Source organism: Coffea arabica, chromosome 1e, assembly GCF_036785885.1.
Source record: "Coffea arabica cultivar ET-39 chromosome 1e, Coffea Arabica ET-39 HiFi, whole genome shotgun sequence".
Lineage (NCBI taxonomy): Eukaryota > Viridiplantae > Streptophyta > Magnoliopsida > Gentianales > Rubiaceae > Coffea > Coffea arabica.
In genome coordinates, this window is record NC_092311.1 from 6,888,217 (window position 1) to 7,018,886 (window position 130,670).

Genomic DNA, 130,670 nt, shown 5'->3' on the forward strand with positions numbered 1-130,670 from the left:
GAACTAAACCTGGGAATTTCTAGCCTTGTTTCAGCACTTTTAAGTCATCCAGATCAGTCCTTGTTGTGTTCAAATCTCAACTCAAGTGTACCAAATCCCATCTACGCCACCTTCCTTGTGAATTGTTGGATAAGTCATTGAACTACTTGAAAATTTTTTTATTTCTTCAAGAAAGGAGATCAAAGTCCAAGAGATTGCTTGGTGAGCTTATTAGAGTGTCTTAAATACTTGAGTGATACATGAGTGCGAGTGCATACAGGTGAGGGTGTGTTGTGAGGAAATTTTCCTTTGTTTTAATTTCCTTTATTAAACAGTTTGCAGGTTAAAGATGAATACCAAAGGAAGTTCACACCACTTTAATCCTACTATGGAGGATATAATAGGTGAAATTAAACAAATTTGACACGAAACTTTCGAGTCTCTTCATAAACACCTTGATCGAATGGTGAATAAGGATGTCAAGAGGAGGGGTTCTACACAATTTCATTTCAAGGTACGATTTACCTCTTCAAAGTCAGTATATTCAAGGAGAAGGGAAGAGGTTCATTTGACAACTAAGCATGCAAATACATCATCCATAGATGAAGGACTTAGTCAAGTATGGGAGACATATCAACCCCTCCTACAACAAAAGTTTGAGAAAGAGAAAGCTGAGCATAGTTATGAAAGTGTAGAGGTGAAACTTGAGAGTACAATTGAGAAAAAAGTTGAGGAAAGTGTCGAAGAGAAAGCGAGTGAACTTTCAAAGGAATTGAGTAGGGAAAGGTCCGTAAATGCTTCGGCTCTAGTGGAAAAACAAAAGGGAAAGCCAACGTCTATTGCAAAATCTAAGGATGTGAGAAGAGATTCTTATTGTACTAACTATCTTAACTTTGCAATGTCTAGTGTTTCTTGTTTTGTGCAGGTTAAGCGAAGTGCAATTGTATTGACCTTGAGTTGTTCCACTTCTATATCCACTGGAGAGTTAAAGAGCTTCATGGATTTGGAGTCTTAAGTGTTAAATCTCTTTGTTATCAACAAATGATCAATTTCTCACATAGAGTTGATTTACTTGTTGATCATCCAAATGCTGTTTCAAAGGGAGTTTTTGCATTTAACTCTAGTTCTATACCTTCTTACCATTTAGCTGATGATGTTCCATTGCTTCTTTATCCAATTCATGGTTCTTTTCAAGCTGAGGGTTATTTCGCTTTTGTAGGTTGTAAAGCTGTCCAACCATTTCCACAACTATTTTATGCAATGAAACCGGATTTCATGCTTGTTCCAGCCGAATGTTGTGATCTTTCAAACTTATTCCAACATCCAAAAGCTAGTTGCCAAGTGTTCAATTTATCAACTTCAACTTGTGCTAGTTCATGTGATTCTCATGAAGTGGAATTCAATTGTTCGCTACCCCATATGTTGGAATATAAGAACTTGTGTGTCAAGACAGATCTGAAAGCTATTCTTCACTTGTTGATTCATGCTTCTAAGGATGTGCAACAACTTGCTCCAGTTTTGTCCATGTAAGAAGTTCCAAATCAACATCGCCTAGTGATGGATTTCATATTGTTGCACAAACAAAGTTGGGACTTTACTAGTCGACCTGAGCATCCCTATGAAGATCACTATCTAGTAGATGCAAATGAGGTTACTCATGATGATCAAAGAGCAAAGTGGCATTACAATCAGTTTCGTGTACATTGGTACATCCCTTGGTTAAAGACGTTGCTCATGAGTTTCTTGTAATTGCATAAACACCACGCAATATGGTATGCTCGTATGAAAGTGATGCCCGAGTTGCTGCATTATCTCCAATCCATCGATTTGTGGGCAAATCGCTTTCAAGATGAGGGGAATAATGTAAAAATAGGATCCAATGATTCATGTTCAAATCATACAAGTAGTTGATCCATTGGAGTTCGTCAAATCATTATCAAATCATCCATTGGAGTCATCAAAACTAGATCCCTTCTCTAAGTTTTGTCATTTATTTAGCTTACAAGCGTTAAGTTGTCATTTGTCTAAGCTAAACTCTAGTAGAGTGTTAGTTAGTAATTAGTATTAATTTGGAGTTAACTTGAGTCATTAGTTTGGTTAACTAAAAGGCTAGGTCATGTGGACCATAGTTGAGCCTGAAGTCAAGTTAGTTTTCTAGTTCTAACCGAGTTGGGTTTAGTTAAGCGTTTTCTAGTTGAATTAGGTTTTTAAGTCTTTGTAAAGGCTGTAAATAAGCCTTGAGTCCAACGTTTTTTCATAAGACATGATGAATTAAAGAAAATTCCAACAAAACACTTTGTATTTAGCAAGTCTCTTGTCTAAGAGATCTAAACTTGAATACTTGAGAGGATTCTTAAGTTTTCAATGGACTTATCAATTCAAAATCATGTTGAATCGTGGCGTTATTCTACCTTTCTAATCAATCTCGAACTGTTCTTGATTGGATTAGAATCCATCCAATTTTGTCCATAGCTTGATCAAGACAGATCCTTCCACTGCTAGATCGACTTGGTTCTTCAAGACAAGTTCTTGTTAGGTTGGGTTTGCATCAAAATGGTAGTCGGATACGGCTGCAATAATCACATGTTTGGCAAGAAAGAATTATTTGTTGAATTTAATGAATCTATCCGTGGTGAAGTTAAGTTAGGGAATAACACTATTTTACCGATGTATGGCAAGGAAAAAATCCCTATTAGCCTCTAAAATGGGTTTACTAATTTTATTTCTAATGTTTTTCTATGTTCTTGAGTTGTATCATAATTTGTTAAGTATGGACCAATCTTTTGAGAAAAAATATGATATATGTGTTAGGAATGGTACTTGTACTATTTTTTATAAAAGTATTGGAATGATTTTCTGTGTATTTCAGTGTATCAATAACTCCAAATTGCTTATTTTTACTAAATGTGAATATTGTAAATTTTTTCTATACGAGTACGGTGATAGATGACAATAATTAGCTGTGGCATATATGATTTGGTCAGTTAAATTTTGACAATTTGAGATTTTTGGCCAATAAAAGAATGGTTAGTGGGCTGCCTAGTATCAGAAATTCTAGCAGAATTTGTGATATTTGTGTTTTGGAAAAGCAACACGGATGCTTTTCAAATTGCTAAATCATGGAGGGCTAGAAAATCACTAAAGATTATTCATTCGAATTTGTGCATTGTGGATGTTCCTTCCAATGGTGGTTGCCGGTATTTTATTGCCTTTATTGATGATTTTAGTAGTAAAAGTTGGGTGTATTTTTTTAAAGTAGAAATCTGATGCCTATGACACTTTTAAAATTTTTAAGACTTTTACTTAGAGGCAAAGTGGCCATAAGATTGAAATTTTGAGAATGGATAGGGGTCAAAATATTTGATTTGTGATGATTTTCATGAGAAAAATGGGATACAACATCAGCTGACTATTAGGTATACTACACAACAAAATGAAGTGACAGATAGGAAGAATAGGACAGTTATGGATATGGTGAGCTATATGTTGAAATTGAAAAATATGCTAAAGTCTTTTTGGACAGAAGCAATTTCTTGTGCAATTTATTTGTTGAACAAGTATCCTACCAGAAATATTCTTAAGAAAACTCCTAAAGAAGTTTGGAGTGGTACAAGACCTTTTATTGACCATCTCAAAGTTTTTGAGTGTCTTACTTAGCAAGGGGGCATGATCCTACCAAATGTTCCTTCATCACTAACCTCGCATTGTCTCTAGAGTGTCTCACTTAGCGAGGGGGTGTTCAGATCATGCCCCTTTACTCATTAAATGTACAGCCCATCGGTTCACTTCCTTTTGCTTTCGATTTTTTAACATTTGGTGTCGACATCCCCAGTTTGATGAGGTAGTTTCTATGGCATGGGGAATGCAAGTCCAGGGGGTTGGTATGGCCAAGTTCTTTAAGAAGTTGATGGCGGTGAGGAAGGCTCTGAGGCAGTGGAACCGAGAGGTGTTTGGTGATGTCACTTCTACTGTAAAGAAGGCGGAACAGGTGTTGTGACAACGTGAGAGTATTTATGATCGCTGCCATGATGAGGAATCTAGGACTCTTCTGTAGGAAGCTAAAGCAATCTTCAACAAGGCGTTGGCACAAGAGTGTGCTTTTTGGTGACAGAAGGTGGGGGTTAGGTGGCTTCAAGAGGGGGATGCTAATACTGCGTACTTTCACTCCCTTGTCCGGCAAAGGCGGAACACGAATTTTATTTCTCGGATCAAGATGGACGACGAGGGATGGTGCGAGTCTCTACAAGGTATCAAACCTCCGCTATTACGTTCTTTTCGAGACTATTCTCATCTAACGGACATCGGGGGTCCGTTGATGAGCTACCCTTTGATGTCCCATCCGTTGGGGCGGCAGACAACGCGATGATGAAGGATCTCCCGACATTGGAAGAGCTTCACTCGGTGGTGTTTTCGTTCGATATTGACAGTGCCCTAGACCCGGATGGATTTGGATCAGGATTTTATCAAAGCTGCTGGTTTACTATAAAAGATTATCTGATAGAGGCGGTTCAGGACTTCTTTAGAGACATGCAGCAACCGCGAGGCTAGACTAGCTCTCTCCTGGTGCTCATTCCCAAAATAGAGGGTGCCTCCCAATGGCGGGACTTTCGACCGATTAACCTGTGCAATGTTAGCTCGAAAATTATTTCTAAGATTCTAGCTAATTGTTTGAATAGGCTCCTTCCAGATCTGATTTCACCTTGGCAGACTGGCTTCGTTCCGGGGTGAGGGATCTCTGATAACATCTTATTGGTGCAAGATGATGAGCAACCCTAGGGGAAGACCCTCCTAGACCCTCCCAACCTTGTAATTATCAGAGTTGGATCTTTTCTCCCAATGGAAATTGAACTCGATTGTTCTCATGGACTCAAGACCTCTGACACACAAAGGCAATCGGCAACCTTAAGCAAATAATGATGGATGAAGAGACACCATGATTAGGGAACAAACTAATCGATAAAGTCTGATTTGAATCCTAAGCTATGAACTCAAGAATTCAAGAGTAAGTTCGATTAAGAACTTGAAGGAAAATTCCTCACGATTTCTGGTTGTAATAATCTGTGTCTTTACTCATACAAGAGGTGCCTTTTTATAGGCTAAAACTAGGGCAAAATCCGGCCCACATAAACCTGGGAGAAATTCGGTCCGCATAAAGAGCTTAAAGAGCCAGCTCTTTAAGGCTTTCCGATAAGGCCCAATAAGTAATAAAATACTCAACGCCTAACAACTATTAAACTAGACAATTTTAAAACAACTACCAACTAAGCTAACAAGTATGAGATCATTCCTTCACTTCAAACGTACAAGTGAACAAAGTAATTTCATGGTCCATCAAATCTTCAAACTTAGCTTGTTCCTTGCTTGTATGGTGAATGATCAAGGCTCGTAAAGCTTCCTTCACCTTCTTGGTTCTTGATCTTGTCATCGGACCACCAATGTTGATCAAAGGGTCCTTGACCCAAGGTTGAAGTTGTTGCGCACCCGTATCCGCATCATTCCCTCCCTTCTCGAAAGGATTCGTTCTCGAATCTTCAAAGTCTGTATCAAAGTCAAAAGGGGATAGGTCAGACACATTAAAAGATACGCTTATGCCATACTCACTTGGAAGTTCCAATTTGTATGCATTGTCGTTGATCCTCTCTAGGACTTGAAAAGGTCCGTCGCCTCTTGGATGTAACTTGGTCCGTCGAGATGTTGGAAACCTTTCCTTCCTCATGTGCACCCAAACCCAATCACCAGGTTCGAATACAACATGCTTTCTTCCCTTATTCGCATGTTGTGCATATTGCGCATTTTTCTTCTCAATTTGAGCTCGAATTCTCTCATGCAAGGTCCGAACAGCCTCTGCCTTTTTGATACCATCTGCGCTTAAACACTTATCAACAGGAATAGGTGATAAATCTAGAGGAGTTAGCGGCTAAAACCCATAAACAATTTCAAAAGGAGAATGATTAGTAGTAGAATGAGTGGTTCGGTTATATGCAAACTCAGCGATAGGCAAACATTCTTCCCACTTCTTCAAGTTCTTTTGAACAATGGCTCGAAGTAAAGCACCAAGGGTTCGATTGGTTACCTCGGTTTGACCATCCGTTTGAGGATGACTAGAAGTAGAAAATAGCAACTTCGTTCCCAACTTTCCCCAAAGTGATTTCCAGAAGTAGCTTAAGAATTTCACATCCCTATCACTTACAATAGTACGCGGTACCCCATGCAATCTAACCACGTCCTTGAAGAATAAATCAGTAACATGGCGCGCATCACTTGTTTTCCTACAAGGGATAAAGTGAGCCATTTTAGAAAATCTATCCACTACAACAAAGATACTATCCATACCTCTAGAAGATCTTGGTAAACCAAGCACAAAATCCATGGATAAGTCTGTCCAAGGAGTATGAGGTACGGGTAGAGGAGTGTATAATCCATGAGGGTTACTCCTTGACTTGGCCTGCTTACACTTTAAACACTTATCACAAATGTTAGCAATGTCACGCCTCATTTTAGGCCAATAGAAGTGTTCATGCAAGATGTCAAGAGTTTTATCAATGCCGAAATGTCCCATCAATCCTCCCCCATGGGCTTCTCTAACAAGTAATTCCCTAAGCGAACAATTGGGAATACATAGGCGATTTTCTTTGAACAAGAAACCTTCATGCCTATAGTACTTTTGAAATGCAGCATGTTCACAAGCTTGAAACACATTAGAAAAATCGTTATCATGGGCATACATGTTTTTAATGTGCTCAAAACCAAGTAGCTTAATGCTCATGTTAGTGATCAAAGTATACCTCCTAGACAATGCATCCGCAACGACATTATCTTTCCCCTTCTTATACTTAATGATGTACGGAAAGGAATCAATAAATGCAATCCACTTCGCATGTCTTTTATGCAACTTACCCTGACCCTTAAGGAATTTAATTGATTCATGATCTTTATGTATCAAAAATTCCTTAGGCATAAGATAATGTTGCCACACTTCAAGAGCACACACAACAGCGTACAATTTTTTATCATAAGTAGGGTAATTAAGAGCTCCCCCACTCAACTTTTCACTAAAATATGCCAAGGGCCTATTATTTTGATGTAAGATAGCCCATATGCCGATTCCACTAGCATCACATTCAACTTCGAACGTCAAGTCAAAATTAGGCAAAGCAAGAATAGGTGCCGAAATTAACAACTTTTTAAGCTTAAGAAATGACTTTTCTTGCTCTTTTTCCCATTGAAACCCCACATTCTTTTTAATTACCTCATTCAAAGGTGCTGCAATAGTACTAAAGTCTTTAACAAATCTCCTATAGAAACTTGCAAGACCATGAAAAGACCTTACCTGAGACACATTGGTTGGAGTCGGCCACTCTAAGATGGCTTGTACCTTGGCGGGATCAACACTTATGCCATTTGCACCAACAATATATCCAAGGAAATTAACTTCAGGAGTGCAAAAGACACATTTTTCCGTGTTAGTAAACAAGTCGCAAATGCTCAACATGTTCATCTAAAGACTTGCTAAAGATCAATATATCATCAAAATAAACAACAACAAACTTTCCAAGAAAATGCCTTAAAACATGGTTCATTAACCTCATGAAAGTACTTGGAGCGTTTGTTAAGCCGAAAGGCATCACAAGCCACTCATAAAGACCATACTTTGTTTTGAAAGCAGTTTTCCATTCGTCACCTTCCTTTATTCTTATTTGATGATAACCAGATCTTAAATCAATTTTAGTGAAAATGATTGCTGCATGCAATTCTTCTAACATATCGTCTAACCTAGGAATGGGATGACGATACTTAACAGTAATTTTATTAATTGCACGACAATCTGTACACATTCTTCAAGTCCCTTCTTTCTTAGGTATTAAAATGACTGGAACCGCACAAGGACTAAGAGATTCACGAACCTGGTCCTTTTCAAGGAGGGAATCGACTTGCCTTTGGATTTCCTTTGTTTCCTCCGGATTTGCTCTATAGGCTGGTCGATTTGGTAGAATTGCTCCAGGAACAAAGTCGATTTGATGTTCAATACCTCGAATTAGAGGTAATCCTTTCAGTAGTTCCTCCGGAAACACATCCTTGAATTCCTGCAAAAGAGAGTAAATTGCAGTAGGAAGAGAATCGGTTATGCCAAGTGTGTAAAAAGAAGAATAATCGGCTTCTCGGTACATAAGTACTATGAGAAGACTTTGTGCATTCAAGGCCTTATCTATCTCACGCACACTTGCATAAAAGCTCCTTTTCTTCGCTTTCAAGCTCTCGACCTCACTGAGTCTTTTCCCACTCGAATTTTCTCTTTCACTCAACTCGGCCTCTACTTTCTTTTTTTCCTCATCCTCAGGCACATTCGGCTTTTACTTTGCCTCTCTCAGTTGCCTTTTCTCTTGCTCTTTTCTTAGATGCAATTGTTCTTCATACACTTGTATAGGTGTCAAGGGTGAAAGAGTGATTTTGAGGTTGTCCATAATGAACTTATACTTATTGGTAAGTCCAATATGATCAGCCTGTCTATCATACTCCCAAGGACGCCCCAACAAGACATGACTAGCATGCATAGGAATTACATCACATAAAACTTGGTCCTTGTATCGACCAATAAAAAAAGCGATTAAAGCTTGTTTGGTCACCTTGACTTCCCCCCATCATTTAACCAAGATAGTCTATAGGGTTTAGGGTGGTAAGTCCATGGAAGGTGTTTTTGCTCAACAAAGTCAGCAACTACGTAATTAGTACAAGAGCCACTATCAATGATCATGAGACATACCTCATCTCCAATTTTGCATCTCGTATGAAAAATGTTGGTCCGTTGGAGACCATCTTCTTGAACTTGTGCATTTAGCACTCTCATAGTCACCATAGTTCGAGCTACGGGGTCCTCTTCTATTTCAACCAGGTCATCATCCTTCCCCTCTTTTTCAAGCGGTGGCATGTCCGCATATTCCTCCTCTCCTTCGCTTTGCCACATTCCCTCTTCATTCATGTACATGATGCTTCGGTTAGGGCATTGAGCCATGAGGTGGCCAATTTCCTTGCATTTGAAATATGCCTTTGGCTAGTTGGTAGGCGTATTTGCCCTTGAAAGAGTCTGTCGCGGGGTTGGTTTAGAAGGAGTTGCACTCGGATGTAACGGTTGCTCCATTCGCCTGTTTTCTCTTTCTTTATTACCTTGCCTCGGCCAAGCATTGGATGTTGGCAATTGATCTCTTCTCCAAGGTGTGGAAGAGGATGTAGTGGTTCGGCCACTAGGTGTCTTTATAGGTAAGGCTTGCTTTTCCACCTTCTCTGCATAAGACACCATTTGTTGTAGCTCAAAGTGGTCTTGAAGCTCAACCTTCTTCCTAATTTCAGGATTTAATCCATTAAGGAATCTTGCCATGGTTGCTTCCGGATCCTCTTGTACATTGGCCCTTATCATTGCTACCTCCATTTGTTTGTGGTACTCATCAACCGAATTGGACCCTTGAGTGAGTCGTTGGAGCCGATTGTACAAGTCCGTGGTGTAATGGAAGGGTACGAATCGTTTCCTCATCACTTGCTTCATTTCAGCCCAAGTGTCAATCGGTTGTTTCCTATTTCTCCTCCTTGTGGCACATACTTGCTCCCACCAAATAGATGCATAATCTTGAAATTCAATAGCTGTAAGTTTCACCTTTTTCTCTTCAGAGTAATTGTGGACTTCAAACACTTGCTCAACTCGCCTAACCCAATCCAAGTAAGCTTCAGGATCATTCTTCCCATGAAAGGTTGGCATCTTGGTCTTGATGGAACCAAAATTGTCATCGGTTCTCCTAGGCTGGTCTCGACCTTCTCTCGCTTCCATGTGGCTTTTCCTTGATCGGAATAAGGTGTTAGAATGATATCTCTCATCATCCGCATCATGGTCAGCACTCTGAACACTCGAAACCCTATGGTGTGTATCTCCGGTACCTCGCATCTCAAGGGCAGCCAACCTGTCGGATAATTGTGTTATCACAAATTCTTGTCTCTCCGCTTTTTTTTTTGAAGAGTTTGGAGCACCAGTTTGAGTGACACGTCGGTCTCAGACGGCTCGGGCATGTTCCCCTCTTGAGACATATTGTCCATCCTGCAAAAACAAGTGTATCCTAGTCTACCTTGCAAGCACTCGTGTATCACTCAAGGAAACACACTCACTCTCAATTTTCCTTCTCAAAGTTCTGAAAACAACTCAACTCTCAAAAATTCCAGAATTAATGACTCTATAAGCAAGTAACAAGACACAAAGCAGAATTTTGCAAATCTTAGAAAAACTCTACCCGAAGCTGAAACTTTTTTTTTTGAGCTGCTGTTTTGCTGAGTTTCTGGTCAGTACTTTGGAGGGTAAATGGTGCTTCTGGAGTGCTCAAATAATGTATGAATCAGTCCTCAAATTTCAGGGAAATCGGCTCGCAAAGACTAGCTCGACCGATTTTAGAAACCCAAAAATTTAAAGGCGGTTTGGCTAAGGTGTTTGTGGTGGTTTAGGTTTGGTTTGGAAACTGATTTGGGGGTGTTTGGGGTCTGGTTAGGTCGTTTAGGGTCGTTGGAATTCAATTAAGATTGGAGACTCAAGAATTGGAAACCAATCAAGATTTGGAGACTCAAGTTTTGGGAAAACAATCAAGATTTGGAGACTAATTAAGAATTGGAAACCAATCAAGAATTGGAAACTCAAGATTTGGGATACTTGATTTCCTTTGTGTGAGAGCCGATTCCTTCTCTTCTTCATTTTTTTTTTCGTTCTCTTTTTTTTTTTTTTTGCTTCGGCTCTTCAAGGAACACAAATTTAGGTCACACCAACAAGTTCAAGAAAACGGATGAAGGGTTATGCAAATTCCAAGAAGACCCTAGTTCTTCATTTATTGTTCAAGAACGTTCAAAACAAGACTTCGTGGTCCAAGAACTTCAAGAATTTGTTCAAGAAGCTCAAAAACTTTCCCAAATTACATTGTGGTGTTTAGGGTTTGCAAGAACAACAACCAATACTCAAGAAATAGGCAAAACAGAATCTCAGCAATACTCAAAAGAAAAATTCCAGCAATACTCTAGCAACTTGGACACTAAAACAATATAAGGTACGTGACTCTCATTTTTTTTGTCTTTAACCCTAACAACCCAAACACAAGTACAACAAACCCAAGAACTTGGACAGAAAACACAAAAAGACAACACCCAAATAGATTATTTTTTTTTACTCGGGTGAACAGTAACGTGAACAGTACGATGAACAGTAATCGCTACAGTTTTTTTTTTTTTTTGACTAAAGACACAAACTAGCAAGATATGAACAACTTCAATTAAAAGAAAATTAACCTGATGCTCTGATTACCAACTGATGAGCAACCCTAGGGGAAGACCCTCCTAGACCCTCCCAACCTTGTAATTATCAGAGTTGGATCTTTTCTCCCAATGGAAATTGAACTCAATTGTTCTCATGGACTCAAGACCTCTGACACACAAAGGCAATCAGTAACCTTAAGCAAATAATGATGGATGAAGAGACACCACGATTAGGGAACAAACTAATCGATAAAGTCTGATTTGAATCTTAAGTTATGAACTCAAGAATTCAAGAGTAAGTTCGATTAAGAACTTGAAGGAAAATTTCTCACGATTTCTGGTTGTAATAATCTGTGTCTTTACTCATACAAGAGGTGCCTTTTTATAGGCTAAAACTAGGGTAAAATCCGGCCCACATAAACCTGGAAGAAATTCGGTCCGCATAAAGAGCTTAAAGAGCTAGCTCTTTAAGGCTTTCCGATAAGGCCCAATAAGTAATAAAATACTCAACGCCTAACAACTACTAAACTAGACAGTTTTAAAATAACTACCAACTAAGCTAACAAGTATGAGATCATTCATTCACTTCAAACGTACAAGTGAACAAAGTAATTTCATGGTCCATCAAATCTTCAAATTTAGCTTGTTCCTTGCTTGTATGGTGAATGATCAAGGCTCGTAAACCTTGCTTCACCTTCTTGGTTCTTGATCTTGTCATCGGACTACCAATGTTGATCAAAGGGTCCTTGACCCAAGGTTGAAGTTGTTGCGCACCCGTATCCGCATCACAAGAGCTTATCCATGAATTAGATAGGAGGTTGGTTGACCAAAATTTGGTTCCAAAATTGGACTTGGAGAAAGCGTATGATAGAGTTGACTGGTCAGTTTTATTGTTCATGCTTAAACAGTTTGGGTTTGACGAACAAGTGATTGATTTGTTGTTCCGCACGTTCTCCAATTCTTGGTTCTCAATCCTAATCAATGGAGAACCTGTAGGCTTCTTTAAGTCTACCCAAGGGGTAAGGCAAAGCGATCCCATTTCCCCGGCTTTGTTTCTGTTTGTCACCGAGTTTCTTGGGAGGGGTTTACAGCAGCTATGTGAAGCTTCGAGCAGTCATAATTACGTGTCTGCTAGCTCGCGGGTCCCGTACCTCGCATTTGCGGAGGACATGGTTATCTTCACTAGGTGCTCAGCTGACGCTTTGACCTCGATCAAGGATCTTTTGCAGCTCTATCAAGCCTACTCTGGTCAAAAGGTGAATGTCACCAAGAGTTCTTTTTCTCCGTTACTAAGGATGACGGAAGCTCACTGTAGTCTGGTTCGGTCAATTCTTGGGTTCAGGGAGCAGAAATTACCCTTTACATATTTGGGAGTAACTATGATCAGAGGTAGGGTTACTTGTGCTATGTTTGACGGACTGCTGTTTAAGATGCGGCATCAGCTATGTCATTGGAGTTCGAGAATGCTTTCAATGAACGGCAAAATAGTCCTTATATGACAAGTTCTGTGCTCCCTTCCCATCTATTGGCTACAAGTCCTCTCCCCTTCGAGAACTGTAGTTGCAGCGCTGGGTAAAATCTGTAATGGCTTTCTTTAGAATAACTCCATCGAGTCCAAGAGAATCCATTGGGCTGCTTGGGAGAAGGTATGTTTTCCGGTGGGGGAAGTAGGTCTAGGTTTCCGCTCGTTTGACGCTGTGGTCGATGCTTTCTCGTGCAAGCTGTGCTGGTATCTGAGGGAGAACAAGACAATTTGAGCAACATTTATGCATAGTAAATATATCAAAGGTAACCATCCCCATCTGGTGGCAATAGACCGTCCATCTGCCGTGCGGCGCCCCTTGGTTCAAGTTAGGGATCTGGCTAAGGGGAATATTCGGTGGTCCATGGGAGAGGGCCTCGTCGACTTTTGGCATGATAGGTGGTGCACAGATGTCTCCCTGGCTACCTTGGTACCGGGCTCGGCTTTCTGCCATATGCTAGTAGGGGAGTTATATAGACCTCACGGGTAGGATGAGCACCGTCTTCAGCAGTTTCTCCCTGGCCATATTGTGATGCAAATCTTAAAGCTCCGGATCTTCCCTGGTCTTAAGGATAAGATGGTTTAGGGTGCGTCCTCTTCGGGTGCTTTCACAGTGGCACTAGCATAGGAGCAGGTGCGGTGTAAACAGAATCTGTCCACGGTCCACTCACTGGTTTGGAGCATAGTGGTTCCGCTCAAGGTCTCATTTTTCACATGGCGTCTGTTACACAGATGGGTGCCTCTGGATTATGCTCTCCAACAAAAGGGGTTGTGCTAGCCTCTAGGTGTTGTTGCTGTGGGAATAATATGGAAACGAGCAACCATCTTTTTGTCATAGGGCCGGTGGCAGCCAAGGTATGGAAGTTTTTTGATAATTTGCTTGGTATCCTGGATCGGGCGAATGGGGTGTCTGCTAAGTTGGCTTCTTGGTTCTTCTCACATTGCTTTGTGATGCGGAACCATGTTCTTGTTATTATTCCTCTTTTGGTCCTGTGGTTTATGTGGAGGGCTAGAAATCAGGCACGGTACGAGGTTCGCCTCTGTCGGCAGACCAAGTCATTTATCAAGTCTACAACTTCATGGAGTAAATGCATGTGGGTCGGCCCTTGCAGCCACAATATTTCAAAGGCAATGCGGATTGTATATGGCAAAGAGTGTCTAGTGGAGAAGGAGGAGGCTTCCTCAACCTCAGGCGGTCACTTGGGGTAAGCCTCCACGGGGCAGTTGCAAGCTGAATACAGACGCGAGTGTGTCGCCCACAGGGGCCTTTAGCAGAGGGATTCTTTGATCGGCGGAAGGGGATCTCATATTTGCGTTCTACAAAGAATTTGGGGATCAAGATGTTCTCATGGCGGAGGCACTAGCGCTATTGGAAGGATTGTTGCTTTGTCAACAAAGGAACCTGTGACATTGTGTGGCAGAGGTGGATTCTAGGGTGCTGGTTAGCTTGGTCTCGTCGGATGCTTCCTCCTATTGGCCTCTATGTAACTCGATTCAACAAGATAGTGGTAACGGCCTTGGGTGCATCTGTGGCCTATATTTTCCGTGAAACAAACTCGGTTGTGGATGCGCTGGCCTCGTCGAAACTCTTATCAGATGTTGTTTTCTCTTCTGAGGCGTCTCTGCTGCCTAGGGCCCGCTCTGCCCTTCAGTTGGATGGACTCCAAATTCCTTATGTACGGTTTCGCCATTTACGGTAGCAGTAGTATCGTTATAGGGGTGTCTTCCCCTTCTCATTGTATCTCATTCTTGAATTCTTCGTGGTGAATAAAGAGTACCAGTTTTTAAAATATATATATATATATATATAAAGAACACAAGCAGAAGCTTGGAATTGATTATTTTGAGGTAGTTGCGTCTGTTGCTAGACTTGACACAAGTCGCATGATAATTTCTTTAATTGTTCAAAATAATTGGAGAATTTATCAAATGGATGTCAAGTCACCTTTTCTAAATGGAGTTCTCAATGAAAAAAGTGCATATGGAGCAACTTGCAGGATATAACAAAAGAGATCAAGAAAATAAGGTGTATAGGTTGAAGAGGGCCATGTATGGATTCAAACAAGCCCTGAGGGCATGGTATATGAGAATTGACTCTTATTTTCTTACTCGTGATTTTTAGAGGTGTCTGTATGATCACACTTTATATATTAAATCTTCTTCCCATGGTGATATTTTTATTGTATGCTTATATGCAAATGATTTGATTTTTACATGAAATAATCTAGAGATGACTGCAGAGTTCAAGAAGTCTATGATTAAGTAGTTTGAGATGACAGATATGGGGTTTATGTCATATATTCTTGGAATTGAGGTCTTTCAATCTAATAATGGGATTTTTATATCTCAAAAGAAATATTCAGGTGACATTCTAAAGAAATTCAAGATGGACACAACGAAACCAATTTTTACTCCAAAAAAATTGAGATTGACCAAAGAGGGTGCTGGTGGATATGTGAATTCCACTTATTTTAAGAGTTTGGTTGGGAGTTTAAGGTATCTGGTAACTACAATGTCAACTATCAAATTTGCTAATGGGTTGATTAGTAGATTCATGAAAAATTTAAGTCAGTTACAATTGCAGGGCGAGAATTTTAAAGTATATTGGAGGTACTCACAGTGATGATATTTTTTATTAAGGAAATGATCCAGTTGAACTCTTTGGCTACACAGACAATGATTGGACAGGTGATACAATTGAACAGAAGAGTATTTTAGGATATGCATTTTTCATTATTTTTGGGGTGTTTTCTTGGATTTTGAAGAAGCTATGAGTGATAGCGTTGTCTACAATAAAGGCGGAGTATATTGCAGTAGCTAATAGTGCTACTCAGGCTTTGTAGTTACATTGCATGCTTGGTGTTCCACAATATAAGCAAATTGGTCCTATGAAGGATTATTATGATAGTAAGTCGGCAATTGAGTTGTGCAAGAATCCAGTTCTCCATGGCGCGTAGCAAGCATATTAACATCAGATATCACTTCATACATGAGTTGGTTCGAGAAAAGGAAATGGAAATAGACTATTATAGAATTGAAGAGCAGATGGTAGACATTTTCATGAAAGCATTGAAAACTAAGACTTTTGTAAGATGTTAGGTATGTCCACATTTGAGAAGTTTGATTTAAGGAAGATATTGTATGTGAGGACCTGAAAATTATTTTAAATTTTCTCCTATTTTTTAAAACTAATTTATATATCCTTTTAATTTTACTTTACTTGCTTATTTGCTAGCCTTAATTTGACAGTGATTTTAAAGGTTAGGTTAAGATTTTTACCTTTCCCCTTTTTTATATTTTGGTACATGTTAAGTTTCGTAGAGTATTATGGTTAGTTTGACCGATTTGTGAGATATGCGTATTATATTTGGTAGACGAGAATGGGTATGGTACTACAGGATTATGTGATTAGAAGTGTTAAGAGTGTATTAGAGAAACACAAGATAGATTAGTAATCAGAAACATATCAAGAGACAAAGAGACAGGTGTTGACCCTGGTCCCTAACTTTTGATGTTTACAAAATAATGGATAATTCTAATATCTCTTCAAGAAATATTTTCGGTTGCGAAGCAAATCAAATTCAAAGATCAAGCGCAATTGAAAGGGACAAAGGCTGCTGAAAGCTGTCGGACGCTTGGATTGGACGTCCGATAATCATTACGTAACTTCGAACGCTGAATATGTCTCCACCGGACGTCCGATAGAAACAAGATGATTTCTCAAATCTCTTTGTTTGCTGTCGGATGCACAAAAAGCTTGCACCGGACGTCCGATAGAATTGAAAAAAATTTCTCAAAACTCACTGCCTGCTGTCGGATGCAAAAAACAGGAGTACCGGACGTCCGATACACCAACGGCTAGTTGACTGTTCAGATACTTTCTATCCGTTTGAAGCATTAATGAAGCACTTTCTTGGTCTCCTATAAATAGAGCATGGTCAGAATCTTTAAATAACTTTTGCACACTAAAGATATAAAAGATCTAGAGTGATTTTAGTGAGAAAATACTATTCAAGGAAGATTTGTAGCCTTAGTGGTGTGAGGTTCATTGTAAGTTTTTCATTTGTGAGTGAATACTTCATAAGTGTAGCTCTGCGAGAATTGTCCTAAGGGATAGTAAAACGTCCTAACTTGATCGAGTGGAGTTTGGGGCAAGGAGGAGGTGAACCTTCCTTTGTACACAAGAGTGATTGTAATTCATCAATTTGAAAAAGCTTGTTTGAATTAGTCTACAAGCTCAAGAGGAGTTGGGTAGTTAATTAGTTTGCAATTTTTTCCTTTTTATTTACTTATTGTTACGTTTGTAATCTTTACATTGTTTATCTCTTCCACTTGGTTGTCTTCGATCCTTACATTCGGTATCAGAGCTTGGTCTCCTTGAGATTAAGCTCAATCGGTTTAGAAGTAAAAATGACAACCAACAATGCCATGTTTTTGGAAGGACATTCTGTCATTAGACCACCTATGTTTAATGGGTCAAATTATGTGAGTTGGAAAGAAAGAATGATTATCTTTTTGCAATCTATTGATATTGAATTGTGATTTATTATAAGTGAAGATCCATATGATGCCTCTTTTATAGATGAAAATACTCATAGATCTAGACAAAAAATAAGAAGTGAACTGACTGCTGTGGATAGAGCTCATCTCACCTTAAATGCAAAAGCCATGAATGTATTATATTATGCTTTAGACTCAAATGAATCTATTAGAATCAAGGGTTGCAAGTCAGCTAAAGAAATTTGGGACAAATTGAAAGAAATTCATGAAGGTAGTGAGAATGTTAGAGAACAAAATAAATCTATCTTAGTTACTAAATATGAGTCATTTAAGATGGAATCTCATGAAAATATTGATCAAATATATTGTAGATTCAATGATCTCATTAAGGATTTAGAAGTATTGGAAAAAAAATACTCTCTAGGTGAGAAAAACAGAAAAATTCTGAATGCCTTGTCCAAAGATTGGGAAAGTAAAGTGACTGCTATTGAAGAGGCTAAAGATTTGAATACATTGCCTATTGAATCTCTTATTAATTCTCTAATCTCTTATGAGCTGAAGTTTAAGTCCAAAATGCAAGAGAAAGAGGATGCGAAAGTAATTAGGAGCATTGCTCTAAAGGCATCTAAAGATGAAGATGATTCTGCCTCCCTAGATGAAGAAGATGCGGAAGTTGATGACAGTGATTTTGCTCTCATCACAAGAAGTTTCAAGAGGATCCTCAACAAAAGGAGATTTAGAAGAGGAGGATCTAGCGATTCAGATTCTAATCAATTCAACAATGCAAGAAACAAAGGAAGATATGAGGTCAATAAAAAATAAGGTGACAAATGCTATGAATGTGGCCAACTTAGACACTACATGAGTGAGTGTCCAAAGAAGAAAAGGAAAGTTGAAAGAAAATCAAGATTCAATAACTTCCAATTCACATGGAATGAGTGCAACTCCGATGGTGAAATTGAAGAGGAAGAAGAATTTGCTCAATTGGCTTTCATGGCCATTGGAGATGATGAGGTAACAACTTGTAACTCTCAATTTGATAGTGATGATGAAACTGACGATGATCTTGAATCTTTCATTATAAAATTGTATGATAGTTTCAAAGAATCTTATGCTAGAAACAAGGAATTAAAACATAAAATTAGCTTTCTTTTTCAGGACAATGCACGTCTTTTTCAAGAAAATAAAAAACTAAAAACTGAAAGTGATTTCTTAACAAGGAGTGAGACTATTTTACACTTTGAGCTTGATAGAAAAATAAGATTTTGTGAAATGTTCAAAAAGGAACAAGGTGATTTGAAAAGAAGAATGGATAATTTAAATGAGTTACTCCAATATAAAAAAAAAGACTGTTTTCAAAGTAATAAATCAAAACCTCATTTTGGCACTTATGAGAAGATGATAAATTTTACTGCAAATGAATTTGCTATTTATAAGAGAAGACAAGTAAGATTTATTAAACCTGTTCATGTAAATAACTCTTTGGTTATGTGTAATTTTTGTTGTCAAAAAGGTCACATGAAAAGTGATTGTTATGTGAGAAAAAATATGAGAAGATGCTTGAAATGCATGTGAATAGTTTGACATGATGTTAACTCAAACAAGTAGGAGATATGATAAGATTGATGAGATTCTTGTTCATAATATTTTTTTATAATTTTCTTTTGATATTTCTAATATTTTGAACAGAGATTTTGAATATTACGGAAATTTTATGATGACAAAAAGGGGGAGAAATTGATGCTATATGAAAGGGGGAGTTGTTCTGAGTTTATAAAATTTTGTGATGCAATGAGCAAGGGGGAGTTTATATTCATATGCAAAATTTTTTCTTCTATCCATTATTTTGTCATCATCAAAAAAGGGGAGAATGTTGACCTTAGTCCCTAACTTTTAATGTTCACAAAACAATGGATAATTCTAATATCTCTTCAAGAAATATTTTTAGTCCCGAAGCAAATCAGATTCAAAGATCAAGCGCAATTGAAAAGGACAAAAGCTGCTGAAAGCTGTCGGACATTTGGATCGGATATCCGATAATCATTGCGTAATTTCGGATGCTGAATATGTCTCCACCGGACGTCCGATAGAAACAAGATGATTTCTCAAATCTCTTTGTTTGCTGTCGGACGCACAAAGAGCTTGCATCGGACGTCCGATAGAATTGAAGAAAATTTCTCAAAACTCGCTGCCCGTTGTCGGACCCAAAAAACAGGAGTACCGGGCGTCCGATACTCCAACGGTTAGTTGATTGTTTAGCTACTTTCTATCCATTGGAAACATTAATGAAACACTTTCTTGGTCTCCTATAAATAGAGCATGGTCAGAATCTTTAAATAACTTTTGCATACTGAACATACAAAAGATCTAGAGTGATTTTAGTGAGAAAATATTCTTCAAGGAAGATTTGTAGTTTTAGTGGTATGAGGTTCATTATAAGCTTTTCATTTGTGAGTGAATATTTCATGAGTATAGTTCTGCGAGGGTTGTCCTGAGGGATAGTAAAACGTCCTAACTTGATCGAGTGGAGTTCTGGGCAAGGAGGAGGTGAACCTTCCTTTATACACAAGAGTGATTGTAATTCATCAAATTGAAGAATCTTGTTTGAATTAATCTACAAGTTCAAGAGGAGTTTGGTAGTTAATTGGTTTGCAATTCTTTCCTTTTTATTTACTTATTGTTACGTTTGTGATCTTTACATTGTTTATCTCTTTCACTTGGTTGTCTTCGATCCTTACATTTGGTATCAGAGTTTGGCCTCCTTGAGATTAAGCTCAATCGACTTAGGAGTAAAAATGACAACCAAAAATGTCATATTTTTTGAAGGACATTCTGTCATTAGACCACCTATGTTTAATGGGTCAAAATATGTGAGTTGGAAAGAAAGAATGATTATCTTTTTGCAATCTATTGATATTGAATTGTGGTTTATTATAAGTGAAGGTCCATATGATGCCTCTCTTATAGATGAAAATACTCATAGATCCAGATAAAAAATAAGAAGTGAACTGACTGCTGTGGATAGAGCTCATCTCACCTTAAATGCAAAAGTCATGAATGTGTTATATTGTGCTTTAGACTCAAATGAATCTATTAGAGTCAAGGGTTGCAAGTCAGCTAAAGAAATTCGGGACAAATTGAAAGAAATTCATGAAGGTAGTGAGAATGTTAAAGAACAAAAGAAATCTATCTTAGTTACTAAATATGAGTCGTTTAAGATGGAAGCTCATGAAAATATTGATCAAATGTATTGTAGATTCAATGATCTCATTAAGGATTTAGAAGTATTGGAAAAAGAATACTCTCTAGGTGAGAAAAATAGAAAAATTCCGAATGCCTTGTAATCATGTCGAATAATTTAAGTAGTCCCTACTTCAATATGCATGAGTGTGGTAAATACTTAACATGTAGCACTTAACACTTGACGATCATGGAATAAGCATGTCATAGACTTATTCAAATTACGTACTCCTATATGGAACACTCACCTATTGCAACAAAAGAGTAAGTGCGTATACAATCCTTCAGGTGTTCCCCTCGAGATCCTCTTGAAGGTCTCCTTGAGCACTTGAGCAAACAATAGTTGTCTATTATACACCATTACTTAAAATCCCTTACTTATCGAGAAGGTTGTACTAGTGTCTCCTCTAAGGAGAAATTCATAAGCGAGGCTCGGAAGTACTGTTCAAAAACGGAAGAAAAAGGTTGAGTTTCATCCTTAAAATCATTGGATGGAAGCTAGTTGGTACGAAATCATGAAAATCATTTTCCAAACGAACGACTGAAGTTGGACGGAGATGTGACACGTCACAATCCGGCTCACATCTTCGTCCGACTTCGGTCGTTCGTTTGGAAAATGATTTTCATGATTTCGTACCAACTAGCTTCCATCCAATGATTTTAAGGATGAAACTCAACCTTTTTCTTCCGTACCAACTAGCTTCCATCCAATGATTTTAAGGATGAAACTCAACCTTTTTCTTCCGTTTTTGAACACTACTTCCGAGCCTCGCTTATGAATAATTAAGGCTCAATTTATGAATTCTCCTTAGAGGAAACACTAGTACAACCTTCTCGATAAGTAAGGGATTTTAAGTAATGGTGTGTAATAGACAACTATTGTTTGCTCAGGTGCTCAAGGAGACCTTCAAGAGGACCTCGAGAGGAACACCTGAAGGATTGTATACGCACTTACTCTTTTGTTGCAATAGGTAAGTGTTCCATATAGGAGTACGGAATTTGAATAAGTCTATGACATGCTTATTCCATGATCGTCAAGTGTTAAGTGCTATATGTTAAGTATTTACCACACTCATGCATATTGAAGTAGGGACTACTTAAATTATTCGACATGAAATGCTTGAAGAGCATATTTACATGACTACTTGAATTATTCGACATGAAATGCTTGAAGAGCATATTTACATGACTACTTGAATTACTCGACATGAAATACTTGAATTGCATATTCATGTGATGTGTTTAAATGATTAATTATGCTATGGCTGCATAAGTCGGCTGGAGTGAATCTCCTCAACTCTTAAATGGTAAAAGTGAGAAACGGCCAATGGCGGCCTATTAAAATGACTAATATCTACCAATTAACCGTGATTACAACCGTTAACCATCAACCGTCAACCGTTAATCGTTAACCGTCAACCGTTAACCGTTTACCGTAATTTCTTACCATTTTCCTATCTACTTGATTACCTGGTACTTGATTACTTGATTACCGTAAATTACATGTTCACATGAAATTATCAAATATTGCTTATGTGTTTATGTGTTAATTGTTGCTAGTAATTGCTCATATAAAATTGTCCATTATTTTAAGGCGAGTGTGTAATTTATCTCACTAGACCTACCAAAAGAATAAATTTTTACCGTTAGCCAAGTTATTTGATTACTTATGCATGTTGTAAGCTCTAAGCTGAATTTGGGCTCTGTCCTTGGTTACTGACCTACTCAAGCCAGGACTGGACTCGGTCGGGTAGGTTGGAACCCTAGGCCACCGTTTCGGTATACTCGAGTATTACCATTGGAGGGATAAGGCGATGGCCAGACAGTACCATAGGGACTGGAAGTTATAAGGTGCAGCTGATCGAAATAGTTTCACTGGAACACCGTATCCTTCAATGTGTGTTTATTTTCATAATGATAACTGTTTCATGCAAATGTGCCATACCTGTGATATGCTTAAATTACTCATACAATGGTTATTGTCTCATGTTAATATGCCAATGTGTAATCTTGAACCATACATATGATATGCTTAACTTACGTGATTTATTAGAACTGCTAGAGTGTCTTGGAACCTCATTGGGCTGTGTAGTTCATCCCACGTTTTGGGTTTCTGTAACAGGGTTCGAGACCAAGAGTGCTCGTGAAACTAGATTGCTTTCTCTTGAAGACTTTAAGTTGTATTACAGCAGATGACTGTAATAAATATTCTTTTGGATTGTATTAAGCTTGAGAGCTGATTATTGTAAGTGTGAGATATTTTTGAGTACTTTTATTATGTATTGGAGTTATTTGAAGTATTATTGAAGTATTCCAAACTTGTGAATTGTGGATTGTAATGAGTCCTAACGAGAGTTGGGCAGGCGTCCCGCAGATACCTTTTGGTTCGCCTTAGGGAGAAGTGGGAGAGTCACAAAATCTTTCTCAAGCCTTCCCCATTATCATCAAGTTATAATCTTAGTTGATTTATAAGCAAGTTGGAAGATTCAACTTTCGTAAGAGTTTTTTCATTTTGAAGAGTTTAATTGATAAGGTGTTAATTGTCGGTTATTTTACTATTAATTTTTCCTTTGTCCCTGCCAAATATTGTTTTAATTGTTAATATCTACTTATATTTGGTATCTGGACTTAATTTCAGGGAATGGAGCAGAAAACTACAAAAAGGAGGGACTTTCTGAAGCAAATTACTTCACACGTGGGAGTCTTCTGCAAAGCTCCATCAACATGGCCCACAAGAGAGGAAACAAACGGATTTCCTTTTTCCTTTTTGGGCTGATGAAGAGAAGACTCGTTCAAGGAGTCCTACTGTCAATAGGAAACAATAAGCAATTCGGAGGGCCTGACTTTTGGGACTTTTGCTCTCAATTCGGCGGGGACCACGGAGGTTTTGATCATTAGTCCTTTGTCTAGGAACAAACATACAGAGGCTTGGGGATTATTATTATTAGTGTAGCTTTAGTTTTAGTTTTTTCTTTCTTTTTCTTTTTCATGCGCACGAGGTGCTCGACAATATTTTTCAATGGGAAAAATATCTTTTACTCGTGCTTTCTATTGAAAAACGTGATGCCTTTGCAATCAATTAATTTGCGTGGACATTTATTTATGCGGCGTGGCTAAACCTTTCATCTAGTCAAGGATCAACTCGACGGTTCAGTTCCGAATGTCTGTGAGATCTAATTAGTTTTCATGCGTTCCTTAATTTATTAATATTTGCATGTTGTCTATTTAAATTTTCGTGGGATTACTTTGTTAATTGGATGTCAAGGGCCCGATGTTCAATGCGACCTATTAACCTCTTGCCAAATTAGTCAAATAAATCTGTAATTATTTGATTGATTAATATTAGTGACAACTGGCATATTTACACATTAGGGGAACGTGCAATCTAATTTAAATAACCCTCGTAGCGTGTTATTGATTGGGGTTAGGTTTTTCTAGCTCTTAATGCAATTGAGAAATTAATTCCTACGATCGTACCTAAGAATATTTTCTGGTTAGGGGTAATCAATGGTCGTATCTTGGTTATTAATAAATTAAGAAAAAATTGGTCGTTAGAGTTCATCGGCGGCTATAACTAGCCTATTAATAAATTAAGTGAATTTTCCCTGCATCAATGATCGGGTGAGTGGACTGTGTTTGAGTAGTTATATTCTTGGCTAAAATTTGTCTATTCCTGATTTAATTTTGCCTATATTCATGCTAGTTAATTATTTATTTTTAGTGAATTGCTTAACTATTTTAGTTTTAGTCCGATAAAATCCCCCTTTACCAATTGAAATCTCAAAGAGACAAATATTCCCAGTCCCTGAGAAGACGACCCTACTTGCCATTATCTACTATTTAGCAAATTTTGTCAACTAATTAATTCTGGTATATCGAATTAAGCAAACTCTTCGGGAGTAGGGTGAATCAACTAACTCATTGCACACCTAAAGTCCCTGCTCCAGTACCTAGGATTAATTATTGCCTGTGTTTAGTGGTAGTTAAGTTTTTATTATTATTGCACAGGTTCGGCACCTGTCAATTTTTGGCGCCGTTGTCGGGGACTGGCGTTAATTATTTGTTTCTTTTTAAGTTTAATTTTTTTGTTTTAATTTTTTGATATTTTTTCTAGTTTATACCTTGTTCTTCTCATACAGGTGAATTGATTTTCGACCCTGAAGTAGAGAAGACTGTATGCTGAACTAGAAAAGAAACTAGACAGCTAAGAGAGAAGCAATCCAGTGTTGCACCTCAAGGACTGGATCCAGAGGTGGAGTCGATAAATTTGCGTGGTGATCACTCGAGTGATTCGGACCAAAAGGAAGTCACCATGGCAAATGCACGAACATTAAGGGAGTTGGCTGCCCCTAATTTAAATCAGCAACCTTTATGCATTACTTTCCCAAGTTTAAATGATAACATTCCATTTGAACTAAAATCTGGTCTAATTCACCTCTTGCCATCTTTTCATGATCTACCAGGTGAGGAGCCCTACAAGCACTTGCAAGAATTCGACGTCGTTTGCAACAGTATGAAGCCTCCAGGAATTACAGAAGAGCAAATAAAGATGAGAGCTTTCCTCTTCTCTTTGAAGGACTCCGCGAAGGACTGGTTGTACTACGTACCGCCAGGTAGTATCACCACGTGGGACCAACTGAAGAAAAAATTTTTGGACAAGTATTTTTCGGCGTCTCGAGCTGCAAGACTAAGGAAGGAGATATGCGGCATCAAACAACACCCAAGCGAGTCTCTGTATGAGTACTGGGAGAGGTTTAAAAAGTTGTGCATCAAATGCTCTCAGCATCATATAAGTGAGTAACTGTTCATCTAATATTTCTGTGAGGGGCTACTCTTCAGAGACAGAAGCATAATCGATACTACAAGTGGAGGGGTGTTAGTGAACAAGACTCCTCGGGCACCATGGGAGTTGATTGAAGGGATGACTGAGAACTCACAGCAGTTTGGTTCAAGAGAGGACATCCCGACGCGTAAGGTGAATGAGGTAGAAACGTCCTCTATCTAACAACAACTCTCCGAATTGACTTTTTTTGCACAACAACTAGCTGGGGGGAGTACCTCACAAGCCAGAGTATGTGGGGTATGTACTGTCCCGGGACATTCTACGAAGATGTGCCTACTGGTTCAGGAGGAAACTGCAGAACAGGTGGACAGGGCTGGTCACGCGCCCGCACCAAGAAGGCAGTACTACCCGTACTCAAGTACATACAATCCTAGTTGGAGGGACCACCCCAACCTGAGCTATGAAGGGAATAGGCCGTCTAACTTCATGCCAAATAGACAACAAGGGCATCAGCAGCAGTACCAACCTCGCCCACCACCATCCCTTCAAGCTCAAGTCCGTCCATGGAAGAGATGATGAAGCAACTACTTGCGAATCAACAAAAGATAGATTCAGACCTGCAAAGTATGAGAAATCAACTAGGACAGGTGCAATCATTACAAACTCAAGTAAATGAATTGGCCATCACGATCAACAGGTTGGAGTCCCAAGTTTAAGAAAAGCTGCCATCTCAACCTGAGTTGAATCCGAAGAATGTGAGTGCGATGACCCTAAGAAGTGGCAAGGAAGTACAAGAACCCGAACCGGTGATTTCTAAGGACAAGGACGAGGAACAAACTGAGAAAGAGTTGGAAGAGGAGGACAGAGATACCAAAGCTCCAAAGGTAACCCCGGACCCAATCATTACAATTAGGACTAATCCACCTCCCTTTCCTAACAGGTTGGAGAAACTAAAGAAACAGGACAAGGAGAAAGAGGTCCTGGAGATCTTTCGCAAGGTGGAGTCAATATCTCCCTACTGGATGCGATTAAACAAGTACCCATGTATGCGAAATTTTTGAGGGATTTGTGTGTCAACCGAAGGTGGTTGAAAGGAGATGAACGAGTGGTAGTGGGAAAAATGTGTCAACAATTCTACAACGGAAGCTTCCACCGAAATGCGGGGACCCAGGTATATTCACTATTCCCTGTAGGATAGGTAATACCTTGATTGGTAGGGCCATATTAGATTTAGGAGTCTCAATTAATGTCATGCCAAAGTCGATATAAGCTTCTTTGAACTTAGGTCCTTTGAAAGAGATTGGAATAATAATCCAACTGGCTGACCGAATCAATGCATATCCTGACGAGTTGATTGAAGATGTTTTGGTTAAAATTAATGAATTGGTGTTCCCAACTGATTTTTATGTTCTTGACATGGAAGATGAACACTCTCATGACCCGTCACCTTTATTATTAGGTAGACCCTTCTTGAGCACAGCTCGAACCAAAATTGATGTTAATAAGGGCACCCTATCTATGGAATTTAATGGCGATATTGTTCATTTTAACATTTTCGAGACCATGAAATATCCTACAGATTCAAAAGTCAACTCTGTTTTCTCTGTAAATGTTATTGACCTTATGATACAGGAGATTTTTGAAATTGAAGGTAGGGATGAGTTGGAAGTCGCCTTAACCAGGCACTTCGATTCAGAGAAGACCTCTGGAGTAGAGTTGAGTGAAGAATTCAAATGTGTGATTGGATTGTTGCAAACGTTGCCAACCATAAAGATAAGGTAGGGTCTCGCACCTATTATTACACTAGAACCTCACCAAAGGTTACTTCCATCTGTGGTGCAGACGCCCGTCTTAGAGTTGAAACCCCTGCCGACACACCTGAAGTATGCATGCCTGGGTGAGAGGGAGACACTCCCGGTGATCATCTCCGCGAACTTATCAGAGGTTCAAGAAGACAAACTATTTCGAGTGCTGCGTGACAGGTGCCGAACCTGTGCAACAATAATTACTAAAATGTCTTAATTACCATCACAATTAATTATAGAACAAATCCAAGTACTGGAGCAGGGACCCTAGGTGTGCAATGGGTTACTTGATTCACCCTATTCGTGAAGAGTTTGTTTGATCCAATATACTAGATTTTTCTAAAAAAAATATTAATTTTGCGTACAATGGCAAGTAGGGTCGATTCCACAGGGAACGGATAGGAAATTATTTTTTTCCAAGTCAATAGAATAAAATTCGGGGATGATTAATGGGATGGAAATGAAAATAAAATAAATAAAATTCAAAAGATAACTCCACAAGTATAATTTACTAAAAATATCAATTAATGAAATTCTACCCAAACAATCAACTTTCAGGCACGATCCAATTTAAATGATCATCAATGCAGAGATATTCCATTCATCCGTCACTAGGTTGGTTATAGCTATCAACAAGCTCTGACAACCAGTTTTTCCTTACTTTTTCGACAGTCAAGGTACGACCATTGACGGCTTCTCTAATCAGAAAACAACCCTAGGTACGACCGTAGGAATTTAATTATCCAATTGTATTAAAATTAGAAGAACCGAACCCTAATCAATAAACATGCTAAGAGGGTTTATTTAAACTAAATCTTGCATTTTCCCAACATAAAGCCAATTATGGTGGTCGTCACCAGTTGTCAACTAAACGAACAATTACGGATTAAATTTAGTTAACATGACAGTAGGCTATTGAATTAGATTAAATATCCGGCCGTTGATACTCAATTAATAAAATACCTATGAACAATTAATCCAAGAAACGCACGAATAGCAACAAGTTGGAAGAAATAATGAAGATTCGATTAGATCTCATAGATATTATCGACCGTGCCTTCACTTCGATCTTTGGGTAGAGGAGAATACTAGCCGCTCCTCATCGTATCAATTTTTGCGTGATTCGATTGATTCCATCCACACAATTGCCAAAGATTAGTAAAGATGAATTAACGACGGAATCGAGGAGAAAAGCCTCCTTTCACTTTGTTTCATGTTTATATCCATGCAAAAGGTAGAAGCCCAGGTCTCACAAAAGGCAAACGAATCAAAAGGAACAAAAACCGAAGACTCCAAATCGTCTTCCAGGGATAACCACCGAAAACTTCTCCCAACTGCCTAAAACTAGAGCTAAAAGTCAAAAGGAAAAAGACGTCTGGCGCCTGGGAAAAGAAAACTAAAGCTAATGTATCAATTACACGTGAATCTGGCCTTACTCCTATTGGCCGCTCAAGCGCAAGAAAGAAAAACGTCTGACACCAAATTGAAACTCAAGCTATCCTCCAATTGATAAGACGTGAATCTTGCTTCTTAATTGCTGCTGCCGACCCAAGGACCAAAGACGTCTGACCCTCAAAAGTAAAAACTAATCCAATACATAAGCCGTGAATCTGGCTTACCTGTAATTGCTTTGTTGCCGCCGCCAGTAGGAGTCAACAAACGTCTGCAATTTCACTTTCTTTTGGAGCCTGGGCTTTGATTCCATGCGTCTGGTTCACGTGGGCTTGGTTTCCTAGTTAGCCCTGCTGCCACCAATCCCGCGGGTCCGGCTTTAGATGTCCTCTACAATTTCTGGCGTGGGCACGTCATAAAATAAAAAGTCTTCTAAAAATGTGCCTCACGCGATCACTTTTAACACCAACCACCTACAATTTACACAAATATCAAATATGAACAAATTTCAAATTCTTAGCACCATGAGTAGCCAAAATTAGGACAGAATAATAGTGCAAAATGTGCTAAATAACCGCTCTATCAAATCCCCCCACACCTAGACAATGCTTGCCCTCAAGCATTTCGGAGCTCAGAAGCACAATCAAGATAGCAATGATTTCTTAGTCATCTATACTAGCACAAACATCCCGCATTCCCGACAATATTGTCAAAATTAGAACGCACCGGACAGGTGGTAATTCAAAGAAAATGTACGAATACTAGTAACGCTCAAATCAACATCACGGAATGACATTACCATAAACTTGCATATTTATCACACCTCCACCACCCAAAAGTGAACTGAATACATAAATCAAAGGGACTTTGTTAGGGTTGAAATGAGGCTTAGGTAAAAGGCGGGATAGGAAGGTATAGATAGGCGTAGTGTGTCAAGAGAATGTCCTATATCCACCACATAACCACAATGCTTCACCAGAGGAATTCCACAAACAAGACAGTTTCAACTGCTGTACACAATTCACTTCCTTTATTTTGTTTTTTTTTTGGAGGAAGATGTCTTGCAAGGCGTGGGCACGCCCTATAAGACAGAGTCTTCTGACCAGCAGCTTATTGTCGATTTCTCCCCTTTTTGTTCCAGATGCACAACGGTAGCATCATACAGATTCTACTCTAACAACACTTACGACCCCAGATTTATTTGCCTTGCACAAATAATGGAATTCAGACATCTCTTGACAACACATGGGTGAAAAAGAAAGTCTAAAGAGGTTTTGGGTTATTAACATGGCTAACAAACAAACTCAAAGGATAAAAGCTCAAATTGATTTACAATTGGGGAACAAGATAAGTGCACGGTTTTTAGAAAGTTAAAGGAAGTTAAATCCTAAATGCCCTTGTCATTTCAAATGCATCCAATTCAATAAAATGTGGTATCAACATGTATAAAATAGCAAGTTCTAGAATGCTAATACCATATGTGATACCCACTCAATCAAACAAAAATAGAGCAAACAAGAATAATGTGCTCATGCATGGGTCAAAATCTCCCAAAAGTTCCAAGAATGGGTCAAGTCCAGCATATTCAACATTCAACACTATTGTCAAGGAAAAACAAAATGCATAGTTAGTATATATAACCACATACCCGTGCACCTTGATTGTGCAATCCATCATAGCAACATGTTCTAGCAGTTAACAAATGTAGGACTAGGACTAGAGAAGTCAACTAACTACACTTTTTTTTTCTTTTCCTTTTTCTTCATTTTCCTCCTTTTTTTTTGTTTTAAAAGCAAAGAAAAAGGAGATAATAATGGAAGCCATCCCCCCACACCTAATACCTACATTGTCCTCAATGTAGAAAAGATGAATGAAGTATTTGGAGAAAAGGAGAAAAACTTTCCTGACCACCGAGAAGGGGCACCGAAATACTAAGGCGGAGGATGAGACGTGGTGAATCCAATGTGAGCGAAGGAAGCCGTTTGATTCTCTGCCTGAATACGGGCGAAGACCTGTAGCGCTGCAAGACGGCTATCTAATCTCGACACTTGGGTGTTTAGCTCATGAAAGGAATCTTGGAGGTTCTGGTAGTGGGAGTCCCAAACAAGAGGAGTATGATAGGAGGAAGGACCCGCCTGATCCGGACGGGGTGGAGAGTTAGTGGACGGAGCAGTCGGAGGAACCCGGGGCTGTGGCCCGTCCTCGCCCAGAGGCGTAAACTGATAGACATCTCCCACTTTGAAAATAACCCCCATCCACTCCAAGCTGCGCAAATCCAGGAGCTCAATTTTTCGAGCTAGAGCGAAGTTGTGCTCTTGGTCGAGGTCAAGCAATCCCAATCGAATGGCCAAGTGAGTAATGAGCGAGTCCAAAATCAACGGTTTATTGCGCTTTTGAATGACTGATTGCATCTGAGTGGCCACCCAACATCAAAAGTTAACCTGGACTTTGTTTCGCATGCACCAAAGAAAATAAAATTTTGCCTTGGTAAGAGTGCCGAATGAATCCTTCCGTTCCGAGAAATTGTGAGCCAAGAACCTGTGGATGACCTTCAAGACCGGATCCTTCAGATGAGAGGCCTTGGACTGACTCGGATTGTAAAGTTGACGATCCGTGGACCACTCCCTCCAAATGTCAATGTAATCAGTAGAAAACGGTCTGGTGTAGTCACACGTACTGTTAATATATGCTCCGGATGCAATGGTATCCTCACTAACAAATCCCAAAGTTAGATTAAACTTATTAATGGACATACTAAACTGGGTGCCTCTTAATTTGAATTGAATAATCTCCGGCTCATCCAAAGTGATGAATTCATTTTTGATGAACTCGAAGGTGGAGTAAAACTCACAACACAACTCCTCAAACGTAAGGTAGTCAATGATTAGATACTTTTGCCAACCTATTGCTGAGAACAACTGTTTAACTTCTCGTGCAATTTACAAATGATTTAGGGTTGGGGCATGGAAGCACTTACAGGGAGCAAAAGGACGGTGCATCAAGCTATTGAACCGGTCCTGTTGTACCCTTGTGAGGTTAGCGACCGGTTTCCCCCATTCCCCAGGAGACATAGTGCTCTTATTCAGGCTCAAACGAGACCGAATGGGGGGCTGAACCGGGGCTCGCCTCTTACGAGGTTGGGACCCAGATGGCCCGGCAGTTGTTGCCTTCTTTGAAGGCATTCAAAGACCCAGAAATTAATATAAATAAGCACAGAAATAGCTGACAACCACCAAAAAGGGGGCATGGGACCACCGTCACAGATACAATCAACAATCAACCATCAGAGAGCCAATAGCAACAAGGGCGCACAATTACCCCACCAAACAAAGACAGATCGACACAATAATCCTTTACTGGCGTCACTAGGCAACCAATAACTAAGACAAGCAAAATTGAGACCCAAATCAATGAATATATCAGTCAAATATAGCTAACAGAGGGTGAATAACTTGTCAAGTGTACCAAATATCCGATTCACCAGAACCCACAGATATAGCAAATCCCAATCCGAGTCAAAGACAGCAATAAAATTCCAAATGCGAAGACCAATTGACCAAAAATTTAGTAAAATAGGGGTACCACTTTTATTTTCTGGTCCACGCTGAAGGATGCCGTGGTGGTGACGCACGACGAGGGGAAGAGGAGCCCAAGGGTTGCGCGCCGCGACTGGAGCTGCGCTGGTGGAGCTGTACGGTTCGCGCGGTGAAGGTTGGTTGCGGCCGCTACTGTGCGCGGGTCGCATGCACTGAGGCGCGCTGTTCTAGAGGGTCACGCGAGGAGCTGGTGCGCGCTACTGCGGGCTGGCCACGGGCGACTATGGCGCTGGAGGGGCTGTCGCGCGCAGCAAGTGCGCGCTACTCGGGGTCGCGCGTTCTGGAGGCAGGGCGGCCAGGTGCAGCTGGAGCTCTGGGCCCAAGAGGGGGCGCGCTGGTGCGCATGCCATTTGTACGGTGACTGGCAGGAAGATAGCGCGCTGCTCGTGCGCGCGGGTGTTGCTGGAATGCGCTGCTGGGCGTGGCTAGGCACGCGGAGCAGAGTCGCGCCTGCTGGAGCTACGCACGGGCGCGCAAGGCTGGGCACGAGAGGGGGGCGCCACTGCTTTGCAAGTCACGTGCGCAGAGGCGTGCGCGTTGGTTCGCGCACTACGGCCGTGAACGTGGCTCGCGCCTGCTAGGGACTGGGTGCGCGCAGGGCTTGCTGGGCTGGAGCTACTGCTCACGCAAGGGGGCGGCTACTCTCGCAGTGGGTGACCAGATCTGGTGTGTCGCGCGAGGAGGAGGGAGGCGCAGTGCGGCGTTGGGTGCAGCGGTGAAAGGTGGCGGCAGTCTTCACAGGAACAAGAAGAAGACTGCTGAGACGAAGACTAAGGGATAGGTTGGGAACTAGACAAAACCAAACAAAAGAGAAAAAATAGTGGAAAGATAGGGTATGGGTCAAAAAGTCAATTTTTTTTTTACTTTCGTTAGCGGAGAGGTAGAAGGGCGTGGGCACGCCTTGCAGAACATGGTCTTCTGATCATCGCCTCAAGAAGATGTCCAAAAGAGCTTCCATCAACGCGTGGGCATGCCCTGGAGCCGGTAGTCTCCAAGCTGCAGCTCGCATCAGGCATACCCCTTTCAAGGCGTGGGCACGCCTTGAAACCCCTAGTTTTCTGCCCATCACCACAAAAGCAATTAAAATAGAAAAAATACAGCTGAAAAATTGCAAAGTAATGAAGATTGACCACAACTAATTTTATATTCCTTGGGTTGCCTCCCAAGCAGCGTCTTTCTTTAACGTCTTTGGCTAGACATGGGTGACTCTGCAAAGTGTCCACAACGGCGTGCTTTGTGGACATTGCAGAAATGGGTGACCCTATCACTAACTATAGCCTTCAGCATTCTAAAACGGACAAAAATTTTAGATTTAATAAACTCTGCAACCACTCTCGAATCGTTAGTTTGAGTGGCCTTTGCCTCCACCCATTTGGAAACATAATCGACAGCAAGTATAATGTATAGGAAACCAAAGGATGAGGGAAAAGGACCCATGAAATATATACCCCAGACATCGAAAATCTCAACAAATAATATGAGAGTCTGACTCATCTGGTCTCTACGAGAGATATTCCCCACCCTTTGACATTTATCACAAGATTTACAGAATGAATATGCATCTTTAAACAGGGTAGGCCAATAAAAACCACTTTCTAACACTTTACGAGCCGTCCGCTTTGGACCAAAGTGCCCTCCACATGCAAATGAATGACAAAAAGTCAAAATAAAATGAAACTCACCGGCACTTACATACCTTCTTAGCACTTGATCCAAGTATTGCCTCCACAGGTGAGGGTTATCCCAAATATAATGTTTGGCATCATTCTTCAGTTTATCTCCCTTAGCTTTTGGCCAACCTGCAGGAAATTGATTCGTTACCAAAAAATTTACAATGTCGGCATACCATGGTACGAACGAATCAATGGTTAGCAATTGCTCCTCTGGAAATGACTCACTTAATGGCAGATCCTCCTTATTCGTGAGCAACCGACTCAGATGATCAGCTACCAAGTTCTCGACTCCGCTTTTGTCCTTGATCTCTAAGTCGAACTCCTGCAGGAGTAAAATCCACCTGATCAGTCTCGATTTTGCATCCTTCTTCGCCAACAGGTACCTCAAGACTGCATGGTTAGAGAAAACAATTACTTTTGCACCTAATAGATATGACCTAAATTTTTCTAGTGCAAAAACAATGGCTAAGAATTCTTTCTCCGTCGTGGAGTAGTTAAGTTGGGCTCCACTCAATGCCTTTGATGCGTAGTAAATCACGTTTGGCGGTTTTCCAATTCTTTGCCCCAATACGGCCCCTACGGCATAGTCATTTGCGTCGCACATAATTTCAAACGGCCGACTCCAATCTGGGGGTTGAATAATGGGTGGCGATGTCAACGACTCCTTCAATTTATCAAATGCTACTTTGCATTCATGCGTGAAATCAAATGTCATGTCCTTTTGCAGCAACTTGAACAAGGGTGCTCCTATCTTTGAAAAGTCTTTGATAAACCTCCTGTAAAACCCTGCATGGCCCAAAAAAGAACGTACTTCCCGTACACATACGAGGTAATAGAGCAGAAATAAGGTCTATTTTAGCTTTATCTACCTCTATTCCCTTAGCCAACACAACGTGCTCTAAGACAATACCATGTTCGACCATGAAGTGACACTTCTCCTAGTTGAGAACCAAATTCGTTTCTATGTACCGTTTCAGAATTAAAGCTAGATTATCAAGACATTCATCAAAACTATCCCCGTATACGCTAAAATCATCCATGAACACCTCAATTATTTTTTCTACAGACTCTGAGAAAATACTTACCATGCACCGTTGAAAAGTTGTTGGAGTATTACAAAGACCGAAAGGCATCCTACGGTAAGCAAACATACCAAATGGGCAGGTGAATGTGGTCTTTTCCTGGTCCTCTGGTGCTATCGCGATCTGGAAGTACCCTGAAAAACCATCCAAAAAGCAATAGTAAACACGACCAGCCAATCTTTCTATCATTTGGTCAATAAAAGGTAAAGAAAAATGGTCCTTTTTCGTCACGGAATTTAGTCTCCGGTAGTCAATGCACTGACGCCAGCCAGTAGCTTTCCTAACCGGGACCATGTCACCCTCCTAGTTCTCCTCTACAGTCACCCCTGCCTTTTTCGGGACCACTTGAATGGGGCTCACCCAAGGACTGTCTGAGATAGCGAAGATGATCCCCACCTCCAGGAGTTTGAGTATTTCTTTTTTCACAACCTCCATCATTAAGGGGTTCAACCTCCGCTGTGCCTGCCTTACCACTTTTGCATCATTCTCGAGTCTTATCCGGTGCATGCATACCGAAGGGCTTATCCCTTTGATATCTGCTATGCTCAACTCGATTGCCTCTTTATAATCTCTAAGGAGTCGCACCAGTCTTTCCTCTTGACTTGGAGACAGGTGAGCAAAAATGATTATCGGTAGTGTTTCTCGGTCTCCCAGGAACGCGTACTTCAGATGTTTCGCGAGAGGTTTAAGGTCTAACTCTGGTGCCTGCACCACCGATGGCAATAATCTTGTATGAGTTTCTGGCACAAAAAGGGAAGCGAGCCCATAACTTGGATGAATGGTTGGAAGTGAATGTAAAGGTTCAATTGCTCGATGCAACTTATCCCTCATGTCCACATCAGGGGTCACTCCCAACTCGAGATGCTTTGTCAGGGCCACTTCCAATGCGTCTTTACCATCCAACTCGAAAGTTTCCTGTACAAGAAGCTCAATAACAATCAAAGCAAAGACTGAGTTAGAACCCTCTGGATACTTCATCGCCTCAAAAATATTAAAATGTACCCTTTCACCATCAAATTCCATTGATAAAGTACCCTCATTCACATCTATCTTAGTCCTGGCAGTGCTAAGAAACGGTCTACCTAACAAGATAGGCGACGAATTTAACGACTTTTCATCCCCCATGTCCAGGACATAAAAATCTGCAGGAAAGACTAATTCATCTACCTGAACCAAGACATCCTCAACTAGCCCCTCAGGGTAGGCATTAGTGCGGTCGGCTAGTTGGATTATGATGGCCGTCTCTTTTAGTGGCCCTAGATTCAAAGACGTATAAATGGTTTTTGGCATCACATTGATTGACGCCCCTAAATCCAACATGGCCTTCCTGATCGGCGTATTTCCAATCTTACAAGGGATCGTGAACATACTTGGATCCCCAAATTTGGGTGGGAGCTTTCTTTGGAGTATGGCTGATACGCTTTCTCCCATTACTATTCTTTCATCCCCTCTCAACTTTCTCTTATGGGTGCACAGGTCCTTGAGAAATTTCGCGTACTTTGGTACTTGCTTGATTGCTTCCAACAATGGGATGTTGATCTCCACCTTTCTAAATACGTCCAGGATCTCTTTCTCCTTTTTCGCCTTCTTCGTCTTCTCTAACCTGCATGAAAAAGGGGATAAATTAGATTTAAAGGGCACATATGGAGTAAGAGTTACCGCAGGGTTGCCACAGATGCATCCTTCTTCTTCCATCTCCTTTTCATTCTTACTTTTCAGGTTCGTGGCCTTAGGCCCCTCCACCTCTTTGCCACTCCTTAATGTCATGGCACTTACATTTCTGGGGTTTGCCTCAGGCTGCGAAGGCAATTTTCCATAGACGTGGGACTTCAGGCGATTAATGACAGTTGCCATTTGACTCATTCGAGTCTCCATGTCTTTCATGCCTGCTTTGGTGTCCTGTTGAAACTGAGTAGTGCTCGCGACCAAGGACCTAGTCTCTTGCTGGAGTTGAGCAGTGGTCGTGACTAAGGTTCTAGTCTCTTGCTGGAGCTAAGTGGTGATCATTGCCAAACTCTTGACAATTTCCTCCAAAGAACTTTCTGAGCTGGAGGACGAGGATTGAGACTTTTGTTGCCACGGTTGTTGGAATCCTGGTGGACGATTGGAGAATGAATTCTGTGGCCTATTCCCATAGCTGAAATTGGGGTGATCTCTCCAACCCGGATTGTACGTGTTGGAGTATGGATCGTACAGTCTTCGAGGCGCGAGCACGCCTCCAACCATGTTTACTTGTTCAACCCCATCCTCTTGCAACATAGGGTATGAGTCAGTGGGGTGGCCCACATTTGTGCAGATTCCACAGGCCTTTGTTTGATGTATGTTTTCCACAGCTAATTGTCAAACGAAAGATGTCAGCTCCGATATCTGCTGCTGAATGGATGACGTCTCTACCTCGTTGACCCTACGGGTAGGGTTACTCTCATAGAAGCCAAACTGTTGAGAATTCTCTGCCATCGACTCAATGAGTAGCCATGCTTCCCTTGGTGTCTTGTTCGCTAATTCTCCCCCACTTGCAGCATCAATGATACTCCTATCGGACGACTGGAGTCCCTCATAGAAATATTGGATCAATAATTGTTCACTAATTTGATGCTGTGGGCATCTAGTGCACAATTTATTGAACTTTTCCCATTAATCATATAGAGATTCTCCAGGATACTGTTTAATGCTACATATCTCTTTTCTTAGACTTGCAACCCGGGATGCAGGAAAGAATTTTTTCAAAAATTTCTTCTTAAGTTGGGCCCAGGTTCTGATACTACCTGCAGGTAGGTAGTATAACCAATCCTTTGCTGCATCCTTAAGGGAGAAAGAAAAGGCCCTGAGTTTTATCTGATCCTCAGTAATTCCTGGAGGCTTCATACTGGAGCATAGCACATCGAACTCTTGGATGTGTTTATGGGGCTCCTCACCTGAGAGGCCATGAAACATGGGTAATAGGTGAATTAGCCCTGACTTCAATTCGAATGAGGTATTTTCAGCCAATGTTGGAAATGTGATGCACAAAGACTGTTAGGGCAATTCTGGAGCAGCCAACTCCCCTTTAGTGTTCTTGCATTCGCCATAGGGGTGTCCTCTTGGCCTTGGTCTCTTGAACTATCACCACTTGAATTTGTTGATTCGATTTCTGGATCTAGTTCCTGAAAAGCTATGTTGGATGGCTCCTCTCTGAGTTGCCTAGTCTCTTTCCTAGTTCGGCGTTCAGTCTTCTCTACCTCCGGATCGAAAATCAATTCACCTGTACGAGAAGACCGAGGCATAAACTAGAAAAAATGCCAGACAAATTCGATGAAAATGACTTAGAAAGAAGCAAAATTAACCAAAACACCGCTCCCCTGCAACGGCGCCAAAAATTGACAGGTGCCGAATCTGTGCAATAATAATTACTAAAAAGTCCTAATTACCACCACAATTAATTATAGAACAAATCCAAGTACTGGAGCAGGGATTCTAGGTGTGCAATGGGTTACTTGATTCACCCTGTTCCCGAAGAGTTTGCTTGATCCAATATACCAGATTTGTCTAAAAAAAATATTAATTTTGCGTACAATGGCAAATAGGGCCGATTCCACAGGGAACGGATAGGAAATTATTTCTTTCCAAGTCAATAGAATAAAATTGGGGGATGATTAATGGGATGAAAATGAAAATAAAATAAATAAAATTTAAAAGATAACTCCACAAGTACAATTTACTAAAAATAGCAATTAATGAAATTCTACCTAAAGGATCAACTTTTCAGGTACGATCCAATTTAAATGATCATCAATGCAGAGATATTCCATTCATCCGTCATTAGGTTGGTTATAGCTATCAACAAGCTCTGACAACCAGTTCTTCCTTACTTTTTCGGCAGTCAATGTACGACCATTGACTGCTTCTCTAACCAGAAAACAACTCTAGGTACGACCGTAGGAATTTAATTATCCAGTTGCATTAAAGTTAGAAAAATCCAATCCTAATCAACAAACACGCTAAGAGGGTTTATTTAAACTAGATCATGCATTTCCCCAACATAAAGCCAATTATGGTGGTCGTCACCAATTGTCAACTAAACGAACAATTACAGATTCAATTTAGTTAACATGACAGTAGGCTATTGAATTAGATTAAATATCCGGCCATTGATACTCAATTAATAAAATATCCATGAACAATTAATCCAGGAAACGCACGAATAGCAACAAGTTGGAAGAAATAATGAAGATTCGATTAGATCTCACAGATATTATGGACCGCGCCTTCACGTCGACCTTTGGGTAGAGGAGAAAACTAGCCGCTCCTCATCGTATCAATTTTTGTGTGATTCGATTGATTCCATCCACACAATTGTCAAAGATTAGTAAAGATGAATTAATGACGGAATCGAGGAGAAAAGCCTCCTTTCACTTTGTTTCGTGTTTATATCCAAGCAAAAGGTAGAAGCCCAGGTCTCACAAAAGGCATACGAATCAAAAGGAACAAAAACCAAAGACTCCAAATCGTCTTCAAGGGATAACCACCGAAAGCTTCTCCCAACTGCCCAGAACTAGAGCTAAAAGTCAAAAGGAAATAGATGTCTGGTGCCTGGGAAAAGAAAACTAAAGATAATGTATCATTTACACGTGAATCTGGCCTTGCTCCTATTGGCCGCTCAAGCGCAAGAAAGAAAAACGTCTGACACCAAATTGAAACTCAAGCTATCCTCCAATTGATAAGACGTGAATCTGGCTTCTTAATTGCTGCTGCCGACCCAAGGACCAAAGACGTCTGACCCTCAAAAATAAAAGATAATCCAATACATAAGCCGTGAATCTGGCTTATTGTAATTGCTTTGTTACCGCCGCCAGTAGGAGTCAAGAAACGTCTGCAATTTCACTTTCTTTTCGAGCCTGGGCTTTGATTCCATGCGTCTGGTTCACGTGGGCTTGGTTTCCTAGTTAGCCCTGCTGCCACCAATCCCGCAGGTCCGGCTTTAGGTGTTCTCTATAATTTCTGGCGTGGGCACGTCATAAAATAAAGAGTCTTCTGAAAATGTGCCTCACGCAATCACTTTTAACACCAACCACCTACAATTTACACAAATATCAAATATGAGCAAATTTCCAATTCTTAGCACCATGAGTAGCCAAAATTAGGACAGAATAATAGTGCAAAATGTGCTAGATAACCGCTTTATCACTGCGGGAACATAAACAGGCTATAGGATGGATTATCGCCGATATCAAGAGAATTAGCACCGCGGTGTGCATATATCGGATTCGACTCGATAAGGGTGCTAAACCTATTCGGTAGGCTCAAAGGCGACTGAATCCGTTGATGATGGAGGTCATGAAGAAGGAGATCTTAAAGCTGCTGGACGTCGGAATTATATTTGCAATATCAGACAGCCCATGGGTGAGTCCAGTATAAGTGATCCCGAAGAAAGCAGGGGTAACGGTGGAGTCAAACCAAGAGAGTGAGCTCGTACCAGTTCGAAAGCCCACCGGGTGGCGGCAGTGTATAGCCTATAGAAAGCTAAAAGCCGTCACGAAAAAGGATCATTTCCCTCTCCCTTTCATTGATCAAATGATAGAGCAATTAGCAGGTCGAGCTTACTATTGCTTTTTGAATGGGTTTTCATGTTATTTTCAGATTGCTATCGCACCCGAGGATTAGGAGAAGACCACATTCACATGCCCGTTTGGAACATTTGCTTACCGAAGGATGCTATTTGAATTATGCAATGCACCTGCTACCTTCCAAAGATGCATGGTAAGTATCTTTTCAGAGTATGTTAAAAAGATCATCGACGTTTTTATGGACGATTTCAATGTGTATCGTGAGAGTTTTGATAACTGCCTAGATAACCTCAAATTAATTTTGGTAAGGTGTATAGAAACTAATCTCGTACTTAATTGGAAAAAATGCCACTTTATAATTGAACACGGTATAGTTTTGGGTCATGTAGTGTCATCTAGGGGTATTGAGGTTGATAAGGCAAAAATAGATATTATATCTACTTTACCTTACCCCGCTAGTGTGCGGAAAATGCGCTCTTTCTTGGGTCACACAGGCTTCTACAGGAGATTTATCAAAAATTTCTCGAAAATTGGAGCACCCCTGATCCAACTGTTACAAAAAGAGGTGCCCTTCGAATTCGATGAAGCATGTAAGAAAGTATTTGACAGGTTGAAGAAGCCATTGACCTCGTCACCCATTATCCAACCACCCGACTGGAACCTACCATTCGAGATCATGTGCGACGCCAGCGACTATGCAGTGGGAGCGATGCTGGGTCAAAGAGTAGAAAGGGCAGTCCATGCTATCTACTACGCATCTCGAGCCTTGAACGGAGCTCAATTGCACTATTCAACTACCGAAAAGGAGCTTCTGGCGGTTGTTTTTGCTGTAGAGAAATTTCGGTCTTATTTACTAGGTGTTAAGGTTATTATTTTCTCTAATCATGCAGCTTTACGGTATCTGTTGACCAAGAAAGAGGCGAAACTGCGACTGATAAGGTGGATATTATTGCTACAAGAGTTCGACCTGGAGATCAGAGATAAGAAAGGGGCAGAAAATCTGGTAGCCGATCACTTGAGTCAAATACAAGTCGCCGAAGACAACCTTCCTTTAAGAGAAAATTTTTCCGATGAGCATTTATTTTCTATTAATTTATCCTTGCCTTAGTACGCGGACATTGTTAATTTTCTAGTCACTAACAAGTTTCCTGCAGGATGGCCCAAGGCAAAGAGGGACAAGTTGAGGAGTGATGCTAAGTCCTATATCTGGGATGACCCCTACCTCTGGAAGCAGGGTGCCGATCAAGTCATCCGCAGATATGTAAGTGAGAATGAATTTCAATCAATTTTAACGTATTGTCACTCTTTTGCATGTGGAGGCCACTTTGGACCAAAGAGAACGGCTCGTAAGGTGCTAGAGAGCGGGTTCTTTTGTCCGACCCTCTTTAAGGATGCCTACTCATTTTGTAAGTCCTGTGATAAGTACCAACGAGTAGGTAATATTTCTCATAGGGATCAAATGACTCAGACTCCCATGATTTTTATTGATATTTTTGACGTTTGGGGTATTGACTCTATGGGTCCTTTTCCTTCGTCTTTTGATTTTTTGTATATATTGCTTGCTATGAATTATATTTCGAAATGGGTGGAAGCAAAGGCCACCCATACTAATGATTCGAAAGTGGTTGCAGAGTTCGTCAAGTCTAACATCTTTGTCCGCTTTAGGATGCCGCGAGCAATTGTAAGCGATCGGGGTACTCATTTCTGTAGCAAGACAATTGCTGCAGTTTTTAAGAGATACGGTGTCTTGCACAAAGTCTCCACTTCCTATCATTCTCAGACAAACGGTCAGGCGGAAGCATCAAACCAAAAGATCAAGTCGATTTTAGAGAAGATGGTCCGACCCGATAGGAAAGATTGGAATAGTAGACTAGAAGATGCATTATGGGCATATAGGACGGCGTACAAGACACCTATTGGCATGTCCCCTTACTGTTTGGTATTTGGGAAGTCATGCCACCTCCCGGTCGAGTTTGAACATAGAGCGTTTTGGGCAGTCAAATAGTACAATATGGACATCGAGGAGGGCGAAATTCAAAGGAAGTTGCAACTACAAGAGTTGGAAGAAATCCGAAATGAAACGTATGAGAATGCGGTAATTTATAAGAAAAAGAATAAGATATTTCATGATCAGCAGATCTCTAGGAAGACGTTTGAATGCGGGCAAAAAGTTCTGCTGTACTACTCGAAATTGAAGTTATTTTCAGGTAAATTACGTTCTCATTGGATCGGTCCTTTTGTTGTAACTAATGTCTTTCATTATGGTGCAGTGGAGATCTAGATCTTAAAAACGGAGAAGAAATTTGTAGTGAATGGTCACCGTCTCAAGCTGTATTATGAAGGGTTTCCGGTTGAATGGATGGAGATGATATAATTGGAAGACCTGATTTGCTTGGTTTAAGAAAATTTTGGGCTATGTCTAGCCAAAAACATTAAAGAAATGCGCTTTTTGGGAGGCAACCCAAATATTGATTTTATTGTTTTCGTTGCTCAATTCTTTCATTTTGTCATTTCTCATTTGGGTGATAGTCGGTCTTAATATTTTCCTCCACTATGGTCAGGACAGATATCTTGGCGTGCCCACACGGTGTCAGTGACTCCGGTCAATGGATGTTTACCAATCTTGGCGTGCCCATGCCATGTTGGTAAAATCTCGACATCTCGCGACATTAGCAGGAAATGCAATCTTGGCGTGCCCGCATGGTGTTAGTGTCTCCCAAGGTCAGTGGATGTTTTATAATCTTGGCATGCCCCCGCGGTGTTCAACGACCCAAAAACTGAATAAAAAAAATAAAAAATAATTTCCTTGTAAACCTTCAGTTTTGTGTTTTCTTTCAGCAATTCAAATTTTGAAAATTAATAAAAAAATAAAAAAATTTTATAAAATTATTTCTTCTTCTTGACCTTTAGTTTAGTTTTTCTCAGCAATTCATTTTTTGTCCTTGAAATTTAAATTCGAAAAAGAAGAAACAAAAAGGAAAAAAACAAAAACAAAAAGACCAAAAGCCATTTTTTTTCTTTCTTTTTTCTTCTTTTTCTTCTTTCTTTCTTTTTCTTTTCTCTTTCTTTCTTCTCTTCTTTCTTTTCTTTCTTTTCTTTCTTTCTTTCTTTCTCCTTTCTTTCCCTTTTCTTCCCCGCTGCCCTGCTTCCCTTTTCTTTTATTTCTTCTTTCAACTGCCCTCCATCCGCCGCCACCCACCTCGCATCAACGCTGCCATCATCTCCCTCACTCTCTCCTTAGTTCGACGCCAACAGCTCTCCCTTTCTCCTCTATTGCCGCACGTTCAACTCCGCCGCCGCACCTCGCACAGCCGCACACCACTAACCAGCTGCCATCGTCGCCGCCTCCGAGCTCCAAGCTCCACCTCACGGACCACCACCAACTCTTCTTCGCACGCTGGCCGCCGTCGCTGCTATCCGCCATCTCCTTGCAGTGCATCACCACCTGTCAAAATTGATAGGTGGATGTATTAACTTTCTACCCTTGTTTTAGCATTTTCCCTGAACCTTCAAGTGCTGGGTTCTGTGCCTTTTCATGGGTTTCTTGATGGATAAAGCAGGAGGTGATTTGGGCATTTTCTGGGGTTAATTTTGGTGGAACTAAGTTTATTTGCTGCTCCATTTGGGGGTACTCTCTGGTCTTCATTATATTGTTGAATATTGTTTGAGTTATGACTACTTGAAGTTTCTATTGCATCTGGGGGATAAAATTTGACAGCTCTTGTACCAGTCCATTTGTTTGGAAATTGTTGGGGTGATTTGCGAGTTATTTGTTAATTGGGTCCCATTTTAATCTCTGCTTTTTCGTGGTACTGCTTGGTGTGTTTGGATTTATCAGGTGCAGTGGGTTGGCCATTTGATTTAATTTTTTCCTGTGCATACACCAGTGGTAGTGGTGAGGGCAGTTTACATAATATTTGTTACTCCTGTGTTATTGGTTGCCTCATTGACTACTGGGCATCTTTATTGAGTTATTTCTATCCAACTTCTGTACTGCTGTTGCTGGAGTGCCATTTTCTTGAGTCATTTGCTAATTTTAGTAGGTGGAATTGGGTACTTGACTGTCCAATTGGAGACAGTTTGCATTTGCTTGTTGAAATAGGTTGTCTCTATTTGCCTTATTTGGGGGTATTGTGTCTCTTTGATTTCAATCACTAAGTTCTTGGGAGCATTTGTTGCACTTTGGACTGCCTTGATTCTGAATTTGACTACATTTGGACCACAAGTGCTTATTGATTGCAATTGCTATAAGTGTTGGGGTATTCGTATAACCTGTGGCTGATTGAATTGTGCATTGTTGGTTTTTACATTGTTGGCTTTGAATTTCCTGTTTCCATTATTTGTTGGAAATTGTTGCCTCTTGTCGATTGGAGTAATCTTAAGAACCAATGGTGTGACCACGATCTTCTTCTAGGTCTAGGACACCTAGAACTTCTCAGCCCCCTCCTCCCCAGCACTCCATTCCTGCCTCTGACCCCTCGCACGATCCTTCTTACTCTGGGAGGAGGGCTTGCCTTGGGAGGCAAAGAGGCGTTCATATCTCCGACCCTACACATTTTGGGGGTAATTTCAACTTCACCAGGGCAGCCGACAAGCGGCATTATGCTGATTGTTGTGAACAGCGGATTATACCCTGCCGATATAGGAACGCCGCCACCTTAGACCTTTTCAATATTAGAGTTGACTTTGATCGCTTGATCTAGGTCATTGGGTGGCGTCCCTACACTTATATTGTTGACTGTCCGACCTTTGTCGAGTTGGTTAGAGAGGTCTATGCCACATTTGAGTTCGACCTTCCCACGGGTTACACAGTTTCTACTCCCAATGTCATCCGTTTTAGACTAATGGGTCAAGAGTTCCGCCATTCCATTACTGATTTCAATCTAGCACTTGGTTTTATTGATTAGGCCTATGCCGAGTCCCGTGAGTATGTCGAGATTGCGTGTGACTACGTAGAACCTTTTTTCTCTCACTATCGGTATATTTGGGAGGATATGTCTGTCGACCATGCTGATTATGACCCCCGTCAGTCTAAGAGTTGTTTTCTAAAAGACCCCGCGTCTCGCTATATCTAGCGTTTCTTAGCCTACAGTTTGTCGGGTAGGCGAGATAGTTCGGGCATTCTGTCTCAGTCGAAATTTTTCTTTATTTGGTGCATGCATAACAACATTAAGATTAATCTTGGGTGCTGGCTCGCTTCTCAGTTCAAATCTATTTTGCCTAAAAAGAAGTGCCCCTTGATTCTTGGGTCATACATTACTCATTTGGCTATTAATTTGCATGTACTTGATATCTATAGTCATGATTTACATGTTGTCTGTCAAATGGAGCCCTTGGATATTCCGTGTTTAGAGAAAATGGGCTTGGTTCGGGAGAGTGACGACGGTTGGGAGGTTGTTCCCCTTGGACCGCTATGCGCCCCCCCTCGGTCATCTTTTGCCCGCTCCTCCACTGATAGCGGTGATCCTGACCCGTCTACCTTTGCTCCGTCTCCTCCCACCCCAACGGCCGACGACTAGTTACAACTCCGGAACACAGTTGAGAGTTTGGAGACTCGAGTAACCCATATTGACATCAACTTGCACAACATGGCGCAGAATTTGGCATCTTTTATGCACCATGCGGGTCTTGCCCCTCAGTTCCCGCCCGACCCGCCCCTGTTTTGACGACTTCAGGGAAGTATTGTTGCCTTTGTCCTTCCTTTTGCTGTTAGTTTATCACATTGAGGGCAATATGTGATTTAGGTGTGGGGGGGATCAGTTTTGGTGCTAGTATTTCCAGTTTTCAGTTTTTAGGTGTTTTTCCTTTTTTTTAGTCTGATATTTATCTCCTTTTCGTTTATTTTCTTTTCTTTTTTTTAGTGGTCAGTTCTTATATAAATACCAAGTTTTGATCTGGGGTTGTTGTCTCTAATTCTGATATTGTCAAGTTTTAGTAATAAAAGGGTATCAAGCTAATGCGGTTGAGTTCAGGAACATCTCTCTAGTGAAATCAGTAATTGCTTGAATTTTATAATTTTTGGTTAACTTTTCTAGACATAGGGAATGATTGTTGGCATTTTTCATGTGAATTGGTCCAGTTATTAATTTTAGTTCTTCATGTTTGGAAATTTGAGGCTGGCTGCTGTTACTTTTGTGTTGTTTTTAGTTATTGTGCTATATGATTATAAATAAGAGTTGACTGTTCTCCGCTAGTTGCTACTACCAAGTAACTGGGGATCTTCACCTAAAGTATCGATTCTCGCGTCAAAAGGTAGTAATTTCTATGAGTACGTAGTCACATAACGATAAGAGTTGAGTAACCGAGCTCCTTCATCTGACAAATGTTGGAGTTCGCGTCAAAAGGCTCTAATGGCTAGAGACTAAGTTTTTTGCTATTCTCAAAAGAAGGAAAAAAAGAGAGAAAATAGAAAAGTGTGAAAAAAGAAGTGAAGGCTGTGTCAAATGTGACAAAAGTCAGCTTGCCGATCTATGGGTTAATATTGAGATTTTGGTTAATAGTTGGACCATTTGCTGATAAATGTGAGCAACCATTCCTTTTCCTTAGATTAGTTTGCTTTAAATTGGAGGAGTTGGTGGTTAGGAAGCTAACCGGGGTGATTTTTTCTTTGATCTTGACCTGTGATGCTTGATATATGTTTCTCTAGGTATCTTGGCAATACGGTAGTTGGAGCAATAGCCATTGTCCAATTTTGGTGTTCAATTGCTGTTCTCATGCTTGAGGCAAGCATGGTTCAGGTGTGGGGGAAATTGATGGGGTGTTAATTTTCTGTTATTTTACTATTAATTTTCCCCTTGTCCCTGCCAAATATTGTTTTAATTGTTAATATCTACTTATATTTGGTATCTGGACTTAATTTCAGGGAATGGAGCAGAAAAGTACAAAAAGGAGGGACTTTCTGAAGCAAATTACTTCACACGTGGGAGTCTTCTGCAAAGCTCCATCAACGTGGCCCACAAGAGAGGAAACAAACGGATTTCCTTTTTCTTTTTTGGGCTAATGAAGAGAAGATTCGTACGAGGAGTCTTACTATCAATAGGAAACAATAAGCAATTCGGAGGGCCTGACTTTTGGGACTTTTGCTCTCAATCGGCGGGGACCACGGAGGTTTTGATCATTAGTCCTTTGTCTAGGAACAAACGTACAGAGGCTTGGGGATTATTATTATTATAAGCGTAGCTTTAGTTTTAGTTTTTTCTTTCTTTTTCTTTTTCATGCGCACAAGGTGCTCGACAATATTTCCCAACGGAAAAAACATCTTTTACTCTTGCTTTCTAGTGAACAATGTGATGCCTTTGCAATCAATTAATTTGCGTGGAGATTTATTTATGCGGCGTGGCTAAGCCTTTCATCTAGTCACGGATCAACTCGACGGCACAGTCCCGAATATCTGTGAGATCTAATTAGTTTTCACGCGTTCCTTAATTTGTTAATATTTGCACGTTGTCTATTTGAATTTTCGTGGGATTACTTTGTTAATTGGATGTCAAGGGCCCGATGTTCAATGCGACCTATTAATCTCTTGCCAAATTAGTCAATTAAATCCGTAATTATTTGATTGATTAATATTAGTGGCAACTGGCGTGTTTACACACTAGGGGAACATGCAATCTAATTTAAATAACCCTCGTAGCGTGTTATTGATTGGGGTTAGGTTTTTCTAGTTCTTAATGCAATTGGAAAATTAATTCCTACGGTCGTACTTAGAAGTATTTTCTGGTTAGGGGTAATCAATGGTCGTACCTTGGTTATCAATAAATTAAGGAAAAATTGGTCGTTAGAGTTCGTCGGCGGCTATAACTAGCCTATTAATAAATTAAGTGAATTTCCCCTGCATTAATGATCGGGTGAGTGGACTGTGTTTGAGTAGTTATATTCTTGGTTAGAATTTGTCTATTCCTGATTTAATTCTTGCCAATATTCGTGCTAGTTAATTATTTATTTTTAGTGAATTGCTTAACTGTTTTACTTTTAGTCCAATAAAATCCCCCCCTTTACCAATTGGAATCTCAAAGAGACAAATATTCCCAGTCCCTGAGGAGACGACCCTACTTGCCACTGTCTACTATTTAGTAAATTTTGTCAACTAATTAATTCTGGTATATTGGATTAAAAAAACTCTTAAGGAACAAGGTGAATCAAGTAACCCATTGCACACCTAGAGTCCCTGCTCATGTACCTAGGATTAATTATTGCCTGCGTTTAGTGGTAGTTAGGTTTTTATTATTATTGCACAGGTTCGGCACCTGTCATTAATTTTTTTCCTTTTCAAGATTTTTGTTTTCTATTTCTATTTGTAAATGATTCAGTACAAATATTTGAAAAATTTTATCAAAAGAAAATTTTCAACTAGTCCATGATAGAGATGCCGTTTGTCTTGTGATAATTGTATTATCTATTATTATAATTTTACAATTTTTTAGAGTTTCATATATAACTTTTAGGATATTTATTATTATCTCAATTTAAATTTAGTTTTAAATTATGTTGGTAAATGCATTTTAGGGACTTAAGTTAACAATAACTATGTTAGACTGTACATCAGCTATCAAATTCAAGTGTAAAGTGAAGACCCATGAAATACTTAGCATTGAAGTTGCAAAAAAAAAAAAAAAAAACAGAGAACCAGTGAACCGGCCAGTCGAACCGCGAACTGGCCCCCTCTCCGGTTCACTGGCCGGTCCGAGTTTAAAAACATTGGTCAGCTGTTTCCCGAACAATTAAAATTTGAAGTATTTCCCATCAATAAAATTAAAATTTTTAATTTTACCTTTTTAGAATTGATTTTGTTCCTCTAATTTTAATGGAAAGTATAAACTTGTCTAAAAACTATAGTACATCAATACAAACCTTTTCCCCAAGTCTTAATTTCAGAGTCCATCTTGCAAATGTATATCTTTCTGTTAGAGGTAGAAACCAACCATTTTTTCATAAAAGATCATGCGCTATATTGATGAATAAGTACTCTTGTAACAGACTTATGATTGTAGACACCAAATTTTTGTCAATTTTTAACATTTTCTCAAGATTTTTCTATTTAACGAGTTATTTATTTTCTTGCATTTTAATGTGCATTTTCTCATTTTTGCAGGTTTGCTTTACGAAAAGAAAAAAAAAAACAACAACAAAATCAAAAAATCAAAAAATCATTTTGTTTCACCAAATTAACTATTAACCCATTTCACACTCAATGGCCATGGACTTGTCTTTTCATTAGCTAAGAAATCATCATTTTGGCAAATTCAACACACAAACTCCATTTTTAGACAGAAAAAAAAACACTCTTGGCTCTTCTCTCAATTCTCCCTCTCATTTTGGTGAACAATATACAAAACCTCACTCTCTCCCTCTCGGTTTTTTCCCAACACACTCACACACAACAAAAAAGAGGGGCAGCTACCAATTGGACAATCATAGCTTGGAATTTCCTCCAAACTCTAGCCCACGGACCGTAATTCCAGCTGGGGTAATTTTCCTTTTATTTTTCCGATTTCCTTTTCTTTTTCTTTCTATTTTAGTAGTTATATTTGAAGCATGTTTAGTTGATGATTTGTCCCTTCCTCTTGCTGGTTTTATTGTTGTGGTGTTGTTGGGCAAGTTCAAGACTAGACTGAGGAAAAGAAAGATGATTTTTGTGCATGCATGCTAAATGTTTGATGAAATGCCAAAACAAAAAAAAATGAATTTTAGAAACTGTTTTGTCTTAATGTAGTCTTTTGTTGTTGTTTTCTTGTTAGCTAAGATTATATTTGTAATGTAAAGATTATAAGGAGTATTGTAATATATTTTATGAATTTTTGGTGAAGGTTTAAAGGTCTAAAAATAATAAAAAATGCAGCTGTTTTTTGGCCATTTGGCCACTTTTCTTTCTTCTTTTGTAAAAACTAACTCCGGAAATGAAACCTACGCGAAAAAATCGAGTGAGGGGGTGTATTTTGGTGAAATTTTGTTATCGGAAAAATGGCCGGCGCCGCCACCGGCAGCCGCCATGTCAGCCATGGTTGGCGGTGGCGAGGAGCTTCAGCCGGCCAGGCAAGGAAAAGAAGAACCGGAAGGGTAGAAGAAGAAGAAAAAGAAAAGAAAAGAAAAAAGGGGATTGGGCTAATGTTTATTTTTTGGTTGGGCCAAGAGCTAGTTTTGTTAGGTTTTGGGGCTGGGCTTTGGTTTATGTTTTCTTTTGGGTTTCAGTTGGGCTAGGAGCTTGGAGCCCATGTGATTTTGGTTGGGTTTGAGTGATAGAAGACGGGCTGGCCTGTGTGTTTTGGCTTAGACTTTCGGCTGGGCTTAGGTAGTTTTCGGCCCAAAGAAATAAATAATGGCCCAGTGGCCTGTTTTCTTAAGAAGATCTGATTACGATTTGCACTTTGGCCCCTGATCTTTAGAGTAATTTTACTACGGCCCAGAACATTTTAATTTCTTTCATGTAGGCCCTTATATTAATTTCACTTTGGTCCCTGAATTTTATCTTTCATTTAATTTTGACCCCTGAACTTTGGAAAATATAATTTTTGTCCCACAAAAGTTTTCAATTTTTGCAATTCTGTCCTTGGCAAATTTTGGCTCTCTTTATTATGATTGTTTCTTTTCTTCAATAACTAATTATGTTACTTTTGAACATATTCAACTTGTAATTTTTAGATGTTTTAAATTTCTTTATGTTTGACATATTAGCGTGAGTTTAGTACTTTTATTATTATTATTTTTTTAATTAAATTGGTGCCATGATCCTTTTGTTCATTGTGAGTATAATTAGGACAATTTGACTCCATTTAGTCACTACTTCAAACGGGAGGTACTCCTATTTTATTATTTCAATATCAATTACGTGCTCTTATGTGCTCCTATGTGTTCCTATGTGTTTATATATTTTTATATGCTTTATTTATTTGATTTAAATATTCATTCAAATTTTCTTATATATGTTAGTTAGTTTTTATAATGATTCGAGAGGTATTTAAATACCTCAAAAATGTAATAGATAGGATAATTAGATTTGTTTTATTATATTTTTCCCTCCTAGATTGTAGTTAAGCGCTCCCCGATGTAATAGATAGGTTGCGTGTTTATGTGTTTTATCCGCTTTTCTTAGGATTTTGGCATCTAGATATTATGTTTACGTGTTATGTGTTACGTGCTCTTATGTGTTTATTTGTTTTAATTTATGCTTTATTTGCTTCACTATGAATTGTTAATGCATGACGTCACCACACTAGTCCAACGCTAGTTGTGGCTTCTCTCTTCGCTTACTTGCTAGTCCAACGCTAGTAAGGATTTTTAGAAATGGGCTAGTCCAACGCTAGACCCTTTAGGCCGTCTTGCGTTAGATTCATCTTTGTGTGTTATTCACTACATTTCCATGCATATTTTCATTTTTAGGATCTTTTCTCATTTGCATGATATTCCCTATTATATTATCCTTTACCCTCTGTAGGTACAAATCATGTCATTTAGAATTGCATCTCATTTAAGCTAGTTCATTTGCTTGTTCATGTTAGGATAATTATTTTTCAAACATGGGAAATAGGTGATTATAACTTTTTAGTTTAAATACCCTATTAATCCATGTATAAGAAAATTAGGTCACGAGTTTTTGTCTCCCGTACCCTTTATGTTGCATTCCCCTTTTCTTTGGTCACTTATATATATGTATATAATTTAATTTCTTTTATTTTATTTTAATTTCATCATTTGCGTACTCGTGACACTTTCAAGGAATCATTTTGGCCTTCGCAATTAATGCGATTGGTCCAATTAAACCCTTGAATGAACATTTTGTCCCTTTCGATATTTTTAGATTTGCATCCATGTAGAAAACATCCAAACATGATAAAATTAAGGGTTAGATTAGGAAAATTTTGACTAAACCTCGCAACTAGCTTAGACTAGGTTGAAAGGGTGCCTTAGGTTTGAGTCAATTGAACCTTTGCCTTCCCTTTCTTCAATCGTGACTCCCGAACCCATTTTCTCTTGTTTTCAAAGACCTGGAGTTGTCAAAAAGGGTTTTATTTTATTTTACTTTATTTTTGGGTGACTTGGTACACCAAAACTCCATACCAAGTGGCGACTCCTAATTTTTCTTCAAAACCCTTTTAAACTAAATTTTGGACCCAAATTGTCGCATTTTTTAAAGTCCCATTCTAGGTCCTTTTCATTTATTTTTAAATGGAAATCATATCTTTTATAAATACCTATTTTTATACTTATATTTTTCCATCGCGAAAAATGGGGCGCGGCAATGATCTCAAAAATATGTATCCTAATCCGTAGTGGTAATTAGAGTCGAAATCACATAAACTTTTTATTACCTAAAACAAACTATATATTAACTTTCATTTGAGTTCTAAACTACCGGCATCCATCCCAAAAGTCAGATACATTAATATGTTTTATTGAAATGAGAAACGTTCGACTGGCAATCCTTTGCATTTTTCTTGTTCACTAGGAATTGTCAATGGACAAAATGGAAAAAAACCAAGATCAAAAACAGAAACAAATAAACCATATTTTCACTAGTATCAGCTTGAAACCAAGAGAGGATAAATTTGATTAAAATATAAAGGATTCTTGAGAAGATACAACTTAGCTAAAGATTCCTACCAAACAAAATTAGCTAGATCATTACAACTGAAATTTGCATCAGTACTATGGCATGTCAATCTACTTAAATGACTGAGAAGAAAGAGTCAGAGAATTTTTTTAAAAAAAAAACAAAAGGGAAAAAAAGTAAAGAGCTTGGAATTGGTTTTTTACACACAAAAAAGACAAACTTGCACTCGGATCACTCGTCTTGTCGAATCCTTCAAAGCCTTACCTCTTTTTAGGTCATCTGCTTAAGGTGTTTTTTTTTGTGCACTAAATAAGAACGTTAACAAAAATAAAAATAGATCAAACTATTGATGTTTTAAATTATCACTCACCCCCGAATTGTAATACTTTCGTACAAGAACTTAATTCTTTTATCAAAAATATAATATTAGGTCCTTATTTGATAACTCAATCCAGCATTTAAATTTAATGAGTTCAAATTTTAACATGTATAGATACATTTGATAACAAAAAATAGAACATTTGAATTAATTAAGTTGCATTGAATTTTATAGGCAAAACTTGCATTCAAAAATAAGTGATAGGTTATTCATTTATCACTTAATGTGATATACATTTAAATGTATTAGATTTATTACTCAATAGTTCAATAATTTAATCTATTTAAATTTTAAACGTTAGATTTTAAATTTCAATTTTATCAAATGCACGCGAGATCTACATCTTACTTAGTTCCGGACAAGCATTGTGCAAATTGTCAAAATCCTACACCACAAGCCTTATTCACAACCATGAAGCCAACTAGCCCAATGCTAATACCCATTCCATGTCCTCAACAGACCCAACGACTACGCACGACGCCCACTCCTGATGATTTGGGCAACGTACAGGCCATCTATTTGCACGTGGGTCTTCGAAGGGTGCCATATTCTTGCATATACTGATGTCAGCATCTACTTCTTCACCATCTTCTTGGGAGCAGTCCACCCGAAAAATTTTATTGCTTTCGACATTGCGATAGATTTTGCAAAAACTAATTGTTTAGAATTGGCAAAAATGAAAATTAGTAATTCCTTTCCTATGCTCTCTGTGGGTACTTCCTTGCGAATGCAAGTTTCTTTCTTCCCTAGAACTTTAGTGGAAGTTTTGCAGCTATATCTCTCTCAACCGTTTCACTAACACCCTTCTCCATTACATCTAGTACTCATATCCTTCGCATTCCTTTATGCTTTGTCTCATTATTAATCATAACTTTCTTCTTTCGTTTAATTTCTTTTATTATCCTTTTTTCTTAGTTCTTCCTTTATTTTTTCTTAGTTTTTCTACCTCTGGCCTTATTTGTTCATAGTTTTTGTTTTCTTTTGGGATCTGCAGGTTTTCAGATTGTGAAGAATTTTGTTTGTATCAACGCCTTCCTCTACTCTGAAAAGGATTGTCTTCTTTCCTCCAGTACAATGGCTGAGAAGTTAGAAAGAATGTGCCAAAAGTTAAGCTTACGTGAGGATAAGGAAGAAGTAATGCTGATGCCAGTAGACAAAGACGGTGATGATATTTTCTAGGGTGACCAATGCATCCTTGGTAAACTTCTTACTCGGAAGCCCTTTAATGGAGAAGCAATGATGGCTACCATGAAGAAAGCTTGGAATCTATCAGAAGGTCTTACTCATACTGCAATCGGTGATAACCTTTTCCTATTCAAATTCAATGATTTGCTGGATAAGAAGAAGTCTTTATGGGTGGCCCATGGGCATTTGATGATAATCTCCTTGTGATTGGTAACTATATTGGTCATATTCAACATACTAAAGTGAAGCTTGATGCTTGCTCCTTCTAGGTGCGAGCATACAATGTCCCACTTAGTTGGATGAATGCTAAGATGGCAGAATTTATTGGGGGATACATTGAGCGAATATAAAGGTTTTAAAGGTAAAGGGGAACATTTGGCATGTGGAAAGTTTCTCAGAATTTGTGTTATGCTGCAATTAGACGGCAAATGCAACTTTACATTGAAGGTGAGGTCTACAAAATCTAGTTTCAGTATGAACACCTTCCTTTGTATTGTTATTTTTGTGGAACAATTGGACACGGTGAACAGGATTGTGAAATCAAGTTAGACTCTACAAATTTGGGCACGAGTGAACCTCAATACCCAACATGGCTCAGGGTAGGGAATGATAAGCAGCAATTCTCGGGTCAGCAGCAGTTTGGCAAAGCCAGAGCTCCAGTTGGTAGAGAAGTTCAGTCCAATATTGATGCCGATAAAATCCTGAAGGATAAGGAGTCCTCTTTGGATATCACTTTGGAAAATCAACTTTCAAAAAACAATACTCTGGATACTAATCATGATCTTTCCACATCATTGGCTCAATAGCAGAATCTTTCCAATTATGTTTGCCTTCTTCTATTGTTATGAATTGCTCTATCCCGAAACAACAGATTTGTGGTCCCTTATTTACTCCTTCAAACAAGCAAACAGAGATGTCTATCCCATCTAAAGCTGCAATCTCTCCAAACAAGCCAGACGCAGCAACTCGAAAATTAGTATTATTCACAAAACCTCATCCTCCAGCCTCTCAACTAGCCAACCCAATTACAACCTCTACTACCTCAACCTTAGCCACTAAGCTATCTAATCCTAGTACTATTAACCAAAATACCCCATCCACAAACCAAACTGTTTCAACCCATCACACTAAGCCTTCCAAACCTAAACCTAGAGAACAAGATATTACACCCCTTTCTGCTAAGCAAAGTCAACACAAAACCACTAAGCCAAATTTCCAAGCTCCAACTATCAACCCTATGGAAATCCCGAAACATAATGACCAACAAAGTGTCAACACAATCTCACACTCATTAACACCTAAATTTTGCAACCTCAAACCTGACACTATTATATCCAAATCCATTTTGCCAACCATCTCTTTTAAAGCAAACATCAATACCAATAACCCGATCTCATCAGATCTATTCTTACTCGATGCAACTTTGTTACAGCAGAAGAAGACCACTGATCTACGGGAGCTTCGCTCTATTGCTAGTTCAGTAGAACAGAAACGAAGCAAAACCTTCTGTAAACCTTTGAAATCACACCCTTCACGGGCGTAAAGAGATAGTTCTCTATTTGGTCATAAAGTTAAATGAAATGACAAATACGCAGGGTCAGCTAATATGGACATAGAGGATGCCATAGACTCTAAGAGATGCAAGTTAGCAGATTTAGCTACTTTTACTTCTGCAAACGATAAAACGGCAGAGACTGGTGTCCAGTCCTGCCGAGAACCATGAATCTACTATGTTGGAACTATCAGGGATTAAATAACTACCGTACAGTTCGAGAACTCCGGAATATTGTCTAGAGAGAAAAATTGCTATTGTTTTTCTTTCAGAAACTAAATGTTCCAATAGGGTTGTGGACAAATTGAGAACACAGTTTGGATGGTTTGGTACTTGAAAACACAGTTTGGATGGTTGGCGAATTGAAAACATAGAAATGAACCAAAACCTTCTGTAAACCTTTGAAATCACACCCCTCACGGGCGTAAAGAGATAGTTCTCTATGTGGTCATAAAGTTAAATGAAGTGACAAACACGTAGGGCCAGCTAATATGGACATAGAGGATGCCATAGACTCTAAGAGTTGCAAGTTAGCAGATTTAGCTACTTTTACTTCTGCAAACGATAAAACGGCAGAGATTGGTGTCCAGACCCGTTGAGAACCATGAATCTACTATGTTGGTGTTGAATTCAAAGCCAAGCCTCAATTGATGACTTTTTCAAGCCAAAATTGAGGACTTTGAATTCTTTGGCCTAAATTTCTAAATCCCACATCGGTTAAGTTTAACATTTGAGAGGTTGTTTGAGAACTATAAATAGCTCTCAAACAAACCAATTCAAGTACACCAAGCAAGAGCCAATAACTTGCTTTCTTCTCTCTCTTTGTAATATTTCTTCTAGTGAAATATTAAATTGTCGGTAGTGTCCGAGGACGTAGGCAAATTAGCCGAACCTCGTTAAATTCTGGTGTTCTATTTTATTGTCTATTTAGTAGCTATATTTGTAGGTATATTTGTAGTGAGTTATTGTGCAATTAAGTGCATATATAGGTGATTCTGTCTAGGAAATTGGTACTTAAGCAGGCCAGTGTGCCTCACCAAATATTTCCTGGGAATTACCATTTTGCAATTTTAGGTACAATAATTTACTCGTTATACCTTAACTTTGGTAGGGCTTCCGCAACAATTGGTATCAGAGCTCGAGGTTTCTTAGTATGCTCTGTGGTTGCAGCATGGTCTGATCTTCCACATCAGAAAAGATTTCTTGGGCTATTGTTACTCTACATTTAGGAGCTACTAAATATAATTTGTAGAGATGGCCGAAAGTAGATCTTCATCTACAATGCAAGCATCAACAAGCTCGTCATTATCTATTATGGCGAGAAATGTTATGACGAATACAAAATTAAATGTGGAGACATTTGATGGTACCGGTCATTTCGGCATGTGGCAAAGTGAGATTCTAGACGCGCTCTTTAATCAAGGTCTAGACATTGCCATCGAAAAAGAGAAACCAGAAGAGATTGAAGAGAAGGAATGGAGGACGCTAAATCGTTTAGCGTGTGGTACAATTCGATCGTGTCTTTCAAGGGAACAAAAATATGTGTTCTCAAAAGAAACCTCTGCAAATAAATTATGGACTGGATTGGAGGAGAAGTTCTTGAAGAAAAATTGTCAGAACAGGCTCAACATGAAGAAGCGTTTATTTCGCTTCACTTATGTTCCTGGCACAACTCTAAGTGATCACATCACTAATTTCAATCAGTTAATCACTGATCTGATGAATTTAGATGTGACATTTGAAGACGAAGATTTGGCTCTCATGTTGTTGGGATCTCTTCCTGAGGAGTTTGAGCATCTTGAAACAACTCTACTCCATGGGAAAGCTGAGGTGTCCCTCAGTGAAGTTAGCTCTGCCCTGTACAGCTATGAGCTCAGAAGAAAAGACAAGCAAAATAGCAGAGATGGAGCAGCAGAAGCTCTGGTAACTAGAGGACGCTCACAAAACCAGAGAAAGGGGACGAGAAGAAGATCCAAGTCAAGAGCCAGACTAAGTAAAGATGAGTGTGCCTTTTGCAGAGAGAAAGGGCACTGGAAGAAGGACTGTCCAAAACTGAAGGGTAGACCTGACAAAGAAAAAGCTGTTGCGGATTCAAATGTATCTGAGTGCATTGATCAAAACTCAGATTTTTCATTAGCTGTCATGCCTACTGGTCATTCTAGTACATGGCTATTGGACTCAGGTTGTAGCCATCATATGACGTCCAATAGAGAATGGTTCTTTGATTTCAAGGAAAAAGAAGGTGGAGTCGTCTACACGGCAGATGAGACCACATTAGCAACAAATGGGGTTGGTTCAATTCGGCTGAGGAATCAGGATGGATCAATTAAGATTCTAACTGATGTCCGATATGTGCCAGAATTGAAAAAGAACCTCATTTCTGTGGGAGTACTAGAATCAATGGGTTACAAGGTGTCGGCATATAATGGAGTGATGAAAATCATTTCAGGTGCATTGGTGCTGGTGAAAGGAATCCGGAAAAATAATAACTTGTATTACTATCAAGGTAATGCAGTTGTTGGAGTAGCGGCCGTGGCTTCCAGTGATGATCGAGAATTGAAAGTAACCAGATTATGGCATATGCGCTTAGGGCATGCCGGAGAAAAATCTTTGAATCTTCTGATGAATCAAGGACTATTAAAAGGAGCCAGTGTTTGCAAGTTAGATTTTTGCGAGCATTGTGTCAAAGGAAAGCAGACAAGGGTAAAATTTGGCACTGCAATTCACGATACCAAGGGTATTTTGGATTATGTGCACTCTGATGTGTGGGGACCTTCCAAAACAACTTCTTTGGGAGGCAAGAATTATTTTGTTACCTTTGTCGATGACTTCTCTCGAAGAGTATGGGTGTATACTATGAAGGCGAAAAGTGAAGTATTGGGAATTTTCATCAAGTGGAAAAAGATGGTGGAAACTCAAACAGAAAGAAAGATCAAACGCCTTCGAACAGACAACGGAGGTGAATACACTAGTGATCCGTTCATGGAGGTCTGTGAAAATGAAGGCATTGTTCGGCACTTCACAGTCAGAGATACACCACAGCAAAACGGGGTGGCAGAGCGTATGAACCGGACATTGGTGGAGAAAGTTCGGTGTATGTTGTCCAATGCTGAGTTGGGCAGACAATTTTGGGCTGAGGCCTTAGCATATGCAAATCACCTCGTTAATCGCTTACCATCAACTGCTATTGGCGGCAAAACGCCATTAGAGAAATGGTCGGGAAAACCTGCTACAGATTATGATTCCTTACATGTGTTTGGTTCTACTGCATATTATCATGTTAAAGAATCAAAGTTGGATCCAAGGGCAAAGAAGGCGCTCTTTATGGGGATCACAACAGGCATTAAAGGTTATCGCCTTTGGTGTCCCGAAACGAAAAAGATAGTTTTCAGCAGGGATGTCACCTTTGATGAATCTACCATGTTAACAAAGGTAGATGTGCAGCAGAATGATAGTACTCCCCAACAGGTGGAGAGCACTCCTAAGCAGATGGAGTTTGAAAGAAGCATTATCAGACCAGCAGTGGATATCGGAGTAGATGAAAGGACTCCTATGGTAGAAGAAGAATCAACTGAAGAAAATGTTCCAGTTGAAGAACTTTCACAGCAACATGAATCAATTGCAACCAGTAGGCCAAAGAGGACAATCAGAAAACCTGCTCGTTTTGCTGATATAGTGGCCTATGCATCCCCAACCATAAATGTTGATATTCCTGCCACTTTCAATGAATCAGCTCAAAGTTCGGATAAAGAAAAGTGGAGGATTGCAATGGATGAAGAAGTACATTCCCTTCATAAGAATCAAACATGGAGGCTAACCAGTCTTCCAAAGGGAAAGAAGGCAATCGGATGCAAGTGGGTATATGCAAAGAAGGAAGGATTTCCTGACAAGTCTGGTGTTCGCTACAAAGCAAGATTGGTGGCTAAAGGCTACGCTCAGAAGGAGGGAATTGATTACAACGAAGTGTTTTCTCCAGTCGTGAAACATTCCTCCATCAGAATTTTATTGGCTTTGGTAGCACAATTGGATCTGGAACTTGTCCAATTAGATGTAAAAACTGCGTTTTTACATGGTGACTTGGAAGAGGAAATCTACATGACTCAGCCAGAAGGATTCAAAGTTGCTGGTAAAGAAAAGATGGTATGCAAGCTTGACAAATCGTTGTATGGATTGAAGCAGTCTCCAAGACAGTGGTATAAGCGATTTGACAAGTTTATGATGGGGCAAAGGTACACAAGAAGCAAATATGATGATTGTGTATATTTGCGCAAGCTACGAGATGGATCCTACATATATCTTCTTCTTTATGTTGATGATATGTTGATAGCTTCCAAGGATCAAGGTGAGATTGAAAAATTGAAATCTCATTTGAGTCGGGAGTTTGAAATGAAGGATCTCGGCGAAGCCAAGAAAATTCTCGGCATGGAGATAAGTAGAGATAGAAGATTGGGGAGGCTTTATTTGACACAGAAAGAGTATCTTAGTAAAGTATTAAAGAGGTTTGGTATGAATGAAAAGACTAAACCTGTTAGTACTCCACTTGCTCCTCATTTCAAGTTTAGTGCATCGTTATCTCCAAAGAATGATGCAGAACGAGAATATATGGCAAAGGTACCGTATGCAAATGCGGTGGGTAGTTTGATGTATGCTATGGTGTGTACAAGGCCCGACATTTCACAAGCAGTTGGAGTTGTGAGCAGGTACATGCATGATCCTGGCAAGGAGCATTGGCAAGCTGTGAAATGGATTTTACGGTATATTTTGAACACCGTAGATGTTGGATTAGTATTTGAGCGGGATGAGAAGATTGGTCAAGGCGTAGTTGGATATTGTGATTCCGACTACGCAGGAGATCAAGATACACGTCGATCAACGACTGGGTATGTTTTTACACTTGCTAAGGCACCAGTCAGTTGGAGGTCTACCTTACAGTCAACAGTTGCTTTGTCTACTACAGAGGCGGAGTATATGGCAGTTACGGAAGCTGTTAAGGAAGCAATTTGGCTTCATGGATTGCTTGATGAATTGGAAATTGGACAGAAGTCTATCAAAGTTCATTGTGATAGTCAGAGTGCTATTCATTTAGCAAAGAACCAAGTTTATCATGCAAGGACGAAGCATATCGACGTACGGTATCATTTTGTGAGAAAGATTTTGGAAGATAGTACGATACTACTTCAAAAGATTCAGACCAAGGAGAATCCTGCTGATATGCTTACGAAGGTTGTGACAACTATCAAATTTCAACATTGTTTGAATTTGATAAATGTTGTGCACGACTTGAAGATTGGCGCTTGACAACGCATTTGAAGACACCACCGAATTTGAGGGAAAAAAAATTTGTATTTTTGGTGGGATTAGAAATTATGCCAAGGTGGAGATTTGTTGAATTCAAAGCCAAGCCTCAATTGATGACTTTTTCAAGCCAAAATTGAGGACTTTGAATTCTTTGGCCTAAATTTCTAAATCCCACATCGGTTAAGTTTAACATTTGAGAGGTTGTTTGAGAACTATAAATAGCTCTCAAACAAACCAATTCAAGTACACCAAGCAAGAGCCAATAACTTGCTTTCTTCTCTCTCTTTGTAATATTTCTTCTAGTGAAATATTAAATTGTCGGTAGTGTCCGAGGACGTAGGCAAATTAGCCGAACCTCGTTAAATTCTGGTGTTCTATTTTATTGTCTATTTAGTAGCTATATTTGTAGGTATATTTGTAGTGAGTTATTGTGCAATTAAGTGCATATATAGGTGATTCTGTCTAGGAAATTGGTACTTAAGCAGGCCAGTGTGCCTCACCAAATATTTCCTGGGAATTACCATTTTGCAATTTTAGGTACAATAATTTACTCGTTATACCTTAACTTTGGTAGGGCTTCCGCAACAGTTGGAACTGTCAAGGGTTAAATAACTCCCGTACAGTTCGAGAACTCTGGAATATTGTCTGGAGAGAAAAATTGCTATTGTTTTTCTTTTAGAAACTAAATGTTCCAGTAGGGCTATGGACAAATTGAAAACACAGTTTGGATGGTTTGGTATGGGAGTGGATGCTAAGGGCTTCTCTGGTGGTCTAGCTCTATTATGGAAAAAAGACATAGCCATATCTCTGAATCGGTTCTCCAGTAGCTTCATTGATGTCACTGTACATTCAAATGGTTCTCCTTGGCGTCTTACTGGTTTTTATGGTCATCCTGAAGCTGCTAAAAGGAAATCTTCATGGGATTTATTACGCACTCTCGATAGTCAATCTGCATTTCCATAGGTATGTATGGGTGAGTATAATGAAGTGCTCAATCAATCTGAATTTCAGAGCAATGGTCCAAGGCAAAATTGGCAGATTATGACTTTTCGAAATGCATTAGCGGACTGTCACCTTTATGACTTGGGGTATAAGGGGTTTCAATTCACTTGGTGTCGTAGTCAAAATTCACCGAACATAATCTGGGCCAGATTAGATCGTGCATGTGCTACTCAAGAAGCTGTTGACTTGTTCCCTAGTGTAGAAGTATCTCATGTTCATACTTTATATTCAGATCACATTCCCATCAAGGTGAGATTTTCTAAATCAGACTGTTTATCCAAGAATTAGAATATATATGTACGTAAGAAGAAGCGCTTTATGTTTAAGGCTATGTGGGCTCAAGCTACTGACTGTGCTGATATCATTAAGGAGGCATAGGACAGTGTATCAGCTACTAATGCTTGTGATAATTTGCTGTCTAAAATGGATGAATGTCGTATTGGTCTTTTGAACTGGAGTCAAAAAAAATATGGAAATTGGTCTTTCTAAAGCTCTTTTCCACTCCCAAGCAACCAAGAGAATGAAATATAATCACATTGATGGGCTTTATAATAAAATGGGTCTCTGGTACCAATCACATGAAGATCTTGATGCTATTATTCTTGATCATTTTGGCACAATTTTTTCTACTTCTCAACCTTCGACGAAGGCAATTGAAACTGTTCTTAAAAGGGTGAGAGTGAAGGTGACTAAGCAAATGAATGATTCACTCCTGCGAACCTACTATCCCATTAAGGTGACAAAGGCTCTAGCGCAGATGCACCCACTCAAATCCCAGGCCCTGATGGTATGTCCCCAATTTTTTATCAAAAATTCTGGCATATTATAGGACAAGATATTATTCGTTGGGTTCTCTCTTTTCTTAATAATGGACTTTTTGATTAGCGCATTAATTACACACATGTAGTTCTCATTGCCGAATGCCATGACCCATCCAATATTTCTCAATTCGATTCAATTAGTCTTTGTAATGTCATTTATAGATTAGCTTCTAAGGTAATTGCTACTAGATTTAGTCGTGTTCTAGTGGAAATTCTCTCTCCCTATCAATCTACTTTCCTACCAGGGCGCCTTATTACTGACAATATCCTCATTGCCTATGAGATAAATCATTCCCTAAAGTGAAAAGTTACAGGCAAGGAAGGATCCATGTTTAACAAACTGGACATGAGCAAAGCTTTTTGATAGGGTTGAATGGCCTTTTCTTCAGAAAATGATGTTAGCCCTAGGTTTCCATTCAGATTTTGTTAATCTTATTTACTATTGTATTTCCAGTTTCATTTCTATACTTAATGGTCATCAGTTTGGTCATCTAAAGCCTCAACGTGGTGTTCGACAAGTGGATCCTATCTTCCCTTATCTATTTCTCATTTGTGCGGAGGTTTTTTCTTGTTGATTACAGGAAGTAGATCGTTGTAGTAACATCTCTAGTGTCTGAGCAGGAGTTGCTGGACCAAAGATTTCTCACTTGTTATTTGCAGATAACACCTTGTTGTTTGGCAAAGCAACGCTCCGTGAGGCTCAACATATCGAGTCTATTTTGCAACTCTACAAATCTGCTTCGAGACAGGAAATAAACTTGGACAAATCTGGTATAGTTTTTAGCAGCAATACTAGTCCAGAGCTGCGGGATAGCATTACCAATTATCTTGGTATGAAAGAGGTTACGACACATGACAAATATCTGGGACTCCCAACAGTTATTGGGCTCTCAAAAAGTGCAGTTTTCTCATCAATAAAAGATAGAATATGGCAAAAGATCCATGATTGGAATGAACATCGATTATCAAGGGCAAGGAAGGAAGTAATGATCAAGGCTGTGGTCCAGGCTATCCCTACATATTCTATGTCTTGTTTCAAATACCCTGATTCATTGCTCAATGACATTCAATCAATGATAAGTGATTTTTGGTAGGGTGATAGATTAAAAGGGAAATCTATTCATTGGGTTAGTTGGGATAAGCTTTGCACAAATAAGGAAGACGGAGGAATGGGTTTCAGGCAACTGAAGTCATTTAATCTCGCATTGCTAGCTAAGCAGGGTTGGCACATTAGAACACAAACCTCCACACTTTTACATCAGATTTATAAAGCTAAGTACTTCCCTAACTCTGATTTGTTCAGGCAACAGAAGGTTCTCACCCTCTTGGACTTGGAGAGGGATCCGTGAAGTGTGCAAATATATAGTAGCAGGTAGTAGATGGCGAGTAGGGAATGGAACCAATATCAAAATTTGGCATGACAGGTGGCTACCTTGACCTTCTTTGAAAGTGATATCTCATTCGGAATTGTTGCCTAATGATTCTACCATTGACAATACTAAAAGATCTTGGAAGTTAGACCTTTTGCAAAACCTTTTCTGGCCCGGTGAAGTTGATTTGATTAAGAGTATTCCAATAGGAGACTCTCATAATCAGGATAAACTTATCTGGCATTATACTAAAAATGGATTTTTCACTGTAAAATCGGCCTATCATCTAATCAAACAACATTCCAAGGATTGGCAGAATTTAGATTCATGCAACAATAGTATGGTAACAAATACATGGGGTAGACTATGGAAGCTGAGTTTGCCAACAAAGATCAAAATTTTTCTATGGAGAGTTTGTACGGACACTTTACCAAAAAAATTCAGGCTTCAAGCACGTGGAGTATTGCTGGGAACATCTTGTGTTGTTGGTCAAGCTGCATCTGATGACACAAACCACATCTTCTTCTTTTGTCCAGTAGCTATCCAATCATGAGCACTCAGCCATTTGTCTACAAAAGTTCATTTGGATACTGCTTAGCAAGTCACAATCTGGCTTCCTAATCTCCTACATCAATTACCAAGAGAAGACATGGAATTGGTAGCTATAATACTGTGGAATCTTTGGAACAATCGCAATGCAGTTACCTTTGAAGGTTCGTATAGAGACCTCCTTAGTTTGGTTTCATCTTCTATGAACTATTTGTACCAATATTGATAAGTATATATTTTACATGTTTTAAGTGTGTTTTATTAATTAGTTTTGATGTGTTTTATTTAGTTTTATAGCTAATAAACTAAGTTTCTAGTAAAAATATGCATTTTATGGTTTAAAGTGTGAAAATTACATTTCTATAGATTTTTACAGCACAAACTTCATGTTTTTATAGGTTTAAGGATTCAATCATCAAAGGGAGTGATTTGAGAAGATAATTGGATGATTGATGATGATTTGAAGTGATAAAAAGAGAATATGAAGTGCAAAATATGAAATGCAACTTAGTACACAAGGAAGCAAGTTTCACAGTTTTGACACCTTATGGTATTTTGGCTATATCTTGAGCTACACATGTTGGATTGAGGTTATTCTTGAACAATTTTGAAGATACAAGATAGATCTACATTTTGTATGAAGACATCAAAATCCATTTCAATCATTTTCATTATCAAAATGTCAAAATATAGAAGTGCAACTCTATTGTCGAAAGGTGAAATAGAGCTCTGACCAGTTGATGGTAGATTGGTCATATCTCAGTCCACAGAGCTCCAAATGAGATGATTCTTAAGGTATTGGTGATAAGTGAATATTTTGTATGTATTTTGTACAGTTTTGCACAAGCTTTTGTCATATTTTTAGAGAATCATAGCCATATTTAAACTCTTTTTAGTGCAAATTGTTTCAAGTGTTATTTAGTGATCCGAACTTGCAAAATGAGTAGATTAATGCATAAACATGTGATATTTTGTAGGTTGTTGGTGTATGAGACACGTACACAAGATAAAAAAGAGGCAAAGTGCTAGTGGGAGGACAACGGACAAGTGAAACAAGGAGCAATATGAAGCGGAAGAGGGAAGAATTGGAAGATGGAAACAGGGGAGAGGGATTCGAGCTCGGATCCATTCTCATCCCCTGTGATCCGAGCCCTCGTCTGATCTTCTGGAGAAGTGGATCCGAGGGCCAAGCAATCCGAGCTCGGATCGCTTTGAAGAAGGCCTCGGATCTTGCATGAAGAAAAGTTGAGGCAACAGGATCCGAGCTCAGATCACTGTTCACCCCCTCAGATCCAGGCCTCGGATCTTCCTCTCTCCTCTGCAATTTGCAGAACAACTTGTGCTCATTTCACACTTACTTTTTGACTCATGTTTCACACAAAATTTTGGCTGGAAGCTGGCATACCTCTTGTACACTTGAAGAAGCAAGATGTGATGATTTCAATGAGGGGCAAATTTGGAAAGAAAATGAGCAAAAGACATTATTAGAAAGGAGTAGAGCATAGTAGAGGGGGGATACATCAGATTTTGGGCATTAGAACTTAAAAGTTAGTCTTGTCTTGTTCTCTCTAAATAGGAACTTTTGTGGAGAACAATTGGAGACTTCATTGTACACCATTTTGTTGAAGAAATTGAAAATCATTGGGAGCTTCTTCATTAACCTTGGCTAAGCTTTCTTTAATCTATCTTTTACTTGTGATTCATGATGTGTTCATGCAATGAAACTATGTGTTTCCTAGTTATATCTTACATGAGTAGCTAAATTTCTAAATCTAGAGAGTAGATGAAGCTTATGGCTACTTGATATGATGTGGATATGATTTGCACTTGTTAAATCTTGTGTTAACTTGTCTACTTGTGCATGCTTATCACTTGTTATTGCTTGATCACTAATAACATGCTCTTAGTTGTTATTATTCAATGGAAGTTGGTAATAATGATGGAACTACATGAGTAGAGCTTAAGTAGTAGACTCATGAGAATAGAGATACACTTAAGTGGATTAACTTGCATTTCATGAAGGAAACAAGAGAAGATCTAGTTATTCACCATGAGAATAGGAATACTAGACTATATCTAGGCCATTTTATCATGAGAATGAGATTTGGTAATATTGGAAATGAATCCCTAGTTAAACAAGTGTAGTGACAAGAGGTAAATCTATTCATTCATATCTTGGATGCCATAAGTGGACTCTATTTCTCTAGATTTAAGTGTTTAGTGAATTTCTCCATTGTTTATTTGCAAGTGGCCTAGCCATTTTAGTTATGGTTAGTTGATTAATATTGTGATTTTCATTACTCTTATTATTAGTTAGTCTAAATAATAGAGTAAGTAAAGGACCTATACTTGTTTAAGTTGCTCCTCGTGGGATCGACCCGATACATGCCCTAAATTACTAATTTGACCTGTATACTTGCAGTCAAACAGGTATAAATCGGAATTAATCATATCAAAAGCCAGACAAGTTTTTGCGCCGTTTCCTGAGACCGGCAATATTAGAGCCTAGCAGGCTTTATTAATTTAGACCTCTATATTAGATTAGTTAGTATTAGTGTAGTGAAAATTCTTGTTAATATTATGGATTGGATATTTATTTTTGTAATATAATTACTACATTGTCTTTATTCTTCATTTTTTGTAGCGTGTGCACCGAGTTTTACGTGTAGTAGCACCTTTTGATTCGGAAATTGAAAGAACATTACGTAGACAAAGAAGGCATACACCACAACAAGAGGAAGAAGAGATTAGGCAACCTATCGAGGGAATTGCGATACAGCTACCTTTTGAAGAAGAAATGGCGGAGAACGAGGCAAATAGGCGAGCTTTATGGGATTTTGCTCTACCGGGGACACAAGGATCTCAAACAAGCATAGCAAGACCTGCAGTAAATGCTAACAATTTTGAGATTAAACCATCACTTATTCAAATGATTCAACAATCTCAATATAGAGGTAATGTTACCGAAGACCCAAATTCTCATTTGTCAACACTTCTTGAAATTTGTGATACAATAAAGCTTAATGGTGTTAGTGATGATGCAATTAAACTTAGATTGTTTCTATTTTCACTAAGGGACAAGGCCAAGGTTTGGTTACAAGCTCATCCTCCAAACACTTTTACTACTTGGGCGGAGTTAGCTAAACCTTTTCTTAATAAGTTCTTTCTACCTGGAAAAACTACTAAACTCTGAATGGATATAACTAGTTTCTCTCAACAGGAAGGAGAGACATTGTACGAAGCTTGGGAGCACTATCGGGAGTTACAACGAAGGTGTCCTCATCATGATCTCCTCGATTGGCTAATAGTCTAAACATTTTCCAATAGACTCACCTATCCGACAAAGACGCATGTGGATGCGGCAACGGGAGGAGCTTTGATGGGAAAGTCGGTCGAGGAAGCTCAATAATTGATTGAAGAAATGGCTGCTAATAATTACCAATGGGCCAATGAACGAGGTAATACAAGGAGAACCGCAGGTATGATTGAAGTAGATACATTGAATATGTTAAGTGCAAAGATGGATAATGTGATTAAGATGCTTAATAGGCAAGTTGGTTCTAATTCCAACCAAGGAGTAGTTGTTGCATGTTGTACTAACTGTGGAGGAGATCATGATGATTCTATGTGTGCTAGCAGTGAACAGGTTCAATATCTCAACAATTACAACTGTCCATCCCAAAACAATAGATACTCAAATACCTATAATCTAGGGTGGCGTAATCATCCAAACTTTGGATGGAAGGATCAAAGGAACCAACCAAGATCAACGAATCTACCGGATTTTCAACCGAAGCAACCACTTCTGAAGTCTAAGCCAGCTTGGGAATTGGCAATTGAGAAGCTAGCAAATGTATCAAATGATAAAATTGAAAAGTTAACTAGCGTCACTATGCAAAAGTTTGAAAGAATTGAAGAAAGGATAGACCAACTCACCAATATGTATAGGAATGTCGAGGTCTAATTAGGCCAAATAACTAATGCGGTTAACAATCGGAACCAAGGGAATTTACCTAGCAAGACTGAGGTGAACCCAAGGGAGCATGTAAAGGTCATAACCCTCCGTAGTGGTAAGGAAGTGGGTGAGCCACCTGTGGTTGAAAGTGTAAGAGAGCATGAAAGAAGAGAAAAAAAGCAGTTAAATGAGCTAGAAGAGGAAGTAAGAAAAGTGAAGGGAGAGACAAGGTGGAAGAAAGTGAGCCACTGATTGCAAAGATATGAATGCTAAATGATTGGTATCCCTGTGACTACTGATTTCTAATATTAATTGCTGATATTGCTGATATTGATGTTGGGTTTCTGGATAATCATCTAATGATGACAAAAAGGGGGAGAAATGGATGATAAAAAAATGGAATGCCAGGAAGTTTTAGAGTCTTCTAGTATATGTGTGAGGGGAAGTTATTTTGAAGGGGAGTGGCACTTACAAATTTTTTGATACATTATGCATTAAGTAAGGGGGAGTTTTGACTCAATGATTTTTTCTCTCCATCCATTGTTTTGTCATCATCAAAAAGGGGGAGAATGTAAATCTGACTACCTACCTTTTGATGTTTACAAAACAAATGGATGTTATTAATTTTTTCCTCAAAGATCTTTTCAACAATCGAGCAAATCAGGTTCAAAGATTAAGCGCATTTAGAAAAGACAAAGATTGCTGAAACTGTCGGACACTCGTAAAGACTGGATCGGACGTCCAACAATCATTGAGCAACTTCGGACGCATGAAAAACTCTATCACCGGACGTCTGAAAGAATTAAAACATTTCCTTTATACTCACTGATCTTGATCGGAAGCAAAACATTAGAGCACCGGACGTTCGATAAACTACGCAACACTTCGAACGCACAGTACTGGAGGTACCGGACGCCCGAAAGAATTGAAGAAAATTTCTCGAACTTTACCATCTGCTTTCGGACGCAAACTTTGAAGGTACCGGACGTCCGAAAGAATTAAAGAAAATTCATTTTGCTCACTGCCTGCTGTCGGCACAAGAAACAAGACTATCGGACGTCCGACACTACCAACAGCTAGTAGACTCTTCAGCTGCCTTCTATCTGTTGGAAGCATTAATGAAAGAACTTTTTGGTCTCATATAAATAGAGCAAAGTCAACCACTTCAAAATACTTTTACACATTGAGACTACAAAAGATCTAGAGCAATTTTAGTGAGAAAATTCTCTTCAAAGAAGATTTGTACTCTTAGTTGTGTAGATTTTGTATAAGTTTTTCTTGTGTGAGAAAATTACTTCAATAGTGTAGTTTTGTGAGGGTTATCCGAGTGATAGTAAAACTTTCGAACTTGACCAAGTATGGCTTGGGTCAAGGAGGAAGTGATCCTTCCTTTGTACACAAAGATTGGTTGTAATTGATCAACTTGAAGAAACTTGTTCTATAAAGTGATATTCAAACTCAATAGGAGTTTGGAATTTGGTTTGCTATTCTATCTCTTTTATTTACTACCTTGCAACATAAATTGTTCATCTCTTCTACTCACGAGCATTTGTGTTTTCTCATTATTTGTTCCATTGTGTGGTCATCTAGAAAAGAAGGTAAATTTCATATTCAACCAAAAAGTGTCTCATAATTTGGTTAGTTTTTAATTTACCTAATTCACCCTCTCTTAGATTGTCTTCGATCCTTACAGTATTCTTTCTATAAAAGGAAAAATTGAGTTACGAATTTTAGCCTCCCCACACCTGTTATGATGCATTCCTTTAGGTCATGTATATTTGTATAATTATTATTTTCTTTTCTTTTCTTCAAATCTCATATTTTTTCATATTCGTGATTTCTTCAAAGAGTCAACTTGAGTATCACAACTAATGTGATTTGCACCAATTAAGTCTTGAAGAGACATATTCCGACCCCCCGACATTCTCCTAGGTTGAGGGTTTGCATCCATATAGTGACATCCAAATGTGATAAATTTTTAGATTAAACTAAGAAAATTTTGGACTAAATCACGCAATTAATTTTGACTAGGTGGAAAGGGTGCCTTGGATTTTTATCCTTACCTTTCCTTTCTTCCACCGTGACTCCCAAATCTTTTTCTCTGATTTGTGTAGACTTCGAGTCGTTTAAAAAGGATTTTCTCTACTTTTTATCTAAAATTCATTTTTAAGTGACTTGGTACACCTTAACTCAATAACAAGTGGCGACTCCTATTTTTCGTTAAAAACCCTTTTTAAACTATTCTTTTGGGTCAAAATCGTCGCATTTTTAAGTCCCAATTAAACCCATTTCCTTTTTCTAAAAATCAAACTCCCATATTCATTCAAAAATTCATTTTTTCTAAACTAGTTATTTTTTATTTTAAAAATGGGGCGCGACAATTGGATAAGTTAAGATGCATTGGGCTCTCATTCTACGGTAATGGTGATGATTTTAAAGGAGGAGGATCAGGAATGACTAGGCTAACAAAAAACTGTTTCCTTCCCTTAAGACGCAATCCCTGAGAAATATGAGGGACTTGGTAAATTGAATGGAACCAGACAAGGATGAAATTGTTGATTTGTTGTTTTCCATACTTGAAACATTGATCATTGAAGATTGTTTCAAACTATTAAGTGCTCCAAGTTATTTTCCAAGTCTTAGCAGGTTGGAAATCAAGAAAAATGACCACTTTTTACAGGTAAAAAAGATTCTCAGCAAAGTAACCAATCTTTCGACCCTAGAAATAATTGGAGAAAATGGTATGATTGGGCTAACATGTCTTTCATATGTGGCTCTAAGACTACTATCCAATAATCATCACCATCCTAATATAAAATTTCTGAGATTGCACAGATGCACTGATTTAACAACTATAAGGGATTGTGGTACTTCTCTCAAGAGGTTGGAACTCCTTTACTGTGACAATTTGAGGGATTTGTCAGGAGACCTATGTACGTAGATACAAGTCATTGTTGCCAAGCTCTTTCCCTTGATGGATACTGATGCTTCTACGCACCCTTTTACAGTAACTTGTGTTGAGGAAACTATTACACTATTAGAAGTTTTGTAAACACAAACTAGTAACTATGTTTGCTATGGATCATTTATGCCAAGTGTCTTAGGTTATGCAGATTATGTTATGTGATGACTATAATTTCAATGACTAATGTATATGTGAGTTAATATTAAAGAAAGCCATCAAGATAACAGACTCTGTATTTTGAGAGTTAGAAATGTTTATAAATCATGATAGTGTTCTAATATACATCAATTTCTCAATCTAATATTCACTGTATACTTAGAGTTGAGATATACCTACATTTGAGAAGTGAACACTGCTGTAATTTCTTAAAATTTCAAGCATGTATGTTTAAAGTTGAGTTATACCTACCCTTGTGAAGTGAACACTATTGCGACTTCTTAAAATTTCAAAAGTTTACATTATGTCTATAATCTTGAAAAGCACATCGTCTTTGATGCAACTATAGTCCAATACTAACTTTGGGCATTTGTCTATCTTTAATTACTACTTTCGTTTTTTATAAAGTTATATATTTATCAATACTAAATTTGGACATTTGTCTATCTTTAATTTGTACTTTTGTTTTTGATAAAGTTATTTTAAAAAAAATAAGTTTTTCAAATACAATACTATAATAATACACAAACAAAAATAATTCAAAAAAGAATATCATCCGTACAATATATCAAATATTTTAAAAACATCTATAGTTAAAATTTTTCATATACATTGCTGTAGTAAAATATTTCAAAAATATCTCCAAAAATAGCTAATTCAAACGGAGTTAATGATATTATTATTTTTTTGGTCAAATGTCGACTTGTATATATAATGATATTAAGAATATTAATTTTCCAAAGATAAGATGCTAAGGATACAAGGATTCTTCTTGAGCTCTTGAACTCGATCCTTTGTAAAGTAATTTGAACCAAGTCGACAACTTGCAACGTCCTTTTGTTTTTCCAAAACCCAATCAGAAAAGGCCAACTTGCCTGGGATGATCGCGCCTTTACACCATAGTATCCCCACACCACTAAAGGCGTAATATTATAAAGAATATCTTAAATTGCGCTTTTACTGCATAACTGTAACTTTGAAGGCGTGGAGTTGCAAATCATCTTACCAGTCACGCCTCCAAGCCGCAACCTTTATTTTTTTAACCCCTTAAAAAGAGGTGATTGGAAAGGGGTTTTTTTTTTTTTTTTTTTCCAACTCTCAGACGCCTCACCCTTTCCACTTCACTTTCTCCCCATTTTCTCTCGCCATCAGTTCTTCGCCGGCCGATCAATTGTCGCCGGAGGTATTCATCCTTTTCTCCCACTAACTTGAAATCGACCTCCGTATTTATTTAATAGCATTTATCATTATTTTTGGGGATTTAGGGTTTCTCTTTTTTCAATTATTTTCATCATTATTTCTCAGTATTCAAGTTATCTACTAGAAATGATGAACGTCGTCGCGAAGTACATGCCGACGATTTTGACTCGCTCAAGTGCGGTGCTGAACTCAGTGAGTCGTGAGCTCCAGCAGCAGCGAGGCATCCGAGTCCAAGTACGGGACGGCAATTTGGAGCGAGCGTTATCGCTTATGCAAAAGAAGATGCAATCCAGCGGAATCGAGCGGCTGATAAAGAGCGAGCAAAGTCATCATATTAAGAACTCGGAGAAGCGAGTTTTAGCTCGTAAAGCACGCGAACGTACAGTTCAGTCCCAGCAATTTTCTCGCGTTCTCAAATCTCTGCTCGACAAGAAAGTCAGGTAAAGATTTTTTTTTTTTTTTTGGTTGATTTCTGCAATTTTGGAATTTGGTTGCTTTTTAATATCTGGTTTTTTTTTTTCTGGAAGGCGTAAATAAGCTGTTTCACTTGGATGGTCTAAGAACTTTTTTGAATGACTGCTGGATTGTCGAATTGGACTTTCTTTACGTAATCTGGTTGTCAGAATTTTTTATTTTTTATTTTTTGGGTTTGTTGGAGCAATCATTATGTTTTGGAAGGGAAAAATAATTGAATTTGATGATGATGATCAAAGGGAATGGAGCACTTGATTTTTAATCGCATTGCTGAAATTTTTCACTATAATCAACAAGGATTGAAACTTGTTTCTACATTATATCAAAATTTGATAATGATCAAATGGGGAGGTTTGGGAAATTTTTTTTCAATGGGCTTTCTTTTCCTTCTCTAGAAATCAAGTAGGAAATTTTTGGTTATTATTGGACTGATGAACAAAAATTAATTATCCAGTGAGTTAGGATAAAAACAATAAAATTGATTGCTTGTTTAAATTCCGCTGTTTTCTTATGAGATATATTACTAGCAAGCCTCAAGCTAAATGAAGAATACGCTGTGTGTTTTTAACTTCTAATAGCGCTTAAATGTTACTGACTTGAGGGTTGATGACGTGAGGCATAATGATTTGAAAGTTATGGGAAAAGCCTGTCTTGATTGATTTTAGAGTTGATGTGTTCTGCTAATACTCTTCATCTGTTTTTTCTTATTTATCCAATGTGGGTGGCAATAGTCTTGAGTTATTTAATACACAGAGTGAAGTTCAATCTTTAGTATACAGTAAGAAGTTGAAACACAGGTGGCGGCTTTTTCTTTTTGGTCTGTGGGTGACCTGTATTCAGTAAATTCTGAACAATTGCTTAGTGAAATAGATAATGCCAGGAGTAAACAAACTTCCCGCAATTATTTTCATTGTGGATTTTGAGCCATGCTGCATACTTCAAAATTCTCAAGTCAGCAAGATATAGTTCAGTGAAATAGATGTTGCCAGTAGGATCTATGCAAAACAAGATATAGAAAAGAGTAAGAAGGGAAATGAAAAACTTTGACAGTTAGCAATTAAGAGCACCAGACTGCAAGGACAGAGGTGGACTACTGAAGTATAGGTTTCATTTTCATTTAGATTTTCTTGCCCTGTTTTTTAGAGCTAATTTCCAATTTTTCTGTTATATACTTACTTTTGAAAGGAAAATGCTGTAAACCTGGATATATCATGGTTTATCATACTGTTTCTATGAGTTTGTTTCCCAAGTCCTGATTTCAAATAGGACTTTCTTGTTTAGGTTATGTCCACATCTTTGAGCAGGAAAATTCCTATTTGTTGTACTAAAACTTGTTCTACTTTTTGCAACATCTCATTTATGTATGTGCCTTACCTATAAAAGGAGCAGAAATAAAGAAAAAGAAAATACAGAATACCCGTTTTGGTTCTGAACAAAATGACTCCTGATCAAGGCAAAGGATGTAAGTTGTAGAAATTATTTTTTCATGTATTAAGCATACAGAATTATCACTTAATGCATTTGGATCTTTGTCAACTTAAAAGATAGTTACAAGTACAATATAATCAATTGAAAATCATTAGGAAATTAAATCGTAATTAAACTTTGTTTCCAGCATTTATTTGCTTGATTCTCTTGATGCCAATTTCAAAGGATTTAATTCCCTTTAGGATATCTCTAGTACAAGAGCACGTTGAAGTTATTTTACATTATTCTTTTCTGAAGTTTCATGTGTATTTTAGGTCAAGATTCAATCTTTGGTTTTCCCTTATCCAGGGAAACATAATAAGGCTCATATTTGGAAAACCAAAATTATAGATATTTCTTTTGGTTAACACAAAACTTTAAAGATACCTAAGTGGTAAAGAGATAGAGGGATTAATTATATTATGGTTATAACTGCAAAATGATTAAGAAAGTATTTGGACTGGCTTAGAAATTATAGTAGGCTTTCATGTCTGCATTGCACTTCTATGTAGATGTTCCCAAGTTTCAGTCAACCATCGCTTTTATGTCCTGCAATCAATACAGTATTGTGATGAACAACTGTCAATTAGTTTTTAGTTGTGTTAATTTGCTAGCATTAGACTAGATCAACCTTTTATTGTGTTATTGACATTTGGTTTCCTTTGCCTGCAGGGGTCTATAAACCTATCTCAGAATAGCGTCACATATATTTGATAGGTAATTGCTTGGTGGCAAATGTTTTGACGCTAGCAAGTCCTGAGTGTTAAGTCATCATGAAGGTTTTAGTGGCTTTCTCAACTTTGAATTGTATCTCAAGAACCTTTATTGTTTTTTCCCAATGGTATACTAGTGGTGTATGGTAAAAGGATTACAGGAAGTTGATTGTTGCCAGAAATTGGGAAGCAATTGATAATGTTGGAGACCATTGAGGCTATTGCTAGCTTGTTTGATTTAGGCAGAACTTGATTTCTTTAAGGTTTCAGCCAGTTTGGTCCAAAAATATAGCTCTGAAAATGACGGTTGTTTTTTGGCTAATTCGGTATTAATTAGCCTTTTCGTCTCTCTGATTTGGTGGATGTGTACTTTTCATGCATACCATATCAAACCAGGAATGCATTTGTGGATCAAAAACTGCGAAAATGTTTAACTGATATATTATCCGAGAGCTCTGTTCGTGGATAAGATAGTAAAGCGTGCAAAAATGAATTACCAGGGTCAATTATTTTTATCTTCAAATTGTATCCTTAGAAACACAAGGTGATGAGATCATTTACCTTTGCTCTAGTATTTACAATTTCTGGTCCTCACGGTGAAAGGTTTCTATAACCCGCTTGAATGCATTAACAGGTGAAGATTGCTCATAGTTTATCTACATATGCCTCTTACTTTTCTGTGCATCTCACTTGTAGGCCATTTGGTAGCAAAGATAAGACAGAAATTAGCAGGCAGAAAAACTACATTTTAACTGATCCATTCATGAAAGAATGACAGAGTTTGTATGATCAAAGTCCATGGTTCAAGTAAACTACCACTCCACTCTAATTCAATGGCATTTGGGAACCTTTCCTTATAATCAGTGAATCAACACTTGTTAAGACTGGAACCTAACGCGGCAAAAGCAATCATATTCGTTTGTTTAACAAATCTGCTAAGAGCCTTTTCTTGAAGCATTTATAGCTGTCGGTCGAGACTCGAGAGGATGGTGAAATTCTCACCATTTCCGTGTCCAGAACCTAGAAATCTTATATACACAAATACGCTATTTGTAGTCCCTTTCCAGGCGTGTTGTTTCCTTGCAAGTCAATTGCACAGGCAGACCCCAAATTCAATTGCACGCTAGGCAAGAATGCTGAAGTTGAATTGCCCCGATTAGTTAGTATCGTTTTCTGTGGCCAAGAGACCACACCAAAGCAGAGTGACCTCAAAGATTTGTATAGACGCAAATTGACTGACGTGGATACCAATTGAGATTCATCTTTCATTTCTCACACGTAATGCCTCCAACCTAAGAACAACTGATGCAACACAATCTTCCAACTGATAACAATTTTAGTTCTGCTTAGTTTGGAAGCTTAGATTTGAGGGGAAAAGAAAAAAAAAACAGTGAGGGAAAGTTGCTCTTTTCTGATGTTTAGGAGTTGTGGCTTGACGGAAAAGAAAAGAAATGAGAAGATTTGGATGGATCACACTGGCAGCTCTAGTTAATAAAACTTTTTTTGCCCAAATATGGGCGGAAAATTAAAGAAAGTTCAAGCAAGCTTTATAAAAATTTTTAAAACACCAGTTTTATTCCTAAATGTTTATTAAACAAAATTTTATTGATATATAGGTATTCAATATCATTTCAATTCTTTCCTTTTTAAAAAAAAAAGAAAAAAGAAAAGTAGAATATATAGATATTAGTTAGAGTTTACAAAACGTGGCAGGCATAAGCCCCTAACATCATCAGCTAATAACTTAGAAATATCTAGGAGCCTATTCTCAAACAAAATGAAATCACCTTCAGCTTCCAGCCTTCCACGCCCTTCTCTGCCAAAAGGTCCGCGCATTTGTTTGCTTCACAGAACACCTCTAACGGAAACTAATTAGATTCTGCTCATGATAGTCTTGCAATCAATAAGAAGTGAAGAGGATGCATGAATATTAGAGTTAGAATCCAGTAGCAAGTCCATAATGACTCTAGCATCCATTTTTACATTAAGATGAGAAATATTGAGAGATTGAGCTAGAATGAATCCATCTCTTAGGCCCCATAACTCAGCATTCAAGTTAGTAGACCATCCCAGCTTCATACTATATCCTCCAATCCATTCACCCAAATGGTTACGGATTATGCTTCCTGCTCCAGCAGGACCAGGATTACCCATGGATAATCCGTGTTCAATTTAAAGTAAGGGCTAGTGGGAGGTTGCCAGCAGACATTAATCTGCTCTTTGACCTTGAAACCTGCTCCGTTGTTTGGGCTTATTTTTAGAAACTCTGCTGCAGAGGCCACCATGGATTTTTGAAGGCATATGGAAGTATTTTGTCCTTCAAACAGTCTTTTGTTCCTATTTTTTCAAAGCAGCCAACATCCTAAGCAATTATGGTTCCCCAAGGCAGGTTTGAGTGTGGAGAGTGTTCTGTTTTCAAGCAGACTTTTCTCAACCTACCTCCCACATTGTCATTCTTAGCAGGTTTGAATGAGGTTGGAATAGCCAGGCTACTCCAAAGTTTTTCAGCATCCATGCACCACCCCAGCATATGAAGAGCAGCTTCTTTACCATGATCACAGAGAGTGCACTTTTCCTCTTGAACAATCTTTCTTTTCAGCAGATTGTTTTTGGTGGAAAGCCTGTCCTAGCTGGCTAGTCATAGGAAAATTTTGACCCTAGTACTAGCTACCACTTTCCAAATCCACTTCAAATCAGAATTACAGCCTCCCCCCTGTTGGAGGATAACATATCTATTCCTGACTTGAGACTAAAAAGGCCAGAAGCATTCCCTTTCCAACAGATGGAATCATTAGCTTGTGTGACCTATTATCTAGAATGGATTTAACTACTTTAAGGATATGATCAGATAGTTGGACTGATATGTGACTGAGGTCCCACAACGAACCTAGACCAAAAAATTGATTGACAATAAGTTGATCTTCTCCATCAGTTAGAGGTCCGGAGATGTGCCTTCTAATTGGTCCAACTTCTGTCCATCTAACCACACTAGTCAGATTTCCATTCCTTACTGCCCACACCGTTCCTGTATTGTATAGCTCTACACCTACGTTAAGACATTTTTTGTTGATGGAACCTTGTTTTTTTTTTGGAGAGAATAAGCTCTCTCTCTTGGGCAGAAGCCTCCTCATCAACATATCTTCTACTAAGCAAATCGGCCCATGGTTCAGTCTGGTTTTGCCTCATCCTCCAACATAACCCAGCCATGGTAGCCTTACAAGTATCAGCAGTTTTCCTGAGGCCAAGTCCTCCTTGAGAAGCAGAGGTAGTGGTAGTTACCCATTTAGGCTCCGTTTTGGATTGCGATGCTTTAGATTGAAAAATACTTTTAAGTGTTAAAAGTATTTTTGACATGTTTGGTGAACGTCATGCCATAAAATTAGGAGTGAAATTTTTGGGGTTAGAAGCACTTTTAGTAAAAATTCAAATTTAATGCTTTTAAAATGGCTTCTATGGTTTAAAAAATGAAACATTGAATTTAATTATTTTATCCTATATTATAAACTAAATAAAGAGATAAATATATTTAAAAATCTTTAAATTATATATTATTCAATACAATAAGTGCTTATTGAATTATGTATCTAAATAATATATTAAAAAGCACTTAATTATTTAATAATTATTTTTATTAAAAGCTTTATTGGTAAAGTACTTTCCAATAAGTTATTGCAATGCCAAAGAGGCCCTTGACCGAGTGAATCTTTCTCTTTTCTTGGTTTGAGGCCCAAAGGAAGTCTCTTTGAATTTTTTCCACTGCTTCACAAGTTGCTTTAGGCACAGGGATGCTATGGGCATAAAAAGAAGAGATGGAGGATGTCACTATTGGATGATAGCTTTTCTCCTAGCAAAAGAGAGCAAATTTGCTTTCTACCGAACCAATTTGCTTCTGAGTTTTATCAAGTAAGAAGCTGTAGGTGTGTTTTGTGATTTGGAATTTAAAAGAGGAACACCCAATACCTTCCTAGATCATTACTGTTGCTGATGCCTAGGATAGAAGTGGTCATAGACTGGCTTTGGTGTGTACTGTTGTTGGAGAAGAAAATTTTTTACTTTTCCAAGGTAATGGCCAACCCAAATCTCAAACAAAAGTTATCCAACACCTTTTTCACCTCCAGAATGGAAGAGTCCATACATCTTGAAAACAAGATTACATCATTTGCAAACATGCAGTGTGATATAACAGGTCCATTTCTCCCCATCTTTAAGGCCTTTCGTTTCTTTTGTTCTGCAGCCTGTTGTATGCTTGGGGATAAAAACTCTATGCAGATGAGAAAAATGTCTAGGGATATTGGGTTCCTTTGTCTAATTCGTCTTCATAGATATATCCACTCTGCAGGTGAACCATTGATCAAAACAGCCAATCTAGAAGTAGAGATACATTTCATAATCACCTTACTGAGTGATAAGGGGATATCAAAGTGGTACAAAGCCTCCCTGATAAAACTCCATTCGAGCTTATCATATGCTTTTTCTAAGTCCAATTTGATAGCACAATATCCATCAGCCTTTTTGCTTTTGCTAATGTAATGGACAGCTTCTTGCACAATAACCACATTATTAGTCCCTCTACATTCTAGAATAAAACTGGTTTGCATAGGGGATATGAAGGTATCAACTATCAATTAGAGGCCTAAGCCTGTTAACTAGCACCTTGGATAGAATCTTAGAAGAGGTGTTTCAGAGACTTAATAGGATGATATTGTTTAACGGTTTCAGGTTGGTTATTTTTTGGGATAAGGCAGATGAAGGAGTCATTAACATTATTTGGAAAGTCACCTAATTTCAAAGGTGTTGTGGGTCATGAAGGAAATAGAACTCCTAATATCTAGCCAAAATTTTTGATAAAAAGCTGGTGGAAGGCCATCTAGCCCCAGGAGCTTTAAAAGGTTTTAGGTCCTTAACTGCTTGGCAAATTTCAAGAGTAGTAGGACTGGATCCCAACTGCAATTTCAGGTTGGGATTGCAGTTGGGATCAAGCCTCCTTTTCATCACTGGGAAGCTATCAAGCTCTAAGAAGGAAACTACCATATCAAAAGTGAAAAATGTTTTATAGAACTGAATAATATGGTTTCTCAGTTGTGTGGCTTCATTGATCCAATTTCTAGAATGGGTTCTAAGAGCTAGAAATCAATTTCTTCTTCTCCTGTCTATGGTTGAGGATTGGAGGAACTTAGTCTTGAGATCATTCCAGATTAAACTATCAACTCTGAATTTCATGGACCATAGGTCCTTTTCTTTGATCAAAATTTGGTTGTACTCCTGTTGAAGTTGCTCTTCAAGGTCATTTCGAAAAGTAGAGGGACCAGCTTATCGGCTCCTCTGAATGCCTTAGTCTAGCCAGCAGAATTCTCTTCTCTTTAAAAATATCCTTGAACATGGCTTTGCTCCACTGTTTAGCAGCATCAATAAATTGGTTAATGGCATTAGAGATGTCACAGCCATTAATCCAAGCATTCTGAACCACCTCCCTAAGGGTAGGTTCAGTCAACCAAAACTTTTCAATCCTAAACAATTTTTCCGGCCTATTAAATTGAAAAAGGTTAACCATCACTGGACAATGATCAAATCTTGTCCTTGGTAGATGTAGGATATAGGAATTTGGGAACAATTGATTCCATTAGAAGGTATAGAAAATCCTATCAATTCTTTCAAAGATAAGCCCCCCAAAGTACCTTTTGTTAAGCCAGGTGAATTTAGGTCCTGAGTATCCCATGTCCATTAAATTACAAAAATCTAGGCAATCCTGAAAATTACTAGCATGTTCCTGGTTAATGGGATTCCCTCCTAATTTATTTGAGTTAGACAATTTCTTTTTGAAATCGTCTAGACAAAGCCAAGGTAAAGAGGCATGACTAGCCACTGTTCTAAGATTATTCTAGAGTTCCACTCGATTTTTGTAATTAGAACTAGCATAGATGGCAAAAATCAACCAATAAGGGGTATCAGGTGATACCTAGATAGTGGCATGAATTTTCTTAGGGGACTTGTTGAGTATGTTGACCCTCACCTCATTTTGTTTCCAAAGAAGCCATAAATCTCCTTTCTGCCTTCTAAATCCATAATTTCAAATTCCCCTGACGAGGTTCTACCATGCACTAAATTTTAATAAAATCTAAATACCCCATTTTTTGCATGTATGCAAATCGTTGATCGAGTACATGGAATATTAGGTGTCAATCCCACAGGGAAGATTGTCAATTACCGATAATTTTCAAACTCTTTCATTATTTAGACTATCACATGTGTAAGAAATTAAATCTACATTATAAACATGAAATAAAGTTAATAAAAATAACAATAGAAAGCTCCTAGGGCTATAAAATTCCTCACTCCTCCTGCAAGTGAAATTATCGATTAATTGAATGTTATTATCTTGGTTAGTTATAACGTAATTTCCTAATGAATATGAAACCTAATCTCGTAATGAATCAACTATACTTGTAACTAAGTCATATCTACTCTCGTGGTTATGAAATTAACTACAACCTCATTTCTTTTATAAAATTACATGGGACAAGCAATTAAATCCATAAAGGTACTCCTCTACTTTCATGGGTGAACTCCCTAGATTTAGCGTTTTCTTGAACTAGTGCCAAATCTCAATTTTCATTGCAAATTTAACAACTTAAGATTATCACAAGTAATGGCCAATTAATCATGATTACAAAGCAAAAGTGCTAAAAAAATTTGTTCAAAATAATATCATCAAATAATCAAGAAAAAATCACATAACAATCATAGAAGTTCATCCACACCCTAGGTACAAAAACTTAGCAAAATATGAAAGACATGAAAACAAGATTCAAACTTTTATTATAATCAAACATTAGAATCAATATAAGAAATAAAGTGATAGAAGAAGTGTCACCCTTGTCACATGTGTTCCAAACTCTCCATATTCATCTTCAACTTCATCTATGCTTAGTTACATACAAGACTTGGATGAAACAAACTATACTAATTTACCCTAACTAATGAACTAAGGAAATTCTAGTAAAAGACTACATTTTTGTGTAATTTCTCTAGCTTCCGAAGTTATGAAAATATGTCTTCAATCCCCGTATTTATAGATGATTTCAAACTCCAAATAAGCTGTTAAAGTTGATGTAAAATGCTCTTGAGATTCTCAAAATATTCTTCTACAAGTCTCCATGCTCTACTTTATAGCTACAATCGAAATGCTTATTAGAATTTAGCTGTAAAAAGTTGTGAAAATCAAAACAAGTGGTTGTGCAAGTTGTACACACGTTTATAGAATACATGGGATCAATACGCAGGCGTAAGTTCGTGTATTGCCTTCCTTGCAGGTTTGCACTTTTTTAATCAGTCTTCATCTTTGCTCTATTTTGTACCAAATTCAACTAATATTTCTCAATGATGAAGATTGAACTAACTCTTGTACAAACCATAAAAGTTATAGACTTTGAGTTAGATTTTCGATGCATTAAGAATCATATAGTTTGGAGGTCTGTCGATTAAGAATTGGCTAAAATACCTTGACTAGCCAATCCTCTATTTCAATTTTGACAACAAAAATAGCCAACGGTGTTTTGACCTTTTGACCATGAAAATGCATGAACTGGATTTTGATGACTTCATAAGAAAAGTAGAGCTATATCTTAGGTTCAAAATAACTCAATGATCACCTCAATCTGATACTTTTAACTCAAGTTATAGCTGAAATACCAAAAGGTGTCAAAGCTGTCAAACATCTCTTCTTTTATACTTGATTGCATTTCATCTTTTGAACGTTTTGCACTTCATATTCTCTTTAAATCACTTCAAATATTCAACAATCATCCAAATATATTCTCAATTCATTCCATTTGATGATTGAATCATTAAAACATGCAAAAACATGAAGTTTTCACCACTTAAATCCATAGAAATACAATATTTCACACTTTGAACTGCAAAATGTATACTTCACTGAAAACCTAGCTATAAAAATGAATAAAACACAAAAAAAACTATAAAACACACACAAAATACACACTTATCACCCTCAAATGGCAAGCTTTGACACATGTCAACGGCTGTCTGCCCGAAGATCTTAGTTTCTGCTATGATCATAACCAATAGTTGGTCTATGTCACAGAGGTCTAGGAGATGATTTCTAAATATGGTGCTCTCAGCACCTCATACATTCCATGTAATGATCTTTATCTAGCTAAAATGTCTCAATAGGTTGAACCCTGGCACATATAGTGCCTGTTTGTTTATCCTTCTATTATATCTCCCTTGGCGGCTCATCCTCCCCTCTCTGGGTGTTCCCCTTCGTGTGACGACCCCACCTCCCTTTAGGGCATACCCAAGAGTTTGGCGGATCGACTATCCAACTCTCGTCAGGACTCACTCATTCACTTCAATCAACTCTCAAGATTAAACGTGCAATCCTCCAAAAATAACATTTAAGTTCTACAACTCAACCAAAATTCAAACTTATTTACAACCAAAAAGTCAAATGTATAATACAACATCAAATGTCGAAATACAATCTATCTACCAAAAGTAAAAGTACAAGAGGGTTATACACTCTAGTTCACACTTAATTGCTCCATCCTCCACTCCTGTAAGGAAAACAAAAACTAAAGGAATAAGCTAAAAGTCCAGTGACGTTCCTAAGTAAGCAATCAGGTAGATAAAACATGGAAGTATTACATTTAACAATTTGAACACTTTGTACACTTTGTACAGTAATAAACAGTCATTCAAGAAATAAACATTCAATCATTGGAAGGATACGCGCTCACTTGGAGCCATTCATTCAGTCAGTCGGTCGCCGATCATTTCCCTTATTCCTCCATTATTTGAAAACATTTAGTAGTGAAAACTCCTTCATTGTTCATTTCATTCATTTCAATCATTGCATTGTATTCACTGGCTAGTTTTTTACCAGATTTCGTGGTCATACTCGAATATACCAAACAGTGTCCCAGGGTCACTAGCCGTCCGACCAAGTCCGCTTCTGGCTTGAGTCGACTAGCAACAAAGGGCAAGGGCCCAGTTCAGCCAAAAGCTTACATTCATGCACAAGTACCATTCAATCATTTGATCATTGAAAATTTCCCGTTCACTTAGGTCGAGTGTAATAAAGTACACACTCGCCTATCGAAAATCCATTTAACAATCATTGAAAAGCATTTAACATTCAAGCAATCACTCACAAATTTTCACATAGTCACTTATTGCATGAGCATGAAAGGAACACTCACCAATAGTCAAGTAAGCAAGACAAGAAAAAAGCTTTCACAAGTTCTCCTTGGGGTTTCCCTCGAATTCCTCTTGAATACCTGAGACATGCACAATTAATAATTACCTATAATCGTTCAACCAACAATTTCCCCTCAACCCTCCACTCAAGCATGCTCAATTTCTTGTCAAATTAAGAGAGAAACTCTCTTCACTTAACCACTAAGATAACACTCAAGGGTAGATTCAAAAGTGCTCCAATTGTAAGTCAAAATGTGGCAAGAGTTTTCGATTCAAAAGTTAGCCAAACCGCTCAAGAGTTTAACAAAATACATGTGGGAGGGAAAACCACTTTCACTTCCTTAACTCCTAATCTTTTGCCCAAGTTTTGATATATATAAATGAGCATTCAAGTTTACTAAAACTTATAAAGTCAAAACTTCACCAAACCACGATTTATTTCGGAGCCAAAACACCAACAAATCCTCCAAGTTTTGAACATCAAGCAAATGAAATTTTCCCACAAAACTCTTGGAATGACGCTCTACTTTTCATCCCTTTTAATTCAAACTTGTTGCTCCTTTTAAAAGCACATTCGAGGGCAATTGATTAGCAAACTATGTTGAGCAAAATTTTACTTTAAAGTTAGAGGAAACGAGACAAATTCCAATCCAAGATTTGGCCAAAACCTTCCAAGTTTTGTTTGTCATTTCATAAGAAAAATCCCAATTTTTGTAATGCTCTTTGAAAAATCATAACTTGAGTTTCGTAAGTCCAAAAATCATAAATCTTATACGTTAGAAAATAGACTCAAACATCTGCAATCTCTAGAAGATAGCTTCATAAAATTTAGCCCATAACTTAGTCAAATCTCAGCCTCAATTCACTGCTCAACTGAGCGCAAAATCAAGATAGTCTTAGATTTTCAGCCCACTTGGAAATTTTACTGGTATTTATAGAAAATGAACCAAACCATGAATTTTACGCGGTTAAAAAGTTATGAGTCTAGTTTCAAATGCAACAAACGAGACTCAATTCGAATTTTTCTACACCAAGATATAACAGATTTCCCAAGACTGCTCAGAGTCTCTTGCAGGAAAAATTTTCAGCAACACTTGACTCAACCTTCCCACTTAAGCTCATGATTTTTTGTTCAAATCCAACTCACAATCAAAGTTTAATGTCTAACACAGTTTGTGGAGCAAGATTTCCCCCAAAAGTTTTAAAAAATAAGGGCTAACAGCACTCAAAAGTTTTGGCCAGTAAGAAGCTTTCAAAATAGAAATTTTCCTCAAATCATCTACCTAAATCAAGGTTTCAAAGAAACCCATCAAAGATCCAATTTTTCTAGCTACAAATCTACTAGAAACTTGAAGAAAAGAGAGGGTTTCAAGCCAATACCTCTCCTAGCAATTTCAACCAAGCAACAAGTCCAAGTTTCCTCCAAGAGTTGCCTCCAAACAAGACTTCTTTCCAAGCTCAAGCAAGGTTCCAAGAATCAACCAAAGTTTGGGGGAGATTTGAAGCAAGAAATGGAGGAAGAAAGTTGAGTTTTTTCTTCATGTTTTTGGGAGTGAGGAGCTCGGCCAAAGCAAGGAAAAATGAGAGTTTTTGGAGCTAATTTGGAAGATAAATACAACATTTCTCTTGGTCAAAGTCTTGGCTTGATGGTTGACAAGTGTCAAGATCAAATTCCATTCCTATCTCTTTGTCTCTCTTGTGTTTCTTATAGCTAATCTATCTTGTGTTCCTCTAATACACTCTTAACACTTTTAATCACATACTCCCTCTAGGACCACACTCGTTCTCGTCCACTAAATATAACACACACATCTCACTAGTCGGTCACACTACCTTAATACTCTACAAAACTTAACATGCACTAAAATATAGAAAAGGAAATGATAAAAATCTTAACTTAACCTTTAAAATCACGATCAAATTAAGGCTAGAAAATATGCAAGTAAAGTAAAATTAAAAGGAAATATAAATTAATTTTTTCAAAAATAGGAGGAAAATATAAAATAATTTTTGGGTCCTGACACTTTGGTTCCCTATCAGTGGCCAAATTCTCATAATAAAGTCCATGTGGGGACTCTCTCCCATTCTGTCCATTCTAGTGCTTACTTCTGCTACTACTACCTCTGACCCTGGGAAAATGAAAGTTCCAACCTCTTTGAGCCAGTCTATGCCCAATGTAAAGGGAAAGACGACAGATACTCTCCTTTCCATCTTCTTCTTAGGCGACTTTCTAATCCCAATTTGGTGTCTGGTTGTAGAAAACCACCCCTTTCTCTTCTCCAACTGTTGACAACCAGTCCTCCAGTGCTAGTCTTGTACTAGTCTTATGTTCTCTAGTTCCATGTTTGTTGTGTGCCTCCAACTCTTTGATTTTGCCATTTCTGTTGAAGAGGTCTAGGTATATGAGATGTCCAGGCGAGTGCGTGTCGCCCACAGATTAAGCATCCCTAATATGTTGCTTTAGTGGGCTCTGCTGGGGGAGTTGGGGCTTCCTTGGAGTAGCATTTCCCAAAGGTACTACGATATGTAAACATAGTGGGAGTCTACCGATTCTCCATTCTACTCTTGGTGATTTTGCTCTGCTTCCTGGATCCAATTGTTGATGGTGCAGTTCATCATTATCCTTCTTTGCTCCATGTGGTAAGGTCTTTCCTCTAGAGGATTTGGGCATGTGCTTTGGCGCATAATGGCCTCTAAGAGTTCTTCTCTAATAAAGCATCCTTAGCAGAGTAGCCCTTCCAAAAGTTTTTTGATCTAATCCCTTTTTCTTCTGATTTTTGTTAGTGAGATTTCCATCCTCCATTTTTCGGCCTCTTGTACACTCTATTATGGAAATGGGAGTGTCTTTTGGTGATCACACCATCCATAGTTGGCTTTCCTAGGTTTGCTTCTTCCAATTCTTCCCCTTTTTGTGACCCCTCATTTTGGAGCAAAATGAAAGGGTTAGTAAGTTTAGCTCTAGGGGAGAAAGTTTTTTGCAGTGTATCAGGTTCCTCCATCAGGGGAGTGCCAGCCTTTGACTTAGGGAACCACTTCTTGTTAGGTCATTGTCTTTCAAAGATCCTATTCCCTAAAGTTGACTTACTATAGGGAATTGGCCCAAGTTTCATTGCCAATTCAAATTTGAATTTGGGCCCATTCTACTGATTGTTTGGACTTTGGATTCTTCATCACTTTCATCCAAGGCCCATAATTGCCAAGACGACCATGCAGGAGATTTTGCAAATTGTTGTCTGGCTTGGGGTAATACCTGGCTTGATTTTGCCCTTCCATATCCTAAATGCAATGTAAACAATCTTTCTCAATCCTTGCCACTCTGCCACATTTGAAACAAAGTTCAGCCCTTTGTACTGGGCTGGTTGCACATGATCATCTATATCTTAGTAGTGGACTAATGGTAGAATGATATCTATCTGAATACACACATCCTTGAGAATCGCCCTCTGATCATGGTGACAATTTGTGAGTCAATTTTGAGTAGAAGACCCAGGGCTGCTCCAATCTTTTGGAGAACTTCCCGATCATAGTATTCCACTGACAACCCCAAAAGCCTTGGCATGAAGTTAGGTTGCCATGTTCTTATTGTAAGAAAATGGCTATTAATGAACCATGGTCCTTCAGAGATCACCTTCTGATAATAAGTGTGCACTCGAGCTCAACTCGAGATAAAATAATTGAGCTCGAGCTTGTCGAGTTTTTAGAAGTCGAGCTCGAGCTCGAACTCGACTTCAGTTTACCTTCCTCGAGCTCGAATTTAATTAAATCTAATTGAGTCAAATCAAACTCAATCAAACGTATTCGAGTGTAATCAAGTTTAATCGAGCCTATTCGAGTCTAATCAAGCTCATGTAATAAAAATTAATATTTTACATATAATTTTAAATAAAGGATATTATTGACAATTCACAATAATAAATATTAAAAAATTAATATATATATATATATATATATATATATATATATATATATATATATATATTATAAAAAGCTCGATTAGACTCGTCGAGCCTTTGAGTACAACATATTGGAGCTCGAGCTCAAGCTCAATCAAAACAACCTCGAATTGAGCTGTTAACCGAGTAGCTTGCGAACTCGAGTCGAGTTATTTAGTTCAACATCACCCTTATCTAATAATCCTTTTGCTCTGAGAACTTTGCGACGAAATAGTCTGCTCCAAGGTCCAAGATGTCTAAGTTCCCTTGGGGCTTCCATAACTCCCTTTCTGGTCCAAGAACTTGAACCCTAGCTTCTACAATAGGAGTGGCTCGATTTTCCCCTTATGCAAATCTTGACCTCATCAAAAAGATGAGTTTTTTATTTTGCACTCGTCCTTCCCGGCTCATCAAGTTTCAAACTTCGCTCTAAAATTTCTGTTGATGCATTTTCCAAGACAAGGATATACTGTCCCAAATTAAAGATTGGTTGGGGGCTTTGGGGGAGGTTATGTATTTGGCTTACTCGCAAAGGGCTCCCCTAGTTTTTCAAAAGAGGTTTCAAAGAGGGTTTATCATTAGTAACGGTTCCTACCTCTTGAACTAGGTTTTCTAAGGAAGGGTTATGGTGCGAAACTAGTAACGGTTGATGACATGAGATGGCTATCAACACGGAAGAGGTGGTGATTTCACTGAAGTCCTCCTCAATCAGAGGAGGTAGAGATGGAGGTTCAGGGGAGAGCATTTTTTTTAACTCCACTAGGTGGAGGGAAAAACTATTTTTAGTTCTACCCCCATTTCTTTTATAAACTCTCAAACAACATCAAAACTCAACTCAATCTCTTCTTTTCTCTTCATTTCTTTTCTTTCGTAACTTAAGCTTTCAGATCTTTTCTTTTCTATCCTAAACTCGCAAACTAGCTGTTCATCTTTCTAGAGAGCTGCAGCTATTGTAAGATTTTGATCTGTTAATAGAAAAGTCTTTAATGTTGTTAGTTCTCTTTGATTCTTCGGTTAATGGGTTTTTCACCTTTTATCCAATTTCGATAGGAAAATTTGCTGATAAAAGCTAGACACATGCACCGTGCAGATAATATTCTACCACGGGATTCACTTGGTCAGGTGTTGAGTGTAAAAGATCTGGAATTCCCACGCGAATACAAGGATAGACGCAGAATGCAAAACAACTTGACAAAATCAAGTCATTTGCTTCTCAAATACTAATCCACATTTTTTCTTCTTTTCTATCATTCAAACTAGCAGATCAAAACGTTAGCATACACAGCATATACTAGAAGGCACAAGAAGCAAGTTTCAACCGCTCCATACATTCGACTAAAAGATGTTTGCTTGACCCGAAAATGGATTTTAAATGACCACATCAGGTGCCATATTTTCTTCCGCTGTCCATGTTTTATGTTACCATCCTCGCTTAGTCAGATCACTTGTAAAGTTTCCCATATATGTGATTGACTGAAAGCTTGTTTAGCCCGGAACCTGCAAAGACAAAGAGAATGCTGTGAGGAGAGTTCTAAGATACACATGACCAAAGAAATAAATTGGTAAGCAATTTAAGTTGAGTCATTTCCTATACCCGAAATTACAAGCAAGCTATGATCCAAAGAGAGCAACAATTTACTCTGTACAACGGGATGTACACAAAAGACATCTTCCATTAGCAAATAAGAACAGTTAGAGTGATCAATAAAGACTATCATCTCAATTGCTTCTTTTCAAGCTTCTTCCACAAATAAATCATTCTTCTGATGATAGAATCTGCTGAGGATCCTTCTGCATAAGCACTTATTGCTGTCAAGAGGCTTGTGAATTTCTCCCCATCATCCTGCACCAAAGACCTTAGATGCCTTAGGCTTTTACAGAAACACATTTCCTTTAGACAACATAAGGACCTGTACTCCATTCCTCAGCAGATATGTGCAAAAATACCCGAAAACCAAAGCATGAGCAAAGGAACCCTAAGTTGGTCCTTAACTGCATAAAGAAGTCTTTTAGATAAATAACACATATAGCATAAAGAACATAAAGAACAGAATAATGCAGCAGAACTTTCATTATCAATTAGTTCCGCATGGTGACTAGAGAATGAGAAAATAACAATGCCAAAGATTTAGATATCAAAACAGGACAATATGAGAATGTATAATTCATGTCCACGCCACAGTAACATGTATCGATATCAGATAGCACTCCTCAGCATCAGCTTTGATGTGAAGTTCTAAAAGCATTTTCCCCATACTGTCATTTATGGCCCTCTATCTTCTCTTAAATATTGTTGAGAAGGCTAACGGATCCTTGATCTTCATGGTCAAGAGAAGATGGCCATCTTAAGTTTCATCTAAAGGCAACTGATTTCTTTTTCCTGGACAAAATATGTTCTGATGATCTAAGAAATTCCATCAAATTCCATCACGAGTTTCTTCAAATGATATTGGTACCCTCTCAGGTATTTCTTTTATATTCAGCAATATCCTTCTAAATACAATAATATAGAGGACACCATAAGTCAAAAATATAGGTGAGTTTATAAGAGCCACTATGTGTCAACAACCAGAAGGACCATAAATGCAATTTCAAAAATTTCAGAGAAGATTGCTGTGATTATGGTCAACTGAGGAGCAACAAGTGAAGGAATCACATTCAAATAAAACATGGAGGCATTTTTCTTTCAGTAAAAAGTACATCTGACTTGCTTCAAGTAGCGAAAAATATCATATTTGGCATACTCTGTAACGTGCCAGCTTGCGATGCTACAATATGAGATGGGTTCATCTTTTGTTTTCCTCTCGTCTTCAAATACCCATTGTTAGTTCCCTTCTCTCTTTTATACCGCCATTCAAGTTCAAAATACAATTAAAAGTTTGCAAGGGATTAGCAGATAGATTTCGAAGTTAAAAGTATTGCTATTAGATTATTATGGTCTCAAATTCAATAATTAACACCAGGATTGCAAAGTTGAACAAAGCATAGCATTTGACCTTTTACTCTAGTTAAATAGTAAATCTAAAAAAATCAGTGGCAGGAAAAGGACACAATACACAACTTTAACACCAGAGCTCTTACTAGATAAGCAGTTGAAATATTATATGGAAACAGACATACTGCAGGAGCCCTCAAGTATTAAGGAAACATACAATATCATCAAAATCAAGTTCATGGTTATTGGAATCCAAAAACAAAATAATTCTAAGCAGCTAATAGTTGCCCCTACCTCTGGCTTCTTAAACAAGAGGTCATTTGTTGCAAAAGGAACCATATACGATGGCAGGTCACAACGTAGCATTGCCTGTACAAACACATCATTTTTAGCTATGGAAAAAGGGGAACAAAAGAAAATTCTGAGAGCAGCAGATGACTTGCCAGATTCTTGCTTAGGATAGCTTGTTCAGTGTTCATTATCAAGGCCTGAAAGCAGATAAAATTAATTTCAAACAAATTTGTCAATTACTGTACAACTCTGGAGCAGAACTACATAATCCAGCTATCAGAAAAGTACCAACGTAGAACAGTAATAGAAGAATCAAGACTTTTTACTAGCAACACCCTCAGAAAGCCACAGACAACATCAGAACCATTAATATGGCATTGATGATCTATGCAATTAACAAAGATTCCATACCTGCCTGATTCTCTCCTCACTGACTTGCTCAACACATTCCAACAAGTTCTCCAATGTACCTACGATAAAAGGAAAAAGATCAAGATTTTACATGCCTATCCAACAGCACAGTTTGTTTGCAAACAAATTACACATGGCAATTAACTTGAGAGGTTTCTTAAGGAACAAAGGTTTTTCTTTTTATCAAGGTTCAAAAAGCAGTTTTGACAAGCAACTAAGTGAAAAATCCTTTATTTCAAACAACAGCAGTCGGAGAAATAAGATGTCAAACTTAATCAGGAAATAGATGGTTATGAAAGAAATGTCAAAGCTTTCATAAGTAGGTATATACATAGGGGTAGTTGGAAGGTAGAGTCTTCTAATTAATCTGAAAATACATATTGTGTTTTAAGAACATTCCCTTGTTATATTTGGATAACAAGAAACTAATGAAACCAGAATCAATGAATACAATGTCTTGATGCAACTTAACGGAGACAACCAGGCGATTATTGACCAAACATCCATATAAAAGCAGCCAGAGAAAAATCTCACACTCAACTTCATGCCTAATTGACATCAATTCGCAGCCAATCTACTACATCTTTGCATTTGTATGATTTAGTTACCGTTAAATATTTAAATTTCTCATTCATAAGAGGTATGCAGGCATTGGTGACAGTATCAGATTTAATTTTGATATTTTTTCTTTCCTGTTACAGTCCCTGTCAAGGGGAAGAATCTTGAGGTAGATCTCAGCCTGCAATGTTGAAGTTGCTCCGGGAGAGAAATTTCTAAAGAGGAAAAGGTATCACAGGCTCTACGTGTTTGCCCAAGAAAACTGTAATCTAGCAATAACATACCGAATTTTGTTATTAATTGCACGGCACGAACATCTCCAATCCCATCCACTCCTGCATTTGACAGTTTAAGTAATCAATGATCAATTTCATAAGCAGCATTTTGATTGACTAGGAGCAACTATCAAATTATTGACTATGAAGAATCTAAAGATAATGCACAAGCTAGAAATCAGACAACTCGTCATGCAGCCCCTAAATCTAAGATCAAGTTAACTAACCATAACATGTGGTTGTTTGAAAGTATGAAGTATATGACACTGACTTCAAAGAAACAGGTTCACATGAATTTTCAGCAAATTCGCAAATGTAAAATCAAAATAGGAAGAAAGAGAGGAGAAAAAGATTACTTAGAAAAATTAGTGTAAACACTTATTAAAGCACTAGAAGCCAAAGGTGAGGTGGTAAAGATTGTGAAAGCAAAATATGATTTTCATTCACAGAAAAATGCCTTTGTCAAGAAGCTAGCAGTTAACTTTCAGGATATTTTAGCAAGTTACGTTTTTTGTTAAGTATTCACAAGAAGAAGTTAGGAGTTCCATCTATGTATATCAAAGCTAGCTTGTATAGACTCATTGAGCATGCTTAATATTCATGTCATACATTAAATCTCAAAACAAGCTACATAAAGGCTTTTAGAGGTAAAAGCCATCTATCTACTTACCGGGAAGAAGAGGTAAATGAACAAGGATGTATCATTATAAAATAAGACCTTCAAACATCCCATAGACTTGTACCTAGTTACCACACTGATGGACTAGTTATAGGACAGGTTTAAAATGTTGTGCTGCCCTAATTATGTTATGTGCTGAGAATTGTACGTTGAACTCCAGTCAAAGAACCCAGAAGTTCAAAATGTTGTGCTGCCCTAATTATGTTATGTGCTGAGCATTGTACGTTGAACTCCAGTCAAAGAACCCAGAAGTTCAAATATGTTCAAATCCACAAGTACATATACATCCAAAATGAATTAATGAAAAGAATCTGAAATCCAAAGAACAAAATATTTAGAGATCAACAAACATTTTAACAAAAATTAAAGCATGTACAAGACTATAGATCAGCAGCTATTTTTTTTTTTTGCATCCAATTTGCCATAAAACAGATGGAGGCAAACTCTGAAAGGAATAATTCTTTTGAAAATATTATATCTCAAATATCTCATATATGACACCTCTAGTTTTCGATTACATGAAAAGGTAAAATCAAAGCACAAACAACATAGTGGTTTTGGGCTGTTTTATTAACATGATAATACGTAAATCTGAAATGCATAACTCTAGAATACTAAAATACAGGACAGCTTTTGATTAACTCTTCACATATAAAGACTTTTTCTTTTTCTTCCTTTTCAGCTTTAAGTGAGTAGGGCAAGCATTTTTCTAGTGAAAGATGGAACCTGGTATGTTGTCAGACTTATCACCAACAAGGGCAACAACATCAACAAACTGAGAAGGCGTCAGCGATCCATATTGTTCAGCAAAATCATCCATGCCATATGAAACCATCCTAAGTAGCAGCATCAGAAAGTCAAAAGCTCTAACTAGGAAAATGAGAAAAAAGAATAAATTTTGGATTGAACAACTGAATATTAAAGATGGGGTTTTTTTTTGTTGGGGGGGGGAGAATGTGGACAGTTTGGTAGTTTCTCCAGGCGATCAGGGTGTAGGTAAAGACATATCTTCCTATCTGTATACTTATTCTTTATTTCTTTTTCCCATGTTTTCTCCTTTATTTCCAGTTTGGTTCCTTCAATTACTACAACTATGCTGCCACCAAACAACATGATCATTGCTGACCTTGCAGCTGTTGGTGGCAACCACCACCTGCATTGCGCTGTTGCTACTGCTGCCACAACCATGTAACCGTCACAGTCACTAACGGTCACCATCACCACCACCCTCTCCACCATTAAAAGTTGAAACAATGACCATGCCTACCATTGCCCATCTCAGCTATAGGCACCAGAACAATTGGTGCAGTTGCTAGTTGGCCACCACTCCATTAAGCAGACAGTGTATCGTTAGCAAATACCAATGAAAAATAAAACTGTTAAAGTTTACCCTTGTGTTTTGACTCAATCCATCTAGCACGAGTAAAAGATGGAATAGAAAGGTTGTTCAAGGACGGAAGAAGGATTTGGGAAGGCTTTCTGTGTTAAGACAGTTGGGCACTGATAAGGGTTCATAGGCATGGACAATCTCCAAAAAAGGAAAGGACAAAAATGATTAAAGTGGTAAAACATGCATCAGCTATCACAGTTAAGGGAGAGGGATCCAAAAAACAACTTGGGTGTGGGACTGGGGGGTATGCGAAATACAACCTAAATTATGGGTCACCATACCCACCACAAATTAAATATAGACCAGTTTCTTCCAACTTTCAGCAAGATTTCCCACATCAGGGCGGCGCACGTCTCAGAGAGCCCAAGTAAGAACAGTAGATGAAAGTTGTTTGCAATTACATATGACCGAGATTGCCATTGAAAGCTTGAACACAACCTATATAATCTCTCAAGCTCCACAAAAAACTATTTGTGTGCCTATTCTTGGAACTACATCAATTTTCAGTCTCAAGCCTAATTTAATATGCATTGGGTACATACAGTAGGTTTGTACCCAAAGTAAAATTTCCCACACTAGGCAGTATGACACAGAGAACCAAAGTAAGAACAGTATATGAAAATTCTCTGCAATTAAACATAACCAATTGCCATTGAAGGCTCGAACACCATCTTTATAATCTCTCACTTCCCATGAGAAGCTGGTTGTGTGCCTCTTCTTGGAACTACAATTTTCGGTCTCAAGCTTAGTTTGACTATGCATTGGGTACATACGGTTTAGGCCCTAGCTATCTCAAGCTGATCAGCTGTTTATATTGATATCTTCAATGAACTATCAACAATCAATTTGATGAAATAAGATCTAAAGATGTGAGTCCAATTTCAAATAGAAGTTCATTCAGTACAGCAAAAATATAAGATTGTAAAAGAATCCATACATAAAAAGTATAATTTAGACATCACAAAAGTTGTCCAACTCATAGACCAAATCAACAAAAATGAAGATAATATACTCACTCAAATCCACGAGGAGCAATCCGCAAAAGGCGCAACGAAGGAGATAGGATTTGAAAAAAATCTTTGTCTGGGGAGACTACTCGCACCTGCAATAAATGCACGACAAGGGAAGTACTGAATTAGGACCAAAGTAACCACAAGTACCATCAACCAATGAAGTTTGTTTAAAGCACTTTGTTAAAGTTACAATACTGGTAAAATAATCCTTTTATGCATATTAAAACCGAAACAAATGATCTTTCCTTCAATAGCCTAAAGGAAAAACAGAGATGCATAACTTAACATCTTTTCTTGCTAAGGAGATTCTGAAATTTCCCTATTAAGAAAAGTATTCCATCCATCTCTACCGTGCTTCTAGAAGTAATTCTACCCGGAAAAAAAATCCCTTTCGATCTTGTATATCTTCTGAAAAAGTCAACAAGAGCCTTACTTTTGAAAAAATATATGCATGGCTTAAACTTATACCAACTTCATACTTCTAAATATCGAACAGAAAACAAGGTTAAGTCAATTGAAAAGCTTAGCACATAAGATCTTGGTATTTTACCAAGAAAATCATCTCATAGATTTTGCAAAGTTAAAATAACTACCTTGAATCCAGCATCAACACTCCTCAAAGCCAGGGTCCCAATTACATCATCAGCCTCAACCCCTGGAACCTACATTAAACTGGAAAGTCAACAATATAAATCAAATAAAAGTCAGGTTAAACCTAAACTATGTTTGCTCTCACCTCAATCACTTTAACAGACATAGCCTTGATGGATGCTTTCAGATATTGAAGTCCCTGAACAATGGTATCAGGTGTAGGAGGACGATGGCTTTTGTACAACGGATAAAGGGTGTGACGAAAGTTAAGGCCTACACAAGATTTAAGCAAACAATTTTTTGATGCACTTGCTAAGGGAACAAAATAACTTCAATCACATACATCAATCACAATGACAACATGAAAAGACAAGACAAGGTACCAAAGGAAATAATAAGCATCAAAAAAAATTATATTACAACTGAGGCCACAGTACATACACCTGATGGTTTATCTCATAGCAATCCAACTGACCCAACGAAACTGAAGTTGTTTAATCACAAAGGAAAAGGTGAAAACAAAGAAAGAACAGTAACACCACATCATCAAGTTAATATAAAGTGGATTTAGCTCATCTCAATCAGCATTAAATGGTGGCATCAAAAGAAATGACAGCTGCAACGTCTCGTAAAATTACTCTTGGAAGACTTTAATCCCATGGTTCAAAAAAGGTGGAATCTACTGGTAGGAGAAATCCAGCCAGCTGAAGTTTGAATTCACTACTTCTGATATTTTCCAACAGACAGATAGGCCTGATAAAGTTGCTTGGGGGGCTCACTACTTTCAGTGTATTCTCCACTTGGGTGATTGAGATTTCATTGAGACTCAAAAACTTTGAGGTATCACGGTATAACCTGTACTGTTTAAGCATAGTATCCTAATGATCCCACAGCATGTTACCTCTCAGGAATCTAAGGCTAAGAATGCATCACGTTAGTAAAGCTTTTGGTCAAAAGAAATTTACTTGTCTTGAATCCATTGTAACTTGCGAAGCATAATCATGCCATATTTCCAAGCCTAATTAGAAAAACTCCATAGCCTATTTTTTTTCACCCACAAGGCCCAATCAATTAAAGGAGGTAAAGCGTATTCACACTTCTAGGTTGAATGGAATGAAAAAAAAGGTTGTACCCATTCTAGGATGTAAAATTCTCTCCACTCCTGTTTCCTAATTCAATCAGTCTGCCATATTGTATCATCATGTTTCTGAAGAAATTCTAAATTTTAGCACTCTCATACCTGTCCAATCTTGAAAAATATCATTCTTATCAAATCCAAATGGATCCATCATCAGTATCTTGTTTAAGAGAAATTCTAGAATTAGGAAGTCTCACATGTATTTTATATCACCAATCTCTTCATTGACACTACATCAATAGCATATCAGAGCCAAAGGATTATCTATATATCAAAACACCGGGTGGTTATTCATCCTGAACTCCACCCAATCTGAAGCTTTGCTATGAAGTTAAAGAAAGCAAAGTAAAAATCCAATCATAAATTTGATAGGGTGAATTCTAGAATTCTCTTATGGATGAACAGTGCTTTCAATTTAATGGTTTTCTTGCCAAAGGAATGTGCACAAAATGTGAAAGACAGAGGAAAAATTCTGATCAGTGTTCCTAGTTTCTAGTTTGAAGGCAGAAGTTAAAATTCCATTTACTGGAAGATAAGATATTTGGATCTAGCATATTGGTTCAGATGCGTGACTTGATAGCCATTGGTTCAAAAGTGTGATTAGATTGCCCTGCCCTATGGCCATCTGATCTTTCAAAGATTTCTAGCTTCTTTCTTTACTGTATTCTCTATCTTGAGGCATCAATATTCCTGAACAAGAAACGTCGTTAATTGCAGGTTTTGTTAGAAGACAAGTATGTGTATAACTATGACATTCGTATGCAACAGTTCAAAATGACTTTTGTAAAGCTTTATCTAAATCATAAACAAGTTTTTTATTTTCAAGTTTTCAGGGCCTACCTGATGCCATTAGGATCACCTCGTTGCATGACAGACTTCGACACAAACCCTTACTAGGTACTTAATCACAGAATCGAGTGACTTATAGGTCAAAATGTAAAGGGAAAGAATATGACCTGTCCCATCCCAAATACATATCCCAGCAAAACTCCTCACTTCCAATGCCAATTGCATAAAAAGAAAATTAAACAAACCACCCAATACCTCACCTAGTGTCATACAGATAGAACAGCCAGGGAAGTATACAACCTGTTTCCTAAACAAAAGACTTAAACCCTTCTGTTAGAAAGTTTCAATAGTGAACAAGCAATTCCCATGCATGGAGCAGCATAGCATTACCAAACCACAAAATGATCAATAGTTCACGATTGATGCATGATTGAATCCATCAAATATCGGGTAGCTGGCATATAGTTGGACAATGCACCATAGAACCATCAAAAAGAAAATCCCTTCATAATGTGATTTTAGAAAAAGAATTTATTTACAAGACTTTCTTCAATACAAATGACCATTCACCAAATTTGTCAACCTACAATTGCATCTAGTTACAATAGGTATAGAGCATCATCGTAAATTCATATGCACCCCAAGGAAATCATATCACACAACTGAAGATAATCACTCCCCACAGTGCCAACATTACAGACGGATTTTCTACATACAATACAAGTTTCAATTTAGATTCCGCATCACTTTTGCATTCTTACACATCTTTAAGATCAGTATTGGTAAAACTGACTGACTTTTACATATCTCTTATCTCTTTCAAATTATGAACAGAAAACAGGTTCAAAATTTAAAAAACCAAAAGAACAACATACCTTTTGAAACAAAATTTTGTTGGGATGAAACAGACGTATGACCAAATGGAACTCCTGTAACAGAAAATCTTAACTTATCATAACTATATCTCCTAACAGAAACCCCTCACTGTATAACCATGCCAAGATTTATAAGTTCCTTGACAAGCTGAAATACCATAGAACAAAGCCATATGAATAAAGAAACATAAAACTCAAAATCAAAGCAATATGTGCTCAATATTGTCAAAATCAGAGTAGCAAAACTCATAAAGTCCATGCAATCTAAGCCCAATATCTTCTGCGGAGGTATGACACTCTTTTACAGACAAGCTTCATTATTTGATTAGTTCATATCAGAACAAGTCTATAGGGTCTAGAACTTCCTATAAAATGTTCAAACAACATTAACGTAGTTAGGGTCGGAAGAACAATTTTTCTGACTGTTAAACAAGCCATTTCATGCAAATGCTTAGACCAGTTAAACACACAATAACCCAATATGAGAAGACTTAGTAGAAGGATAAAAAGAATGACACAAAAAGTTGGCACAAGATAGGCTGATTGAAGTATTCATTTAGTTCCGTTTCAACTTCTTCAAAGAAATATGGAAAGAACATCAGATAAATAAAAATGAAAGATGAAAACAAGAAGAGCATTCTGGGAAATCAGATTTTTTGACATTACTGAAGCATCTATCTAGATTGATCATCACTTTAGTTAGATCAACAAATTCCAATCCAATCAAAATAAATACAGGAGGGACAGGATTATAAACTGGAGAAACTTGCAATCTTTCGGATGCTCTATGATTAAATTATTGAGAGAAATCTAAGATGAAGAAAATTAATCAATAGATCTCTCTCTCTCTCTCTCCACAGACACAAACTTATTGCTTCTCTATCAACTTAAATTCAAAAGAAAAGAAGATAATTTCTATTGACATTCCCTTGCAACCAGCAACCGCCAAGAATTTCAAGAGCATAGAAGTTTCACTAAATGATTTAAGAATTACCAAAGTCACCTATAGAGAAGCAGAAGAAGCATGGATCTATAAGGTAGAAAAAGCTCTCCAGAACATCCCAAAATAACTGGACTAGATTTCGAATTTGAGAAACAAAAGATCCAAACAAAATTCTACAAAAGGTTCCTATTTCTTTACTGTAAAGATTCCACATCCAATAAACTGCATCACTGATGTCAACAACATGAAACAATAAATAAGTAAATAAGACTTCAGCATTTGTTGCAGCACTCTCATACGATGGACCCAAATGGTCTAATATCTATTGTAACATCATAAAACTTGACAACGCACAGCGTAATTGCTTTCATTGATGTTCATTTAAGCACAAGATAGCTAGCATGAGAAAATTAGTCAACAAGCAAAAAATTCATGCTCAAATTTTCAAGCTTTGTTTCACTCTTTGCTGCTGGTTGAGCTGGACAAGGGGAGGGAGCTGGGTGGTGGGTGGTGGTTTGTGAACATAATATGCAGAGCCACAATTATATAAGCAAGAGATAGAGTTGGTGAAAAGAACCAACAGATCGAATTGCAGCAATAGAATGCACCTCACCATCATGGTCGAAAACCACCTGCAGAAGACAAAGCAAGTGAATTTAGAGCATTGCACATGAACATCCTAGCATTTATATAAAACAGATAAAACAAACAATAAGACCTCAACAATGGCAGGACACATAAAGTTGACAATAGCCCAAGTCAGGCACAAAAAATTGGTCTCCTCTCTATTTGGGGTGCAATTTGTCCTTAAACATAACATTGAATTGTGAAAAGCTATCCCAGATTAGTTCATAATAACTTCCAATTGGATTTACACTCCCATAGTGTAATCAAAGGAAACTTCAACCACAAACTCTAAAAAATGCTTCAGACACAATGTTGATTATACCTCACTGTGATAGCCACATAGAAAGGTCGTCATTTTCTCTGATAACATCCAACAAACACATTGACTCCATTGAGAAAACAATATAAAAAAAAAAAATTGCAAATTTTCAAAGAAGCATGGCACATTTTGCACAAGAGATGATTTGGGCCAAGCCAAATAGTAGATAGCTCCTCATGAAAATAGAATACTGCACTGGAGATTCTTCAATAGAGTATGCCCTACTTTGCATAAATGGTACTTCCTTGGATGATTGCTTCAGGTTTAAGCAGAGTTCAGGGAAAATAATTTTTTAATTCACTTCAGAAATATTTACAACCTATAAGCTATATCCATGAGATATGTGAAGTAAAAGGAATCCAACTGGTCCTCGAACCCCCGGGAAACCAATGTGTGACATAGTTTATTAACAAGATAAGTATGCTAGATTAATATAAGTGCAGAAAAACGCCAAATCAATAGTTTATGGGCAAGCCACAAACTTTTGTCAAAACAATCAAAGTGCTCCTGCATCCACTATGGCCTAGACATAATTATATACACTATGGCCTAGACGTAATGATATACACCTCAAACATCAAAGTATCCCATTGACATAATTTTGTGATTACTCTTTCTCAAAAGGTTCAGCAATTGCTAGTTAATTTTTGAATCACATACTTCAAAGTTTATATCACAAAAGCTAATTATTCTCCAGTATACAAAAATGATGGCATATTCCATTCTCCTTTAAACTACGACGGCATAAATTTGTGTTCCATCTGAAAAGTCCATATAACCTGACTTAAAAACACTGTGATCCAACCCTGCCAATCTACTGGAGTAGTACAATGATAGACAACTGCTTACAAGATTACTTTTGGTGGTCCTTATGAAAACAGGGAAGTTCCTTAAGCTTGTGCAATTGGTGAGCTAAAAATGATTTACAAATTCTTGAGCTCTAAATTTTAGGATTTAAAAAAAGGAAAATGAAGATGCCAGATGATTTATCATATATACAGATAAAAATAATCTCATGACAAGCAAGAATACAGAGGACAAAGACATATACCGCTACATGTGAAGGAACGAACTCCAGTACATCAATTATCTGCAAGAAAAGTCTAATCAGTAATCAATAGAACTGTAAAAGGCACAAAATATGGAAAAACCTAATTTCTTAATACTTCATTGTTTAATTTCATCATGAATCTCTTTCTTGGTTTTGCATCTCATAGAAGCTAAAGAATCAAATAGCACTCAGGAAAAGGATGCTGTTTTAAATCCATTTTGTCCCACATAACTTAATACAATAAGACTGATATGAAAAAGTAGAAAATTCAGCAGATACCAAACTAAATTTAACTTACAAGAGACAGAGCCGTAAAAATAGTCAAGACCCAATCTCCATTACCATCAGCATGGGAAAGATGACCATGATGTAGTTTAGCTATTCAGAAGCAGAAAATTGACTTTTGAGATTAGTAGACAGTAATCTAATTCAGATACTAACTAAAAAGGAGTCAAATTGGAGGAATGAAATTCAACCATGTTTAGACTAAATTTTGATGACCTCAAATACACTCTCAAAACATAACTCAACTGCACACCATAAATGACAGCTTTTAGCTCAAAGCACTAAAATATTTTCCTAACTACAGGAATAGGTTGACCAACATTGGGATTAGCTGGTTGCATATTTATAGGTCAACATATTTTAATATGTACCCTCAGTCACATTACAAGCAACTAAAACCAACAGAACCCACAATGAAGAGCAACATACAGCTCAAAAACTCTTTGAAAGCTTCCATATTATCAAGACACATTTGAAAGTTGTAGAAGAACTCCATCCCCAATACAAAATGTTAGCCAGCACAACCGTCCAAGTTTCCTTTACCAAGATTACAGCTATAGTTTCAGAAGTCAAATTTGCTACCATCTCTAAGCTAAGGAAACAAACAAACAGCTAAGCCTCATACAATATTCTTGCACCCAAGAAGTCAACTTTTAAATACATTGCAGTGAAAATTCCAATATATAAATGTTAAAAATACAATCAAGTGTAACACCTTCAATCAACAAAGAGACATCACATACCAAGAAGCCGATAATACGCTCTATAAATAACTGACGTGCCATCGATAAGCATCACTCTGCCCTTGGAAGAATCAACATTTTCCACCAACTTATCTTCACTCTGATCAGAACCCAGAATAGCACTTTCCCTTTGCATTTGCACATTTCCAGCAGCTTTAATAACATCACCACTGCTATTAGTAATACCACTACTACTCGAAGCAATCCCCGAAAAATTAGACCTCAAACTCCAAGACAGTTTGCTATAATCCTACACCAACCACCAAAAAAAAAAAAACCAACAACAATTAAGTTAACAAATGTTAAACAAAAATGCATACAATGAACAGAAGATTGAGGAATATGCAAAGGGCTTTCTTGCAAGTTACCTTTTGCAAATCTGGGGATGTAGAATAAGTGAGAAAAGATTTTGCTGGTGAAAATTTGAAGCTTTTGTAAGCCCTTTGGGTTGCTGAAAAGTGCTTTCCGAAGCAATGAAGAGCTCTCCAGAATTGATGAGTTGAATTTTGATAGCAAGCCATGGATTTTCATGCCAATTTACTTGGATTTTTCCAATTAATTTTGATTTGAACGGAGAACAAAAGAGGGAAAATTGACGATGAAATTTTGGAGAGGGTTTATCAATACGTGGTTTTACGGACCACTAAAAGAGACAAAGAGCAACGTACTACGTCGTTTTGTTTTGTTGGGAAACCCAGTAAAATTTTAGGAGGAATTTTAAAGGGTAAAAAACAAAAAAACCCCCTGTGATAAACCTAATACACAGAAAAGTCCTCCATGGTTTCAAAATATACAACACGACCCCTCATGCTTTGAACTAAATTGTAAAGGTGATGGAATCCGTTAAACTTAACGGAAATGAACAAAATGACCAAAATGCCCTGATATAATAAAGTAAAAGACAACTCAAAAAAATTATTTGTTTTATTCTCTAAATAGAGAGAATTGAGGGTTAAGGGGTAGAATAGGTATATTTGATAAAAATTAGGTATAAAAATTTTTTTTTAGGTTCCAATAAGTCATTTCCGTTAAATTTAACGGATTCCGTCACCTTTACAATTTAGTTCAAAGTATGAGGTGTCGTGTTGTATATTTTGAAACCATAAGGGGCTTTTTTGTGTATTAGGCTTATCACAAGGGGCTTTTTTGTTTTTTACCCAATTTTAAAATATACATGTACTTTTTTAATTTTTGCAAGATGAAAAGAATCAACAATCAAATCGAGCCAAAGTAGAGACTTTCACTAGGAAATTGTCTAGGTGAACTCGAGTAATAAGTAGTCATTTACACAATCCATGAGCTTAATTGTATACCATGTAGTATATAATATCCACATAAGTATATGAACAATGATATACGATGAATAATAATAATAATGTAAAAGAAAATCATAGCATGTAATATACAATGATATAAAGAATTTTATGTGACTGTTATCTACATTGTATATAAGAAGAAATAAGGGTTTAGTTCTAGTTTTAACTCATTTTCTTGATATAAGTTAGTACATGTTAAGTGTAAGAACCCTCACTTAAAAATATAAATTATCCTAAATTACTTGCATTACCCTAGAACTAAATCACTCATAACATTTCCCTTGCATTGCATTTTATTGCTTTTAGTTAAATTGTAATATTTCCTTGAGTTGACTTTATTTTGTTTCACCATATACGCTTTGACCAAATGTCTTTTTATTAGTGGTTGGGACTTTATATGATAGTTTAGAAGTGTTAAATAGACATTAGTACATTTGGAAGTTAGAAACTTCATTAGTCAAAAGATTAAAGGAAGAAAGGGTCAAGATTGGGCCAAGTGGCAAAATCCTAACCATCCATCTTGTTTGACCAAAGGATTAGAGGAAATTTAAACCATTTTGGAGTCATTATTTCCCTTGCTTGTCCGAACTTCTTAGCTTCCAAGAGAAGGAGAGAAAACTCCATTTTCATGCCTTTCTAACCCTAACTTGATCTAGAACAAAAATCAAAAGAGAAAGAACTTGAGTTAGTGAGTGAACAACCTTCAAACCTAGAGTGTGTCTCAAACTTGGAGCTTTAGTTTTGGTAGTTTGTTTTGGTGGTTCAAGCTTCACGTAAGAGAGATATATGACTCTTAAATCCTAACTTTCTTGTGTTGCATCATGTGTTTGAAATTTTGATGGCAAACTAGGAGTTGTTGGATGTTATTTGTGATGAAACTTCTTGAACTAAACAAGTGGTAGTAGGGTTGGTTGGTTTATCTACCATGTATTTGATGAAATGTTTGAGCTTTGTTTGTGTTTTTTCTTGATGTGTTAACATATTTTGGATCCTTTTGAAGTTAGGGAAAACACTTGACATGTTGCTTAAGTGAAAAACAATGATAAGAGGAAGGTTGGTGTTGCATGAGAACTAGTGGACTGTTTTTCTTTCCCTTAGCTGACCAGTTTTGTAGAGAAGGTTTCTCCTTGAAATTTTGGTTCATTTGCACCTTAATTAAGCTTAAGAAACTTGGCTAAACATTGGTTTAAGGTTTGAATGAAGCAAGCAAAGTGGTTGTTTGGACCACTAGTGGACTGTTTTGGTTCTTTTAATTATTTTTGTGTATTCCATTTTGAACTCCAATGGTACTAGATAATTTGATCCCCTGTATATGAACTTTAGGAGGTTGAATCGGATGAATTTGAGGCAAAACAAGTGAAATTAGCATCAAGAACTAGTGTGACTTTGCTAGGATTTTAGGGCTGATCAAAACCAGAAAATCAGCCAAATTTCCCAAACTACTGGTATTGATATGAGACGAACTAGAGTTTGCATTTGGCACTATTGGAAAGCTCTTTGAATCTAGTTTCTAATGCCGCTAACGACATCTGATTTTGACCTTCCTACAGTGAGTTATAGCCGTTTTCCCGAGACTGCGCGGGCACGACTGTTTTACCCGCGAAGAAGACTTTGAGCTTGAATGAAATTTTTCTTTTGTCCAACTTTCTTGCACTTGTCAAACTTGTTTTCTCATGAACTTTTACTGCATTTTGAGCCTAACTTGCATGGTGAATTGAGTAGATCTAACCACTCACTTGGTCATCTAATGAATTTACATTTGGGTTGAAAAATGAACCAAGAATGTTAACGACGTTCACTCGTTGCCCTATGATTTGGGAAACAGAGGTGATGGTTATATGCTATGTATATGCCTGATTTAGTGAATTGTTAGCCTGGTATGTATATGTTTGAGTTGAGGCTATTTTGTGATAAGAATGAAGTCTTGAATTGGCTGAAAAAATTGGTAAACACAAAGGAAGTGCTGCTGAAAATTTGTCCGCATGGAACCTTGGGCAGTCTTAGGAAATCTATTATATCTTGGTATAGAAAAGTCAAAATTGAGTTCCGTTTATTGTGTTTGAATCTAGATTCAGAGTACTTTCTACTATGCAAATTTCATAACTTTTTTCAATTTCTATGAATATCTGTGATTTTTCAAAGTTGACTGATTTGCTATACCTGTTCTGTCTTTTGACTGGATGAAGCAGCAACTTGAGGTTGGAATGTAACTAACTTGTGGATTGAATCTTACAAATATGTCTTCTAGAAAATTGTAAACCTTTGAATCTATGTTTTGATGATATGAAATTTATAAATTTTGGACTTAAGAAACTTGAGATATGATTTTTCAAATAATGGTGCATAAAAACTAGAAAATTTTGTTCTCTTAGAACCGTTTTTACTTTCATTTCCCACTTTAAGGTTGGAGTTGGTAAATCATTTTGGGTATGGTTTATGAGTGGAATTGAGGTTAAGTGAAAGAAAATGAAGTCTTAGAAATCTTAATTTCTTTATGTATTTTGGCTTTGTATTGCTCGCCTTTTTATATAATATGTGACCACAGGACTCGAGAGAGTTCAAGAGAACGAACCAAGGTTAAAGTGAAGGGTAGCAATTGATTGATGAGTGTTCCAAGTACATGAAAATATTTAAATGGAATGTCTCCTTGCTTGAATAACATGCTTACTCGGTTAAAATAATTGCTCTTGAATTAATAACATTTGGGGCGAGAATGTACTTTGTCATATTCGATCCTTTGTAGTTCATTTCGTGATATTGATATGAAATAAAATGCTTTGCTTGCATTTAACTTGTTGGTGACTCAGGTAGTTATCCCACCGACTTACATGTTACATGTTCATTGTTGTTAGACAATGCTAGATACTTGATTTCTTATCTCATAGGTAAGTGTGTACTTTATCGCACTTGACCTAACTCGACTAAATTTGTAAGATTTTGTTAAAACATGTGTTAGCCATTTTGTTACAACTAAAAAATGGCCAGAATCCAGCCACTTTCTGGCGGGATTTGTAGCCCGATTTGCTGAGAAAATTTTTTATTTCTGCAGCTTTCTTCCAATTTTCTTGTTTGATCAGGGTTCATAATCACCTGATTTTCAACTATTTGGACTTGAAATACTTAAAATGTTTGAAACATGATATGCTGAACGTAGTTGTGACTTGAACCTGTTTAGGCGAGTGTGCTCTTATGTACACTCAATTGATCTGACTTGACTAAATACTTGATATCTCCTTCACACATGAACAAGTAACCTGAGCTGTGTATGACCTGTATATTGACTTGAAATACTTGAGAATGTGAATTGTTGGATATTACTTGTGACTTGATTCTGTCTAGGCGAGTGTGTCCTTATCGCGCTCGACCTCCCCTTCTTGAATGATCTTGTACTCGCTTGCACTTGATTGACCTGTACTTGTGTTTATGCTTGTGCTTGACTTGTAAGTGTTGAGCGGTAGCATGTACCACACTCTATCTGAGTGGGAGGTACCTATCATCCCGTCTCAATACTTTTATCCTGATTAAGTCGATTGGAAAGTTATCTCGTCGACACTAGTGTTGAGCAGTAGCATGCACCACACTCCATCCGAGTGGGAGGTGCCTCTCATCCCGTTTAAGTACCTCTATCCTGTTTTGTCGAGTGGAGTGTTATCTTTTCGACTAATTGATATGCTCGAATATTACCACCATTGTTTATTTCTGAATACGAAACGTTAAGTGACAACTAACGTCTTCAAACTTTACTGTGTGAACGTTGGATAACAGCCAACGACTCCAATTTTGATTATCTGAATACTTGGGGCTATAAGCCATATCCTGAATTACTGAATATTTGGGACTATAAGTCCAACCTAGAGTTTGTTGGTCTAATCGAGCCAGCAAGGGTTTGGTCGAGGAGATCGACGAACCTTGGGTACTTCTTTGATGTTCAGGACCGGTAAGGAGTATGTTTGGTGGACGAAATTTGGTGAAAAGTGGAGATCTACGAACATTATACTTTCGTGATTGACGGAGAGTCAACGGACCTTGATCAAGTTACAGTGAAATTTGCTCTTGAGAGCAACTTATATCCTTTGCCATGAATGTATTCTTTACCATACACTTTTGCATAATCTATTTGGCTATTTGCTTAACTATATATTGGGTCATGATCTATTTGAGTTTTGACTTGTTTCTTGATATCCGATGTATGGTCTTGTCTGTTATATTATTTGCTTGTTTTCTTGGAATTTCACTGGGTTTCTAACTCATTCCCTGCAAATTTGTTTTCCTTATAGGGATGAGAACATGAGAGGTTGATTTGAGAAAGGCCTCTATTTCTTCTAAGTTGTTAGTTGCTCGAGTGAGTACTTCATAGATGTCTAGCCAACCTATTTGCTTTGATTTTTGCAAGTGTTACTTTTTTGTTGTATTATAGATTGTGTGGATATTGGAGGTCCATAAGTGTACCTATATTGAAGGGTGTAATTGATACCGCTTGTATTATTGAGATAATTGTTTATAAATTTCATGATGTGTGACTGAATTCTGGCGAGAGTTGGCAGGCAGTCTGTCAAACCTTGAGTACGCCTTAGGGAGAGGTGGGGCTATCACAAGTTCTTTGCCTCCTTTCTTCCCATGTGGTTTCTTAATAACTTGACACTTGGCATAATTCTAATATTTCTTACTCCTTGCATATCCTTTTTTTTTGTCCCTTTGTTCGTGCCAAACCAAACAAATTAGATCCCTTATGTGATCCTTTCTGAACCCAATTGGTTTTTCACATATTCAGAAATGAGAGTTTAGTTATTTGCCTCACTTCTTGCCATATGGTTTCTTAATAGATTGACACGTAACATGACTCTAATATTTCTTACCCCTTGCATTTTTTTTGTCCCTTTGTTCATGCCAAACCAAACAAATCTGATCACTTATGTTATCTTTTTTGAATCCAATGGGTTTTCCACATATTATATAAAAGGACATGGGAGTTTATTGTAATATCTAATTTTTTTAACATGTAACATAGCTCTCCTCTGAGAAAGCTGTGATTTTTTTTCCCATTTTTTATTTTTCCACTCTACCTTGATGAGTCAAGACAGAAAATCTATTATATGGTTTAAGACGAAAGATTTTCACTACAAGTCTTTTTTGCTTAACCATATGAACTTCTACTGCTTTTATGTGTTGTCTAATTTATGACTATCAAATTTTACAAATTAATTAAAAGCTTTTAGTTCTTGGATATTGATTAATTATGTTTAATTAGTAGCTCACCCAACTCTTACATTAAAAAGCTCCTTTATATAATCGATTAAAGTCTCTTTTCCTGTTGTACTATAAATCATTTCTCAGAGTTTCATAAAAAATCAGCTTTCTTTCTTCCCAATTATACTTAACCATGCACCTGCTTTATTGCCTTTCTTCATTAACCTCAAAAATAGTGATGGATTTGATGGATCCTTTATTGCCTTTCTTCATTAACCTCAAAAATAGTGATGGATTTGATGGATCCTTTATTTGCCTATTTCCCATAATTATAATATGGTTCTTCACTTTTGCTTAAGAGAAATTGCATGCTCAATTGACTACTTTAGATTTAATAATTAAAGCTATGTTGCTATTGAATTGGTAATGCATTCAAAGTGTATTTACTTTTTCTCCTTTTTTGGTATCATCATGTCACGTATTCAAAATTCTTTGTCCAAATCACAATAATTAGGGGACTAATTTCATTCATAATAAAATCAGGGGAGGGGGAGGTGACTAATATCATAGATGAAATTTCTCTTCATAGCAAATTTTAATTATTTTAATACTTAAATTTTTTCCTGTATTTCTGTTTATTATATACCAAAAAGATATGTTGCTATATGTTCAATTAAATTACTAAGGAGCCTAGGCTATGTAAGGCACAACCAACGTACCTCTAGTATACATTACATGGTATGCAACTTGATTCTAGGGGTGTCAATTCGGGTTCAAATCAGGTTGGCGGGTCGGGTTCGGGTCAACCCGTCAAAAAATCTGTTGACCCGAACCCGACCTGCCAACCCGTGACGGGTCAGGTATGCTGACCCGAACCCGAAAATTTCAGGTTGACGGGTTGGCGGGTCGACCCGAAATGACCCGAAACTTAATTTTAATTTATTAATTTATCACTGTAATTTCTAATAAAATCAATTTCTCACAAAACTAATTACATAATCAAGTAATAAAAATTTAAATAAATAATTCCAAACCAAATCTAAAATAAATTAAACAACGTAAAAGTGTTTTATCCCAAACAAAATATAAAATAAATTAAAACAGTATAAAAGTAAAAAATAATATAATATATTATTTGTCCAAATATAATAATTTCCACTTCACACAAATTAAATAAATTCATTTAGGATTAAGTAATTAATGCCTTTGAAAAAAAGAATAACTTAGTTTAGTTAGATAAAATTATTTTTATGTTTATTAAATTATTTTTAATTCGTAAACGGGTCATATCGGGTCATATCAGGTCACCACGGGTTTACCCGAAATCGACCTGTTTTCTTTTCGGGTTCATCGGGTCCAACCCGATTCTGACCCGAATTCCCGAAACCTCAACCCAAACCCATTAATTTCGTGTTAGATTCGTGTCGTGTTTTCAGGTCGTGTCGAAAATTGTCACCCCTACTTGATTCATAATCAACTTTTTATTTACCAATTAAGATAAGATATGAGATGCCATCCAATTGAAGAAAGTTTAGGCATTCCATTAAGTAGTCAATTTTACTTTCGTTTTAGCCTCATTCACACAATTTTTCATAATTTTTTTTTACTATATGACGTTTGCGTATTTTACATGATCTACAAATTGATTTGTAAGAAAGGTCCAATAACTGTTTGCAATTTCACAATTGAGATTAGATATGAGATGGCTTCTAATTGAGAATAGTTTAAGCATCCCATTAAGTAATCAATTTTGCTCCCAATTTTAACCTCATTCACTCCCTCACCATGTTCTTACCTTTAACATTAAATTTTTATTAAAAACTGCTATAGTTTGCAATTGAAGGGCATTAACAACATTCAAAATTCTGAATTTCCTTTTTCCAACTCTAGGCAGGCTGAATTGGCAACTAAATCTCAGCTCCAAGGGCCCAAAGGAGATAAGCCCAAAGTAAGAAAGGACTTGGACACTTGGCTGATAATCTTCCAAGGATTATTCCGACTTCAAATAAGAACCCAAGTCCCACTTCCATTAGACTTTTTTTTTCATTTTTTTCCTAGCATAAGAGAAGTAGGATTTAAGAAGCGAAAAAAGGGAGATAAGAGAATAGGGAGATTAGAGCCCAAAAACTCTAATTCTTTAGATTTTAACTTTAACCACTAGATTAATGCCTTTTCAACTCACTTCCATTAAGACATACCACTTCTTTTTTTCTTTTTTTTTTTTTGCTTTAAGGGAAGAGATTACAGTCTCTAGACCAAAATAAATCTCGGAGTAGCACCTCCAATGATATCTGTAGCGAGCGTGTGCTTCAAGCCTTCCGGTGGTTCTTCTATACTTTCTTGGACCATTTGAGATCTCACGCTTTTCTTAGCAAACCAATTTGCGCTCTTATTTCCTTCCTACCATCCATGATTCAACTTACAGCTCCAATTCCTTTGGATCAGCTCCCGTATGTACTTAATCAAATTGTAATGTGGGGACATACCACTTCTATTTAAAGTCAAGTCCTTTCTACACGTTTATGTCAAAAAAAAAACAAAAGTTTTGAACCGTGTTGCATTTATGATTTAACCTGCTAACTGTATTGACTTTCGAATTTGGTCGCTTTACTTCTTCTTCGGAAAAAAATTGGTGGAATTAGGAATAGGGGATGCGTCTACAGTGCAGAAATAATTCTGATATTTGTTGTGGTAGAAATTTAGTCTGAACCATAAAATGGACTTGTGTGTGATTCGGCTGATGAATCGTACTTACAAGAAGTGAGACAATTTAAGATGTAGTTATTGGATACCGGTTATAGAAGTAAAAGCCTTCATTTGACCAACCAAAAAAAATGATAAATTGTTTGAAGGGTGAAAAATGAATCTAACATATAAGGACACGTAGGGTTGCTGACATCAAGTCTTATTAGTCTTATGAAGAGTCTTATGCTTGCCGACATAGAAGAGTCTTGTGATAACGGTGTGGCAGGTGAGGCAATCCAACACCATCTACTTGAGTTCATCCAGTGAAAGATGTTGAAAACTATCCATCAGGTAAGCATAAGGGCGACGACAATAGTAGTAGCAGAGAGATGCAAATCCAAGAGAAAGATGAAAATTATCAGGAGATGGAGGATCGACTCAACTATTTTGAACGATGCACATTTGAGATAAAGAAAAGTCAGAAACAACTTATGGACGTCGTGGTGGGTTTTTCCAAGTCCCTGAATCATCTAGAGTCTGGGATAATGAAGGAGCTGCAAAGAATTAGTACGGGCTACTGTGATGGTTGTGCAATTCACTATAGAGTAGAGAATGCTGAGTGGAAAGTGAGCAGGAAATCAAAAATAGGATATGATTTCACTATGTTGAAAAAAAAAATCACATTCCTAGCACACCAGTACAATCCATGAAGCAAATGATGGTTAAGAGTGGGGGAAGAAGAGAGAGTCATACGGTTATCGGCGTTGAAAAAGGTAACAACTTTGGTGACCTTATGGCCTCCTCAACTAAAGAGTACAATTCTCGAAAGACAAAGTGGGGGACTATTAGTGTCCAGGAGAATGAGCCCATAAGAAAGATCTCGAAAAAATCACCTAAAATTGGTGAGCTAGATTCGGAGATTTCATCAAACTCAACAGATGATTACAAGGTCAAGAAACAAACACCTAGCAGGGCACATGAAAGAAAACCCAAAAGGACTAGCAGGAAGGTTATCAGTATATACCCAAAGAAAGAATGAAGCACGGAAAAGAGCAGAAGGAGCTTTAGAGGTAAGAAACTTGATATTGAATAATGTGAATTAAATTGCTCATCCATAATAGTAAAACGATGCACTAATATACAAACTTTAACCTCTGTTTTGAGCTTTCTAGACAATGAGGGGAGAGAGAGTTGATAATTGCAAAACTGCTAGTTTTGTGGTTCATGATTTTCTCATGAATATGACATTGCCGCTGGAGTAAGTAAAAGTTGTCTAAAATTATATTTAGAAACATATTGCCCGTGTGGTGTTGATATGCATACATAAATATCTGACTAAAAAAAAACACGTGCAGGCAGGCCGTCGTTACAATTAGAGACCAAGTAGCTAACTGAGAGCATATTCTTTGTTTGTTGCCTTGTATGTGTGTCGAAGCTGAGGTAAATCTCACGTAATTAAGTATATTTAACACAAAATATTAATTGTGAAAAATTAGTATACTGACAATGTGTTCCTTTAGATTGTTAATTGTTACTCTGCTTTTCTCACGACACGTGCAAGGAGAAATTCTGGGAATGCATCATATCGCGGGTGGTACATGCCGAGTTGGTCAGCGGTAAGTCTCTTAAGAACATAAATTGAGCTCAATGATCATTTCCGTAGGGTTCATTGCTTGGTAGAATGAGTCAGCACCTCGTGTGATTTTGGCTTTGGGCTAATATTTGCAATTGTTTGTTGAAGGAAATGGTGACAAAAAATAAGATGAGTTGTATATCTATTACCTAACTGAGGACAAATTTGGCGGCTTGATTATGGAGTGTGAGAAGGTAAGAAGTCTCATTAGTTATTAATGAATAGATGTATTAAAAATATGGGATTAGTAATTTCATTCATTGTTGATATTTGTAGATTTGTATACCACTGAATTGGGATGGAAAAGACTGGTATTTGGCAGTCATTTACTTGAAGGAGAATAAGGTTATGATATTCGACCCATACCCTGACGAAGATTTCAATGAATTGTGGTTGATGAATGCAAAGATGGTGGCAAGAAATGAAAACTCTTACATGATATATTTCATCAATGTATGATATTTGATTAGCGTAGAATGAAGAGTTTAAAATGATTCAGAGCTACTGGTATTGTCATCTTTTGTAGTGTTCAAAAATTAGTGGTGCACTATATACGAGATATAGGGAAAATTCAAATTTGACTTCAATGACTTTGAGTACTCGAGTCCCAGTTGGTGCCCAAGGCAAATCAACAAGTAATTTGTTTATGTTTATGTCCGGCTGAATAGTTTAAACCTGGTTTTTTAATCTGTGAATTGTTATATAATCTTTTTTGGCTGCACACGAACATTGGTAGGTGGGACTCTGCCATGTTTGTGATGAAATACATGGAAGTATGTGATTAAATGAAAGAGGGGATCAAGATTGAGGTAAGTAGTTCACTCATTCATTAACTATGTCGAATTTTCATGTGTGTCCATTTGATTTTTTGTTTAAATGGGATTTTTGCCTTTGCCTCGACTTAGATAATATCCAATCAAGCTAAGAGAAGCTGAGCAATTGAACTATTTGTGGATGCATCCAATGAAGCTAGACAAACTTGCATTGATGAATTTGAAGGCCTTCAAGAGATATTCCGGCCATAGTGCATCCAAACTGGCTTCCTTGTGATAGTTTTCTTTTTGGTGATGAAATTGAAAGTCAAGAGCTTTGACGGGCATGAATATGTGGCAACTTTAGTGGAAGTAGGAATTTTTGTGAAGTTCAATTGGTTGGAAGTCATCTCCTACTTTTGTGAAGTTCAATTAGTTAGGAGTTATCATTAGAAGACAATGATGTGATTATCTAGTATGGGTTTGTCATGTGTTTTCCTTTTGAACCCCAAATCATTGTAAGGGGTTAATGACTGGGGTTATTAGCAATGTAGTAAGGCTAGTGATGTTTTTGAAACCCAAATTAAAATTGGACATTATGTTTTGTGACAACATTAATGTCTATATAACTGGTCATGGTAAAAAAAATTGAAAATAATTGTGACAACATTCAAATTAATCCCAATACAAGTTAGACAAAATGGAAGAATAAATGACTACAAGTAATGTGTTTTTATGTGAAAACAATTGTGAAAAGATTCAAATTAATCCTAGTATAGGTTAGACGAAATGGAAGACTGTGACTACAAGTACTACGTGTTTATGTAATTAGTTATCATAATTTGTTTATTTTCATATTCCACATGGACCACAACTACCATCTATTAAGTTTGACATACTCTAGTGACTTCGATAAGACCGAATTGGATGTCCAATGGTTGCCCACAATGGCATAAATACAAGTGCACCTGCAATCCTCATGATAAATTAAACAAAATTACTGGACACCATTAATGTCTATATATAGCATTGCTGCGCCTAACTCTCTCACACCATTCCAACTTGCATAGTGTAGCTCGAAAAAAATAATGGCCAATAGCTTTTCAAATTCAGCAACATCATTTGCAAAATATCCTGACCACTTATACGAGTGCAAGATTGGCTTCTGCCGAATTATGGTGGTGGGAAAGTCAGATGCAAATTGAGGGATGGCTTCTGCCTAATGTAAATCAAGATTGGCACTACTATGTATTCCCGGGTGAAGTGGTAAGGTCAATCTATTAAGAAAAAGAGTTTATAGAAAATTAATGTTACAAAACTATCCTCCTTTTTTGTCATACTGACTCAGTTTAGCTGTCTACCGCTGCCGACCATGGATAGGATGGTGTAATGAATATGTGAATGCCCTTGACACAGTGAAATATGGTGGTCACCTTATTGCACCGACGATTGACGAATTGCAAGGCCAAATTCGGGATGAGGTCATGCGAACAAGAGCTGAAATCATGAATATTAGGGCAATGATAAAGGAAGTAGTTGCTTCACAAACTTTGGTGAAGTATTCTATGTTTCTAGTTATATGTCTATGCCTTAATTTGTTAGCCAAGATCTAGGATATGGAGTCCGATCATCTGTAAGACGAGCTTTTGGGTATTTTTTTGGTAGAGAAGCAAAAATTAGCTATTATCGATATTTTTGGTTCTTTGTTTACGCTTTATGTTGTTGATATGCTATAAGACCATTCTTTATCAGCTTTTCCTGTAATGCTTAGAAAGTATGGGATACTTTGCCTTGATTTTAATCTTTTATCTTAGGTTTGTTGTAATGCTTAAAAGGTTTGAAGTTGATTTACAAAAGAATTACCGGCCATTAGTAGACATATGAATAACATTCATAGCTGGCAATAATTAAATATGTTCCATTGTATTGCTCAATTGCTAACTGCCAGAAAATAATGCTGGCTATGTATAGACCCCCACTAGTCTTCGTTGAAGGCACAAAATATCAGTAACTAAATTGGAAATTGAGACTTGCGTATTTTTGTTGAATTGCAAGCGTTTTCTCAGAACTTCCAAGATATATTCTCTACTTAAATGTTTCATTACTACCATTGCTCTTAACTAGCTTCTGCATATAAGAATAAGCTTGTGGACAAATACACGAAACAAAGTTATTAGCTAGCAGACATTGTTCATGAATTCTGGAATTTATACACACCTCCTACAAATTGGAATCATCAGAATGTCAGGAAAAAGACTTACATTTGAGGCTGAGCTGATATTCCTACTTTACTTTTCTTCTTCTTTGTTTTATAAGCAACTTATAAGCCAAAACACTTGGAAAAGTATCATCTGCTACTAAGGAGTTCAATCACACAGCCCGTTCATAGCTACAATGAGAATAAACAGAAATACATTCAAGAAATATAAGACACACTCATGGGCGAGACTTATATAATACATGGAAGTATTCTTGAAATATATTCCAGATATGGGCAGGAAATGAAATAATAGCTAGTGTTCTTGAATTGTAGTCTAATTTCATTACCTAATATTGAGCGGATTTTTTTAATTTATATACAAATCCTACAAATTAGAATCATCAGAATGACAATATAGGCGGGAGATTTATATTTCATCCACGAATTCAAAAATAGAAGCCAAAAGTAGGAGCAGATAGAATGATTTCTAAATTACCCGCGTGCCAATGTTTAGGTGGGAGGTTTGACATTGGAATTCAGGCGTTATTTGACAGCTAATGGATATCTTAAGGCGTGTTCTACCACTTAGAGCAATAGCGTCCTTTTACTTTTGTCATAATTACACGTTTTTAAGTAATTACTATTCATTGAAGCATATGAGATCACATTAGTAGCTTTAATTGAATATGTGTAACCTAATTGATCATGAACAATCTTATAAACAACCTTAATTAATTATAATCGTCAAATCGATTATCCGATTAATTGCTATAATCAGCTATTATTATCATATCTTACAACGCGTTGAGAAATTCGATTCATATCTATCACTGTCTACGGTTGAGCTAGCACTAAAGAGTCGCCTATCGGATTAGATACTTAATTAGTTATAATCATAGGAACTGATCATCAGATTAATCGCTAATAGAACTTAATTAGTTATAACCATTAGATTAAGTATCCAACTATCACGATAATTAGTTATTATAGTATAACATTAGGACCTTTAATCTTTATTACCTTATTTTCTTTACTTTATATGTATATTAGTACTAGTACTTCTTTAATTACACGTGTATTAGTCCTAGAACTTGTTTTCATTACACATGTATTATATAGCAGCCAAATGGACTAGTAGCTAAGTAGTACTAGAACTTGCTAAACTATGGATTAATAGTTAATGCTAGTATTCAAATGCCAAATGGACTAGTAGCTTCAATATACTTCAATTTTTAATATATTCATGTAAAAGCAATGTCTAATTCCCGTAGATGTGCGTTTTGTATAATTTTAGAATATTGTGGTATTTTTGGATTGGATATAAGGTTATTTTTTTTTGGTAAATTCAATTAAGATTGAGATGAAATTTATTTGTTTCAACTTATAATTTTAAAAATTTATTTGTGAAAATCCAGGTTCTTTGAAAATATTAAACTTTTCATCATATAAAGTCTTAAATTAGTCCAATGCATGTCTTATTTTGTGCATATATATTTATATAAATTATTTTTTAAAAATTTTATTAAATCAAGGTTGAATCAGTCTGATTAATTGAATCTCGACTCGAACACTCCACCGATTCAATCAAAGGTCAGAGTTTCAAAACATTGTGTAAAAGTAGCGACTTGTATCTCTGGACCAACTCATTAAACATGAACTACATAGCCTGCATTTCAACTGACGCAACCTTAAATTATACAACGAGGTAGTTGGCAACCAAATCAAATCAAACAAAACCTCGAACATGGGACAGAAAATCAGAATTGAATGCCAGACCAGCTATATAGTTAGGGATTTGGTGTGAAAACTAAATAGGGATGGTTATTACTGCCAACAACCAATGCAAATAAAATTAAATAAAAAATTGGACAAAAAAAAATTACAAAGCCCCTTGAATAACGTCAAATAGCACATGAAAAAGTTGGCCTCAAATATTCACAAAGAGGAATTTGAACAAGAACAAGCCAAGAATATTGGGAAAAAGTAGAGACTGGAAGTGGGGCAATAGGAGAACAAGGTTTCTACTATAACAGGTAATCATCTTATCCTATTTAAAATAAATATAAATTCTAGATCTATGAATGGCTGATAATTTTTTTATCGAGATTTATATGTGTCATATAATAAAGACAACGAATGAATAAATTGGGTTTTGTCTCTAAATTTGTCTTTTGGAATGGTGGATGCTTTTAGCGGTCCAGAAATGGACAGATAATGAAAAGCCTATTGCATGAAAGAAAACAATGAATTATTATTTGAATAGAAATGGCTTGAGAAATTATTCATACAAAATATTATTATTGGCTTAAAAAATGTAATGGCCACATTTTTGAGAATTAATTTCTGAGGTAATATGCAAAATAGAAGTTGATCAAGTACAATAAAATATTCAGGAATAAAATATTCTTACAAAACAGATTGTCTAGTGTTTAAAAGGCGAGGAGTAGAGAACAGTCAAGGAAGCAAAATGAGTAGGCATGAACCATCTTGGATGGAGTATGGAAATGAAGAATTAGAAGGAGAACGGATGACAGGCTCCGGAGACGGAACTGGAGAGCGAAGAGGAACACTAGAAGAAGCTGGAGAAGGAGAAATGCAAGAAATTGTGATGACCAATAATTCGTTGCATAGATGACCCGGAATATGATCAAGTCATGAACATGACATTTGACTTAGTAGAAGATGCAGAGCTATTTTATTTCGTGTGTGCTAGAGCAATGGGTTTTGACATAAGAATAAATGATCAAAAATATTACGATGATGCGAAAATGCGTTATAGAAAATGGCTATGTTGTAGGTAGGGTGAACGTGAGGAAAAACGATGGAAAATCGAGTGAAAGAACCAAAAGCTGTGACTAGGGTGAAATGCAACGCTTGCTTTCGAATCAAGTATGACATTCCCAGTGAAAAATTTATAGTCACTGAATTTTTAAGGGAGCACAATCATCCATTGGCAATACCCTCAATTGCCATTTTTCTGAGAGCACATTGAAATGTTTCTGATGCAACTATGCTCATGCATATGTATTACGAAGGGTTGGGACAAGAACAAGCCAGATTATGAAGCTCTTTGCACTGGAGGCAGGCGGCTATGACAAAGTTAATTTTCAGAATAAAGATCTGTATAATAAAATAGAAAGGAAACGTAAGAATGATATTATACATACTGATGCTGAGGGTGTAATCGCATACCTACAAGGAAAAAAGGACTTGAATAATGACTTCTATTACAAGTATCATACAAATTCAGAAAATAGACTAATGCGGCTCTTCTGGGCAGATTCATAGTCCTTATACGATTACAGATACTTTGATGATGTCCTAGTCTTTGACTCTACATACAGAACAAATGACTACAACCAGCCCTTGGCAGTGTTATGTGGAGTAAATAATCATTTCTCAATATGTATATTTGCGTGCTGTTTAGTATCCAATGAAGATGAGGATGCGTTTGACTGGGTCCTTCAAACATTAGTCAATGCAAATGGTAGGAAAAAGCCAATTTCTATTGTAACAAGTGGAGACCCAGCTATGAAAAATGTCATAAAAAATATAATACCTGAGACAAGGCATAGGCTTTGTTGCTAGCATCTTCAGCAAAATGCAAAGTACAATGCAAACAAAACTTTCATGAAGCGTTTCTCCTCATGCATGCATAATAATTGGTCCCCCAGAGATTTGAGAGAGAATGGGAAAAAACAGTTATCGAGTGCGGCATGAAAGACAGTGACTGGGTGAAATCAGTTTACAAAAAATGTGATAAATGGGCTGTGGCATATCTCCGAGATCATTTCTTTGCAGGCATGAAAAGCACCCAAAGGTGTGAGAAAATGAATGACGTTCTAAAGATTCATTTGAAAGCCGAAATTATTTAAATTCATGCGGGCATTCGATTTGGGAGTTGTCGCTTTATGACACGAGGAGAATAGGCTAATTGTCGAGACCGAACAAACAAGCCTCCTTGTGACCACTGATATGCCTTGGATAAAGGAACATGCACCAAAAATATACATTAGAAGTATATTTTTGATGGTCCAAAATGCTATTAAAGGTCAAGGCATGTATAATAAATCCGACTTCATTGATGATGAGGTACACAAAATACATTTTGTTGAACACTCACAGGAGAATGGCAGGTTCAGGGTCCAGCAAACCATCCTAAATGGAATCCTTGCATGCTTCTATATGATGTTTGAAACCCTTGGTCTTCCATGCACGTATATGTTTAGAATTACGCGACTTGAACGGATAGAAAGAATCCAGATTGCCTCATAATGAAGAGGTGGACACGAAAGGTAAGGGAAGAATTTCAGCGAGGGGCTACAGTAGTGCAAAATATAGTAGATAATGTGGCTAAACTTGCTAGATATGGGAGATTGATGACTGGTTGCAAGCCAGTGTGTTTCTATGCCTCCAAGACGGATGTTGGATATGAGCACATATTGAGCTTTATTGAAAGAGAAACACTTGAAGTGAGACAATTGAGTGAAAATAGAAGGCCTGCTGAACCTACATCAGGTCAACCACAACGTAACTATGGAGTTAAAGACCCAAAACGAGCAAGATCAAAAGGCAGCCGAAGACAAGAACCTAGGAGAAGGTCAACTACTATTCAGTGTGGAAAATGTGGGTGAGTGAACTACAATTGATATCAGTCATAAAATATATTATTTTTTACTCCTACCAAATTCTTGTATAAACTCTTATTTTTGGTAGGAAATGTGATGGCCATAAGAAAGGGACATGCCTTTTGAACACCAACAATTTAGATGATAACTACTCTTATGAGGAAGCAGATGAGCTTGGCGGTGATGAAGAATTTGATGAAGTGGACTATCACCAATCAACATTTGGAGGAAGCAACAGCAGTAGGCAGACAAGTTTAAATGATGTATCTAGACTGCAAGCTTGTGATGAAATCATGCACACAAGTGATTATAATCAATCATCAATGGGTGGATGGTCTATATAGCTATCCACACATATGTCTACTTCTACAGATGGTGGCAGGATGAATGTGGAAATGTAGGTAGAATCAATCCTCATTTAACTTTAATTTCAGATGTGTTGTTGCCTACTGTTGTAAGTTTATTCTATGAACACATTGTGTTGTCATTGCAGCCAATGATTGGTGATTTTAGCTCAAAAACACCAACTTTCTATGATGCTGGTAATCATTCTGCGCATTCTAGAAGAATGCAAAAAACACTAATAATGGAGTGGATAACATTGTGTATAGGTGGGTAGCAGTACTGCAATTCCTTATGCATGGAGCTCTGGTAGTGGTTATGGCAACTACGTCTGGAGCAGATAAGTTGTCAAAGTTGGTAAAACGAAGCTCTATCTAGAATATGTTGCTACACATAAATTCATGTTTGTGGGCCAAAGAATGCTAGCTATGGTGGTGGAAGATTGTCTTGAATGCCAATTTGTGTTGTCCTTGAAAAGGATCTATTACCACATGCTATATTCAAACAAAGTGTTATGCCAACGTGGCAGTTATGCATTGTCACTAAAACTCATTTAATTTGCAATTTTTGCATGCATGCAGAGTAATTATCGTCATTAACATTGACTTTTAATTTGTATTTTTTGTTCAAGCATGCTCTGTAATTCGTGTTTAATTATTGGTCTTGAGATACCAATATATGGATATAAGTAGTTGCTTTTATACACGTGTAAACCACAGTTAATATATAATACACATGTAATGATATACTAGTTTGTAACAATGCTAAATCTAGTATATGGTACACGTGTAATGAAAACTAGTACTAGCACTAATTCACATTCAATGAAACGAATATTGTACTAATATACATATAAAAAAATAAGGTCATAAAGATTAAAATTCCTACGATGAAAGGAAATAAGACAATAAAGATTAAACCTCCTAAGATGATAATCCATCTCCTTATGAATTCCCTAATTCATCATTGCACTAAGATCATAACAACTCATTATAGTACTTAATTGGATATTCGATTCCGATGATTATAACTAAGGTGGTGTTTGGTTCGCATATTGGAATCGGATTCGGATTTGGGATCATTCATCTTGGGTTTGGGATGAAATCAGTCATTTCAATAAATTTGTTTGGTTCAGTATCAGGAATGTATATTATCACTATAATTGATATTTGGTTTGTTGGCTCTTTCGAAATGGGATATAAGAAATCTTCACTAATTAAATGTATTAGTATAAATGTATTAGTAAATTTAGTATAACTAATTAATAATTTCTATTAGTAAACATGTATAATTATTAGTATTGTTGATAATATCAATTAAATTACAATACTAATATACAATATAATACATATAACTAATAATATCATTATTATAAGTTTGTAACTAATTAAATTAAATATTATATATAATTATACAAATATTATACTATAAATATATAATTATAATTATATATATAAATATTAATTATACTAATACATTATATATTTATAATGTATATTATATAAAATATAATTATTGTTATATATTATTATATTTATAATAAATATAAATATATAATATATTATTATATACACATATATATTATAATTATATGCACATATAATAAATATTTATAAATAATATAAACATATTATTATATAATATTAATAAATTTATAATATACATTATATAAATATAATTATATTTAATTTAATAGTTATAATATATATTTATATTATATATTATATATGTTTATATAATAATTATAAATATTAATATTAATTATATATTAATTTTTTTAACGAGTGGTGGGACGAGTCCCGTTTCTAAATGGGAATCAGACTTGGATTTTATCCAAAACCCTCCAAGTTACTAGAGAATTGAGGAACTCCAAATTTTTAGATATGATTCCAAAATCTCAATTTCGATAGTAGTAATCCAAACAATAATTATGAGACTTATTCCAATTCTCTATTCCAAAACCCTCTTACCAAACACCACCTAATTATGTGTTTAATTTGATAGTGGTGCTAGCTCATAAGTAAACAGTAGTAGATATAGATCATTTTGTTATGAATTTCCCAATGCGTTGTAAGACTATGATGATAATAGCTTATTATACCGATTAATCAGATAGTCGATTCTGATGATTGTAACTAATTAAGTGTCTAATTTGATTGTAGATTCCTTCGTGCTAACTCATAAGTAGATGGTCGTAGATATGGATCATCTTGTTATGAATTCCCCAATTCGTTGTTGGACTAAGATGATAACAACTTATTATAACAATTAAATTGGATAGTCAACTCCGACGGTTAAAACTAATTAAGGGTCTAATCTAATTGTCGATTCCTTGGTGCTAGCTCATAAGATGACGGTAGATTTGGATCATCTCGTTATGAATTCTCTCAATTTGTTGTTGGACTAAGATGATAATAACTCATAATAGCAATTAATTAGATGGTGAATTCCAACGACTATAACTACTTAGGCCTATTTATACAACTGTTAATTAGGACTACTTATATGATTGTTCATGGTCAACTAAGTCGAACATAGTTGATTAAAGTTACTAATATGATCTCATATACATCAATTAATCGTAATAACTTAAAAGCGTGTAATTATGACAAAAGTTAAAGCACGCCATTTGCCAAAATGGCAGAGCACGCCTTTTAGGCATTCAAAAGCTATCAGATAATGCCTGAGTTTTGATAACAAATCTCCCTCCTGACCATTAGCACGCGGGCAATTTGGAAAGATCTTAATCGTCAGAAGGTCTTACTTTTCGCGCCATTGCATTTATTTGGCGCCAACAGAAGGTCTTACTGAAAATATTATTAATTCCAAGAGGTCCCACAACGAATTATTTTGCCGGTAACATACCCCTATCTCTACCGGTTAAAAAGTTTGCTTGCTTGGCTCATCTGGCCCACCACTATCTATTTGTCACCTTTACGTTAGTTTTCGACATTAGTAGAATGCATTTGTTTCTTCATTTAAGAAGAAACATTGTGCTGACCAAACCAGGAATGGGAATGCTAGAGTTTCCGAATTTAGGAAAGCATTGTGCTGACCAAATTGTTGGCATCTCTATTTTTTGCACTTTATTTGCAATTCTTGTCACCAGGTGTTTTGTCTAGAGTATTGAAGCTACAGTGGTCACCATTGTCCAAAAGGCAAAGGAATTGATGTAACCGTTGTACAGCCATCAAAGTTATTAAAATAAGAAAAGTATGGAGAAATTAATAATTTTTTTATAAAAGGATCATTTCATTCAATAAATGTGTACTAGTAGGAGAAAATACATTAAACAAATATTACATGAATACATATAGATTTGAAATCAATCGATATAAAAAATCTAAGAAATAAATATAAATAAATATAACATTGATGCTCCCACATATTTTTGATTCGATTGAATCGTTATAATCTAATATATCCATGCATATCTTCTAATAGTCACATCTGATTAAAACTGGTTCCAAAGAGAAAATTTACACCTGTCAATAATGAAGAAATTGTAGATCTAAGAAACTAGATCTTAGATCAATGAAATCTCAAATTTCACAAAAAAATAAAACTAAAAAATTCTTACAAGAAAAAATCAAGGAGAGAATAAAACTCTCATTAGAACAATTTAAGAGAGAAAAACTCTCACTAGAACAATCTACAAGAAAAGAAACTCTCACTACAAGATCCTAATAGAGAAGAATCTCTCACTCAAAAATCATATGAGAGAATTTATTCAAATAAGAGAAATTAAAAACTAGAGAGAGTACTCCTTCCCATGGGAAAAGACTAGATTTGGTCTCAGTTGAACATTGTTTGAGGCACAGGCTTGGACTAGATCATATATACCTAAGACAGAGAAAAAGAAGTCAAAATTTAGCTGTTTGTTCAAGTAGTTGGGCATTGAGTTTCTTCAAGGCATCTTTGTTGATGTGGGCTACAATTAAAGATGAAATGGCAAATTTTGAGAAGTGATTTTAAAGAAGTGCTGTAGGGGCCAAGCAGTAGTACAAGTATTAGCTGCATCGACATTCAAAACACATGCAACCAGGAGGATTGTGGAACAATGACTATGAAAAATCCACCAGAATTGGATTTTGCCATTTCCATAAGGAATATTAGTCAAATATTTCTAATTTGTCTATGTTGGTGAATTATTGGAATTAATTGAGTTCTCCCAAAACTCAGGAGGATAATACTTGGCCACTAGAAAAATTCAACTTTTGATTTTTAAATTTCAACTTTAGTTTGTGATACTTGGCCACTAGAAAAATTCTCATTCCTCATACCAATGAATATGGGATGCCAACTCAAGTTCTGAAAAATGTAGTTAAGTGAATATGATATCATCCAATTTCCTTTATACAATTGAAATTGAAAATATTTGCATTTTTACATTGCACATTTGGGACTTGGAGACATACAAGAGCAAAAAAAATTTTGCACTTTCAATAAAACTAGAGTTAAGCCTTTGGAGATTTCAAAAACTGCATTGAATCTTTTTGACCGAACAGATGCTAATGATGTTATTTTGCGAATTCTAACAAACCCTTCGTCCTATCAATTTGTAATAAAAAATTACCTACCAATTAGGAGTAGTCGAGTAGTTGTCTAAGAAACAAAATATTTTTTCAGTCATTTTACTATTGTCAACCAACCTACCATATTTAACATACGGGAAAATTAATTAAAAATGGCAAAAACTTAGAAATCCAATTAGAAGATTTGATTGCCACTAAAATCTACTTAAATCTTTGTCATTGTTATGTTATTCAAACAAGGTAATATAATTATTTATACTACATTATTCAAATAAGATAAGAGTACTTTTTCCTACGTTACGAATCACTTTGAACAACCATTCCGCAAAAAATTCAAGTTGATGCTGAGAATTCAATCAAAACAATTGATCTTCTAATCCTAAATCTTCTATTTTACTCCTTCGATTTTTCTTTCTACCAACCTATTTCTACCTCAGTAGTTCTTTTCTAATTTTTGGTTGCTCTATGTTAATTTTGTGGAAAGCTATATACTTAAATTACCAACACTTTGCTTTTCCAAGATTTCTTTTCAAGTAAAAAATATTTTTTTGAATTCATGAACCATATCCTCTAATACAAGTGCTAACAGGAGTGGAAGTCCACAGTTTTGGTTCCTCGAAGAACTTAGCTTGCTTTGCCAATATATAAGCTGGCTTGTTACAAGTTCTCCTAACCCAAACAATATCAATAATCCTACCTAGAGACTTGTAATAAAAATCATCCAATAGAGCCCCAAGGTGTGACAAATTCCCCCTATTGCATTTAGCATCCTGATAATATTGATTCAATGATACAGTTGTTCAAAATTAGTTGATCACATAAGAACACAGGTTCAATTGCTGCCTTCAATTCGACCACGTCAAGAGAAGGAAGGCCTTGAAACCTTTTGGATAATCTTGCTACAAATTTACTTTCATGATCCCTCACAATGATGACTCCAACTCCAAGTGCCTTCAAACCACAAAAAATCACCCCATCAAAGTTCACCTTAAAAGAGTCAGGACAAGGTACCTTCCACGAAGTTTTCTCACAAACTCATTGGTGGTATTTGCTATAGACTCATTTGCATACACACTTTTTATCCAATTCAAATAGTTAGACCCCCTAAATCACAAGTTGCAAAGGGCATTTACAACTACCATCATGCATCTTTCCATTTCTACAACCCCAAATACCCCAAGAGAGAACCGTAAATGTCAAGAGTTGATCCTCCTTCAAGGAGAAAAAAAAGTCCTTCTTTAGCCAATTAGCCGCCACTTGGAAGCCTGAGAGATTGTATGACTCCTTCCATATGGCTTAGAGCTCAAACTTGCACTACATAGAGACATAAGAATAGAGTATGCAAGAGATCTTCTCGCTCTGCTAAGCAAAAGGGACAGGTCAAATAGCTGGATAGTACTGTGGTACCGATATCGTTAGGTGACTTAATATAAAATAATAGTAGTTGACCTGAACATCCGATTTTCTTTCCTTTTGTGATAGTTTATAGCATTTTGCGTCCATTTTTTTGTGAATTAAATAATGCATCCAAAAGTACATGTAACTTTTCCAGCTAAATCGATAAGATTGTCTTGTAAAATAGTAAGTTTTAAGTACTAAACAAATTTACTTTTTTAATATTAAATCTTACCATTTATGTAATGAATTTTACTATTTTTTTTTGTCAAACTAACTCACTTTAGCAATAGGTAAGTTTTTGAGGTATATTTAGTAAGTTTGTCCAAAAAGTAGCAAATTTCAAAATTACATTTTTATTAGTAAAACTTACTATTTATCTAACAAAACTAACTATTATTTTGATTAAACTTACTAGTTTAGTTGTATGTAATTACAAGTAAAATAGTAAGTTTGTGCAATAAAAAAGTAAATTTCAAAAATTACCATTTTATTAGCCAAATTTACCATTTATCTAACAAAACTTACTACTAACCTCATTAAACTTACTAATCTAGTTGTATGTAAGTTTTTCAAGTAAAATCGTGAGTTTGAACAATAAAGAAGTAAGTTTTAGTCATCCATATAAGTTACCTTTTTAATGCACAAACTTTCTATTTATCTTCTAAAACTTACTATAATTGTAAAGAATTTACTAACCTAGCTTTAAGTAAGTTTCACAAATATATTGGTAAGTTTGTGCAATGAAGTAGTAAATTTGTAAAACTTACCAATTTACCATTTTATTTGTCAAACTTACCATTTTTCAACAAAAAAACTTACCATAATTTGAATTAAACTTACTAATTATAATTGTTGTAACTTTCTTAAGTAAAATGGTAAGTTTGTGAAATAAAGTAGTAAGTTTGGATAATTCACCAATTTACCATTTTTTTTTGTAAAACTTACCATTTTTTTTAAAAAAAACTTACCATTATTTCAATTAAACTTGCTAATTATAATTGTTGTAACTTTCTTAAGTAAAATGGTAAGTTTGTGAAATAAAGTAGTAAGTTTGAACAATTCACCTATTTACCATTTTATTTGTAAAACTTACCATTTTTCAACAAAACTTACTATTATTTGCATTAAACTTACTAATTATAAAGTAGTAAGTTTCATTGGAGAAGTAGTAATGTTTGGTATTTAAAGAATAAATTTCATAACACACTTTTAACTTACCAATTTCATTACCAAAGTCACCATATTACCACCTACATTGAATATTGAAAACCTAAATGAACAGTAGTGCAATTGTCGTTAAATATACCAATCTTGGATGTGAAGACAACTATTAATCGGCTGTACCAGTATTTTAATGTGAAATATTCACAAGTTATGGTAATGATCGACACTGTAGCATTATCTACATATATCCTTGGAAGCAGACCCTCTAAAACTTTCAAACTCTTGTTACTTAATCATTTTGGTCACAATACATATATCACCTCACCTTAGGCAATAAATAAAGGATTGTGCAGCAGTGACGACAAGTCACCTCACGAAATACTAAAATAATGGCAATTACCAGTAGTTGTCTAAGTTACCCACCTTTAGCAACAATTTTGGTCCTTTAGCGTCTTTTCTGATTCCATTAAAATAATGATTATAAATTCTATGTAAGTCTTTTTTAACTAAAATGGCAAGTTTGTTCACTAAACTAGTAACTTTAATCATTCATCAAATTTACTATTTTATTTGTAAAACTTACCATTATATCAATTAATTAAACTTACTAATTATAATTGTTGTAACTTTCTTAAGTAAAATGATAAGTTTGTGATATAAAGTAGTAAATTTGGACAATTCACTAATTTACTATTTTATTTGTAAAATTTACCATTTTTCAACAAAAACTTACCATTATTTGAATTA

The 130,670-nt window shown here is 37.1% G+C and overlaps 3 protein-coding genes, 1 long non-coding RNA gene and 3 other non-coding genes across 14 annotated transcripts; 3 read left to right on the forward strand and 4 right to left on the reverse strand.

Annotated features, from left to right (window-relative positions):
* Nucleotides 1-25,199: 25,199 nt before the first annotated feature.
* Nucleotides 25,200-25,306, reverse strand: LOC113719304 (small nucleolar RNA R71). Its single transcript, XR_003454827.2, has one exon. It is a non-coding gene; the product is annotated as a small nucleolar RNA R71 (small nucleolar RNA).
* Nucleotides 25,307-35,149: 9,843 nt separating this feature from the next.
* On the reverse strand, nucleotides 35,150-36,721 carry LOC113690876 (uncharacterized). Its single transcript, XM_027208987.1, has one exon. The coding sequence runs from the start codon at nucleotides 36,719-36,721 to the stop codon at nucleotides 35,150-35,152; it is 1,572 nt and encodes a 523-aa protein (XP_027064788.1).
* A 712-nt stretch (nucleotides 36,722-37,433) lies between these two features.
* LOC140021703 (small nucleolar RNA R71) lies at nucleotides 37,434-37,540 on the forward strand. Its single transcript, XR_011825615.1, has one exon. It is a non-coding gene; the product is annotated as a small nucleolar RNA R71 (small nucleolar RNA).
* Nucleotides 37,541-68,276: 30,736 nt separating this feature from the next.
* On the reverse strand, nucleotides 68,277-68,383 carry LOC113719661 (small nucleolar RNA R71). Its single transcript, XR_003454964.1, has one exon. It is a non-coding gene; the product is annotated as a small nucleolar RNA R71 (small nucleolar RNA).
* A 4,852-nt stretch (nucleotides 68,384-73,235) lies between these two features.
* On the forward strand, nucleotides 73,236-76,344 carry LOC113700565 (uncharacterized). 2 transcript variants are annotated; one of them, XM_027221041.2, is made up of 3 exons: nucleotides 73,236-73,351; nucleotides 73,474-73,808; nucleotides 75,982-76,344. In XM_027221041.2, exons 2-3 carry the CDS (start codon nucleotides 73,495-73,497, stop codon nucleotides 75,989-75,991), a joined length of 324 nt encoding a protein of 107 aa, XP_027076842.1. In that variant the 5' UTR covers nucleotides 73,236-73,351; nucleotides 73,474-73,494; the 3' UTR covers nucleotides 75,992-76,344. The 2 variants fall into 2 exon arrangements, with proteins under 2 accessions (XP_027076842.1, XP_027076847.1); XM_027221046.2 differs by having other exon boundaries at nucleotides 73,493-73,808.
* A 13,951-nt stretch (nucleotides 76,345-90,295) lies between these two features.
* On the reverse strand, nucleotides 90,296-104,719 carry LOC113700550 (uncharacterized). 4 transcript variants are annotated; one of them, XM_072052886.1, is made up of 16 exons: nucleotides 104,452-104,719; nucleotides 104,084-104,333; nucleotides 103,354-103,433; nucleotides 103,056-103,094; nucleotides 101,672-101,690; nucleotides 100,116-100,169; nucleotides 97,459-97,586; nucleotides 97,316-97,384; nucleotides 96,726-96,811; nucleotides 95,046-95,155; nucleotides 93,650-93,700; nucleotides 92,808-92,866; nucleotides 92,549-92,593; nucleotides 92,400-92,474; nucleotides 90,810-91,013; nucleotides 90,296-90,667 (listed from the first exon to the last, which is right to left on the reverse strand). In XM_072052886.1, exons 1-15 carry the CDS (start codon nucleotides 104,602-104,604, stop codon nucleotides 90,885-90,887), a joined length of 1,347 nt encoding a protein of 448 aa, XP_071908987.1. In that variant the 5' UTR covers nucleotides 104,605-104,719; the 3' UTR covers nucleotides 90,296-90,667; nucleotides 90,810-90,884. The 4 variants fall into 4 exon arrangements, with proteins under 4 accessions (XP_071908987.1, XP_027076828.1, XP_027076834.1 ...); XM_027221027.2 differs by having other exon boundaries at nucleotides 90,765-91,013; XM_027221033.2 differs by lacking the exon at nucleotides 100,116-100,169 and having other exon boundaries at nucleotides 90,765-91,013.
* An 8,818-nt stretch (nucleotides 104,720-113,537) lies between these two features.
* LOC140008473 (uncharacterized) lies at nucleotides 113,538-116,268 on the forward strand. Of its 4 annotated transcripts, none has more exons than XR_011815840.1 (7): nucleotides 113,538-114,529; nucleotides 114,627-114,711; nucleotides 114,792-114,887; nucleotides 115,013-115,098; nucleotides 115,181-115,539; nucleotides 115,641-115,713; nucleotides 115,810-116,268. It is a non-coding gene; the product is annotated as an uncharacterized lncRNA (long non-coding RNA). The 4 variants fall into 4 exon arrangements; XR_011815838.1 differs by having other exon boundaries at nucleotides 113,538-114,341; nucleotides 114,444-114,529; nucleotides 115,181-115,713; XR_011815837.1 differs by having other exon boundaries at nucleotides 115,181-115,713.
* The last annotated feature ends 14,402 nt before the right edge of the window (nucleotides 116,269-130,670 follow it).

What these genes read in the sequence shown, in the direction of transcription:
- LOC113690876 (XM_027208987.1), bottom strand. Translation starts at nt 36,721, where the DNA reads ATGGAGACTCGAATGAGTCAAATGGCAACTGTCATTAATCGCCTGAAG.
- LOC113700565 (XM_027221041.2), top strand. Translation starts at nt 73,495, where the DNA reads ATGATGAACGTCGTCGCGAAGTACATGCCGACGATTTTGACTCGCTCA.
- LOC113700550 (XM_072052886.1), bottom strand. Translation starts at nt 104,604, where the DNA reads ATGGCTTGCTATCAAAATTCAACTCATCAATTCTGGAGAGCTCTTCAT. An exon ending in AGCGTATTATCGGCTTCTTG is followed by an intron (nt 103,434 to 104,083) that starts GTATGTGATGTC and finishes GCTTCTGAATAG; the next exon opens with CTAAACTACATCATGGTCAT. An exon ending in ATTGCTCCTCGTGGATTTGA is followed by an intron (nt 95,156 to 96,725) that starts GTGAGTATATTA and finishes GCTGCTACTTAG; the next exon opens with GATGGTTTCATATGGCATGG.